This window comes from Trichosurus vulpecula, chromosome 3, assembly GCF_011100635.1.
Source record: "Trichosurus vulpecula isolate mTriVul1 chromosome 3, mTriVul1.pri, whole genome shotgun sequence".
NCBI lineage: Eukaryota > Metazoa > Chordata > Mammalia > Diprotodontia > Phalangeridae > Trichosurus > Trichosurus vulpecula.
In genome coordinates, this window is record NC_050575.1 from 360,050,535 (window position 1) to 360,194,713 (window position 144,179).

Below are 144,179 nucleotides of genomic sequence, written 5' to 3' on the forward strand. Positions count from 1 at the left end.
AAGGAAATTAAGACTCAAATAGATCGGGACTTGCACATAGCCAGTAAGTATGAGAAACAGAATCCAAACTCAGGTCATCTTGACTTCAAGACAATTATATTGCATTGCTTCTCTTTACAATGCTCATCAAGTAGATTAGGGGATTTGCTTAAATTTAGCAGGGGTTCTCCTGGTGACCCCTGATATGGAAAAAACAAAAAAAAAGAGGAAAAATATCAACAAAACTAACCAAAATGTCAAATTAATTTGAGAGGACAGTGTATATAATGTTTTAAATTCATAATTTCCCACCTCTGCAAAGAGAGGGAGGTATGTTTTCCCATTTTTTTCTTTGGGAACCAGTTTAGCTATTATAATCACGTTGAATTTCAGGGGTTGGTTGATTGGTTAGTTGGTTCCTTCTATTTGTTGTGATCCTTATGTTATTGTTTTCTAGCTCTTCTTACTTCTCTGTGTATTAGTTAATATGAGTCTTCCCATTATGTTATGAATGTTTCACATGCATCATCTCTTACATTCTTGTATCACAGTTTGTTTAGCCATTCCTCAATCCATGTGCTTCATTTCCTGTTTGTTGCTACCACCAAAACGAAATCACTATGAATATTTTGGAGCACATGGGACCTTTCTTTCTATCTTTGACTCTAATCTTTTACTCAAAAAGTGTGGAAATTTTAGTCATTTTAAAAGCATAAAACCAAATTTCTCTCCAGAATAGTTGGACCAATTCATGGTTCTACCAAAAATGTATTAGAGTCCCTCTCTTTCCACAGCCACACTAATATCACTTTTTTCCATCTTTTGTCATCTCTGCTAGTTTGCTGGGTATGAAATGGAACTTCAGAGTTATTTTAATTTACATTTATTTTATTATTAAGTAATTTGAAGCATTCTTTCATGTGGTCGTTAATATTAAGAAATGTCTCTTGATCATATGCATTTGTTTTATTCCTCTATGTATCTTGCATATCAGATTCTTATCAAAGATATTTTGTGAAAAGTATTTTCCCTAAATCCATAGCTTTGCTTCTTATCCAAGTTGCACTGATTCTGTTTATGTAAAATCTTTTCAATCTCACATAATCAACACTAATTATTTTATCTTTTGTCATCATCTTTATCCTTCGTTTCATTAAGAACTTACTCCCTACTGTGAAGATATGTGATCTGGCTCTTTTCTATTTTTTTAGTGGAATGACTCTTAATATTGAGGTTATATGTTTTTTGAGTTTATTTGTGGTATATTTCTGCCAAACTGCTTTCTAATTTTCCCAATAGCTCTTGTGACATAAGGAGTTTTTTCCAAAAATAATTTATGCTTTCAGATTTGTTTATTATATTTATTCAGGTTTATCACTGAGTTATTGAATTTGGTTGTTTCTGATTCTTCCTTACCTAGATTGTTCCACCAATTTACTTTTCTATTGTTTAACTAGTACCAAGTAGTTTTTATGATTACTGATTTTTTAGTACTAAAAGTGCTATTCTCTTTTCATTCCCCTCCTCATCCTTTTTTTTTCATTATTTCACTTCTGTCATTATTTCTCTAGAGATTCTAGGACCTTTGTTCCCTTAAATTAAATTTCTTCTCATTTTACCCTTCTCTATAAAGTACTCCCTTGCTAGTTGGGCATAGCATCAAATCTACAAGTTAACTTAGGTAGTACTGTCATTTTATGATAGAAGTTCTTTTTTACATTTATTTATAGTTTCTGTGTGTCTAACACATTATTGTATAGTATTGAGAAATATGCATATTCTTTAATGTTCCCATTCAAAGTTGCCATAGGCTTTCAATTTGTCAGTTCTTCAACAGTTTGTTCAGCTCTATATTTTTCTTTTTATGTTAGATTTTTATAGCCCCAAGAAAAGAACATTAAATTCTCCTATAATTAAGTTAACTTTTACTTTATGGATTCCCATTCAGGGAATAAATATTTGATATTAATATTGGTTTATATTTTACGGTTCCTTTGAGCACAACATAATTTCCCTTTTCCTCTCCTATTCCCCAAATCCGTGGGCATTTATTTCATTTCTACTTCTTTACTACTATACAGATTGCTGCTATGAAAATTTTTATGCATGTAGGAGCTTTCTTTCTCAATTTGACTTCTGTATGTGCCAGGCCTAACTCAGTCCATTCTAATGTTTCAGACTTGGGACTAGAATGCAATGAAACTCTAGTGTAAATTCAATACAAATAAATTTACTCACAATATTAATAAAAGGATATAATTTACTAAAAGGGTCACCATTCCTCTCTACTTCCACACTGATGAGAGGAGTGATACAGGGTCATAAAGGCATCCTACAGGGCTGTAGGAATCACTATCATAAACAAACATTTATTAAGATCTTACCATATTCCAGTCACTCTACTAAGTGCTAGGAATACAAAGAAAGACAAAAACATGGTCCTTTTTCTTAAGCAGTTCACGTTCTAACGGATGAGGCAACATGCAAACAACTATGTACACACACACATGCACACACATATATTTATATGTGTATATATAATGTATGCATGTATAGTAATTTCACTAAACCTCAAAAACACTTCATAGGTTAGGCTTTTCAAAAATATTTTATTTTTTCCCAATTACATGTTAAAATAAGTTTTAACATTTTTTTTAAGGTTTGACTTCCAAATTCTGTCCCTCCCCTCTCCCTTTCTTGAGACAGTAAGAAATCTGATATAGGTTATACATATGCAATCATGTGAAACATTTCCATATTAGTCATTTTATACAAGAAGATTTGAAAAAGAAAGAAAGACAGAGAAGAAAAGAAGGAAGGAAGGAAGGAAGGAAGGAAGGAAGGAAGGAAGGAAGGAAGGAAGGAAGGAAGGAAAGATGGAACGAAGATAGAAAAGAACGAAGGAAGAAAGTAAGAAAGGAATGAAGGAAGAAAGAAAGTGAAAATAGCATGCTTCAGTCTGTATTCAGACAACATCAGTTCTTTCTCTAGAAGCAGATAGCATGCTTTATCATTGGTCCTTTGTTATTGTCTTGGAGCCTTGTATTTAGACTAGGTTTTTTATACCCCTAGTACTATGGAACAGCCACATCCCAAGGACTGACTACTTGCCTCCTTAAAGCTGCAACTGGCACTCAAGCTTAGCTTTTACCTAAGATCTCCTTATTGGTGGAAAGAATGATTACTTGATGCTCTGTGCTCATTTACAAGGGAATCCATCCCAGCCTACAGGACAGCTGCTATTTCTGCCACAGCATCCTTGGGTTATATACTAGCAATGGGATCTCTGGGTCAAAGTGTATTGATAATGTCTTCCTCTAAACCATCATTAGAGGATCCATCCTGCATGCTGGAAGCCTTCCTCTGGATCTTTCACCATCTGAAGAATATCATTGTAACAACAGAACTGTTGATCTGCATTATCAGTAGAGACCAATATACCTTCTTTTCTAATCCATCCATGACAATGCTGATAACTCTTATTCCATGCTCAGTCTTCACGGGTATCATTCTTGCTTACATCTATCGGGCATTTCTCCATTGTCTTTTTGGTTATTTGTCATTTTACTCATTCCAAGAATGTAGGCAGTTGTTTGTTTGTTTTAACTCGAAAGGTTTTCTCAGAGTTCAGTCTGAGAAAACAGAGCCATGTGTCTCCAAGTGATTTACCCTTAAGTTTTAAATTGCTCTTTAGATTCCCATTGCTTCTCAAAGGCACATCTGGCCCTGAACAGTCCACATTTTTTTTTCACCCCCTGGCTAGAGGATTGGAAAGGATGAATTACAAAGAGCATTAAAGTGGGAAGGAGTATGGTGGCTATGTTCTTAAAGGTCGGAGTTTATACATCCTTAAAAATCACTCTGAAGAAAGCACCTCTGAAGCAGGCCAGATCATATTGGGGGAAAAGAGGGAGGGTGGAATTAAATTAAGCAGCTTTAATATCAGCAAAGTAGCACAGGCTAGAAAGGGAGCCACTGCGGTGGATGGGCCTGGCGGCAGATTGACGGGGGCCCGCTTGGCAGCTGCACAAGCACCACTGGTTATCAGGCCCACCTCCAAGGTGTTTTGAGAACTTAGTGCAAATGTGCTAGCATCATGTTTTAATTAAACATTTAATATGTATCATGCAAATTTATTGATTCTGCCAGGAAAAAAAAACAAGCTGCTATTTGCAAATTTCCTAATGTATGCTTCATGTGGTGCAGTAGCGAAAATGACTCTAACATTTGGGCACCCTGGTGTAGTGAAAAAAAGTCCTGGCCTTGAACCCGAGGCCTGTGTTCACATACTGTAGGAGAAAGAGCTTGGGAACTAGACTCAGCGGCCAGGGCTGGAATCCTGGTTTGGCTACGGACTTCCTTTGTGACATTGAGCAAATCAGTTAATTTCTTTGAGTTCACACCTTGGGAAAATGTGGGTAACAACATACATTATCTATCTCAGAGAGTAGCTGTAAAGTTGCAGTGAGATAAGGTAATGTAATATGTAAAATTCTATAAAGATTTGTTATTATGAATATGTGACATATCATTGTTGCTATAAATTGTAGTCATGACAAACATCCATCTCCAATCTGACATCTGGGGCACAAAAGGCATTGGAAAAGGTTGAAGGGCTTCAATGGGAGTGGGAGAAGGAAGGAGATGATTGGAAATAACCAGCTGAAAGGAGTGACTCACCATGAGAGGGTATGTCCTGTAGGTGACAGCTATTTTTTGCCTACTTGGGACAGCTAGGTGGAACAGTAGATAAAGTGCTGGGCCTGCAGTCAGGAAGACTCCCATCTTCCAGAGTTCAAATATGGCCTCTGACACTTACTAGCTGTAGGACCCAGGGTGAGTTGCTTAACCCTATTTGCCTCAGTTTCCTCATCTGTAAAATGAGTTGGAGAAGTAAATGGCAAACCATTCTAGATCTTTGCCAAGAAAACCCAAAATGGGGTCACAGAGAGTCATAAATGACTGAACAACAACTTTTTCACCCACAGCAACTCCTAAAGCTATCTACTAAAGATCTAGGTTATAGTTCAGTGCAAAGAGCATTGGCTTTGGAGTCAAAGAACCTGGGTTCAAATTCTGGCTCTCTACTTCTTTTCTGTATGACATTGGATATATATTTCCCCTCTCTGGGCCTCAGTTTCCAACTCTGTAAAAGGAGAAAGTATGATTAAAGGATCTTTTCCCACTCTAACTCCCATGATCCATTTATAACCCCAGGGGTTACTTCTTCCCAGATTTGGCCCTAATACCAGAGATGCAGAGAATAACAAACAACACTGTACTGTGATATCAGGGTAAATTCTAACATCTTCAAAAAATACTTCACATTCAATATGGAATGGTCCTCCATGATAGGCATTCCCTTATCCCCCACTGATCCTCCCCAAAAATAAGCCCTACTACTGAAATGTTCTATGTGTCTAGGGATAATTTAATATACTAGGAATATTGTTTTTAACTAAAACACTAAGGATTCGATTTGTTCTGCTTGCTCCCTAGAATGCAGAACTAGAACCAAGGGAGGAAAGTTGTGAATTTCAGCTCAATGTCGAGAAAACCTTCCTAACAATCATAGCTGTCCAAAGGTGATTTGTTTTTAAGGATAAAATAAGTTTTTATTTATGGTCTTATAGTAAAGGGGAAAGCCTTAACTTGCAAGACAACTCATTGGCAGTATATCGTACATACTTTTTATTTCCATAGAATGGAAATGGATTTCCTCATCACTGGTGACCACTTCAAATTGAAATTGGACCACTACTCACTTCTTGATATGTTGCATCAGGAAATTTCTTCCAAGGATAGATTTAATCATTCAAGGAACAAACACTTGTTACGTGCCCTCAGTATGTCAGGAGCTATGCTAAGCACCAAGGATGCAAAGATAGAAGTGAAAATTCCTGATCTCAAGATGCTGACAACCTATATGTACATGAAGTACATTCAGGATAGACATTAAATAACACAGTAATTATTTAGGGGGAGTGCTAGTCACTAAGGGAATTGGGAAGGGCTTCCTGTTGAAGGTGGTACTTGAACTGAGCTTTGGAGAAAAATAGGGATCCTAAGAAGTGAAGGTGAGAAGGCATGGGGAGACAGTTTGGGCAAAGGCTCAGATAGGAGATGGAGTTGTGAACAACAAGAAAGTGAATTTGGCTGAACTCTAGGATATGTGAAAGGGAGTAGTGCACAGGAAAGCTGAGGAACTCAGTTAGAACCAAGTGGAGAAGAGCTTTAAAATGCCAAACAGAGGAGTGTATGTTTGATTTGAGAGGTAATCAGAAGCCACTGGAACTGATTGAGCAAGGGAGTGATGTGGTCTGACCTGTGCTTTAGAAAAATCACTTTGGTTGGACTAGCCTTCCAAGGGCACTTCCAGCTCTGTGTTTTGTGGGAATTCACACCAGAATGCCAGAAAGTATTTGACTCATATGTAACATGTTCTTCGTACATGCTTATGCTCAGGCTACTGAAAACAGGCCTCCTAAAGAAAGTCTTTTCCCACTTCAGTTTAAAGGTTGTGTACATGATGTGCTGACCTCTCTGTCATCCTTATCTGTTTTGTCATTTTCAGAACTCATCTATGTTTGGTCAATGCATCAGAATTGTAAAATGCACTGTGGTGCAGAGGAATCTGGACCCAGTTTCTAGGCCTAACTTTTCTACTAAGTTGCTTTGTGACCTGGAGCAAGTAACTTCCCCTCTGTAAGCCTTGGCTTTCTCTTCTATGAAATGGACTCCCTTATGGAGTCTGTTGTGACCATCAAAATAAAAAGAAACATGTATATGAAAGGGCTTACCACCGAAAGATAAGGTTTTTTGTTTATTTTTGTTTTTTAATACTCCACTCAAATCCTCCTTTGACAACTTATCACAGCATAGAGCTTGACCCTAGGTTCTGGAAAACTTATGAATCTGTATTCCAAACCCTAGTGAATTCAATCAGACTGGAAAAGACTCAGCAAATGGAGTCTGTATCTGTCATCAGAGGGCTAGCCTCCCTCAGTTTAGAGATGATCAGGACCAGAGAGTTGGATACTCCAAATACAGGATGTTTTTCTCTAAAATAGCCCATGAAAACCACCCACTATGGTCTAGATAGGCTATGGCCTGCATCAATGGAGACAGGACCCAAAAAGAGGAAACCACATATCCTGAAAGTATTAACACAGTATTATAATGATTAAGGTGAAAAGATACCTAGTGACATAAAGCTGGAAGGGACCTTAGGTAGCATCATATCCAGCTCCTTCATTTTATAGACATGAGACCTAAGACCCAGAGAGGGAAAAGCCATTTTTTCCAAGAGATAGACCTAGCACTTGAATCCAGGTCCTGTGTCTCCAAGTTCAATTAACTTTCCATTCCACCATCCTACCTTCCAAATACCACATTGCCTCTCAGTAGAGTTGGGATTAGTCTCAATCTTAATGGAATTAACTCATACATTAGACTCCAAGTTTCCTCCATGTGGGAACCATTGGAAGCTAAGCCAGACTCGGGGTCAATATAACTATACCTGTTACTTTGGGCCAACTCCTATCAAGACCACATAGACCTTAAGGACTGGCCTAGAACTAGAATAGCCCCTTCTTCTTTGGAGGAAAGATCAAAGGAATGTAAAATTTAGGGTATGAAAGGACTTTAGACACGATCTAGTCTAAAGTATTTAATAGATGAGAAAATTAAGCCTACATATATCCCACCCCTACATTTGACATAGAAGGAAACTGAGATCCAGAGGAGGAGTAATTTGCCCAGGATTAGCCAGTATCTGAGCCCACGTCATCTAACTTGAGATAAGTGAGGAGAGAGAGGCAGGTGCAGTCTACACAGCCTACACAGTCCTTTGCCCCCAAAAAAAAGAAAAAGAAAAAAGAAAGAAAGAAAGAAAAAAGCAAGCCTTCCTAGTCAGTTTGGTTCTTCTGGTGTGGGAGGAAGCTAACCACATATTTCTGTGAACCTCACGTTCATCTGCCCCTACACACACCCCCGCATACATGATAACTCGTGTTAACTTTTCAGAGCAAGGAAGTATTCACTTCCCATGCCTCTCACTAAGGCCTCCACTGGTATGCTCAACACTCCACATCCTCAACTTTGCTGACAGCTATAGCATTGGGTTATTGTTTTTACTCATGTTCAAGTGAGGACGCTGTTCCTGTGGGGTGAGCCAGGAGAATCTCATTTCACCTGAGACAGACACAGCAGCCAAAAAAGCTGACGCTATCTTGGGTTATGTGGAAGAGAAGCACTGAGCAAAGAGAATGGTTATCAAACTGTTATAGAGAAGGAAAAGCCATTTTCCTAAGAGATAAACCTAGGATTTGAATCCAGGTCCTCGGTCTCCAAATTCAATTAACTTTCCATTCCACCTTCCTACCTTTCAAATACCACATTGCCTCTCAATAAGGCTGGGATTAGTCCCAATCTTAACTGAATCCATAAATTAGATGCCAAAGTTCCTCCATATGGGAACCATTAGAAGCTAACCCAGACTCAGGATCTCTCGGAATGGATGACCCCAGTACTATAGTATTCCACTCTTGTCTAGATCCAGGATGACTATACCTCAAGGGCTGGGTCTAATTCTAAATCTCACACTTTTCAAAGAGGATTGAAAAGTTAGAGCACATCCAGAGGAGGGTGACAAGGCTGTTGAAGACCAAATGATATGAGGATGGGCTGAAGAACTTGGAGATGTTTTGCCCAGAGAAGACAAAATAATTTTAAAAATTTTTTATTTGATCTTTTGATTTTATATCACCTTTATTTCCCAAAATACCCATCCCTCCCTCTTCTTTTATCAGAGTAAACCATGTTTGTAAGAAAACAACTAAACTAAAAGGAGAGTTAGATGGCTTAGTGAATAAAGCATTGGGATGTGACTTCAAATCTGGCCGTACACACTTACTATATGTATGACCTTATTTGCCTCAATTATCTCATCTGTAAAATGGGGATAAAATAGCACTTACCTCCCAAGGTTATAGTGAGGTTCAAATGAAATATTTCTGAAACACTTAGCACGGTGCCTGGCACGTAAAAATGTCAGGCATTATTATTGTTTTGTTTTATTTTTAAGAAAGAGAAGGAAAAAACTACCTGGAAGGGCTAACATATGCACAAGAGATTAGACTTTTTCTGTTTGACCTCAGAGGGCAGAACTCTGAGCAAGAGAAAGCAGAGGGGCTGATTTTAGCTCGCTATGAGGAAAACCATCTTAACAATTTTTAAAAAATTAAACGAATTGCCTTGGGAGGCAATGGGTCCCCCAACATTGGAGGTCTTCAAGCAGAGGCTTGATGGCCACTTAACATGATGGTACACATAGGGGACTCCTGTCCAGCTACACACTGGATGAGATGCCCTGAATGCCCTCTGAGGTCCTTCCCAACTTGGACATCTCATGATTCCTGAATCCTGTTCGAGGATGGATGCTGATCTAGGAGACAGAAGAGAGCAGCTTGGCTTGCACAGCCCAGGTGCAGCTGGCAAACCCACCAGCCTGAAATCTCAGCTGGTGACCTGTGAACTAAGCAAATTTAATACAGAAGTCACTGAGCAAGAAGCAACCGGGAACTCTGTAGGCTGTGTCATCCTCACAGAGCGACTCTCCGGATTACAACCAGCCTTCAACCCAATTAGAAACTGTTAATTAGTTTTGTGTGCTGCACAACAGTTGGAGAAAAAGGTCACTTTGGTATGTGCACATTCTTTTTTTTCTCTCATTCTCTCTAAGCCTCAGAACTTCCTCCAAGGAACAATAGGAAAGTGGTAGGAAACAGAGAAAAAAGAGCTATACATTTCTCTCCATGGCTCTCTCACCGGTCTGAAAACTTTAGGGTATAGTGAGCCTCATCACCTTTCTGCCCACAGGTTTGGAGGAGGCAGATGATCACCCTTGGCTTCAGCTACCATGATCAATCTGGAGGTGGGGAAGCTGAAAACAGACCAGGTAAGAGGGCTAGTGGGTCCCTCACGTGGTCTGCGACTCAATGATAGTCGGTGTGTGTCTCCCCCTCTGATTGGGACACAGGGATGGCGGGAGGAGAATGACAATGACCACTGTATAGGACCTTTGCTCCATGAGACACTATTCATGGTGTGACTTTCTTCTTGGCCATCTGTCTTCCAACAGAACAGAAATTCTTGAACCTTTTGCGTCACTGGCTCCTCCAGTAATCCAGTGAAGTCTACCAATTCCTTAGAACCATGTTTTTAAATGCATAAAATACATAGGGCTATAAAGGATTGAAATATAATTATCAAAATATAAAGAAAAAAATCATAGATTCCCCTAGAAATCTATGTACAAGCCAGGTCAAGAGATCCTCAATAAAATATAAATTCCTTGTTTTATTTTTATCATTGTAGCTAGGAGGTATAATGGATAGAATGTTGGACCTGGAGTGAGAAGACCCGAATTCAAATTCGGCCTCAGACTCTTACTAGCTGTGTGACCCAAGGCAAGTCTGTCTCAATTTGCTCATCTATAAAATGGGGACGATAATGGCACCTACCCTCCCAGGGTTGGTGTGAGAATCAAGAGATAATATTTGTAAAACAACTAAGCACAGCATCTGGCACATAGTAGGTCTACATAAATGTTAACTTGTTATTATCAGGCCTTTCTGGGCTTCAGCGTTCTTATCTCTAAGAGGCAGGAAATGATGCAGTCCTGCCTATGTTGAAAGCATGTTAGGAGGGCAGCTTACCCTCCGCTAGGACCACAACCATTCATACAGGGCCTAGGAGTTGCCTGACTCTTTTCTGCTCATGATGCCACCTGGATAGTAACAAGCAGAAAACAATAGTGAGCTGTACACTAGAATCATCAGGATAATCTTCATTTCTATAACCACTGCAAGTGGAGCAAATCTTCTGCAAGTCATTTAAACTCCTAGGAAATATAACGCACTGGAGCAATTCAAGAACATAGATTTAGAGCTGAAAGACACAATAGAAGTCACATAGATCAAGCCCCTAATTTTTTTTAGATAAGAAACTGAGGTTTTCTTAGAGAAGTGACATGACCCACCCAAGGTCACACAAACAATAAGAGGCTGAGCCAGGATTCGAATCCAGGTTTTTCTAAACTCCATTTTTCCACCACAGTGGCTGCTATTTTTTTTCAAGATGGCAGATGGAAGAACCATAAATAGAACTGAAAGTACATTTTGATACCTTGATCAGGGAATTGGATTCCATCACAGTCAGTCAGCTCCTTTGAAAGTGACCATGGAGCACACAGACAAATGTAAGAGGCTGAACAGCCAAATGGACCCAGGCCTCACGATGTTTAATCAATACTACTTATTCCACCACTTTACAGAGAGACAGATGAGTACTGACTTCTGCCATGTCTTGGGGAGGCAGTGAAAGAGTGATTCCCTTTGTCATCCTAGGTTGAAACAAAAACGGCTTAGCGCAGTATGTTCCCCATGGTCTAGACTATCCTTCTCAGAGATTGGGCTGTAGGTTGTAAAAAAACAAAACAAAACAGAGTAAAATACCCTTCATGCACATGGTCAGAAATTAAATCAAGTCTCTCCTTCGGGATGGCATTTACTGTGGTGAGCTCTGTTGCCACACAGATACACAAATCCATTTTCTTGTGAGTTGGTGCAACACGGTAAATAGAACATTAGACGTGGAAGTCAGGAAGATCTGGACTCAAATTCTGCCTCTGACTCTACAGGACCATGGACAGGGCATTTCATTTATTCCTCCTATTCCTCATATTTAAAATGGAGACAATGACACCTGTGGTCTCTCCCTCTCTGATGTGTTGGAAGGCTCACTGTGGGCAAAGCACTTTGCAAATGGTAAAGCACAATATAAATGTAGGTATTTTTTCTAATACCTTACTTACTGGAACCCAGTGAAAACAGTTCTAGTTTTCTCTCACTGTGGATTAGAGGATTTAATTTTTCTTTTGTTCACAAGTTAGAAGTCAAAGCTTAGGTTTGTCTAGAGCAAACTTGCTGACAGATTTCATCATGCTACCAGATTTCTCCACTCTTTTATACTCAAGGGTACACATTATCTCCTTCAGGCCAATGCAAAATTGTTTTTGTTTGTGTGTTTTTAATGCAGTTGAAGAGTGGATTGATAGCAACTTGAGGATTCACCTCTTTCCAACATTCCAGATGTCTAGCAATTTTAAATTGCATTGCTTATAGTGACTACCTCACTCTTCAGGTCTTTTTCTTTTTTCCTGAGGAGGACCTATGATTTCATCTATGTGTAAAAACTTCATCCAGCAACTGGTCTTGAATTCATAGTCAGAGAGAATTACCTGAGACCCCGAGAAAGGAAGCAGTATACCCTAAGCACACAGCTAGTACGTATCAGAGGCAGACGTCAAACCCAGGTCTTTCTGGCCACAGAGCCAGCAGCCCTCTTGGTCTATTGTGCTTGGCTGTATCTAACACTTGCAAAATTAAGTAGAGGGGTGAATGATGAAAGGTTAAGCACAGGGCTTTGGAGGTGATAAGGAGAATAAAGATAACCTAGTTTAATCTCTCATTTTACAGATGAAGAAGCCAGACCAGAGAGTGATGTCTTTAATGATTTAACACATTTAGCTAGTCAAATCAACAAGTATTTATTCAGTTCTTACTATATGCCAGGCATCAGCTATGTATAGAGCTGGGATCTGAACCTAGGTCTTCTGACCCCTCTGATTAAGAGTTCAATACTTCTTACCAAGACACCAAGACAACCTTCCAATTCACTGGTTTGCACCCATACTTGTTCATCCATTAGGCTCTATAACAGAAAAGTCAGGGAATGTGCTTATGAATAAATGGAAAGGAAAACTGTTTACATGATATAATTTAAGGGTCACCAGGGAGGACCGCTGCCCCAAACAAGCTGATCTAATAGGGAGAACACTGGATTAGCAGCCACTGAGACCCGACTCTGCCACCAATACTCCGTCTGTATGACCTCAGGTGAATGAATGATTTTGCCTCTCCACCTCTCAATTTCTTCATCTATAAAATGAGGTGTAATAAAATTTACATTCCCTATGTCACAGAACTGTAATGAAGATCAAAGGCAGAAAGATGTGTAAAGTTCTATAAATTTGAAAAGATATTTTATACACAGATAAGCTTGTACATATTACATATTGTGTATACACATATATACATATATATTTATAGGTCATCCATTTATTATCATTATAATTGCCCTTAATCAATGCTGCAGAGTCCATTATTAGGATTGCTTTTCTTTAGACTAGCCATTAGCCTTCTCTAAATATCTTTATAAAAAATTAACTTTAATTTCTATCTTTTGTTTCTATAGCACCTTCATTTCCCAGTAAATCCCATCAGAGTGAACCATCTGTTATAAATAGATAGGTAGGTAGGCAGATAGATAGATAGACAGACAGACAGAGGGAAAGATAGATAGACAGATAGATGAATGAATAAAAATAAGAAAGAGAAGATGGGGGTAGGGAAGCAATTTGGAAAATTAATTTACGTTATTCAAATTTAATGGTATATGTTCTATACCCATAGCCCCCACTTCTGAAAGGAAGGGACATATACTTTCTTATTTCTTTTTTGGTGGCAAGTTTGGTCATTTTAATTGCACAACATTCAATTTTTACTGTTGTTCTTTCTCTTTGTGTTGCTAGAAACATTGGGTATGTGGTTTTCCTGGTTCTGCTTAGTTCCCTTTGTTTAAGTTCATATAAATCTTCTCATTATGCATCATCTTTGAAAATGCACTTATTCAAGGAGTGGAGGTAACATTCAGGTCTTTTTACATCCCACTGGATGGATTCTTCTGGTCACTTTCCTCCCTTAAAGGAAACTGAGGCAGTCAGCTAGAATACCTCTTTCTGCAGGTCTTTCACAATCATACCAAAACTGTTTGGTGATGAAAGAACACTGAATCTGGAGTCAGGAAGACCTGAGTTCAAATCCAGTCTCAGACACTGACTAGCTGGGTCACCCTGGGCAAGTCATTTAACTTCTGTTTGCCTCAGTTTTCTCAATTATGAAGTGGGGATAACAACAGCACCTACCTCCCAGGGATGTTACGAGGATCTAGTATTGTAAAGTGCTTAGCACAGTGCCTAGCACATAGGAGATACTATACGAATACTAGTCCCTCTCCTCCTTCCCTCTGAAATTATCTGTATAAGTTGTTTCCATGTTGTCTCCCTCATTAAGACTGTGAGCTCCTTGAGGGCAGGGACTATGTTTTTTACTTTTCTTTGTATCCCTAGTATTTAGCACAGTATCTGACACACAGTAAGCACTTAATAAATGCACCTTAGTAACAGCACCTACCTCTCAGGGTTATTGTGAGGGTCAAATGAGATCACGCATATAAAGCTCTTCGCAAACTTTAAAGCATCATATAAATGCCACCTATTGTTAATATTGTTATTGTTGTGACTGAGAAGTGGCTAAGAGAAGAGGCAGGGACCACTAAAGACCAGCTCAGTCACTTCTATTTTGCAAAGGTCCATCCTTAAGAAATGATATCACAGATCTAGACTCTATCCTCCAACTTCTTGTCCAAGTATTCCCCTGGACCCATGCCACCTGCCATGGTCAGCCACTGGCTATCAAATGGGCCAGTCCTATTTCCCAGTCAATTTCTTAAATATGGACCTCACAAGGCCCAGACAGAACCATATCAGCCCTTTATTTTCAAGTGTATGAACATCTCTTTCCCCAGGTTCAGAGGAAGATGACACAAAAAGAAACCAGAGACTGCTGGCTCACAGGAAATCCTTTGCTTCTCTGATGCTGAGTTTCAGTTTGAATCTGTTTGTCAGAGACCTGGAGGATCTCTGAGCTCGAAAGGAACTTCAGAGGTCATCTAGTCCAACCAGAGCCTGAGCAACCATCCCCGGCAGGTGTCCATTCAGTCTCTATCTGAAGACCTTCCTTTGGGCAGAGTACCCACAGGTAAAGATATGATACCCTATGTGGACAAAGGGAAGGGAAGATAGAGAGGAAAGAGAGAAAAGAGAGAAAGGAGAGGAAAAAGAAGAAAGAGAAGGAAGGAAGGAAGGAAGGAAGGAAGGAAGGAAGGAAGGAAAGAAGGAAGGAAGGAAGGAAGGAAAGGAGGGAGGGAGAGAGGGAGAGGGAGAAGGGAGGAAAAAAGGAAGGAAGGGAGGGAGAGAGAGAGGGAGGAAGGTAGGAAGGAAGGAAGGAAGGAAAGAAGGAAGGAAGGAAGGAAGGAAGGAAAGAAGGAAGGAAGGAAAGAAGGAAGGAAGGAAAGAAGGAAGGAAGAAAGAAAGGAAGGGCTATGTTTCCCAACTGGCTAGTTTCATTTGTGTCCCCAGTAGGGCAGCTCACCTCCCTGATGCCATGATCTTCTTCAAAAATGGACAAACAACTGCAATAACAACAACCTTAAGCCCTCCAAGGATAGAGAACTCACAAGCTCTTACAATAGCCCATTCCACTTTTAAAAAGCTTTGATTGTTAGGGAATTTTTTGTTTTTGTTTTTCCTTAAGAGAGTCAGAGTGATGTGGGGAAAAAAAAATTCTGGGCTAAGAGTCAATGGAAGGCCAGGTTTCAATCTTATCTCTTATACTTACTAGCTAGGTAAGCACTGTAGCCCTCTAAACCTTGATCACTTCATCTGTAAAATGGGCATAATAATGCTTATCATACCGACTACACAAGTTTCTCGTGAGGATCAAATAAAATTATTCCAAGTGTTTTATAGACCTCAGAACATTTTATAAATGCCAATTGTTAATGCCAAACTGGGTTAAACTCTACCTCTCTTGAACTTCCATTTCCTAGTTCTGCATTCTGGGTCCAAGCAGATCAATGAGTCAAGTCAATAAGCATTTATTAAGTGTCTATTCTGTATCAGGGATTGTGCTAATGTCCGGAGATACAAAAAAAGGCCAAAAAAGCCTCTTTTCTCAAGGAGCTCCATCCTTCGGTGGGGAGGGGAGACAGCCAGTATACAAGCAACTATGTACAAAGAAGATATATACATGATAAATAAGAGTAGAGGGAAGGCCTGGGGTGTGTGTGTTGGGGAAAGAGGAATGGCCAAGAAGGGCAGAAGAGGCTGAAAGAAAGCCAAGGAAATCAGGAAGCAGAGGTGAGAGGGGAAGTGGAATGGCGCATGATCAAGGCAGAGTCAGGAGATGAAACATCATGTGTGAGGAACAGCATGAAGGCCCAGGCTACTGGATTTTGTAGATTCTAATCATTCCTCCACAAGACAGCCCTTCAAATCCCGTGAATAAAACTATCAAACACCATCATCTCGCGGCCCCATTTCTCAACTCCCCAAGGAAGTCTTTTCTTCTCCTGTCTAGCCATCCCCAATGCATTCAGCTGATCCTTGGCTGCCATGATCTCCAGTCCCTGAATTGTCCTATAGATTGCTCTCCTCTAGATAAGTTACAACAGTTTGCTAATGTCCTTCCTAACTGAAGTCAATATCCCAGATATAGTCAAACAGGGCAGAGTCCAATGGGAATTATACCCTACTGTCTTTTTATCCTAGGTCTCTCAATGTGGCCTAGGATCATGTTAACTTTTCCCACCACTGTACCATGCTTTAAAGATTCATCTTATTAGATTGCTATTTAACTTATCAGCTACCCCTTCCCAGATTTAAGTCACCTGTAGATTTCATCAGTATATCTATGCCTTTATTGGAGTCACTAATAAAAATGTTCAACAACCCAGGGTAAAGGACAGGGTTCCCATCCTATGCACTGCACTTTTGGATTACTTTAATCATTAGGAGAAGAAAAAGGAAGAGGAGAAGGAAGAGAATGAAGAGGAAGAGAAAGAGGAGGAGGAAAATGAGGAGAAGGAGAATGAGGAGAAGAAGGAGAAGGAGAAGAATGAGGAGGAGGAGAATGAGGAGAAGAAAGAGGAGGAGGAAAATGAGGAGGAGGATGAGGAGGAAGAGGAGGAGAAGGAAGAATAGGAGGAGGAAGAGGAGGAAAATGAGGAGGAGGAGAAGGAGGAGAAGGAGAAGAATGAGGAGGAGGAGGACAATGAGGAGGAAGAAGAGGAGAAGGACGAGAAGAAGAAGAAGTAGAAGAAGAAGAAAAATAAGAAAACAATTAATATTTTAATAGTACTTTAAAGATTGTGAAGTCTTACACATTATCTCATCTGATCCTCACAGTACCAAGAAGTAGAGATTATTACTATCATCATTATTTTACAGATAAAGAAACTTGGGCTTAGGAAAGTTGAGTGACTTGCCAAAGGTCATATAGCTGATGTTTCTGAGTCAGGATTCAAATTAAGTAATTTTGACTGCAAATCCAGCATTTATCTAGTATATTGCCTTGCTTATCAGGATAGTCGAGCAGCTGGGTGGCTCAGTAGATAGAGCCCTGGACCTGGAGTCAGGAAGACCTCTAGACACTGACTAGCTGTGGGACCCTGGACAAATCACTTAACCCTGTGTGCTCCAGTTTCCTCATTTGCAAAATGAGCTGGAGAAGGAAATGGCAAACCCCTCCAGTCTCATTGCCACGAAAACCCCAAAATGGGGTCACGAAGAGTTGGACACAATTGAAATGACTGGACAACAATCTCAGGACAGTAGCTTTTCAGCAATGAGACAATTGTGCCCAAGGTCAGATATCTTACATCCATCCATATAGGCACCCAGATTCCTAGAGGTTGATCCCACAGGAACTAATTCCACCACATGCTTCTATTGATTGTTCAGTGCTCTAAACTGAATCATGCCATCGTGATATTGTTTCTACAATCCTCAAACTGAAAGCTGAATTGATTTGAGTCTATGGGCAAAGTTGTGTAAGCTTGTCTAATTCTCTCTTTTTTTCTCAAATCCTCTGAACAATCGTACTGAAAGAGGATTGAGAGAAAGAACCCAGGCTCTGGAACCCAGCAACTTGGGTTCACATCCACTTTGCTTAGATAAATGACCTTTGGCGAGTCATAACCTCCCCAGATTTGAGTTTCCTTACTCGTAAAATGAAGGCATTGGCTTCTGAGGTGCCTTCTGGTGCTAGTCTATGATGCTGTGATTCTATTGGCAGTCTTAGAATAGACTAGACAGGGTTTGGCCCTAGCATCCATGCTGGGCAGACAACTAGATATGCCCAGGGAGTGGGCATATCCCATGCTATTAAAGGAGAAGGTGGGCAAACTGATTGACATGGCTGATTCTAAAAGCCAATGAGAAATCGACTTCAGGAGTTTGGGAATAACAGCCTTTATATTCAGATTAAACATGTCATAATGATCTAGTTCCAAGGTGGAGGAAACTTTAAGTGGATGGTAGAAGAATGAAGTGGAAAGAGCTTGGAACCTAACATCAGAAAATAGAGGGTTGAGTCTTGATTCTGCATTTTGCTAGTTGTATGACTCTGCACAAGTGATTTCTACCCTAAACCTCAGTCGGCTCCTCAGGAAAACAAGGGGTTTGGCCTAGATTGTTTCTAAACTTCTTTAGGTACTTAATGTGTGTTGACTTATTGGCAGATTGATTATGGCTCTAAATCTGTGATCCTATGTGTTTACCAAGCTCTGGCTCTTAAAAAACTTCAGTGTGTGTGTGTGTGTGTGTGTGTAGAGAGAGAGAGAACATTTTGGGGGAAAGGAGGAAAGGAAAAGGGTGACAATCTTGGAATCTTGGCACTCTTGGATGGGTCATGGAATATTTCAGTTAGAAGTAACCTTAGTGTTCACAGATGAGATACTGAAGACAGAAAGTTTCATGACTTGTCCAAGTAGCAGATTCAGGAATCTCAGTCCAACACCAGCCCCCAACTCCACCCCATTTCATGGAACAGGAAAGTGAAGCTGACAGAGAGGGAAAAGACTGCCAAAGATTACACATCTAATTAGTGACACTGCAAGGCCTAGAACCCATGACAGGTCCCCTGACACTGAATCCAAGGCTCTCCTGATCAGTTATCCTTAGTCCTAAGTAAAAGGAAATAAATTCGTTTTGCTGCACACACTAAAAGGCTGTCTGTGTATGTTAAAGTTTAGAAGGTGAAAGAGAGCCGGCAAATACATGTTTCCCTACCGCAAGAGTCAATTTCATAACAGCAGATAGAAATCCCAAATCTCAAAAGCTGTTTCAAAAAAAGAATACTGACTAATTTCAAAAGCTTTGTTTTATTCATTTGCCATGATACCATTTTCGCATGGGCCTGTTTGCCCAATATTGCTGAATCCTCTCTCTGGAGAAGTTTCCAACAGAAGAGTTCTATTGGCAGAAATCCAATGGTGGGGGGGGGGCAGTGTGAGGCCAGCTTTGAAGGGCAGGGAACTCCCCTCTTTGTTTGTGAAGTGGCCAGATGGACTGAGCCTCAGTCTTACCAGCCAGTAATAGATCATCCCTGCTCTTTCCTGAGCCTTTGCTACTGTGATCTTCCTCTTTCAATAACACCATCTCAGAGACCCACACCTACATGCAGCAGGGGTTTACAGACTTGACTACGAAAAGGCAAAAACTGAAATCTTACATCCAATTTCTCTCCAAGCAAACAAGAGCTTTTAGCTGAGAATTTGAAAATCGAGACTGTGTCAGTGTGGACACAGCAGTGACCACGACTGAAAGATTCAGCCATCACCTTTCTAGGAGGCTACACTGATGTGTGGCCTGAAGACTCAAGGTGTGAGTAGGGGTGGGGAGGGGCCCCATTGGTTCAGAGAAGGGAGATGTTTCAGTGGCCTGATGAGTTCCTAGAAACACGGATCATTCGCTCCATCACGTCCTGTCCCTTCACGGGAAGGAGAGATTCAATCGCAAAGGCTGAATCAGAGACATGAGGTAGGTTGATTAATGAAAGACATAAGGACCATCTCTGCTGAGAAACAGGACGATTGAGCTACATGTAAGTGTGATGACACTAGTGACGATGAGAACTGGCTTTTGTATAATGTACTTTATACGTGTTACCTCACCGGATCCTCACGAAAAAACATGGTTAAACGTATCATATAGGTATTTCTTCAGTGTTTCAGTGAGCAAATGAGATGTTTGTAAAGGGCTGTAGCACAGTGTTTGATACAGCATAAGCACAAGATAAATACTTATTTCCTTCTCCCCATTTTTCAGATGAGGAGCCTGAGGCTCAGAGAGACAGTATCACATAATGGCAAGAGTGTTGGACTTGGAGTCAAATGGCTCGAGCCCTAATTACTGCCTCAGATGTGGGCAAATCATTTAACCAACTGATCACTCCATAAGCATTTATTAAGCACCTGTGACAAGCACTGGGAATACAAAGATGTAAATGAAACAGCCCCTGCCCTGGGGGAGCTCACAGTCCCTCAAAGAACCTCAGTTTCCTATCTGTAAAATGGGCATCATAACCCCTACACTAACTCATTGAATTATTGTGAGGAAAACTGCTTTGTAAGCATTAAGGCCCTGAATACAAAGAACTTACTATTATAACTATTATGATGGTTTGGCCCCATAGTTCCAGAGCAGAGAGGCCTGGGCAAGATTCACAGGTCATTCCTGACTACAAGCACAGTACTCTTCAACACCATAAAATGCTAATAATGATAATTCACATTTCTATAATGTGATTAAGGCTTGAAAACATTTCTCTCTCAATAACCCCTTGAAGAAGATCATGCAAAGATTATTATTACCATTGGAGGAAAGTGAGACCTATCATAAGATGAAGATAGCTGTTATATATTAAGCTTTCTCTCCTCCAGGATAAACATCCCTGGTTTCTTTAACTATTCCTCTCAGCATCCTGAGTTCTCTATTCTGGCTATGTGCAATTTGTCAGCATCTTTCCTAAAATTCAACACTCAGAACTCATGCTGGGACTCCAGTTGGGGTATGACCAAGACGGAGTAGAGGGCGCCCATCACATCCTTCCTTCTGGATGCATCAACAAAGACTTAAGAGAGAATTCACTTTCCTTCAGTCGCCATGTGATACAATACACCGTCTAATCAGCATGTGGAACCAAGGTTTCAGATCGAACCCTCCCACCAACAAAACTAGATTATGAGAAGGCTGGCTAGGAACAGAGTCACCTGGGGTGCACTGGTAGTAAGGAGGAATGAGGAATATAATTCCTTTCTGCAAATGTACATCTTTCAAAGCAATAAATAAATAAAAACCAATGCCTTCTGCTTTCCATACAGCCCTGCCTCGCAATTATTTATTTTGGACTAAGGCAAGGCTCATGAGTTCTGGTGAACACTCAGAGTCTCTGGGAGATGATAACACACAGGGGACATGATTTTCCAAACTTATGTTGAGCACACACACTCTTTGCCTTGGTTTTGCCCATAGGTGAAAAGGCTTGCTGACCTAGAAAAAAATAAATTTAAAAAAGAAAAAAAAAACTTTCACAAAGAAGCCCCTGTAGACTCACAGAGAAATCTCAGGGCTGTGTGGTAGCAGTGACTTGGTATTTTTCTCCAAGTTGTTATTTTTTGTTTTTAATTTTAAACAGTGGAAGTGGGTTCTGGAAATCCCTAGGTTTACACAGGTAAGAAGTGGAATAATTCTACTATGAACCTGCTTGTGACAGGCACTAATTGTATCAACCTCACCTAAAGCAAAGTGATTTAGAAACTGATTAATTGGCCTGTGTAGACAGCTAAATGAAAACATTTCAGGTTCAAAAGCCTTAGTTCAAAAGACTTAGTGACCTACAGAGCTAATTAATCTGAGAGACATAGCCACATATTCTGGATGAAGTCATCTAACTAAAGAAAAGAAAGGAAAAGGAAAGAAAAACAAGTTTTTCACCAGTAGAAGTTACCTGAGGTTTACTAAATTACCCAATCATGAAATCTAAAGGAGTTAAGTCATCTAGTCCAACCCTTCCCTGGTAAATGGATATTTATTCCCTGCTTAAAGAACCACCTCCCCCCAAAATGGGGAACACACTGACTCCAAAGCCACCTTCTTCTACTTTGGGTCAGTTCTGATAGTGAGGAAGTTATTCCTTTCATCAAGCCAAAATGTGTCTTTTCCCTCTATCCTTCCTAGTTCTCACCCTCTGGGGCTCAGCAGAACGTGCCTAATCTCTCTTCCACATGAGAGCCCTTCAGATATGTGAAGACAGGTATTACGTCTCCCTTCCTCCTTCCTCCACTCTGCCCCCCCACCCCATATCCCAACACTACACAAAGCAAATGACTTCCCTGAAGATGCTCTAATGAGCTAGGTCTACATTGACAACCAAAATGGAATATTTCAGGTTGAAAAGTCTCCTTTGGAACCTCAGACATCTGGCTAGGCTATTTATGGCTCTCAATAATCAGAAAGACATTGTCAAAGATTCTGGATCATTTAGTTAAGAGGAAAAGAAAACCTATTTTCTTCTTCAATAAGAGTTTTTTTGAGATTTCTCTGTCTAGAATTTCCTGGACGGCCAATTCTCTACTTTGCCTGTATAGAAACAGTTTGTTATAATTATTACAATGAGATTGCTGCTATGCATGTTTTGCTGAACCAAGGCCCAAAGCAAATACACTCTAGAGAGCGGAGCATAATGGCAATACCTGCCGTTATTTGAACTGATGTCAGTAGAGCGTCCTCTCAAAAGTCTAGATTGAACTGAATCAAGAGTCATTCCCTCCTAAACATGCACGGAGTCCCAAACTGCCTACCCTTGATAAATTACCCTTCCCTTCTCAGACTACACTGTAGTTGTTCTTCTCCATAATATAAGGTATTTCCCCCAGCCAATGATGGGGATTCCATGGCTGCTAAAATTAACTCTGACATGTTTGTCCACTATTATCTTGCCCAGATGATGCAAAATGCAGCAACCCTGCCCCAAATCAAGTGTCTGTCCGTCTGTCTTACACTTACATTTGCATTCATTCTGGGCCTTGGCCTGTCTCTCAGCAGGGAGAGGAGTCTGGGGTATGCCCACCCTTTCCAATACTCAGTGCAGTAGGAGGGTACAGTTGAGTTGTTAATATCATCATTTCTGGGAGCACTAAACTGGAACAGTGTAGCAATGGAAAAAGGAAACGAGATGAGACACTAATTGGGAAAAAAATCACAGGACAGTCCTCACTACCATCAGAAGGCATAAAAGGAGACTGTGGACGGTCAGAAGGCAGAACTCTGCAGATGTAGCAAAACCTCCAAAACTAGAAACATACAGCATGGCAGGGGAGGGAGAGGAAGTAGGAAGTAAGGTGAGAATCCCATAACCAGTACAGGTCAAGCAGTAGTGTTCCCAATGCCTTGAGAGAAAAATAAAGGGATGGAGTATATCCCTCACCAAGGATTCTCACTTGGTAATGATTCAGAGTTTTGGCACCGCTGTGATAAATAAACAGAAAAACATATTTTATTCTATACTGAACACCTGGGTCTCACCAGTATGAGTCTAGCCCCTGAAAAAAATATTCTTCCCCTCTCCTCTAATTCACCAATGCTATTGAATTTTCCCCAGGACTCACAGGTTCCCCAAACACATGGCATTCACTGCAATTCAAACTTAGACCAGTAAGACCATCATCTAGTTGAGTATTTTAGGATTCACAACAGAGTATGCACCCCCAAACCCACCCAGGTCCCCAGCACCAAGGTGGGAGGGGGAAGGCCATGCACACAGCATCCCTCTCCAAACAAATTCTTCTTGATTTCGCCTCATCCCTACAACCTCTCTCCTGCCTTTTCCAGCTCGAACTGCACATGAAAATCAGAATTTATGGTACATATGTTTGTGTTCCACTTAATAAAAAAACTCTATATTTTAAGATAAACTTTGTTAGTAATTCACGAGGTAAGTGACTATTTATGCTAATAAGGCAGAAATATATTCTCAAGCATAATGCATTACATAAATTTGAATGCAAAATGTTCCATTATGAAGTAAATACAGGTAATGCAAATAATAAATTACCTCTAATAAAAATTATAAAGGATGTGTCTTCAAAGGGAAAGAGGCTTCAACTTGCAACCGGGAACAGCTTAAAGAGAAAAGAATTAATAAATGGTGAATTACTCTGATGATTACTTAGCCCATAATTCACCTATTCATAACGACTTGGAGTAATCAGACCGTTGTTTCACATCCTCAAATATGAGGCAAGACTGTTTCCCCAGCAATTCCACCCTTATCAGATTATCGCGTCTGATTCTATTAATTTTCTTCCATGAATCTGCTAACAGTGATTTGTGATTTACTTACCCTGCTAACTGATCTGAAGACTGTTAAAAGGATTTATCTAACACTGTACCTAAGAGCAGCTTAGCCAGAGCTATCAGTTACTTTGAACAATTCTTTTGCAAATCAATTCCATTGGTTTCATAGTTAAATTTAGGGAGCAGTGTTTAGTTCACTGCCATAAAACCAGAAGCTAGATAAACAAAGGTTGTAGGGGGTCTACTCAATTTCATAATTCATTGCTCACTGTCCTTTGCATCTATCTATCTATCTATCTATCTATCTATCTACCTATCTATCTGCCAGTTCTCATAAGTTAGATCCAAGTCCATATATCTTGTCATCCTGAATCCTGTGCTAATCTTTATAACTTTGGTTACAAATAGTTTTTTGCATTGAACTTTACTGTGTGTACTTATTTGAAATCACTATTGTGTATTCAGATATCAAGGTTTTGCATTTACATATGCTCCAGGAAAGCAAGCTGTCCCCAATCTCCTGCAGTAAATATACACTGATTTCACAAAGTTAAACCATATTGGTATGAATTGGTCATGGAGGTCAAGTCCACGGTATTCTCAATTAAGGAATTTTATTCAACAGAGATCCCTATAGTACAGATAGCAAGAGAACAATAAGAGGGCAGAGGTGGGGGTTGCAGATCATATTATACTTGGATGAGATTAGCATGGATAGATGGGGAAAGAAGTATTAGGCAAAGGAAGCCTAAGGAAATTTGGCCTGTTATCGGCTGGAAAATCTGAAGGCTGAATAGTGCTAATTAAAATGACAGGATTCAATTGTCACAAAAGAAACCCTGCTATTAAGGGTCTGTAAATGTTTAGATATCCCTCATGAAAAAACTGAATTATGAACTCAGAAACTGCAAAAGATGAAAATGCCCATTATAGGAATGAGCCACTCCTGGGACATCTAAAAGCTGTCAATGAGGTCACCTTTGTCTTAAGGAAGCTGTACAAATGAGAGGGGCATACGTGATCATGTAACAGTGGTACCCAACAGTAAGCCAAGTCATGAAATGGTACAGGTACTGCTTCTAATACTCCACGTCGACACATGGAGAGTCTTTGGCTTTAATTTACAGCAACTGCTGACAGCAGCATTTGTGAGGGTCCATAGAATGTTGATTCTTCTTTGTCTTCAACAGAGTTTACTCAGGAAACTCAGGAGTTTGTATGTGTAGCTACCTTATATAATGCCTCTCCCAACCATTTAATGGAATGAGAATAATTTCTTCAAACTCTTATCAAAAAAAAATCCTATAGTGAACAATTGTAAACGGTATCAACATTACCAGTAAAGAGACTTAGATCATTTCAGATAAAGAGATAAATGAGCACATTTGGGCCAAAAAAATAAAGCCGCTGAAAATTGTAGCACTACCATGTGAAGATGCTAAAGGACATGCCATATTTATCTTATTTAGGGAAAGCCTAAATGGAAGAAATAAATCTTACCTTTTAGTCACATGATACGAGCCTTTCAGTTTACCGGGTATAAAATCTTTACCAATAAGAAAGTAAGGCAGGGGGAGGGCTATTTGATTGCGTAGATATGGGGCTAATGACAAATTAATAAACACAGTTCATTCCTCCTCACAAAGTACTATTGGATAACAACCCTGCTAAATGGAGAGAAGCCAGAACAGGGGAAGGTACACAGTAGTCCAGGAAATTCTGAAAGTGGAGAATTTCAGGTGGATAATTTCTATAGATCTCAAATCATTTGGGGGAGTCCCCTACCGGTCCCCACATGGCTCTGGCTACTACCAGTGAAAATGCCAAAAGGCCTACCACAGTCCTGCAGAGTGAGTGACACCCAAGGCCCTGTTATAAATAGCAAAGTATGTTGTGGGGTGGGTGAGACCGTTCTGAAGTGCAATGTTCAAAGAAGCTGGTTTAATATATGACTAAGTGTCAGAAGTCAGGTTTCTGAGAATTACTTTTCAGATAAACAACTTTATAGCACTGCACTTAATCTTACTTACTCAAGACATCTCATTTATCACTGAATTACAAGTAACTTTAATTCTATTGATATTGCCATAAAGTGCGCTAGAAATCAGGGTTGGCAGTTTTAAAGGTTTGGGTCCCAGCTACATCTCAGCCTAGGGATCACACGCAGGAATCGAAAGGGGTCTTTCGGCCAGTCCCCACCTCTGACAACAAAGCGTTGAGGGGATTGGAGAAATGGGTGACGGGCAGGGAGGCACTCTTGGGCCCAGAGAAAGCCGCCGTAGAACCACCCTCCCGATTCCTTCCCTCAACAACTTCCTCAGACCCTTCCCCTATCCGCTCCAAGGCTCCCGACCCACACACCAGCTTTTTCCTTGAATCAACAAAACTGGACACGCATCAATTTAAACTGACCTTTGCCGAAAGGTGGCGCTGTCGAGGTTAAAACCAAGTGCATCCAACAATGGTTTTCACTCCTCGCTCCTTTTTCTCGATTTTCAGAATTTTGTTCAAACCCCCTCCACCACTCGCCAAAAAAAAAAAAAAAAAGTAAAATAAATACGAACAGCTCTCGATGCACTGCATTAATTAAGCAAACCAAAGCTCTATGCAGGGCCCAAGTCTTGCAAAGGCAGCGTCCCCTTTTATACAGAATTCTTCCCCACACCCCCAAATCTCTGCCTTCCTCTGGCCTATCGCTTTAAAATCTTAGAAACAGAGTTTCTGCATAAAGTCTAAAAAGAATCGATCCAATAAATAGAATTAGTTATTAGCATGTGCAGCAAAGGGGGAGGGGACGTCCTCTCCAGCACCACTGACACCCCAATTCCCGGGCAAATCAAAGAGCCCTGTTTACAATTTAACCCTTGGCGGGAAGCACATGTGGGCGGGGGCTCCTGCTCCCCTCAGTGTCACGATCAAGTACGAAATAATTAACTTAAATGAGAAAGAGCAAAGGGCATAACACCCTGATAAACGGAGGTCAGATTATACTTACACCAGGTGTGTGTGTGTGTGTGTGTGTGTGTGTGTGTGTGAGAGAGAGAGAGAGAGAGAGAGAGAGAGAGAGAGAGAGAAAGAGAGACTGACAGACAGACAGACAGAGACAGAGAAGAAGAAAAAGATGGAGAGGACGGAAAAGGAGAAGAGAAAAAGGGAGTAGAGAAAGGGAAAAGGAAAAAAGGGGGTGGGTGAGTAAATAAAAGGCCAAACTAACAGGCAAAGTCTAAAAAGGAGCTCATTCGGAGTTCAGCTACTGCAACTCTGGAGCTGTTCCTGAGTTAACTCTTGAGAACTTTCTCTCTCTCTCTCTCTCTCTCTCTCTCTCTCACTCACACACACACACACACACACACACACACACACACACACACTCCCCAAGGGGCCTCAGCAGCCTCACTAGTGCATTCAGCCCTCTGGGGCCGGGATTCTTCCGAAACGGTTTAAAAAGAGAAAAATAAAATGCAAGCAAAGGGATTGACGCGCCGGGACTCCTTGATCCTCCCCAAGGTGCTGCAAAGACTGGCGGCAGATGCTGGTCCCAGTACGAAATTCCACCTCCTGGTTCCCTGAATCTACTTCTACCGAACCTATCGATTCCCATTCCGTGCCCAGGCAAATGCCTGGGTTCCCAAGCCTAAGCCAGGTGGGCAGGCTAAAAGGCAGGGAATAGAGACAGGTAGGGAACGACAGACGGAGGCAGGCAAGGACGAAACACTAAGAAACTGGCAGGAGAGCTGCGAGATGGGAAGACTGGGTAGCAGGGTGGTGAGCAAACTGCCCTATCTCCTGCAGCCAGAGGGACCTGAGACTGCATAGACGACTCCAAAGTCCGAGGTGATGAGTGTTTGGGCTCCGGGTGCAGAGGCTCAGGAAGAGGGAAGATGTGAGCACAGAAGGAGGATGCCCCGGGGCAGCTGGCCTGCTCAGAGAGCACTGAGGCAGAGTGGATAACAGACCCGAGGCTCCCGCAAAGCGAGAGGAAAGCGTTCGAGAAAGAAATGGACAGTGAGAGCCAGGGGAGTCCAGCATCCCCGGATCGTGGAGACCTTTGGAATTCTAAAGCAAAGGGAAAGTAGTGTGCCTTGGACTCCCCAAGGTCCAACCCCTCTTTTTGCATCAATCTTCTCCCTTTAATTAAAACTACTCTGCCCCCCCACACACACCATTCCCCGGAAGGATGTGTCCAGGGAAGGGTTAAAAATCCTAGTCCCAGCTGACAGTCAGCTGATTGGCCTCTGATTGACAGCTCCGAAAAGTTTCCTTGTTTCTATACTATTATGCTAATCGGGACTGGTTTTGAGATCCCTCATTGGTCCGGAGTCGGAGTCAATTTCCCAGCTACGTCAGAACTGCTATAAAACTCAGCAATTGCTTTAAACTCTTCTTGCTGGATGAGCCTTTAAAATATTTTTCATCTTCTAGCCGTAGCCTGAGCTGACTTTTTCCCCCCTTTCGGAATTTGGGGTGACTCCCCCTCAGCCAGCCCCCTTCCCCTCCCCCCTCCCCCAGCAGTTCGCTTTCCTCTTGGCCATCTCAGCTGCACCTCTCCCTTGCACTTTGCACTGGGGGGAAGGGGGGAAGAAAAAAAGGAGAGAGAGAAAGAAAGAGAGAGAGGCATGAAGTGCTGAGCTCCCCTCTTCCATCCAGCCCCAGAAGCAGCAGCAGCGGCAGCGGCAGCGGCAGCAGCAGAGGCAGCGGCGGCGGCAGCAGCGGCAACAACAGCAGCAGCAGCAGCAGCAGCAGCAGGAACAGCGAACAGCGCAGCACGCCCGCCGCCCCCCAGCCCAGCCCCCGCGGCCAGCTGCAAACCCCGAGAGCGAGTCCTCTCTATGCAAAAAGGAGCGAAGAGGTGTGGGAAGGGGGCGGCCCAAAGAGAGCAGCCGCGGCGCTCCGGGACGCATCCCCTGGTGCCTTAGGAAAGCCGAGTCCAGGAGAAGAGAAGGGACAGAGACTGAGACCGAGGCAGAGGGAGAGGGAGACTCGCACACACCCACCCACCTACCCAGCCCAGAGGCGCACACACGCACAGAGACACAGACCCACAGACCCACACACACGCGCGCGCACACACAGAGGCGCGCGGGGGGGAGGGGGGACGCGCTCGGGCGTGAGCTGGGGCCCCGGCCGGCCGGAGGGGGTGGGGAGCGGGGGCTTGCTGCGGGTGGGCCTGTTGGGCGAGGGGAGCGAGAGGCCGAAGCAGATCCTTCCCGGCAAGCTGGCTCACCCGCTGGCGACTCAGCACAGTTCGCTGGCTCCCCTTCTTCAGCCCATCTGGAGGAGCAGCGGCGGCGGCGGCGGCGGCAGGAGGATGGCATCAGAGCTGGCAATGAGCAGCTCCGACCTGCCCACCAGTCCCCTGGCCATGGAATATGTTAATGACTTCGATCTGATGAAGTTTGAAGTGAAAAAGGAGCCGGTGGAGACGGACCGCATCATCAGCCAGTGCGGCCGCCTCATCGCCGGGGGCTCGCTGTCCTCCACGCCGATGAGCACGCCCTGCAGCTCCGTGCCCCCGTCGCCCAGCTTCTCGGCGCCCAGCCCGGGCTCGGGGAGCGACCAGAAGACTCACCTGGAAGACTACTACTGGATGACCGGCTACCCGCAGCAGCTCAATCCGGAGGCGCTGGGCTTCAGCCCCGAGGACGCGGTCGAAGCGCTCATCAGCAGCAGCCACCAGCTCCAGGGAGGCTTCGATGGCTACGCCCGGGGCCAGCCGCTGCCCGGCTCCGGGGGCTCCCTGGGCGCGGAGGAGGTGGGCTCGTCCGCCGCCGCCGTGGTGTCGGCGGTGATCGCTGCGGCCGCGGCGCAGAGCGGAGCGCCCCACTACCACCACCATCACCACCACCCCGGGGGCCACCACCACCCGCCGGGCACCGTGCCCCCCACAGCCTCCGCCGCCTCCGCTGCAGCCGCAGCCGCTGCCGCAGCCGCCGCGGCCGCTGCGGCCGCCTCGGGCCCCGGCTCGTCCAGCTCCAGCTCCAGCTCGTCCAGCTCCAGCTCATCCGGAGGCGGCGGCAGCGGCGGGGGCGGCGGCGGCGGCGGCTCGGCTGCGGGGGCCGGCGCCTTGCACCCTCACTCGCACCCGCACCCGCACCCGCACGGCAGCCTGCACTTCGATGACCGCTTCTCCGACGAGCAGCTGGTCACCATGTCAGTGCGGGAGCTCAACCGGCAGCTCCGGGGGGTCAGCAAGGAGGAGGTGATTCGGCTGAAACAGAAGAGGAGGACCCTTAAAAACAGAGGCTATGCCCAGTCGTGCCGCTTCAAGAGGGTCCAGCAGAGGCACGTCCTGGAGTCGGAGAAGAACCAACTCCTGCAGCAAGTTGAACACCTCAAACAGGAGATCTCCAGGCTGGTCCGGGAGCGGGACGCCTACAAAGAGAAATACGAGAAGTTGGTCAGCAGTGGCTTCCGAGAAAACGGCTCGAGCAGCGACAACCCGTCGTCTCCAGAGTTTTTCATGTGAGTTTTACACTCAAATTCAAGCTTGCCACCCTAATCAGTTCTCCATGTGAATGAGGTCTGGGCTTGGGGCTTGCTAGTCCAAGAACCGAGCTTGCCACCACCCAATTGTTGGTTTTTTTTTTTTCCCCTTTCTTTTTCTTTTATTTTTTCTTTCTTTCTTTTTTTAAAGCAACACTCACAAACCCAACATACAAAGTCCTTTCCTGAGTTTTGTGGTCGCAGTTGTTTGTTTTTGGTGGGGGAGGGAATGGGGCTGGCTCACTCGATTGCCAACCTTAAATTCTCCATGACTTGCTTGCTATTTTTTTAACCTCCCCCCCCAACACTTGCCCAACGTTCAAACATCCCAACTGAGTTCTTCATGTGAAGCATGGCTCACCTTTGAAACCTACCGTCATTCACATTTTTTTTTCAATTTTTCAGTTCTTGAGCTAGTGTTTCTGTTTTTTTGTTTTGTTTTGTTTTGTTTTGTTTCGTACTTTAAAAAAAAAAACATTTATTTTGGGGGAACTTGCTGTGTTGCCTCCACTCATCTTCCACCCACCACCAACCCACCTCCCACCCCACTGAAAAAAAAAAGAAAAGAAAAAAAATCAAAGTTTTCTTTCTTTTTTTCCCCCCTCCCATCCTAAGTTCTTCATGTGAGATTGAGTTTGCGGAAATGTGAAGTTGTAGACTTGCAGCTTGCTGAATCCCATCGGTTTTTTAGCGTTGTTATGCTAAACTAGAGAAACCAATCCCGATCAACCTGCCAAAAATTCAAGCCTGCATCAATCAGCCTGCCTTCCTTCCGGGTGTGTACATGTGAGTTTGGGCCTTAGCCTGCCAAACTGGAGACTTTTAGTTTGCCATTAGAAACTCATTCTCATCTCATGCATTATGCTTGCAACTTTGTCTTAGCAACAATGAACTGTTAACTGTTTCAAAAGACTTTATGAAAAAAGAGACGTTATATTAATAAAAAGCCTGCATGCTGGACATGTATGGTATAATTATTTTTCTTTTTTTCTTTTTTTTTTTTTGGCTTGGAAATGGACTTGGAGACTATTATGGCATGGCATCCATACTTCTGTTTATTGCCTCATCACTTTTTTGAATTGAAAAAGCAAAAAAATGCAACCCTAGACCCTCCTTCCCATGAAAGTTTGCATCTGCTCTAAAACTGCTTTTGAGTTCCTCAAACTTCAGACTTCCACTTAAATGCACTGAAGGCATTCCCTGTCAAAGATGCCTGAATGGATTCATAATTTAATGTGGCAAAAAATCAAAGAACTTTTCATGGTGTTTAAGTAAGAGCAACAACCCAGTTTGGGAACTAAAATTGTGCTGTTGCCTAAAAGCAGTTTAAAATTTATTTTTAAAAAAATAAAATCTGCCCCATTTTTTCCCCTTTTGGTCATTGTCAAATATGGAATGCTATCGGTTCCTGGTATATAATTTAATTCTAGTTTTTATAATCTGTTAGCCCAGTTAAAATGTATGCTACAGATAAAGGAATGTTATAGATAAATTTGAAAGAGTTAGGTCTGTTTTAGCTGTAGATTTTTTAAAAGATTGATGCACTAAATTGTTTACTGTTGTGATGTAAAGGGGGGGTTAGAAGTTTGCAAGGGGACTGTTTAAAAGTAGCTTATCCAGCATGTGCTTGCAACTTAAACATAAGTTGGGTATATGTAGTCCTTGCTATACCATTGACTGTATTTGAGAACCAAAGTATTAAAAGGGGGAGCACCCCATTTATATCTGTAGGGGGTATTTTACATTCAAAATGTATGTGTTTTTTTTTCAAAATGAAAAGTATTGGGGACTGAATTGCACTAAGATATAACCTGCAAGCATATAATACAAAAATTGCAAAACTGTCTAGAACGCTAATAAAATTTATGCAGTTATAAAAGATGGCATTACTGCACAGTTTTACGATGATGCAGATTTTTTTACAGTTGTATTGTGGTGCAGAACTGGATTTTCTGTAACTTCAAAAAACAAACAAATCCACAGTTTTAAAGGCAATAATCAGTGAATGTTATTTTCAGGGACTGACATCCTGTCTTTTAAAAAAATGGAAAGTAAACCTTACCACAATAAATTTAAAAAAATCTTGTCAGTTATTTTTCTTTGACATTTTGCTGTGCAAAATTGTTTTATATCTTGAGTTACTCAACTAACCACGTGTGATGTTCCTCTGTGCTTTTTCTTTCATTTTCAACTCTGGTTATATCAAAGGAAAGAATAATCTACAATAATAAACTGCAATTTTGGATTCTGCACTCAAGTTTCTTAGTGTATAGTTTAACTGGGCAAAGCCATCCCCAACCCCACCCCCACCCCCACCCCCTACCCCAAGTAAGACCTTAGAGTAAACCTTCCTTCAGCCAAGAGTTAATACAAGAGTTGGAGAGAGAATTCAGGGTAAAGTAGAAACTGTAGTGAGCTGTTGGTACCCCCTTAGGAATAGGTGATATTTAACAGAGGTCAGAATCTTGACCTCTCTGGGGATTAGTTCGAACTTCTCTGTTTGGGAATGACTAAGGCCAAGAGGTCGGTCCTCTCTTGTCATCGCTCCAGAGGAGAGGCAGGACGGAGAGAAGTTGGCTGTCATACTGCCCCTTTTTCCATTTTGATCAATTGCTGGATCACTTTTCAAATAAGATGGCAGACAGTGGAAGACCAGGTGTTTAGGGGTAAAGTGTTCACATGAAAGATAAATAATTTTTGGTGTGTGACTGACTGGTGATAGATCCTCTTTTTACTGCCCCTCCCAAACACCATAGGTTTCTTGTTAGAGGTCTGAGATTTACTATAGACTTCTGAAACAAAAACATTTTTTTCCTAACACTTTTAATTTCATTTACCTTAAAAAAGTTGTGAATGCCATAACTCCAAGCAGATATCTGTCTTGAACTGTATCTATTGAGTAACAAAGTATAGTTGGGAGTGGGGGTGGGGAGGGTGTTTACCTGCCCAGGCAGAGGGTGGTGATTTTATGTTACTGAGGGATGACCAGAATGGGGAGCAGAGAGTAATAACTTCACTGGGTTTTGATTTATTTAAATTTGCCCAAATAGTATGTGATCAGACCGACTAGAACATTTTTTCCCCTTTCTCCCATCTCGTGCTCCCTCTCAGTGAGAGGTCACCTGAACATTGACCTATTTTGGATGACACAAATTCATGTAACTGTTTTCCAAAAGCATTCGATTGGACTCTTTGTAAACTTCCCCCAAAGCCCTAATAGAAAGGAAGACAAAAACAGCGCTGTTTAGAAAACACAGGCCCACATGGGTTTTGTGAGAGAGAAGATAATATTGTTACTGCAAATGGAGAAGGACTTCTTTAAAAGATAACAGGTTGTCCTCTCTGACATCTAGTTCTGATCCCTTTATTACCACCACCACCCCCTTTCCTTTACTCTGTCTACTCGACATTATAAGGCAGTTAAGTGTACCCTCTGGCATCTGACCTTTATCTTCCCGCACATTGGATAATGGTGCCAGAATTATAGGCAAGTTAATTGATGCTTATTTCTAGTTAATATACAATCTTAATGGCAAACTTACTTTCATTGGCTAATCATGAAGGGAGTAACTTTTCTTAATGCTTTGAAGGTTTTCTCTCTACTATCCTGGGTTTAGTTTTCGTCTAAGGGCTGGGGGTTCATGCTCTCCTGAAATAGCCTTTACAACCACCTCACCAGTTGGGGCATTAATGAATTTATGAAAAATAAACCTTCGTGATAGACAAGTATTCAGGAAACAGGTATACCTGTTTAATACCTGAAAGCACTTTTTTGGGGAGAAATACATTTCTCAAATGATTTAACCATTCTATCCTAAATCTATGTAGCAATTTAATAGAATGAATAGTTTAAAGCAGGGCCTGGCCATGTACTATGTATGTGCTAAATGAGAAGTGATAGAAAAATGGGATGAGGAGATGATTTTGTTTTCAGTACCTGGCAGAAAACCAATTTAAAATAAAAGCCAGCAAGGAACCTTTTTAGAGACTTTGTCATATAACATGTAATACATTAATTTTAGAAAAGAGCTGGTTACTCAGTCCAGTTGATGTGCCTTACAAATAAGTCTTTATCTTTAAAAAAGAAAAAAAAAATCATATTCATAAAAGCATAGCTTTTCCCTTAGGCTGTATTTGAATCTTTGTGTAAAATTGTGTTAACATTCCTTTCATTCCAACTCCCGAGTGAGCTACCAGAAAGTTTGAGCCATCAGGAGGACCCAACACGTACGGAAATTCTTGGCCGTGTCTATTTTCAAAATGTGTCCTTATAATGCAATTTACATGAATGCTGTGCAGTGAAAAATCATTTATGTACTGGAAAAACAGGCATCAATGGTCTTCGTAGGACAGCCTCTTGACTCAGTCTTCATCAGAGTTTAGCTTCTTTTTAGGCAATTTGGATTGCCAGAATAGTAGAATAACCTCCACATAGTTTAATGATGCCCGGGTGCTGCAAAAGTCCCAGACTCTGCCTGTTTACTAACTACGAGGTACAGGATGCCAGTGACTTCCTTCTGCTTTAGGACATGGGCAGATGGGAAGGTGCCTGTGTTTTTGCTGTTTGTTTTTTGGTGGGTTTTTCCCCCAGCTTCATCTAAGAGAAGCATTTATTTTATTTTATTTTTGCAGAGAAATCTTTAAAATCTAAACAAGTTTTCCTTTCATAAAGAAATGATATATAGTAGCAAGAATCATGCTATGAAGTAATTCACAACTCTGACTTGGATTTCTCTGGCCAAGACTTCTAATTGAGGGATAAAGTATCTGAACTACCCCAAACAAATGATTTTCTTGTTCAGTCCAGAAGTGAGTGTGCTGGTGCAAGACCTCAAAATGAACGGCCCTCCCCTTCTCTTTGGATTTAACCAGTGCTGTATTTCTTAATGGTGAAAACCCATTTTGTTATTGACAGAAATAGCCGTGAGTGGAAAACACATGAATGATAGCAGTGGCAGATTTTCAGCTTAAACACACTCTCTGAGCCTTTCCTTCTCTTCTGTTAGCCGGCATTCCTCAGTATTTCCTCCCTCTTTATTAGAGTTCTCTTAATTCAAATCTCATTCTTAATTTTATGAATCATTTACCTTAAATATATTGGGACTGGACTTCCTAATTTGAGTGAGGAAGTGGTGCTTATATCAGAATCATCTGTCCAAAAGCCATACCCATATGGGGCACCTTTTAGACATGTGCCGCCACCCCCAAAAGGAAATAGTCTATATTTGTTTCTAAGCTCCTGGTATTAACTTTCTGATCTTGCTACTTCACACACCTGTTTACTTCTGCATTTCATTTTTTTTAAAAAACAAGTCCAAATTTTTTTAAAAATGAGGCTTTTGGTAGACCTAACCCCACATTTAAAACTTCACTGTTCAAATATTAGTTGAAGTCAATAGAGGGTAAATGGAACCATGTTGGTAGTAACTGTCCTAAACGTGACATATTGCCTTCTAATTAACCATGGCTTGGCCATTCTTAGTGTTTCTTATCCAAAGATCTACAGCTCCAGAATCAAACGGGTAGATTCAGGAAAGATACTAGGGTGTTTTGAAAGCATTTTTTTTAACAGACAAATTCATTTTAATAGTCATTCCAGCATCAAAATACAGTATATTAGGAAATATATTAAAATTAGGAAATATATTCAAAAGCCCATACACAGAATAGCATTTTCAATTTTGGTTCTTTTGGAATAAGTAAGATGGAATTCTAGGGACCACAGCTTCCCTTCAAAAAACAAAACAAAATAAAACGTGTTTTTTGGGGTTTGTTTTGGTTTTTTTTGGTTTTTTTTTTGCTGGTTAGCCTTTGCTATCATTTAGTTCTATGCCGTAAAACAGGAAAGGGTGATACCATAGAACAGTTCTGGATTGTTCACATTAAATATAGAATAAAAGTCCATGTTGTGTTGCCTATTTACATGTCTACTGGAAGCCTTTTGATAACTTATGTTCCCTTCCTCTGAAGTGATTGCTTGGCCCTTACGGTCACTGTTGGCTTTTCCCCAAGATTTCATGTGAATGATTTGGGTCCCATGTCCTCTCCATGGTTAAGATGACCAGGAAGAAAAAAGTATAGTTTGCTTTCACACTTTGTCCTTGCTCTAAAATCAAAGGCACTGGCCCTATGCAAGGAAGTATGGGGAGTCATAGAGAGACTGGAGTCTGTGGGTTCCAGACAGCGGAATTACACTAGGTCTTAGTGAGGTTGGAGGCTGTTGGCCCCAGGCAATAACCTGGGCTTTGGAGAGGTTGGAGGCAGAATTCTAGGGAGGTCTAAGAAAACCAAAATTCCCAAGAAGGCACTTAGATTTGAGTTGGAGCAGCATTCTAACAAGACACATTCCGACCCCTTCGCTGTTCAGCTTTAGATTTAAACCTCCCAAACTCAGAGATTATACATCCCCAGAAAATGGGAATTCACTGGAAGAATCACTCCACCCAAGCAGCTGAACAAACCCAGCTCTGTGCAGTGTTTCTTTCCAGCGGGGGTAGAAGATGGGGTGAGACAATCCCAGTCTCCCAGCCTGTCTCATGATTGTTGTGGCATAAAGAATTACAGTCCTGCAAAAATGTGTGAGCATCCCTACCCTTTAGAGAGAAACAAAACCCAACCCAACAGATCAAATTGCTGTGCATGGAGGCGGAGCAGAGATCAGGGAGCAGGGCCCAGGCTCTGGGTCTGATGTGGTCTATGCTCAGTCGGGAGCAAGGGCTTCCAAGTGAGGGAGGAAGGGAGAAAAGAAGAGGGAAGGGATTCAAAGGCTGGGGAACAAGGTTCCAGAGATTCCAGCTAGCAATGACCTCAATTTGCAGCTTCACTTCCACCTGCTTTTTTTTGACAGGATTTGGCCATGCTATTCACATCTGCCAGTTATTAACAAACATCTTGAAGCCCCAACTTTTAAAATGTCCTTAAGACAGACAGAAACATACACACACACACCTACCTTTGTTACAAAATTCTAGGGAGCAACCTGTTTCTCACATAATCGGAAAAGACTACCCCAAAATGCTTTACTTTTTAAAGTATCTGCAAATACACTGTGTTGTATTGTAGATTTTTTATTGTGATCATATTTCATAACAGCTTGCCTTGTTATACCGATATTTTTATGACTATCAAAATAGTTTTACAGCAATGGGAAGTCTGTTCTTCCTTTTTTTTTGGTCATTGTTCTATTTTTTAAAATCATCTGTGTTCTCCATATGCCTGGGCAATAGAACAAAGTTGGAATAAAAAGATCAAAACAGCCCACCACAAAAATAAGATCTTTAAAGAAAACAAAATTATAACCTGACATTTGAAGAACTGTGTATTCAAAGTCTTGACGCTGGATACTTACAAAATACATTTTTTTTACACACAGGTTCTGATTTCTAGGCAATATTTACACCATTCCTCACACCAAATCATGGAAGATCATCTCTAGGCCTTTGTCCTGTATACTACTAAATTAGTTTGGTTTTGTGGGTTTTTTTCTTTTCTTTTTTTAAATAAAAACTTCCCTATAATCAGTTCTTTGGATTGCAAAATTGCATTCTTCCCTTGACCACAGATTCATTCTAGATCTTTAGTTATGATTTGAAAGGCTCATTAATTCTTGGGGGGGGGGCGTTGCTGAGGAGGTTTGGGGAGAGGAGGTAGGAGAGAGGAAATGGCTTTCCTATATTTCCCCCAGGACCAATGCAAAGGCCTAATGAAGTCCTGGATATGAGCACTGTATCCAGTGCATCCCGAGTGCTCGGAGTTTTCCGCTCTTGGCCAGTGTTCTGATCATCACTCTTACCTCTTTCCAACTTAATACTCAAACTCATCACTTGTCTTGATAGTTTCCCCTGGGGGTAGCAAAAGGCAGGGGACAGGAGGGGGAGACTATGAAAAGAAGACGGTAAAAGATGAGGGCAACATTCACTGAATTTGGGCTCATCATGGACCCTTCCGGTTTTGGAGTCTTGGACCAAGGAGTAAGGGCTGGATTTAACATTCCTATGTAACTACGGCCCAAATTTGCTCCGCTTTGTCCCACTCTGATGCTAAAGAACAACATCATGCTTTTTCTTTGAACATTAAAGAAAGACCAAAAAGATATGAAGCTCTCAGAATCTAGCATAGAGCATAGCATAGGTACTTCTAAGATGCTGAATGGCAGGGGAAGATGAAGGGGCACAATTCAGAACCCCAAGGAAGATGGGAAAATGTCACCAACTAGAATTGACTATTTCTATGGTCCCAACTCATCAGCAAGTGTCCATTCTAGGGTTGTTACTATGAAATCCTTGCGTACAACAGAAAGGCCTTGTTCGTGGGGTGACTGACAGCCCTCAGATGTAGGCTAATGCCCCCTTAGAAATCCCTCAAATATCAGATATAGGAGTAACAGAAGCCTGTCTACATAGGCTCCTATTTTGCTAACATAAAAAGACCTTCCTCTCCCATCTTCCCTGTCCTATGCTTTCTGTCCACCCAGGAGAAGTATGCAGCTCCGATCTTGACTATGGATTTAGGGAGGCATTAGGGGCTACAAGTGGACTTGGAGATTACTTAATCCAAAGGAATGCAGAGCTAACCACTATCTGAGCAGTACAGCCAAGGTACCTTGGGCCAGGAATTCTAGCCTTTGCCCATAGAGTCAGACTGCTTCCTTGCCTTCTTAGAAGTACTTGTGGCCATAGGAAGAAGATCCCACACCCATCCACAGTAGGGTGTTTAGAAAATGCCCATAGATGATCACACTCTGGCCCATATAGCTTAAAACTTTATAAAAGTAGAGGCTTGGTAAGAGAGACAGATAGAGAAACTAACACAGAGAGAGGAAAGGGGCTCTCCCAGAGTCATGGTTATGTAGTGGCTAAACCAAGTCTAGAAAAAACCCTATCTTGTCTCTTGTCACAAAATCTAATGTTTTCTCTCATTCCAGAATGCTTCACTTGGTTTCTAAGATAGTAAAGAGATGGAGCTGGGTATAGGCTAAAGGAGACCAAGCGTTCCTGATGCCAAAGAAAGGAAAGGCAGAAGGAAAGGGAACTACTACCCCTTCCTCATTTAGTCCTCCCCCCTTCCCCCACCATTGAAGGTTACCCTCTTCTCTAGCTTCACTGATGCCTTTCTGTGCTCACGTGTGTACACACACACACACGCACACACATATTCACTCACTTACATACATATGCATACTCTCAGCCAGCTCAGAAGCATCCTCTATTCTATGTAAAAGACTGGGTCCAGGCCTGAGGTGAGCAGGGCCCAAAGTACTACAGAGAGAGCTATGAGTTTGTAAATACATGGCAGTGGCCCCAGCCGCAGGACCTTCCCAGCCCAACCAGACTTGGAACACAGAATTCCAAACAGGGCAGGGTAGCACCCTCAATGATTATCCTTTATGCTCCCCACTCCTGTCACCACCACCCCCAGTTGTTAGGGCTGCCACCCAGCTTACTTCCTGCATAGATCATCTGCACCGTACAAGGGTGAGATGCCCTCACCCCTCTGGGATCCCATCTCAGGGCTTCCTCTCACTGCAGATAATTAGACCCACTGAATCACCTGTCCTTCCCACCTACCCGGCAACTATGAGCCTTTGGTTCAAATATCAGGATGGCCAGCTTCCCACTACTCATGCATGGCTAGTCCTTGAATGCAGAAAGAGAAATGGGAGCTTTGGCCTGGCTGGTGTGGGTGGGGATGGGGGAGCAGAGGAAATAAAGGCTAGCTTTGCTTGCAAAGAATTCAAGACAAGCCCACGTCGAACAGTATTAACATCAGCTGCAGCCTGGGCTGATCTTTAACCCCCTTGTCCTCAACCATACTCCTTCCAATTCCACTTTCCAGTCCCCCAAGTTGTGTGCCTCTGATTACACTCCATTGCCTGGGGTACCCACCAGCCTATTTGGGACCTGCTGTTCTGTTATCAACATACATTTATCACTTATTATTATAACTTCATTCAAGAGAGGGTAGCTCAGAAAATTGAAAATCTCAAAGATTTGCAAATTGGGCTGAATGATTTCTTAAAGTTGCTCCTGCCTTTAAATCCATGATCTTCCCAAGCAGACTATAGCATCCTAGAAGCCTGGCTGGGGGCCTCTCTAGGTTGGAGCAGAGGAGGAATAAAAAAAAGCCAGGGTTTGATACCTAAGCCTGTCTTCGGGCTGAGGTACATTTTTAACCATTTCAAGTAATTTGTTTGGTTTTCAAATATTCTTTTAAAATCCTCCCCCTTTCTTTTTTATCTCCCTTATGGTGTGAGCCCTGAGTTCAGAAAAGAAAGAGAGGAGAGGGAGAAAAAATCAAACTATAGGTTTTAGAAAGCTTTTGGAAAAGGTTCCCTAAGTACATTTACATTTTTGTGTGGTCTGACCTTATGGCCTTAATGAAATAAAACAGGTTCAAAGAAACTCTACTGAGAATCAGACTGGACACTACTTCCTGTCCCTAATGTACTTCCTATCTATCCCTAATGTACTTCCTATCCCTAATTTTTTTTAAAGAAGAAAAAGACCCAGTAATGTAAAAGAGTGGACTCCAAATGGATTGTAATTTCAGAAACAAGATTTTAGCATTGTCTGTTCTCTTAAGGGATCAGCATTTTTTCAGAGGGAGTGGGAAGTGTCTTTGGACCCTCTGAAGCTGTTTAAAATAGAAGGCCTTACTAATGTCAAGATAAACACATTGAAGCGAAAAGAAATGATTTTGGAATAGAAGACACTTTCTCCCCTTTTGCAGTGTCAGATAAAACATTACATTTTGATAGCGTAGGAAAAAATCGGTCATCGCTTGGAGATTCAATCTGTGAAAAGACCAAAGTCGGGTCTTTCCAGTTTCAGGCATGGGGGCTTTCATCTGCTTTTATTGTGGAAGTCTTGAAGGTGGCATATCACGGAGGGGAAAAGCTATTAAAAGATAAATCTGAGGCACCCACTTTGTAAAATAAAAATGATCACAGGTGCTAAATTAATAATTCTGCTTAGCTTTTTATTTGGTGTCATGCTATATTGGCTGAAATTTCCCTCTTAGAAGCACCTCTTGCTACAACCACGAGTGTTCTCCCAGCCAAACTCCCTTGATTGCCAACAGTGTGGGGACATGAGCAAGGTGTGCAAGCAGGCCTCAATGTGGGTGGACATTTTGCATGGCTATTATATATCTTCATTCAGCCCATGGCCCAGCACGAGTTAATTTTTTTAACTGCTTCTTGAAGCTATCAATAAAATTTCAAATACCACTATCCCAATCACTAAGCAAACCACTCTGTTACCTCAGATCCTTGGCTTTGATTAGATAGTTAAGGTCCAGCTGAGGGACAATTGTCCACAGATTCGACTCAGCCTAGAATATAAAGGTAAGGAGGTCAGGCTAACCAGAGTCCTTTGGGTGTCTTCTTCAAATGTGAGAACCCTGGATATCACCACCTATTTTGAAACTGAATTTGTTCATTAATGCTTTAATTAATGAATTCACCCATTGGCAAGGAAGAAGAGATTATCTTGAAGAAAATGATGCCAAAAACTGAGAAGGGTTTCTTCTTTAAGAGATTTTGAGCAAAATGCCCTTTTCTCCCAAAATAATCTATAGGATCGTCAGGGTACTTGGGAAGGCAGAGGGGAATTTCCAGCAGCAGAATGTTTTCTTCTAAAACAGAAAAATTTACCTTGTGAGAAATTATTTCATCTACATTTCACCTCCTCACCATCCAATATATGTTTATAAGAAAGCTGTGAAATGACCGAAATATTCTATTCATGTTTGCTTGAGAACACAAAGCCTATTCATCTGATTTTTAAAAGAATCAGTTCTAAAAATTTAACTTTGATTGGTTGGTGGTTCAGTTTCAACTTGACTTTTTAAGATGAAGATACATTTAGTAATGCTAATATCAACTTAAACAAACCAGTTTGCTATTCGAATACAAAATTCTATGAGCCCCACATGTTTATTTTTGTGTTTGTTTAAGGCGAGAAAAAGATTCAAATGTGACAAGAGACTGATGCATAATGTCTCTGTAGAAATAAAGACATGTGGTCTGAAAGTTTAAGGTGTTTTATTTTAAATATTGTTAACATGATATGGGAGTGAACACATGAAATCCAAATACAGCAGCACAGACCCAGATAGATGCTGTTAAAATCTGTTTATCCAAGAGATTCTGGCAGAGCCATAATATTTAGGTAAAGGACATTTAAAGATAATTGGGGGAGAGGGGACTTGAGGGGGGACATTATTATAAAAAAGATTTTAAAGGAAGAAGGAATCCTGGGTCCAATTACTTCATTGAAACAGGTCTGACCATATCCATTTGTATAATCTATCCCTTCCTATCCATTATAGAAATGCAGATGTAGAAATGAAGAGAAAAAAAAATAACGAACTCACCACGCTAGGGGGGAAAACATAGATTGACTCACTGGTTTATCACTGTTATTGTACACAGATTTGCTGTAACTGTGTTGAATTTTTTAAATTAGATTTTAAATATATTTTGACAGTCTGAACTTGAGTAGTGTGACTAAGTGTAGGGAGAAATGACAGGTCTGTTTTGTTATTAAACTGCTGTCTGGAAAATAATGTGCTATGTACAGTAAATGATAATTATTTTGCCACTGACATTAATACAGCTAATAGCAATAAGGATTTTTTTGAACCATAGAAAGCTAACTACTTTGAATTACTGGGCTTTGTTATTCATTGTGAAACAGAAAGGATTTTTTTTCAAGCAGTTTAATTTTCATATCACCATTCCAAACACTCTCTGCTACTAATTTAAATAGCGAGTAAGTTAATAAATAAAAGAATAGTACCTAAATGGTTCTATTTGTTAAGAGAACATCTGTAATTAAAGTTAGCAGTGTTAGCAGGATCAGCCAACGTGTAATGACATAGAATTGGGGAGTATTTTCACTCACGCACACTAGCTCATTCTTCCAGAAGAAACATGGTGGGGTAGGGAAGGTACTCTGAAGTTTTGAAGTCCAGGTCCTATCATCTACAGTACTATGACCCCCGGATACTCTTGGGTTAGTTATGGGTCGAACAGGAGGCTTTGAGGCCATTCTGGTATGGATCTTTGGAGCCCATCTCAATAAGATACACCCTTCCTTACCTGCCACTTTGGGCTCTAGTCATCTTAATTTCCATAAATCTGATGAATATCTAATGCCACCAGGATACCTCTAGCCGAGTCTCATAAGGGACAGGAGAGGCTTTTTGTCTCATTGCCTTCTGGTCGATGTCATTCCTACATCAATAATATTAAAAACATTACCTGAGTCATCCTAAAATTAAATTAGTCTTGGTTTGGATTAATTCTGATACATGTAGCAGTTAGGCTACCATTTACATGATGTCTTTGTAAATGTTTTTAATTACTATTAATTTCATCTTGTTTATTTTAATATATTTGCCAAATTAGGTATCCAAGAGACTCCTCCACATCAGTGATGTGAGAATTCCTGTTGCCGAAGTCCAAAAGGTACTTTTTTCAACTCCTTTGCATGAACTTCATTCATTTCAGTGAGTTGTCCATGTGAGGAATTCCTGTGTTGGAGGGCAAAGGGAATCAATAGAGTCATGTCTCTTTTTCCCTAGGCCCCAACTCTAAGCTCATGTCTGTTTGCGTGGTGTCAGATTGCAGTTTTCACCTGCCAACTAAAGAGATGGCAAAAGGCTGGGGTGCCAGGAATGGGTTTCTGTGTCCGAATCAGCATGTGTATATTTTCAGCTATTTACCCACATGCAGCCCAATTCTCTCTGTAGACAATTATATTAATGAAAACAGGCCTATTTCCTCCTTCTGATCCATCTAACTTACCTATATACCTTCATGGGGACTTGGCATTTGGAATGGTCAGGCCCACTGTCCCAAATCTGTAAATCTAAATCAATACTGAACAGATCCTATATTTGACTCACCTTGACACATACATGAGAAATTTATTGGGGTTGGGGGGGTTGCATGGGGGGGATAACAGGGAAAGATAATTGGAATCGTCATTTTTCCTTATTGTCATATCTACATATAGGAATTTTTGTGATTTCAAAGCAAGCTATGTCTTCTCCTCTCGTCTTCCTAACCAAAAACAACAATAAACAAAACATGTAAAGCTCAAACTAGCCCCTTACCTTAATTGTAGGTCAGTAATTGAGGTGGGAAGAAAAGCTCGTAAGTAGATCATGGGAGGAGAGGGGGAAGAAGAGAAAACCCGATTTTTATCAGGCATCATGGAAAAAATGAAATCTGGCCATGTAAGTGGGGTTTCCTCCGTGGCTATCACTGTGCAAACTTAATCATGAAACCTTTGCTTTCAGAAGCCAGACTCCCTCCTACACTCACACAGGTCCTTATTTATTCTGGGTCATGATTTGAGGTACTCTAGTTGTTGACTCTTTATTGCCCAATGGAATGAAAGTTTGATTTTATTTTAGCAACATTGCTGCTTGCCGGGAAATCTGTGAGAAATATATACCTCTTGGTTTGGTTTGAAGAGGACCTACAGGTGTTGGGGGTGTGTGGATGGGGAGACCAAAAGTCAGACTGCCCTAGGATTACTACATATTTACAAGAAAAATTATTATAAGGGCACAAGGAATTAGAAGTAATAGAAAGGTTCTGATTTTATTCCCCCTAAATGTGTTTGTTGTCCTCTTTTGGCTGCTAATATGAGTCTCACTTTAAATACATCACTTTTGATAACTACCCCCCCCACCAGAAGGAAGTTCAGGGTATCCCTATATTATTAAGGTTTCACTAGTGTATGCACTGCTCGATGTCTCTGCAACTCCACCCTTCCCTTTGTAAGGAAGGTTTGAATGCCAGTCCTGAACTATTATGATCCTTCTCTGTTCACTACCAGGATTTTAATCCTTTGAAACAAATACACACCGGATCCACCAGGAGTTAATGAACTTCTGTGGCAAGGTTCACATTGGCCTGACCCCTATGGTAATATTTCATATAAGGTTACTGGTTGGGGAGAAATCAAATTTCAGCTATGAACGTGATTGACAGGTGAGCACAAGAAAAAAGAAAGACATTTGGTCAGATGGGGAATTTGGGGAAGAGGAGGACAATTCTGTGAAGTTTCTCAGTGATATTAGAAATTATAAGCTTAGATATGAAAAGTCCAATATTTTATCCTCTCAAGAGGGTTCCTTAGTTTATTCTCAGAAAGTCAATTTGGTTAAAGAAATTTAGTAGCAGAGTCTTATAGCAGTGGACAACTGTCTCAGCAGTCCCTGGCTAATTTCAACCACATGAAGCCTTATGGTTTGTTGAGGATCTGGAAATAGATCACAGCCATTTTGCGGACAAGTGAGCTGCTCTTCCCTTGGTCCTAGAAATATTATTTGGATTATGTTTCATTTCTAACATTCATTCCAAAATATGCATTCCAAGAGTTGTCTACAAAGCTAAATACTAATTCATTTATTTTTAAATACATTCTTATTCCGATCTTTTGTTTTCACATGGTCCAAATTTTCTCTGCGTCCCTCCCTTTACCCTCTCCCAGAGAGCTATCCCATACTAATTCATTTCTAAGACTGCATGGACCCTTACAAACAGCAATGGTTGGTTCAAATCAGATGGGTTATAGTGATCCCCCTATATTAAAAATATTTTCTATCATTAGATCACAAAAGCAAAATCTTGGTATGTGGGACTTCTGGATGTCATATTGTCTCCTTTTGACCCTAGGGAAACTTTTCAGGGATGGTGTGTCATGTAAACTATTATGTCACAATCGTTTCCATGGAAACGAGCTGTGATGTAACTTGACCTTCGTGCTGGGGTGCGATGTAAGGATGGGTTTTCTGCTAATGATTGAGAATTGGCTCCGGAAGGTTGCCTTTCAATCTGAATAGTATAAATTAGGTGATCTGGATTGGGTGGTTTTCTTCTTAAGGGTGATCTGAGGTGAAAGTTGGTCTTCCAAACAGATTCCCTTGTTTTAAAAGTGGAATGATACACAGATCTGAATGATGACAGCTAAGGTCATTCCAGGTTTCCCCTTGTTCAGCAAAGGCCTTCTGAAACTTTGCCAAGAAAAGCCCAAATGTAACAGACTGGTCCATGAACATTTTTTTTTTATAAATTTCTTTATTTATTTTTAGTTTACCACACACGGTTCTACACAGTCTTGAGTTCCAGTTTTTCTCCCCTCCCTCCCCCCTCCCTCCCCAGGACGGCATGAAGTCTCATATAACTGTCATGTATAACTTCGCATTGAATTAATTTATGCACTTGTCAAGTCGTGGAGAAGAACCTTGACCAATGGAATGAATCATGAGAAAGAAGAAACAGAACCAAAAAAAAAAAAAGAACAAAAACAAAAACAAAAGAGAAGCAGAAAAGGCGAGCATGTAGTGTGCCTCAGTCTGTATTCAAACTTCGCAGTTCTTTGTCTCGATGAAGATAGCATTCTCCATCGTGAGTCCCCTGGAGTTGTCCTTGTCCCTTAGGTTGCTGAGAAAAGCGCAGTATGTCAGGGTTGGTCCTCATGGAATCCATATATCTGTGGCTGTGCACAACATTCTCCTGGCTCTGCTCCACTCACTCAGCATTATGTCGTGTAGGTTTTTCCAGGTTGTTATGAAGTCTGCATCATCCCCATTTCTTATGGCACAATAGTATTCCATCACCTTCATATACCACAGCTTGTTCAGCCATTCCCAATTGATGGGCAATCCCTTTGATTTCCAATTCTTGGCTACCACAAAGAGAGCTGCTATAAATATTCTTGTACATATGGGTCCTTTTCCCACTTGCGTGATTTCTTTGGGATACAACCCTAGAAGTGGTATTGCTGGGTCAAAGGGTATGAACATTTCTATAGCCCTTTGGGCATAGTTCCAAACCGGTCCATGAACATTTTGGGCATGATGGGTAGGTCTGATCCTTGGTGGCTAGATTGCAGGCTACCTTTGGGAGAAGCTCATTCAAGTGACTCCCTTTTATTCTTTTAATAAAAATTTTGCTCTAGAAATGGAACAATATAATTATAGGGAATCGCTTCCCTCTTCTCTTCTCTCCTTTCCTCTCCTCCCTTACTTGGTTTTGTGAAGACAAACGTTCATGTATTTGTTAAGTGTTAGGAAGATTTTTATCATTTTCTAAGTTGTCCTGAAAACCTCAGCCCACAGTGTCCAGCTTCCAGCAAAGAGGTAGGAGCTAAAGAAGGTATTTACTTTAATCTTGTGTAGATACCTTATTTTGGTAAATATTTTCTTCCTCCTTTGCTCATGAGGGTTTGGAAATGAAATCAAAGCAGCTTTTGTTACAAAGAGCTAAGAGCCCTTGGTTCCAGGGTGGGGCACTGCTTTTAGAATAGCATCGCTCTTTCTTGTCTCTGAGTCTAGTCATTGGCTTCCAAACATCCCCTTAAGGAATTAAGGCCTCACCTCAGAGAGTGAAAGATAGTGAAGCATTTCAGCCCACCTTGGAGCCAGGATGGGATGGACCCCTGACTGAGTCCATAACACTGTTCTCAAGTCAGCCCCACACAAATTATGATGGCAGTGAGCATCAGGCAGCTTGGAAAAGTCCAATACTGGGGTCTTCTTTTTAATTTCCATTTAAATTATTCCTCCCCTCTACCCCCACCTGATTTTTCACATGGTCTCCTGATTTCTTTCAACTACTCAGGCCTGGGCCCAATCCCGCCTGGCTGATTTAATCAATTAATTATAGTAAAGCATTTGCAGGTCTCTGGGCCTAATGATGCTGTGTGAACTCCTATTATTCTTAGTCAGCTCTCTGGGACTTTCCGGGAGGTGTGGATTTAAAGAGCGAAAAAATGTTATGTGTTTGGAAGGAACAAAACGACTAATGCAAAAAAAAAAAAAAAAAGAGTAGATGGAGCTCATTACTTATAACACAACGATGCCTCATTGAAGAGCTTTCATTACCAATGCATACACATGCGAGTACACAGACACACACCACCTGCCAAAACTCTGGTATCCCGCTGCCTTTATTGTCAGCTTCTGGTCCCAATGTTTCCACTCTTTTCACCTGCTGCTCGCAGCTCTGATTTCCTCAACATCCCCCCCCCCAAAAGAGACAGAGATTGTAACTTTTCCCCCTCTTGACTCCCGAAGAAATTCTCAGCCATAAATTAGTTAAGCAGGAAGATTTTTGCTTGAAATGTTTGGAAAAACGCCGCGGTAAAAACAAGCCAATGAAAATGGCCCGCTGTGCCCCGCTTTCAAGCGCGGCTGCTCTACAGGAGAGATAATAAAGATATTAGCACTCATATAATTTCAGATCGGAAATGAAACCAGACATGAAGAAACAGTCGCTCCAGCTGTTGAGTGGAAATCAAACTAGCAACGGGGATTACAGGTACCGTCACTGGAGACAGCCCAGCTTCTGAGGGATGACCTCAGGTGGAGGCTGCTTGCAGATATTAACACCTAATTAACAATCCACCAGAGCACCCTACAACTTAATCACCAGTGAGGTGAGAATGACAATCAAAAAGAGGGGTGCAGGCAGGCAGGCAAGCGGAAAAGGGAGTGCATGGGCGCACGTGCACACATACATACACACAGCGGCACGCGCACGCACACACACACACACACACACACACACACACACACACACTCCTCCACCATCCCTACCTCCTCCCAACACATCATCTAATAACTGGTTATTCACACACAGCTAGCCAAGGCTCCTTTTTAGTCATTTCAACCTATTGAAAAGCACAGTAAGTTCATTTGCTAGCAGGGGAGGCAGTGGAGGTGAGAATTGAATTGATCTGAAATACTCTGAAAAATTGACCCAGAGGTCATTCCTGGTTTAAATTGGGTTCTCCAGACAAAGTTCCTTTCTTCTCTCCCGCATGCGTCTTTTGCTTCCAGCCAAGTTAGCCTGCGTAGTGTAATTATTTAAACGTGCTCTAATGCCAGGGTTCCTTCCCCCCACCCCCTTCAATGTTAATCAAAATAAAGACCTTTTGTTACTGATGATGGTTAATTAAAGGGCTGGAGTCTATACCGCTGGGGTGAGCTGCTGGGGTATTTATATATTGGAAGAAGTTTCATTCCTGACTCAGTGCTAGGCAAGGCTGGATGAACTCAGGCCAAGTAAAGGCCTCTTACTGCCTTGAGCATGACACGCAGATTAGGAGGTTCTTTTCCTGGCAGATCTGTAGTTCCCATTTAGACGTTGCAGGTGCATTGCATTTCCTGAATTACCTTGACAAGAGCCTGGTTTGCAGCAGCTGATTGAGAGAACCCCGCAAATCACCCATGGGGCATCTAGGCATCACTTCTGAGCTGTGCTGGACAATGGGCACCAGTACTCAAGTATCTGGTCCTTTGAACCCCACCTCAGGATGTTACCCTGTGTCCAAGTGGAATATGTATAGCCCGAAGCTGATACTTACTCAGCTACCATCTGATGCTGTTTTGTTGATGGTTCTTGAATTTGTGGTTATTTTTCTCTACCATACAGTAAAGTATAAAGGGGGGGGGGTGAGAGGGAGGGGCAGAACAGAGTAGGTGTGAAAATGAGTTGGATTGAACCTGTTTGGGGGATTGATGAGGAAAGATTTCCTAATTCACTTGTCTTTCCCCAAAACAGTGCCAAAGAATGTAAAGTTTATCATCCTGCCCTGCTTCTGGGCACTGTTCTCTCTATCCTGCAGCATTGTTCTCCTCTCTCACCATTGAATAACCCTTCATTGACCAGTTATTATTTTAATTATTTAATTTATCTACTATTTTATTTCATCAATTTGATGCCATGAAGAATGGGGGCCTGCAAGTAACACTGGAATGTAATTTGGGTACAGAAAAATACTATTAATATTTTCTATTTATTACTACTATGAGGTCTGAGGAATGAAGGGAAAGGAGAAGGGTGAGTCTCCTAGGCCATAGCACACCTATCACTGTTTTGTTTTTTAGGTCTGTACCAGGATAAGTTGACAATTTGGAAAATTCAGATTCTTGCTGAATAGGGAGGTCCCTCCTCAAACCTGTATAACTGAAGCAATTTAAAATATCTGAATTATTTTGATATTAATCTGCTTTTATACTCTTTTCTATCTCTGTGTGTAGGGGGTACAGAGCACATCCCCACATTTCTGGAGGCTTTTTTTTTCAAATTTTTATTCCGTAGTGATAGGGACCAGTGTGGAAATAATGGGTGTGTCATAAGTCTCCAGTTGCTGCAGACTGTCCCCTACAGACAAACAGACACATCTGCAGCATTCATCACCAACATCAGGTTTGGGCAGATAGGATTTGAGTTGGTGACTTTTGGCCTGGCAGGCCAAGGACACCGCTCCATCCACGCTGAGAGTGGGAGACCTCACTTATTCAGCCAAAGCCAGAAGATTCTGCAGAGGCAGGGAAAAAAACGTTCCCCTGTTTGGAGGAGCCTAGAAGAAGGCAGAGTCTGTTTTTGTTTTTCTCCTCTGTTTTCCTCAACTGGCTGGCATTTTGATGCTGAAACTGCTTCTGTTGACGATGCTTTCTTCTCCTAAGTCACCCGGAGAACCTCGACTATTTCTCCCTTTGACCCGGGTATTATTGTATCATTCCAAGCCTCCATGCAGCATCTCCTCCCACCATAAAAAGGCACCTTTAGTGTCTGCCACGGTTAAACTGTCAAATTTTCGTTCAAGGGAAGGAGAGTTCCTAGTGTGTGACTCCACTATAAATTCGACAGGAGAAAATTTGCAGGGCTGTTTAGAATGCAGTTATTCAGGGAATGCATCCTTTTACTATTTCTTTACAATTTAATTGGAATTGGACTCTTGTAGGGTTTCCGCTCAATTTTTTTTTCTTTTTTCTTTTGCAAGCTGCAGTAAAGTGGCTTGTAATTTATAATCAAAGTTTGGTATCGTTAAACTAAACTGTAAAAACTGGCTTTGGGGTTTTGGTCGTAAAATAAATATTTGAAAAATATAGCGATGAGGCTAGTGCAGTGGAGCTCTCATCAGTGTATATATATATCTGTGTGTATGGATATATGTATGTGTACGTATGTGTGTGTATTTTTTGCAGAGGTAGAAGCAATACCAGGGCTGAAAAGCATATTACAGAAAGGTGACATTTGAGTGAACATATGAGGAGGGGGGATACACTGATGACAATGTGAACACAGCTCTTGGAATTTAGAAACAGACCGCTAATTTATTCTCTAAAATTCCTCACTTACATTTCCCATTATCTTTATGTTTTGCTTAAGATTTTTGCATTAAAGGGTAAAGGATTGTTCAGGCCAGAATTCTCTCTGTGTTGACTATAGTGCTTCTTAGCTAAGAAGTTTTTTTCCCCCTAACAAGGAAGCTCATTTAGAAAGAAATGTTTATGTGAAGAGCTTGTCAGTTGGCATTTTTACTGGTGCACTAACCCAAAGGTAAAATATAAAGCCATGCCTTTTCCTCACTGGCTTGTTGTTACTAGAAGGGTTCCTCCCTTGTTAGCTTGATAAATAATTTTACTAGGGGGAATCTGCTGAATTTTTATGCCTGCTGTCTCTTTTCTGCTTGCTGCAAATAAATTTCCGCACTCCGAGGGCACTAAAACTCCAAACACATGGTATTTTCCCACTTTGCTGCCGGTCGTCTGAAATATTTATTTCATCTTCTGTTTTTAATTAATTTTTTTAAAGGAAAACACATTTTGTAATTATTATCAAACAAAGATCAGCAGTGTACTTCTCTGCATCTTCAGTTTGAAGTGACAAGTTTGGCTTCTCCCAGGGAGGGGCAAAGGGGAGGAAACCTCGGGTCTGTTTATTTTTATTTGTTTTTGTTTTTTCATATTGAGAACAAGTATTGTTTATTGGTAGAACAAAGTGAGGGAAGTTTCGTGTCACAGATGATCATTTCTGGCATTTCCACTTTCAATTTCAGAAACATAATGAAATAAATTAATGGAATGATAGAATACTAGGAAGAAATGAAATAGGGGAGGGGAGTGACAGGGGCAGTGAATGTGATGAAAACTTTGTAAAGGAAGTAACACACTGTGGGAAACTGGAAATGATATCAATTATAAATAGCAACATAAATACTCAAACTGCCAACATCACGTCCATTTGGACTTGAATTTAATTTGAGCCAAGGTCAGCCTGGTGCAGCTATCCGGGCTTGAATAAGAATGTGTTGTAAACCAGTACATAAATGTGTGTATACACATTTATTATATATGTGTGTGCATATATAGAGAAAGAAACCAATATGTAGATGTATATTGACTGTTTTTCAAAGTAGTCATGGTTTGAAACACAGTCAATATATGTGTATATTCACATGCATATATACACATGTGTATACACACATATACATACACACATACATACATTCATTTATATGGCTGATATTTGGCTAATTTGAAAGATCCCTGATTTTATCCCTTCTCATACTCCTGTACCATCCAAGCTCCTGCAAGCCTTTTCATCCTGTGCTATTCATGTGTACACTGTCCCATTAATCTTCCCTAGAAGATCTACCCAACATGCTTGGTTGGTATTTTTTGGTATGTAGTTAGTACCAGATATCCATTTGTTTTTACCCAACTTACCTCTTTGCACCCTATGTTATATACTATCACATTCTCATAGATTTATAGAAAGAGACCTCAGATTACATTTAGAACAACTCTTTGATTTTACAGATGGGGAAACTGAGGCCTAGAAGTTTGTTTTCTTTTTTTAATGGCTTACTCAACGTCACTTTAGTATTAAGGAATAGAAATGGGATTTGAACCCAAGACCTTTGATTTTAAATCCAGTGCTTTTTCCACTGAACTTCACTGCTCCTCTACAAAACTCATTTCAGTGAAATGACAACTAGTTTATGTACTGACTTTGTAAAGGAAGTAACACACTGTGGGATTGAGGCTGTTGTTGTGCTGGATGAGGCTGTTGGTGGGCATTTGTAATATATTACATGTAATATATTACATATATGCAATATATGTAATATATTACATGATCTCACTAACTGCAACAGGGGTACAAAAAAAATGACCGACTTCAAAATGGCAGAATCCCATATGGTATTCCAGTCCTGTGGATCTGGAAGCCTTGCTAGAGAGCAGAAAATGCCACCAAGGCACAAAGATATTGGAGACATACTTTAAAAACAAGGCCATGAGCATCAGTAACCATTTGAAGGTGACCTGAGAATTAGGAGGTAGAGGGAAGCCAGATCCTGATTTCCGTGGAAGATGGATAAGATGAGGAAAAATGTAGAATTCTCAAACACCAAAAGACCAATGATCTTTTACTGCGATCTTATACTTCCCCAAGGTCCATTCTGCAACATTTGCAAATCATAATTTTAAAATTAGAAATACCTTGATCCTGTGGTCAAAACGCAGCTACATTTTTTATTGAAACGTACCTTGAACACTCCAAACACAGAGCATTTCTCCACTAGTTAGTTACATTCCAATTTATCAGGGATTTCAAAGTTCACTTGGGTCTTTGAGCTGTGGAAGATGAATGTGCTTTTTCTCCAACTAGGTCTTCATTTCCCATGCAGTTCTGAACAGTAGGTAATGCAAAGGACCTGGGTACATCCTCAAAGCAGGTTCACTGTAACAGGCCCAAACACAAGCTAACTGAAAGGATTTGTTGTTACCATTGTTTGTTGTTGTTCTTGTTAGAAAACTCATCTTCCAATTTTCTTCTGGTCACCTTGAGTCTCTGCAGCAACCCATCCTCCTTTGTGTGAGCCCCAAGATCAAAGGAATCCACTGACTTGTCAAGAATGATAAGGAATTCCTGTGGATTCTCAAGGACTCCAGTATCCTTCAATGTCTCTGAAACTCATGACTATTCCAGTATGTCTCTCTTGTTTCAGGCAATATGTCCAACATGAATTGAAAGTTACTTGAGAAACAAAGATTTATAGATAGTCGAAACAGCAAGGGAAGCTTGGAGGTTGTGTATTCCAACCTCTTCGTTTCTCGGAAGGAGGGAATGGGGAAAAGAAAATAGTATTCGTTGGACAAAAATTGATTAATCACCAGCAGGGCTCCTGGCTGTTCATCCATGGATAGAAACAGGTGAATAAGACACGGTCCCTGCCCTCAGGAAGATCAGGAATACAGAAAAACCAAGTTTTAAAGAGAAAAGTGGCCTTGGAGGTCATTTGGTCCAATCCTATCATTTCATAGAGTACGAAAGCATAAATTTAAAATGAAATCAGTGGAGTTCACTTTTGCTTTAAGACAGAAAAGGGGGACAGGTTATTCTTTACTTTAAAAACAAAATGTCATAAAGTTTACCATTTGCCCAAGGTCAAATCCAGACTCATACTAGCTGTGCGACCCTGAATAGAAACTTAACCTATATCAGTCTTAATTTCTTCAAGGGATAATCATAGTACCTTCTTCAATAAGGTGTTTTGTGAGTCGAATGAGATGACATCTATAAAGCACTTGGGAAACCCTAAAGCACTTATTTAAAGTGCTATTTATGATTGTTATGATTACTATCTTATTATCATCCTGGTATGGTAGAAGCCTGATTTTGTGGAAATTGAGTTTTTCTTTACCATTAATTGGTCATGCCCCTGATGAAATAATTTCTCATGCTAACATAGTTTTTTATGGTTTACAAAGAGCTTTCATGGATAGATGGTCTCACTTGATACTCCAGAGAGCCCTACAAATATTATTACAACCCTTTTACGGATGAGGAAATTGAAGATGGAACACACTAAGTGAAGTGATTTGCCCAAGATCACACAGGTCTTGAAGGTCAGGGCTGAGGCTGAACCTAGAATAGAGGCTCACGGGATGATAGATTTAGAGTTGGAAGACATTATTTAGTAGGCATCTAATAGTGTACCGCTGTTGTTTTATAAACGACGGAGCCGAGGTCCAGGAAATTATGTGAATGACCTAAAATCACACGAGGAGTAAATGGAAGAAGCAAGTTTTAAAATCCAGGTCCTCTAATTCTAAATACAGTCCTTGTTGGGAGTAAAATGGACCACCTGAGACACACACACACACACACACACACACACACACACACACACACACACACCTCCCTGGTTTAAAAAAAAGCTTCCAGTTATGAAAAGCTTTCTCTTTCAAAGAGAATACCTCCATCTCTATGAGATGGTAATATCAAGATTCAGAGGTCGGTCCTCAATCTCACTCAGGATAGTGCTAGAAAGAGTGGCTGATGAAAAGGAAAATAAGAGGGAAGGTAGATGGAGGGGAAGGTGGGATAGGACAAAGTACATCAGTTCTGGCCCCTATACTAAACCTTAGAGAAGCTGTTACTTCTGACCATCCTTTCAAAATCTTCTCAGCTTAGAACCCAGCACAACACGTGGGAAAGAACATCGGCTCTCGGGGCAGAGAATCTGGTTTCACGTCCTCTCTCGGAGAATTATTACCTGGATGACCTTGGACCAGTTTCTGACTATTCCTGGGATTTAGTTTACTTATCTGTAAAATGAAAAGGATGGACTACCCGACCTCAAGGGTCCTTTCCAGCTCTAAACAATATCAATTAATAGCATATATGTGTGTGCATGTATATGTGTGTGGTATGTGTATATACACATACAAATATATATGTACATATTTAACCCTATACATACACACATATATTTATACATGTATGTATACATTCATACATACATACACAGATATATATGTGTGTATATTCTCTTAAGGTTTGCAAAAGCACTTAAAATATTAGCTCATTTGATCTTTACAATATAAAATGTATGTATGTATGCATATATATGTATGATGCTTGATATAGGTATGTATACATATACACACATACCTAATATCATACATATATATACACACATTATTTATACATATATGTATTGTGTGTCTGTATGTGTGTATATATATATATATATATTCCCTTAAGATTTGTAAAAGCACTTAAAAATCTTATTTCATTTGATCTCCACAATATAAAATGTATGTGGATATACATGTGTAAGATGTTAGATGTACGTGTATATATGTATACATACATATTTAACATCATACATATGTACATACACATCTATCTATATACATATACTTGTATATATTCCCTTAAGGTTTGCAAAAGCACTTAAAAATCTTATCTCATTTGAATTTACAATATAAAATATATATATATATATATATGTATGATGCTAGATATAGGTATGTATACATATATACACATATCTAGCATACATATGTATACATACATATTATATATACTTACATGTATATGTGTGTATGTGTGTGTATATATGTATATTCCCTTAAGATTTGTAAAAGCACTTAAAAATCTTATCTCCTTTGAGCTTCATGATATAAAATGTATGTGTGTATACATATGTAAGATGTTAGATGTATGTGTGTATACATGTATACACATCTATCTATATGCACATATATATATATATATATATATATATATATATTCCCTTAAGGTTTGCAAAAGCACTTAAAAGTCTTATCTCCTTTGAGCTTCATGATATAAAATGTATGTGTGTATACATATGTAAGATGTTAGATGTATGTGTGTATACATGTATACATACATATTTAACATCATACATATGTGCATACACATCTATCTATATGCATATATATATATATATATATGTATATTCCCTTAAGGTTTGCAAAAACACTTAAAAGTCTTATCTCCTTTGACCTTCACAACAACCCTGGGAGCCAGGTGCTGTTATTAATTTGGCATTTGGCAGATGAGGAAACTTGAGGCAGGCAGCTGCTGAGTAACTTGCCCAAGTTTACACCGTTAGAAAGTGGCTAAGATGGGATGGTAATTCAAGTTTTCCTGACCCCAGGTGCTACTATCCACTGCACCCCCAGATGCCTCAGGAAGAAGGTAGGCAATGGAATTTTCTTACCCAGTGGTATTGCCTATTTTTCAAAAAAAAAGTCTCCACACCTGGTAAAATTAAGTCACGTGTCTCTGTCCCTCTTAGACAACAAAGAATATGGTATACAGTATCTCACCTGATTCTCACATTAACCCGTGAAATGGAGGTTATCCAATGATTTCCATTTTATAAAGGATGGGAAATGAGGCCTACAGATAGTCAGTAATAAATAATAACATGCCTTTAGTCCCACGCCTAGTGAGCATCAAACTGGAGTCTTCTGATGGTGAGTTTGGGGCCTCTTCCACCACAGGGCTTCTCATAACTCTACAAGAGATGCCAGGTTGTAATTTAGCATTGGGGACTCATTGAACCACAGTGGGGGAAAAGTAAGCTTGGAGTCAGGAGACCCACATTCATAATCCCACTCACACACTCGCTAGCTGTGAGACATCAGGCAAGTCAACTCGGTTCTGAGAACCTCATCTATAAAATGCCAACTCTGTAACAATTGATATATAATTTATGGTTTCAAATAACATTTTGCAGATATTAACTCACTTGGTATCATTGTGCCCATTTTAGAGATGAGAAAACTAAGTCTGAGACAGATTTAGTGACTTGCCCAGGGTCACAGAACTAACAAGTGTCTTACATAGGATTTGAACCCAGGTCCTGATGACTTCCGGTCCAGCGCTCTATCCCTGCACTAGTCTGCCTTGGGTCCATAACACTTGTACTCCTTCGCACACAGGGTTGTTTTAAAGGATGTATTTTAGAAGCTTTAATGCACCATATGAATGAAAATTGTTACTCAGACATATTTGATGATGATGACCAAAATGGAATGTGCTGATGGAAAAACTGTTCCTATGCTTTCTGCATGTCTTCTTGTATCAGTCAGTCTTTATTACACACTTACTATGCACTCAGCACTAGGCACACAAAGAAAGGCACCCCAAAAAGCCCCAGCGTAGCCAATCCCTTACTTTCACCACTTGGTGCCCAGCATAACAGAGTCTGATCTGAATTTAAATATCATTAGTCAAGTGTCAGCACGAATGAAAAATTTAACCAGCACCTTGCTAGACTTTTGTCTAAAGAAGAGATCGTGGAACCGGGCTTCCGACAAACGCGAGTCTGGATGGATACCTTTGACTCCCAGAGCCCAAGCTCCTCTACTCCCTTCTCCCCTCACTCCCACTCCAGGAAAAGATTTGCTTTTAAAGAATATGATAATTTTCTAAGGGATGAAAAAGGGCCCTGTTAGAAATCAGGAAGGAAGATAGCTAAAGTCTAAAAGTGGCTTTGAACCAAGAGGCCAGATACATTACCTGCATCGAGGAGACATGCTCTATGCCCCAGGAGTCCGGAGCATCCAGGGAGAGGGAAGAATGGTGTTATCATCCCAGGCCAAGTCCAACTTAAACGCTTCATTCTGTAGATAATAGTGAATGAGGAGTCAGGTCAGATCACAGGCAAAAAGGCTCATTCCTAGTTTTAACCAGCCAGAGCAGTTAATTCTCAGAGCAAACCTGTGTGTTCTACACTTTTACTGTATGTCTTTTATAACTGAGTGGTTTTTCAGACTCAGCTATACGGAATAATTAAAAATCAAAGTCAGAAGCAAACTATAATCTCACAGAGCTCAGAGTTTCTTTTTCCAACATTATCTGCCATTGGAAGTTCATCATTAAGAACCTATCCCAGGAGTCCTTAACCTGGGGTTATGAACTTAAAATTTTTCTGATAACTGTATTTCAATATAATTGGTATCCTTTGTAATCTTAGGCATTTATTAAAAATATTCTGGAAAAGGGTACACAGGTTTCACCAGACTGCCAAAGGGGTCAATGACACAAATATAGGTTAAGAATCCTTGCAAGCCTATCCTATCCTTCATATAATGGCCAATGATCTAAGGGACAATAGAGCTTAGGGGAAAGTCCACTAGATCTAGGATCAGGATTTTACTCAAATTCTGGTCCTAATATATACTAGTTGTCAGACTGTAGTAATGTACATCTGGCCTCTGTGAGATTCAATTTCTTCCACTTCAAAACAAGGCCATGATACATACCCCACTTGAAAAATGGCGTGGCGTAGTGGACAGGAAGCTGGTCTTGTAGTCAGACCTGGATTTTAGGAAAATCAGTTTATTGATATTTGGAGGATGGACTGGAGTGGGAGACACTTGAGGCAGGGAGACAAATGAAAAGGCTATTGAGGTAGCATAGGTATGAGGTGATGAAGTCCTGCACCAAGATAGTGGTAATAACAGAGGACAGAAGGGGACATATATGAGAGATGTTATAAAGGTAAGAATGATAGAATGTGGCAACTCATTGGATGTGTGGGGTGAGAGAAAATGAGAAGTTGAGAATGAAATGAGGTAGAGAGCCCGAGTAACTAGGAGGGTGGTGACACCCTCAAAAGAAAAGGGAAATTTGGGGGGAGTGGAGGGTTTGGGGGAAAAGGTAAAGAGTTCAGTTTTGGACATACTGAGTTTGAGATGGCTACTTGATATCAAGAGATCCAATGGGCAACTGGAGATGTGAGAATGTAAAACTGGATCTGATAATTATCTGCATAGATTGGATCTATGGGAACTGATGAGATCACGAAGTGAAATAGTGGAGAAGGATAAGAGAAGAGGGCCCAGGACAAAACCTTGAGGGATGGCCACAATTAGTGGGTATGATCTTGATGAATATCCAGCAAAGGAGATTGAGGAGTGGTGAGATAAGTGAAAGGAGAACCAGGAAAGAACAGGGTCACCAAAACCTAAAGACTAGAGAGTATCCAGGAGAAGTGGGCAATCCACCCAGTCAGACTAAAGAGAGAGCTAGAAGAACGAAGACTGAGAAAAGATCATGCAATTTGATGATTAAGAGACCAACAAAGGAGAAAGCAGTTTTAGGTGGATGATGAGGTTGGAAGCCAGAGTGCAAGGAATTAAGAAGAAAGTAAAAGAAAGAAATGGAGGTGCCTGTTGTAGAAAGCCTTCTAAAAGAGTTGACCTACAAAAGAAACAGGAAATATAACCAGCAGTAGTGGATGGATCAAGGTAGAGTTTTTTGAGACAGAAATGAAAGTGTTTGTAGATGGTAGGGAAGCAGCCGAGGAGAGATTGAAGACCAATGAGAGAGTAAGGATGATGGAGGGAGCAAATTGCTGGAAAAGGTGAGATGGGATAACTTGTACATGTTGAGGGGTTTACCTTGGTAAGGAGAAGCACCTCCTCTTCTTGGGAGATGGAGGTGAGGGAGGAGAACATGGCAAAAGGCATCTGAGTAATCTGAAATGAGGAGGACAGGGGAAGGAGCTTTCACCAAATGGCCTCAGTTTTTTTTTTAGTGAAATATGAAGCTCAGCTGAGAGGAGGGAGAGAGGGAGAGAGGAAGGGAGGGAGGGATGGGGGAGACATAAGAGTTTTGAAAAGGGATGAAAATATTTGGAAGAGCTGCTGTGCATAGTAAGTTAATTATGGAGGCATAAAAGGATTGTCTTGCCACCTTAAAAAATAAAGAGCCCAGTGGAGATTATATAACATAAACTTGTAGTGGACCCAATCAGCACAGTATCATGATTTTCTCTAGCACACGATTAGGAGTAATGTCAGAGAATGGTGGGAGTAACCCAAGGCTGGATCATTCCTTTTCAAGGAAGAATTGGAAATCAAAGGGGGGTTGAAGGACAGGTTTGGAAGTTTCAAGGCAGAGGGAGAGATGGAATGACAACAGATGGTCAGGAATTTCAGAGTTCATGAACATGGAATCGATGCATTTGGGGGTGATCAAGGAGATGGCCATCTCTGTGTGTGGCTGGAGATGGATGGAGGACTAGTCCTGGGAGATGAGCAATTTGAGGAACTGAGGGAGTATCTAGCAGTATCAATGTTAAAGTCTTTTGGTATTAGGAGGAACTGAGGAGAAAAGAAAGATGGCGAGCCAATCATTGAGCTCCTTGATGAAGGAAGAAAAGTGTCTTGAAGGTCAGTAGACAACATCTACCAGAATCTTGACTGGGTGATAGATATGGATGAACCTCAAAGAAGGAGAGGTTACTGAGTGATGAGGGTAGAGGAGAGCCTGGAAGTGGTGGTGGAGAGCAGAAATTATTCTACCTTTCCCACAAAACCAGTGAATTGTGGGTATGAGTGAAAATGTAGCCAGTGCTGTAAAGGGTGACTCTAGCGAAGCTGTTATCAAGAGGGAGCCAGGGCTCAGTGGGTACAAGAAAACAGAGGGAATGAGAAAGGAAAGGGTTTAAGAGGAAAGCCAGTTTGTTACTCTTGGAGCAGGCATTTCAGAGAACACAAAGGAAGCTTTAGAGTGGCATTTCTGTGGAGTTAGGTGGACAGCCATGGAAATAACGCAGCAGTCAATGGGGTACCAAGAGCAGAGTTTGAACAGTGGCAGCTGAGGAGTTGGGTTCAGAAACACTGGGTTAAGGAGGGAATGATCCAGTGGGAGTACCCTAATCATTGTGGAATTATTTCAGGTAGGTAGTCATCCATAAAGGTTCAATCTGGGAATGGAGTTATCCCAGGTCATCAGGCAAGACAGTGTAGATGGAAGGTGTGAATAGAAAGGGAGTGTGCCTAGCCAGGCACAAGACAACTGCTGTGTAGTTGTAAGTGGCTGCACGGAGTGCCTGGAACATGATGGAATGGTGGCTTCAGGAGGGGAGGAAGCTCTATTGGGTAGGCACAAACAAGGTAACTGCTGTGACACTGGCCAGAGGGAGTAGCCAGGTAGAATTTATGTAGATGCAAACTTAGGCTCAATATGGGGGTAGTGAAAGAGAAGAAGGAGGAGGAGGAGGAAGAGGAAGAAGAAGAGGAGGAAGAGAAGAAGGAGGAGGAGGAGGAGGACAACAACAAGTCCGTAACCACTTGAACGCTCTAAACGCAGAAGTAGGCTGCCAGGTTAACGAGGTCTTCATCACCGGAAGGTCCTCAGATGGAGCCTGGGTGACGACTTGCCAGGATACTGTAGAAGCCATTCCTGTTCAGTTCTCGGTGGAACCACATTTGGAGACAAAGGACCTGAGCTCAAACGGTGGCCCTGGTACTACCTTTGCGACCTTCAGTGAACATTAACTTCTTTGGTTCTGTCTCCTCATCTTGAAACAGACAGTTGGATTAGTTGATCTTTAATGCCCCGTCCAGCTTTGGAAGTCTCTTCGGAGCTTCTAGGATTCCCCTGTTTAGCAGATCTCCCTCCTGCACTATACACTCCATGAGGGCAGGAACTGTGTCTTTATCTTTGTTGCTCTCTCATGGATAAGCCCAGCTTTTCCCAAAGGAGTATTATCTAATCATGCGTTGAGCTGAATGAATGAATCATTCTCTTCCATTGTCTGTGAACCCATATCAGATGCCTGAGAGTTAGCCTGGTGGTGGCTAGAGCACTGGATTTGGGTTTGAATCCTTACCTCAGAACAAGGGTGACCCAAAGCAAATCACTTAACCTCAGTTTTCTCATCCATAAACTGGGGGTAATAACAGCACCTGCCCCCCCCAGGGTTGTTATGAGGATCAAATGAGATAATATTTGTAAAGCACTTCAAAAACCTTAAAATGCAAAATAAATATTTGCTGTCATTATTATCTTTCCCCTCTGCCCTGCCAGCGAATTGCCTCAAATCCACTGTTTAGTTCTTAGTAGAAAACAGATACTGGGAGCAGAGAGAGGCCCGAGCCCCAGAATTGCAGGGCCCTGACATTGGTGGGCCTGCCTGAGTCAAAGCTATTTTTGTCTCTGGCTCATTTTTTTTCAGTCTGTGGAACAGTCTGGGTCCCACCTCCTCTTGACCACCTGAATGTGCTTTGCCTTTGCCCAGGATAAAAGAGACTTATGTGAGTTAATTGAATTACTGCCTGCTTTGTTCAGAGAGCTGTGGCAGCAATATCATAGATTGCTGTCCTTTCTCTGTCTCTTCCTCATTGTCGCCAGTACCAGGATCTAGTGGGGGTGGGAGTGGAGGGAAATCATGGCCAGAAGATTCAATGAGCTTCTGGGGGGGGGGGGGTCGGTGTCACACAACTCCTGTGACCATCAGTGAGCAGTTACAGGGCCCATCTATCCCTAAAACACTCATTGGGTCATAGGTGTAGAGGAGGAAGGTGCCTCTGAGGCTATCGAGTCACATGGGCTTCTCTTTGAAAAGGTCCCATTAGGTATCATAGGCAGAGAGCCCTCCCGGAATTCCCACAAGAGCTCAGCCTGAAGATGCTTTCAGAGCATGCTAGAAGTTTCTGAGTCTAGCCCAAACTGGCCCATGGCTCCAGTATACTCTGTGTGGACAAAGACCAGGGAAGTGCATTCCCTGATCTCCAGAGAGCAAATGAGGTCTTCTTTTCTTCTCTCTTTTTTTTAATTTTTATTTGTTAACTTGGAAGTTACTTTAAAAAAAAAAAACCCTTGGGGTTTTCTCTGGAAAAAGATGAGAAAGGAGAGTGAGTAGAGGAGGAGGGAATAAAAAAAGAGCAGGAAATGAGCAAATCTTGGCAGCCATGTGGCCTCCTGGATAGAGCCCTGGGGCAGGAGCCAAAGGACCTGGGTTTGAATCTTAATAGCTGTGTGACACAGGGCAAGCAAATTCATCTCAGAGCTGTGGTTTCCTTATTTGAAAAATGCAAAGGTTACCCATGGGCAGCTGGGTATCACAATGTAGAGAGCCTGGGCCTGGAGTCAGAAAGACCTGAGCTCCGATTTGGCCTCAGACACTAACTTAAACAAGTTACTTAAACATTGTCTGCCTCAGCTTCCCCATCTGTAATGGGATATTAATAGCACTGACCTCCCAGGGTTGTTTGTAAAGGTAGAATAAGATAGTATTTCTAAAGTGCTTTGTAAACCTTAAAGAACCTTGTAAATGTTAGGTATGATTATTATTGTATTTATACCTCCCTGGCACATAATAAGCCCTTGATGTTTTTCTCCCTAAAAATTTTTAATATTATTATTATTATTAATTATTTTGGTGGTGCAATATATAAAGTATTAGACCTGCAATCAGGAAGACCTGAGTTCAAATCATGCGCTCTCTCGCTCTCTCTCTCCCTCCTCCCTTCTCTGTGTCTCTCTCTATCCATCCTTCTCTCATTCTCTCACTCCATCTTTCCTCTCCCTTCTCTTTCCCTCCACCACCTCCCCACTAAGTTCGAAGTGATTAAAGCTCTTTGTAAGCCTCACAGAGCTGTATTAAATAGGAGTCCTTGTTAATCCTGTGAATGTTCCGGAAAAGGCATTGGCTTGGGAGTCAGATGCCCGAGTGAAGCCTAGTCCCACCTGTGTGACCATCACTGCCTCCACAGTCCGTCCTCTGGAAGATCTTCCATGATACTGGCTTTGACCATCTCAGAGACCTTCCAAGTCTAAAGTCAGAACACCAAGGCTTTAACTCCAGCTCTGAGATTACCTAAACAGTAGAAGCCATTACCCAAGTGGCTTTACTTCTTTAAGGTTAGGATTTCTCCCCTGTAAAATAACGAAGTTGAACTAGATGATCTCTAAGGTTCTGTCCAGCTCTGTCTTAGAGGCAGCTAGGAGGCTCAGGGTAAAGAGTGTTGGGTCTGGAGTCAGGAAGACCTGAGTTCAAATCCAGCTTCATGTACTTAATAGCTGTGTGGCCTTGGGCAAGTCATCGACCCTCTGGTTGCTTCGGTGTCCTCAGCTGTAAAATGTGGATAATAACAGCACCTACCTCCCAGTTGTTGTGAGGATGCAGAACCTGGCATGTAGTAGGAGCCCTATAAGTACTTATACCCCCACCCCCATACACAACACCCAGATTTGTAGTGAAATGAAAAGACCACTGGATTGAGAGACAAAAGACCTGAGTTAGAATCTCTCACCTGCCTTGTACTACATGCAAGTCATTTAACCACTTTAGGTCTCAGTTTGTCTTTTTTATAAGAACAAATGAATGAAAAAGCATTTATTAAGTATTTTCTTTGTGGTTGCTCAGTTTCTGTACGGTCATGTCAACCATGAGCCCATTTGGGGTTTTCTAGGCAAAGATGCTGGAGTGGTTTGTCATTTCCTTCTCTAGCTCATTTTACAGGAGAAGAAACTGAGGCAAACAGGGTGAAATGGCTCGCCCAGGGTCACACAGCTAGGAAGAGGCCAGATTTAAAACTGGGAAAATGAATCTTCCTGCCTCCAGAAACTCCAGGACTCCACTGCACCACCTAGCTGCCCCAATTTACATGTATCTGCAAAGCAAAGGTAGTCCCTGCCATCCAGCAGCTTAATAAGGGGAAAAAATACACATAGGAGAGTGTGGGCTAAAGGGGGTGGTACTTTGTTCTGGCCGGTTTCTGGGATAGTAAGTGGGGCCATAGGGGGATGGGTTGACACATTTTCTCCACGAACAATGGCAGAGTTGCTTTGATCGTGGTTCTGGAACTGGTGAGGAGGACCTAGTTGGAGAGCTGGGGAGTTGTCAGTGTCATCAAAGAATATGGTCCTTAGTCAGGTAGGGAATAAAATAAAATTAAGCCTGATGGAGATCTGCTAAAATAGTGGGTCAGGTGAATCAGTCACCAATCAGGAAAGTGGAACCTTAGAGCAGATGTTGTAGTAGAGATGAAAGACAAAAGAGCTCCAGGGCATGAAATCTGGTCCAGGGAGCAAGGAGATTAGCAGGTCTATCCAGAAAATGGCTAGGGAGTAATGGTTAAATCTTAGATTCTGAGAACAGATAATAAAATATCTCCTGCCTGTTGGCAGAGAAATAGGGGACTACAGGGGCAGAATGCTACATACCTCTTCAGATGGTCATTGTATGAGGCTGCTTCTCTCCTGTTTTTGTTTGTTACTAGGGACAATCTGGTTGCAGTGTGTGTGCCCAAGCATGGCAAATTTCAGGGGCTGGATTTCCAGAATTATTATAGTGTACCAAAAGTATCAATAAGCCTCATCTAAAATGTAATGTTTTAAAATTATGGGGTCGGAAGCGATTATTTATGATAACTCTTCAGCTCTGAATTTCTGTGATCATTAGCTTTGGTGTTCTTTCTGAGTATCCCTAAATGCTGGACAGGACTGCCTCAAAATGAATTTGTATAAAATACGTTTGATCTACGGGATTAAAATAAAACAATTCAAGGGAATATATATGAAGCAGAGCCCCGGCATCCCCAGACCATCTGGAAATTCTGCAGACTCATCCTGAATAAAGTTTCTCCTTCCTCCTCATGGACAATCAGAAATTCTGAAGTTTGTCCAAAACTGGCTGCTAAGTTTTCCATTTAGAAACAAGAGGGCTTTGTTCTCCAGCTACTCCTTTTCCCAAATGTGGTTTCCTCCCCTTGAGACTCCCTTCAGTAGCACAGAAGGGAATGTCTTGCCCTGATCTGTGGAGACGTCCCCTGCCCCTCACCTCCTACTCTGAGTACGTTTTCTCTGATGTTGAAGAGGCTCCCCTTTACATCACATAGAGGAGCCCCATGCCCCATGGGGCTACGGACCCCTAGGAGGAAAGAGACAGCTCGGGCAGCCAAGAACTTGCCCCAGCTGACAGTTTCTTCCTTCTCTCTGCTGTACTCCACGACTTTGACCAGCTGGTACTGCCCCACGTCCCAGGTGCTAGATTGGAAAGCCCCTTCTGTATTTTTACAACACCCTACAGACAGCCCCCCTGCTGCCTGGAGAAGGAGACTCCATCTGGCCTCCTCCACATCCCACCTAGCCTGAGCCCTTTGTCTTGGTTCTTTATGTTTCAAAGCTGCTGTCCCATCAGACCCCTCCCACTTACTTCCATCATGTGAAACTCTCCCCAAAGACCTAAGGCCCCACCCACCAACAGTCAGGGAAGGGTTATTTCTTTCCAGGCTAATCAAGAGACCTGTCCCAAATTCCCAGGAAGGACTAGAGGGGGCAGACTGGGGTATAATGAATTCGAGATAGAGAGGGGTGGGTCTTAGAACTCCAAGGTTCCTTAGAAAACAGTTAGTCCAGGGATTTGGTAGCCAGATTTCAGGGGATCCATGAATGTGGATAAGGAAAAAAAAGTACATCTTTCATTATAATTAGTTTTTTTTTTGTAATTCTGTACATTTTATTTTATTTATTTAAAAACAATTATTCTGAGACCGGAAAAGGGGTCCAAGACACACACACACACCCCAAAAAACCACTCATCCATTCCAGTTCCTTCATTTTACAAACAACAAAACTGAAGTTCAGAGAGGTTGATGATTTGCCTAAAGTCACACAGGAAATAAGTGGCAAAGCAGAGTGCTCATACTCCAAATAGAGCATTTTCTGTCCATGGAAAGAAGGCTTAACCTCACCCTGACATTCAACACCCTTTACAATCTGCATTTAACCTGCCTGGCTATGTTTATCTCTTTCTATTCTGCTTTGCCATTCCAATACTTTTCATTTCCAATATTTGTCTTACCTCATAGTGTTAAAGGGTTCTCTCTCTCTGTCTCTCCATTACCCTCACAATTTCTCTGTCTCCTCTTTGTCTCTTTCTCTGTCTCTCTGTCTCTCCCTTCTCATTCTCTCTCCATCTCTGTGTCTCTGTGTCTGTCTGTCTCTGTCTTTCTGTCTCCCTGTCTCTCTGTCTCTCTCTCTGTCTGTCTCTCTCTCTTTCACACACACACACACACACACACACACACACACACAGGCACACTGCCCCTCCCCTCACCAGGGGGCAGAGGTGAGTCCTAAAATCAGATGCTGACATCTCCATGTGGTATCCCCCAGTAACCACCCTTGGCATCCAGTTATCAGTGGAACCACATGAAATACACCAGGGATCCCCAGATCTCCCTTCTTTAGTTTCTGGAGCTCTCCCTCCCCCCAGTATCTCCTTACCAAAGGGAAGGCTTAAAGTGTAGCAAAACAAGTCCTGAGTTAGGAGTCAGAAAACCTACATTGTTGGCTGTGCTTATGACTTCAGGCGATCCATTTCACCTCAGTAAATTGACAGAGTTGGACCAGAGCTGGGGTCTTCCACCTGGGGTCCAAGGGTAGATTGGGGGGTGGGGGCAGAGGTATCCCTGAGCTTGGATGGGAAAATATGATTGATCAATTTTCACTGACCTTTGGATTCCTTTGGAATTGTTTGTATTTTATTTACATTATTCTGAGCAGGGGTCCATAGGCTTTACCAGGTGTATCAAGAGGTCCATGACAGAAAAACAGTTAAGAACCCCTAGAAAATCCTTGAGGTCCTCTCCAGTCCTAAATCCTATGATCTTGTGAGCATAAGTGACCAGTTCAAATTTTCTCTTTTTTTTCTGCTCTCTGTTGCAGTCACATGCTACAGAGGCCCCAAGGTAAGGAACAGAAGGCCTGGCTGATGAATGAATGCCTCCTAGATGAATTAAGGTCCGCTCACATTTCTATAGTTGTTTACCAAGTGTGATTATTTGAGCCTCAGTTTCCTCACCTGTAAAATATTTCAGCATTTAGTGGCCCTATGATTTAATGGGTATGAGTGTTCAACCCTCCACTGGTGTCACAGCCGGGTTGTCTTTCTGTCACTCTGCCATAGTGGATCCTCCCATCTCATTGGGAATCTTTTTCTATATTAGGGGTTCTTAACCCAGGGGTCCATGAACTTATTTTTTAAAATATTTTGAGAATTGTATTTCAGTATTGTTGAGTTCCTTTGCAATCCTATATATTTTATTTTATGAATTTAAAAACTTTTTTTTTGAGAAGGGGCTTACGGGCTTCACCAGACTACCCAAAGGACCAAGATATGCAAAAAAAAAAAAAGACCCCCCACACTAGGTCATTTAAGATCACATGGATATCTATACAGTCCCTGAGCTATTCATCTATTATCCTTCATTCTCTCTGCAACAGTAATACACGTCTTTTGGGGTAATATGTACATTCCCTCGATGGTGTCTTTTACGCCCCTTCTTACATATATGTTATTGTTGGTAGATCTGTAAAATAGAAATCCTTTCCCAGTCCCTCTCAGGGTTCCTGCAGACAAAAAACACTTTGTAAATCTTACAGTGCTATAAAGATATGTGCTTTTATTTGTTTGTTTATTCATTATGTTATTCATCGGTTTATTTATTATTATTAGTGTTATTCCTACAATAGCGTTATGATGGATGTAGCTCAAGTGATACCCCTGTTGGGGGCCTTAAATACTAGATTGCTGAGTTTAGATATGATCCATAGGAACTAGGGAGCTATTGCAGGTTTTTGAGTAGAGGAGTATATCCTATTAAAAGTTATATTTGAGGTGCTCCTGGAAAAGAGAAATAATACAGCCCTGGTACTCCATCTTCTGCCCCACCACAGTGCTCCATCAATGATTTCTGGCTGCCAGCTGAGAATATTGGGCCCCTGACATGAAAGGAAGGAAGTTCTTGCCACACTCTCATGACTAAGAGCAGCCAGGATTATCATTCCCTTTATTATCAGGGACTCGTTTCTCTGCTGGGCCCTTCTTCCCTGTCATACAGGGTAGCAACATCCAGAGTCTGAGCCCAGGGTGCAACACTGTCCGATGGGATTGTCCTCCAGAAGAACTGATACCTGCTGCAGCCTAGTCTGAAATTCCAAGCACTCAGACCTGAGAGCCGACTCTCAGCTGACCCAGCCTCTCCTGGCCACTGGATGTTTGCCCAGGAAGGACCAAATTCTTCCACCACATAGTCCTACTGTTTTCCTCTGAAATAGAAGACCAGTATTTGTTGGCCACCAGAGAGAAATTAACTCCCTAAGGGGCCTGAAAGCCTGCAAGGGAAGAGGGAGGGGGTCACCTTCATACCATGAGGTGGCATCATAATCATAATTGTGACTTCCATTCTATAGCGCTTTAAGGTTGATGAAGTGCTTGCCTCGCTCAGAACAATTCCCTGTGGCAGGGAGTGCAAGTATTAATCCCCCATTGTACATCTCAGGATAGTCCCCAAAGGAATGCGGCTGGGACTGAAGTTGGGAATAAGAAATGAGGCCTTCTCTCAGTCCCTAGTCCTGTAATTGAGTCTAGGAATCCAACAGTAATCATATTTCAAGGATCAATGATTTTGCCTGCAGGCAATCCTAACATCATAAGAGTCAGAACCAGAAAGGACCCATGCCGGCCAAGCCCCTGATTCTACACATGGGGAAACTGAGGCAGAGTGCTTATTGGATTTGCCCAGAGTCACACAGCTAGTAAATAGCAGAACTGGGCTTTGAACCCATGTCCTTCAATTCTAAATACAAAGTATGTCTTATCCTACCAGGCTGCCCCACCCTCCAGTAAAGTCCTCTATACTTTCTGATGCTTTGGGGGTTGTTGAGGCTGGAAAAATTCATCCTCTCCACAGTAAGACCAGTCCTCCATCTTTGGGCCTCCCCTCAGACCTTTCCAGAGATATAGGACTCGACAGGGTTATACTGGGCTGGTAGTGCCTTTTTAAGAGCCCGGGGTATCCTTCAAACTGTCAGGAGGTGTCGTAACACTAAATCACATTTCTTCAGAGCTTGATGGTTTCTTTGCCCACAAGGTGAGTACGAGAACCTCCATCATACAGGAGAGGAAACAGAGGTCAGGGAGGCTTAGTGAATTGCCCCAGCTTCCAACTTTGGTCTCCTGATTCCAAGATCTGGCCTCTTCCCACTTTAACAACACTGCCTGCCTCCCACAATTTGATTTAAAGTCCTTTCTTTGCCTGTTGTCCTCAACACTTAGCTGCCGCTGACCTCACCATCCCCTCAGCCACCCTCTCCCCATGTCTTGTGGCTTACTCTTCTTTTCTTTCCTCTCCCCCCTTCCCCAACTCTGGCAGCTTCTGTGTTGCATCATCATCATAATAATAACTTGCATATATAGCGCCGTAAGGTTTGCAAAACATTCTTACACACAGTGTCCTAAAATTCTGAACGTTAATAGCTAAGTCTCAATGCTGAAGCCTTAGCTTAAACTTGAATAGCTTCAAACTGCACTAAGACTTTTGGAACACCCTGTACTATCTTGTGTGATCCTCATAACTCTTTGAAGTGGGTTCTGTTACACCCATTTTACAGATAAGGAAATTGAGGCCATGAAAGGCTAGGTAAATGGCCTCTTAAGGTCACAAAGCTGGTCAGGGTAGCTAGGTGGCACCGTGGATAGAGCCAGGCCTGGAGTCAGGAAGACTCATCTTCATGAGTTCCAATCTGACCTCAGATACTAGCTGTGCGACCCTGGGTAAGTCACTTAATCCTGTTTGTATCTTCGTCTGTAAAACGAGCTGGAGAAGGAAATGGCAAAGCACTTCAGTATCTTTGCCAAGAAAACCCCAAATGGGGTTTTCAGACACAACTGAACAAGAACACAGCTAGTAAGTATCTGGGGTAGGATTTGAACTCTGGTCTCCCTGACTCGGTCAACACTCTGTCCACTAGACCATCTAGCTACCTCCTTACAATTATCTTATCCAGCTACTTGACTACAAGCTCCAAGAGGTGGGGGACCACATCTTATTTAAACACCGTAAATCTTCTCAGTACCTAGCCCAGATCTTGGCACAGAGGAAGTGCCCCAAATTGTGTGTTCATTTGTTTTTAACACGTTTTTGTAAAGAATCTTCTTTATATAAGCATCTGATTTTAGTGTTAGGAATACAAAACAGACCCTGCCCCCACCCCTCCCCTTGGTTGTTGTTATTCAGTCATCTCAGAGTCTTTGTGACCTTATTTAGGGTTTTCTTGGTAAAAAGATGCTGGAGTGCTTTGCCATTTCCTTCTCCAGTTCATTTGACAGGTGAAGATACAAACAGGGTTAAGTGACTTATCCAGGGTCACACAGCTGGTGTCTGAGGACAGATTTGAACTTAATTCTTCCTGACTCCAGACCCCACCTAGATGTCCCTGACCCCAAGGAGTTTATAGTAAAAGGCGATGAGATTCACATGCTACCTGTGGTTATAGGGGCAGGAACAGATGATAATGTACAAAGGTGAAGTCCATATAAAGTTCTGGGAGAAACCAGGGAATGACTTTCAGTTGGGTCAAGGAGGGACAAAGTGAAAGTGCATGAAGACTCTATAGAAAAGGAAGCAGCATCTAAGTTGGTTCCTTAGGGAAGGAGGAATCTGCCAGTCATGGGGGCAGTACCGTCAAAAGCAAAAAGAGAGGAGAGGGCAAAGAGGGAACAGAGAGTGTTATTGTGACTTGCCTGTTACTTAAACGGGGATCAGTTTATTCCCATTTGTCACACAGGAGGATAGAGGCTTGGAGGAGCCCCAAGACAGCATATAGCATCCCATCGGCGGCTCCTGACTCCCACTGTAGGCTATCCTTGGCCCATCTTTTCTAATAACATTAGATCAGAATCATCGAAGGTCATGCGATCTCTCAGTTGGAGGGACTTTTAGGCATCAGTCTTACCCCTTGATTCTGCAGGTGAGGAAACTGAGGCCCATAGCAAGAAAGCTTGAACTGGTCTGCGAGAGCTCATTTCATAGTCCACTGTCAGCTATAGCAGGAATTGAGCCCAGGACCCAAGAGATGACCTAAGGAAGCCAATTAATAGTTGACACTGTCAACCCCCCTTCACTTTGGATTTCTACTCCCTTTTGAATTAGAGCCTCAGAGGTAAAATGCACTTTCTCTAATCTCCACACAAAATGGATTTTAGCAACTGGATTTTATTGAAAAAACCACCCCCTCCTCCCACCCCCAACATTTGAAAACATATTGTCTTCTTTCCAGTAGTTCATTTTGCTTTCCAAAGTGATTAATGAATTAAAGATGCGGTGTATTTATTCTTTTGCCTGATTACCATTGTGTAATAAATCTAAGCAGTGGGGTTTGTCGATAGGAGAAGACCAACCTGCCGCTTTGGAAAATAAAGGTTTATACATCAAGATTAGCGGCCAACTCCCAGACTCTGAATAAAATGCACATGTGAAAATAAAAGGGTAGCTGGGTGGGAAGCTAGCTAGAAGACTGAAGTATGATGGTGACTCTGCCCCAGAATGGCTTCCCACATCTACCTCTGTTGACCAGTTGTTGAGATTTATGGAACGCCAGGAAAACCACACAGTGTTATGGTGTTAATCCAATCCAATTCCATTCAGCCAACATTTAACTAAGCTCTTTATACAAGATGCTGTACTGGACACTGAGGATGTAAAGATGAGAAACCAGACAGTCCCTGCCCTCAAGAAGGTAACACAAAATATATACAGATGACAGCAACAGACTGGGAGTCAGGAAATCTAGGGTGCAATCATGCTTCTACCATTAACTACCTGTGTAAACTTGGGCAAAGCCCTTCTCCATCCTGGGCCCGAGTTTGCTCATCTATATAACAAGAGAATTGGACTAGATGCTGTCTAGATGTATGGAGAACTTGGCATGTGAGGAACTTGGAGAGACCTAGCTAGGCCTTGTCCTGCCTGCCCTCCTGGAGCTAGATTAGTTGACCAGTCAGCAAGATTAACTCCAAAAACCTCAGCTCAGCAGCAGTTAGCCTAAAACCAGTGGTAGTTGAAGAAACTCCGTTTGAGGCGTCTATGTATGCCATTGTTGTTAGAGAGAGTAGAAAGAGTCCTGGACTGGGAATTCTGGAGGCCTGAACTCATATCATGGGTCTTCTATGAGTTTGTTCTTTCTCTAAGTTAGTTTTGGTTTCTAGACCTCCTTTCCTCCTTTGCAAACAGAGGGAAGGTTATAGACTGGAGGTGTTAATCTTGTGGCCCATGAAAAACTCCCTAGCAAGCCCTAACCAGATTAAAATTAAAAAAGAGAAATGTTTAACAAAATAAACAAAAATATAATACAGCATAAATGATGTTAATTTGTGGTGTTCTAAATCAAGATGGGATCGCAGAGATTTCTATAGTTTGACGCCATTGGTGTAGATCTAAGGTTCTTTCCCATTCCAACGTAATATGATAAGATATGCCTTATATGTCTTACCTAATTGAAGATGAGCAGCTAGGTGGCTCAGTGGATAGAGCGCCAAGCCTGGAGTCAGAAAGATCTGAATTCAAATCCTGCCTCAAACACTTATTAGCCATGTGACCTTGGACACATCATTTAACTCTGTTTGCCTTAATTTCCTCATCCATACAATAAGCCGAAGAAGGAAATGGCAAACCACTCCAGGTCTTTGCTGAGAAAACCCAAAATAGGGTCAGGAAGAGTCAGACATGACTGAACAGCAGCAAAAGTTGAAGCTGATACTTCTGACCTATCATTGGTAAATAATAAATAAAAAAGGAACTAGCGTTTATGTAGCACTTTAAGATTTACAAAATGCCAGTCATACATTATCTCATTTGAGATGAAGAACATGAGACTGGAGTTGCTCTTCTAATAGTAAGGAGAGGTTTGCATTGCTGCTCTCACACTCCCAGTCCTGGCCCCCTTGTGAATAGCAGCCAACTTTACACAACCTGATGGGCGTTAAACAGTGATGAACATCCTGACCTTTCAAAATTGAGTCACAAAGGGGCAGAAGTGTCACCTCTTCTTTATCCATTTTCTTTTTTATACATTATACATTTCTTTTTATATATTATACATTTTATACATTATACATTTCTCTTTGCATGGACCCAGAACCTAGTTCCTGAACTGGACCTGCATGAAAGATGTTACCTCACAATAATTTGTCCCCTTGGGAAAGGACTCAGAAGTCATCAGAGTTTGTCTTTGGAAATTTCAGCCTTGTTCAGTCTCAGGGAAGTGTGGAAAAGGGAATGGATTTGGAGAGGATTTGCATTCATATCCTGTATGGGCCTCAGTTTCCTCATTGGGTTCAATGACCTCTAAGACCTCTTGCAGCTCTAAATCTGTGACCTCACGATTGCATTACTGTCCTCCTCTCTCCATATTCCCCCAGCCTTCCGGATACCCCAGCTCTCTGGGCAAGGGAAGTCCGACTGACTCCCCCAATCAAAAAGTGCCCTTCCTGGGTCTGATTCTGACAAATTTGGGCAAATTTCCTCTTTCTTCTGGCCAGTTGCTCTTCACCTACATAATCGGGTGTGGAAGGATGATGAGGATGGTGGAGTAGCTGGCCTCAAAGAGACATCTGTCCATCTCTAATATTCTTTAACTCTGTTTCTAGGAAGAACCTGATAAACTCATCGGCACCAAGGTATTGATAAATGAAAAGGATCATCATGTGGTACAATAGAAAGAGCGTTAGAATTGGGATCAGAGGCCTGGGTTCAAAACTTGCCTCTACCACTTGCCACATGGATAATCCTTGGAGAGGGATTAACCTCTCTTGGCTTTGGCTCCTCATCTATAAAATGACAGGGTTAAACTAGATCAGTAGTTCTGAAAGCTTTCAGTCTTAGATCAGTGTGCTGGTAAATGGTTAGCATCTGTCTCTCTAAAATAATAATAGTAACATACACAGGATACACTTTTAAGTTTAACCTGCATTATTAACATTTTTTTCATCACTTTCTTAAGTCCGTATAATTAATGAAATAATATGTCAAGCCCTGATTGGTAGTTTGCTGATTTCCAGAGATATAAATGCATACACTGAAAATTTAACAGTAAGCTCTTGAGAGCCTTAGAGCTGGCTTCAGCAGGCCCCTGGTCTCAGGAATCCTTTATATTCTTAAAAATTATTAAGAACCCTTTTACACTCTTGAAAGTTGAGGGCCCCAAAGAGATTTTATTTATGTGGGTTACATCTATTAAAATGTATCATACTAAAAATTAAAACTTTAGAACTATTTATTTCTTAATTCATTTTAAAATAACAGTAACAAACCCATTCTATATTAACATGAATAGCATATTTGCATGAAAACATCTATCTTTTCCCCCAAGTGAATTTCATTTGAGAAGAGTGGCATTGTGTTAGATATTTTTGCAAATCTCTTTCATGTTTGGCTTAGTTGAAGACGGCTGGATCCTCCTATCTGTTTTTGTATTCAATTTATTGTGAAATGTTGTTTTGTTTGAAATATTTGAAGAAAATCTGGCCTCACCAGATAACTCTGGGTAAGGGAATGGGAAGAGTATTTTAGTAGGCAAATAATACCTAGTGTTATTATGAAAATAGATTTGCACAAGTATTCCCTAAAAGGATTCTGGGGATCCTCCAAGGTCCTAGGACCATGTTGAGATCCATTGGGTTAAAAGCCCCTCTTCCAGCTCTAAATTCTAGAGTCTGTATGTAGTACAGTAAGAGTAGTACTGGATGTTGAATCAGGGGACCTGGCTTCAAATCCAGCTCTGTAACTACCTTTGTGACCTCTCTGGACTCAGTTTCCTCAGCTGTGAAATAGGGAGGGGTTGGACTAAGTAGCCTCTAAAGTCCTTCTAGTTCTAGATCTATGATTCCATGATGATGAAGATCACCACAACTTAATATCTGTCATTCTCTAGAATCAAGACCTGGAAGGTAATTGAGACTCATGGGATGACTGTTCTGGCAGCTATCTATTCTGAACTGGGCAGTGAACTTGTGGGGAGGAACATTCAGTGGTCAACACCATTTCAAGTTTGAGCCCACTCTTCCCAGGGAAGTGAGTGATTTGTCCAAGGTCATCTAGCAGCAAAACTGGGGGATGATGTGTTTGTGCTTCTATGTCTTCTCAGTAAATATCCAGAAGGAAGGAAGGAAGGAAGGAAGGAAGGAAGGAAGGAAGGGAGGGAGGGAGGAAGGCAGAGAAAGGAAGAAAGAAAGAAAGAAAGAAAGCAACAGAGAGAAAGAAAGAGAAGGGAAGAAAAGAGAAAGACAGAAAGAAAGAGAGAGAGAAAAAGGAAGAGAGGAAAGGAGAGAAGAAGGAAGGAAGGGAGGGAGAAAGGAAAGAAGACAGAGAAAGAAAGGAAGAAAAGAGAAAGACAGAAAGAGAGAGAGAAAAAGGAAGAGAGAAAAGGAGGGAGGGAGGAAGGAAGGAAGGAAGGAAGGAAGGAAGACAGAGAAAGGAAGAAAGAAAGAAGGAGAAAGGAAGAGAGTAGAAAGAGAAAGAAAGGGAGAAAGTGGAAAGGCAGAAATGAGGGAGGGAGGAAGACAGAAAGGAAGAAAAAGAACGAAAGAAAGAAAGAGAGAGAGAAAGAGAGAAAGAAAGAAAGAAAGAGAAAGGAAGGAAGGAAGGAAGGAAGGAAGGAAGGAAGGAAGGAAGGAAGGAAGGAAGGAAGGAAGGAAGCATTGGCATTGAGAGTAACCCCTTCGTTTTACTGACGAAGTGACTGAGAGGCCCAGAAGGAACTTGCCCCCAGTTGCACAGACAATAAGCAGTAGAAGCAGAACTGAGATCTATGGTCTCCGATTCCAAATCCAGGGAGACCTCCCCTGCAGCACAGGCCAGTCACCTTTTTCCAAAGGACTCCCCCTGGCCCCCAGTAGCCAGGCCCCACAGTGCATGAATGATTATGAAACACACATCGTCCCCTGGGTAGGAAGGCTCCTTCCCATTCTCTGACTCAGGGTTCCCCTTTGGTGCTGTCTGTGCTCCTCACACCACTGTGGCCTTCCTTCACATTTTTCCTCTCACACAGGCACCAAATACTTTTCAAGTAACAGATCCAAGGGGTGAGCTGCCCCATAAGGCAGGCCTGCCTCCCTAGACCTAGCCAGACTCCACCCACCTCTTCTGTGTGGAACAAGAAGACAAGACATACCCAGCTGAAGATAAGAGGCGAACCTCCCCTTAGGATTTTACATTTAATTATACAGTGAAAAAGCCTCTTAACCAAGAAGCCCAGGGGACCTGGGGAAGGGGGAAGGGGGGTGGTACGGAGAGGGGGGTGGGGAGGTGCGGCTGTTATAAGCAGGATTTTGCTCCACGTGAATTGCATCCTGCCCTGGGGGCTTTCCAGGGTGCCTTAGAAATCCATTCATTTGTAGCCAGAACAAACATCTCTAACAGTCTAGGGCTGTCTTTACCTAAATCCTAATAACATGATTGCAGGTGATTTTTCTCCTGCTCTATACATGAAGACTGAATGGAATGCCTTTCCTGATCTTTTCCATTGCTCCTGCTTTCCATTTACATGGGGTAGACCTTGTATATACAGTCACTTAGGGGTTGTCTCACCCAACAGAACATGAGCTCTCTGAGGGCAAGAGTCCCCGGCACTTTGCTCAGTGCCCACCCTATAGTAAGTGCGTAATAAATGCTTGTTGACTGACTGACTGAAGGGAAAGCTGACTAAGGGAAGATAGATTTGCCCCAAGATAAGGGGATGCAATATAATGCTAATCACTCACCCACCTCAGCTCTCAGTTTCCCCAGCAAAAATGAGGGGGAGTGGTTACCTAGATGATCTCTAGGGTTTCTTCTAATGTAGACCCCTAAAGTTTCGGCCCATGCCCCCAACTCTTGACTTTAGTAGCTAGTCATTGAGAGAGGGGTGCAGATCACCTCTGGAAGTAGCCTTGAGATTGGTGCTAAGGTCCGGTGAACCTGAAATGGGAAGCACAGACTTTGTTTCTGTAGGCCACTGGAACTGTGGGAAAAGAACGGGAGTGAAGTGGATCTGGATGGCGTTGGTCCCAGAAGAAATGTTTCCCAAGCTAGGCGGCATTCTGGGGAAAAAATAAAAACAACTCTTGGAGATGGGAAGCCTGTTTTCAAACCTCAGTTCTAACCCTTGTTAACTTTGCTGACTCTGAGCAAGTCACTCAAATGCTCTGAGACTCAGTTTCTTTATCTGTAAAATGGAGAGAATAGTGCTCTTACCGTGAACCTCACACAACCGTTGTAAGAAAAGTGCCTTGTAAACCCTAATGTTCTATGGAATTGGGAACTGTCATTCTCCTCCAAACCCTGCAGGGACCCCAATTTGTATGTTGATCAGACTCAGGGCCGAGGGACCTTTGACATCATTTAATCTAACCCTCACCTCCTTTATTTCACATAAAGCTCAACATGGGCAATTCACTTGCCTAAGATCACACAGTCCATTGGTAATAGAACATTTGGAGTGCTTATCTAAATCTTCTGACCCAAGTACAGCATTCTTTCCACAAGCTCTTTATTTACAAAGGAAAGAGAGATGCTCTGGGTATTTTGAGCTCCTGTGTGTGTGTGTTTCCAGTTCTTTAACTTCATAGGATTGCCACACCTCTAATTCCATGAGACCCTTCTGGCCCCAGGATACATGTGCTAGTTAACTCAGGATGGGTCTAGTATCACAGTGCTGGGTGACCTATCTGAGCGCCCCATGGTGGTTGTTCCTCATCCTCTCCTGCTTCCTGTGTGGATTGTGGTTAGGGGTAGGCCTGCTTCTGACATTTCACTGGGTCCAGAGAAGGCACTCGGGCGCCTTGGTGTAACATGGTATGCCAATTTGTACTTCAGGTGTGAACTTTTGAAAGAGAATGGAAGAAGAGAGAGGTGAGATAGATGAAGAGAGAGGAGAGGGGGAAGGAGAAAAAGAGAGGAGAAGCGAGAATGGAGAGAGAAAGAAATGGAGAGATGGAAAGAGAAAGAAAGAAAGAGAAGAAAGAACTAGAGAGGAGAGAGAGTGAGAAGGTTGGTTGGACAAAGAGAAAAAATGCACCTGGCTGAGAGCAGTTTGCTCAGCTGTGGGGTGGGAAAAGTTTATGCTAATTCCTTAGGTTCATTAGAATTTTGCTGGTGCTAATGATTTCTGAAAACTCTTTGCTAGACTGAGTGTACAGTGACCTGCCATAAGGCCAAGTAATGATGTTATTCCATTATAAGGAAAATCTTCCATAAAGCTGTCCGAAAGTAGAATGGGGTGCCTTGGGATGGAGGGAGTTCTCCGTCACTGGAGGTCTTTGAGAAAAAGCTGGGTGGTCTCCCATCAATGATGTTATAGGATTGGACTATGATTGATTGGACTAAGTTCCTTTTGAGGCTCCTTCTAGATTCTGGGATTCCAAATGCTGAGCCTCTGGTGGGATTGTGGGATCCTGGACAAGGTAGATCAAAACTGTCCAGCTGAGCGGCGGTTCTGGTGAATTCTAGCAGTATAGACAAGTATTCTCAACCTAACTCTTCTCTCACAGCAGCAAAGGGGTTTGAGCTCAGTAATGGAGCTACATATCTCGATTCTCCACTGTGCTGCAGTCACAGAATATGAGAGCCGGTGGGAAGGGAGGTAATAGAGTCATAGGACTGATAAGAGGGAAAAAATAGCTCTTTCCACCCCCTCATTGTAGAGCCCAATCAATCAGCAAGTGCCTACTATGTGCCAGGCACTGTGCTAAGTGCTAGGGATACAACAAGAGGCAAAAGACAGTCCCTGCCCTCAAGGAGCTTACAGTCCAATGATGATGAAACTGAGGCTTGAAGGGAGGAAGAAACTTGTTCAGAGTCTCATAGATAAGTTCTTTTCTTCCTTAGGGCTTAAGTGATTTAATTGGTAAAGAGCTGAACCTGGAGTCCAGAAGACCAGAGTTCAAATTCATCCTCAGTTCTTATGATCTGTATGACTCTGGGCAAAATGTTTAACCTCTTAATGCTTTCCTGGATCTGGTGTAACTGTGGGCAAGTCACTTTACCACTGTCAGCCTCAGTCTTTGCAACCATAAAATGGGGATGATAATGGCACCTGCCTCTCAGGTTTGTCGGGAGGCTCAAATGCGATATTTATAAAGCCTTAGTGCTCCTTAAAGTACTATGTAAATATTACATAAATATAAAATTAATAAGTAATTATTTACAACAATTACCTATTATTATCGCTTTTGTTTTATTGATTAGTCATGCCCAACTCCTTATTATCCCATTTGGGGTTTTCTTGGCAAAAAATAGTGGCCATTTTCTTCTCCAGCTTGCTTTACAGATGAGGAAACTGAGGCAAACAGAGTTAAGTGACGTGTCCAGGGTCACACTGCTAGTGTCTGAGGCTGGATTTGAACTCGAGGATCATCTAGGACCAGCACTCTATCCACTGTGCCACCTAGCTGCCCAGCTATTACTATTCTTATTCCTTAAATATTCCTCAGAATTTCTCAGCATTTCGTCTGTTCTCCCCTTTCTCTTCGTCACTCAGCTACCTCTTTTTTAAAATAAATTTATTTTTAGTTTGCAACATTCAGTTCCACAAGTTTTCGAATTCCAAATTTTTCCCCCTCCCTCTCCTCCCCCCTCCCCCCAAGATGGCATGTAATCCAATGTATGTTCTACATATATCTTCACATTGAACTTATCACCTACCTCTTTTTACTTGATCTGTGAATGTGTCACATCGACTCCAATAAAACGACTCCAATAGGAGAATGTGGGTTTGGGTCTTGTTATTTGTATCTACAGATGCTGAACACAACGACTACAATGCCTGGCATATAGTAGGCCTTTAATAAATGCTGATTGATCGATCGATTGGTAGGTGTTTAATAAGCTTTTATAGATGAGTGCTCAGTGCTCTCTCCATCACACCCTCCTCATCTCTAGCCCTTTTCCAAAAAGAGATTGCTCTGCCATCCAGTGAGTTTAGGAGAAAACAAAATGGACCAATTCGTTTTCCCTTCCCGGCCTGGCTAACTAGTGCCAGCCCTCAACACTGTATGCCTCCACTTGATTGGAAGTGCCAGGACTGCAGGGCTCAGTAGCTCTCTCCCTCACCCCTGGCCAGTTTCAAATCATTTTGATGTCCTCTGTCAAAGTAACTAGGGTTCAAACACAAGCTATGAATTATGGCAGCTCCTTCCAAAGTAGCTCAGAAGCATTGGGGTGGGGAGGGAGGGGGGAAATTACCTGCTCTGGGGGTAGAGTTTCCAAGAATACAAACGTGTGCCTGCTCCTTCCCCAGGACCTGTCCACCTGAGCTCTTGAATGTAAACCAATGTGGTACCCAAGGGCACACGAGTGAAATATCATTTCATCAGCATTTTTTTTTAATTTCTGTTGGCTCCTCCAATTTAAAAATGGAATCATGTTTAACATCTTAATTAGGGATGGTAATGTACAACAGTTTTTTTATGAACATCCAGTAATTTAGTCTCCAAGTAAATTAGAGTAAATTTCTCCACAGTGACAACTCAATAAAACAGAGAAAGGCTCCCGTTTTTCAATCACCTGACATCTGTTCCCTGTTTCTACCAGAGAGCTAATGTTACCAGGACAGGTGAGGAGGATGGAACCCGGGGGGAAGCTGTGATTTCTAATTCCACCAGCTGCACTCTTCTCTTTCTAAAGGCCAATTGTCCTGTTGGGCCTGGTTGCTGCCAGCTGAGAAGGTGCAGGGAGACGAATGCCAGGCCTTCAGACCTACTCACAGCAGGACAGAGTCCTTAAAGAAGCCTGGCTGGTCAGAATGAGTCAAACAGTGAGCTGGCCTGTTGTCTGTTTAAACACACACACACACACACACACACACACACAGCCCAGTGGTTTAATTCAAATGAGAGCATTTGAGTGTTATTCTCAGCATAAACCTTTGGTATCGTGAATCAAAAAAGGAGTGGAGGCTTTTCTTAGCAGTGGGTTAGCTCGGTTAATAGCGAATCCCACTCAAACCACTTCCACTGTCCCCTTATTCAACACATGTGTTTGATAAGTTGTATTGTGGTTTCATTTAAAGAAAAACAAAAAGAGGAGGAGCGACTGGATGAGAAGAAAACAACCCAGACACAGCTTTAGAATGGTTGTTAAACAGGCCCGGCAAAGCCAGGTTCCCGTTCTCTGTCATGGGAAAGAGGGGTTTAGCTTTTTCTGCTTGGCCAAATAGGGCAACGCCAGGATCATTGGGTGGAAATTTGAGGGAGGCAGATTTAGGTCCGATGTAAGGTAAAAGCTCCTAGCAATTAGGGTTATCGAAAAGTAGAGTGTGCTGTGGGCTCCCCCTACTCCCTTCCTCTGGCAGTCTAACGAATTCTGCCACCCTATTCTCCTAACGATAAAAATAAGTTCACTAAAATATATGGCATTGCAAAGGAAACCAAAGATGAAATTTTATTTTTCCCATCCAAGTTCGTAGATCCCCTGAAATCTCTTCATGGACCCCTCAAGGAGGAGTCCGTAGATCCTGGTTATAGAGGGATGCTTGCTCACGTATGGGTTGAACCATATGTTCTCTGAGGTCACTGCCAATCCCCAAGATTCACAGGTACTGCACTATTTCTTTCAAATCAGAAGAGAAGGTGGCTTGCTGCAGGCCAGAGGGATAAGCAGTCTTGATGACAAAAAATAAATTAAGAATATAGATGTTTTGCCTAATTCTACAGACTTGCAAGACTTCAGAAGTGGGAGGGACCTTTGAAAACAACATCAAATGTCAGAGCTGGGAGGCACCCTAGAGAAGTGACTCTAGTACAACAGTCCCATTGTTCAGAAGAAAAAACTGAGGCCCACAGAGGAACAGTGTACAAAATATTTAGCTTTCTCAAAAAATAATAATGCAAAGACCCTTATGTTGTCATCATTGTCAGCTGGGAGATATTGTCCAGAATTAAGAGGAATTGGAGAATTTTCTATGGAACATAACATCAGATACTGCCTTTGGCTCCTGCTCCCATTGTAAGTGTTCTGCCACAGAAAGACTGTCTGCCGGGATGCTTCCAGCTGCTGAGGATCTAGGGCTACTTTTGCCTTCACCGTGTCTCCTGGTTTCTGTGTCACCCTCCTTGCCCTGGGTCCCCTCCCTGGTCTCACCTCTGTCCTCCATCCCCAAGCAAGTACGAATAGAGCTAGTTAGTATTTCTCCAGACAGTGGCTGATTAAAGACTCAGGGCCCAGGGTTCTTGGTGCTTCCAGCTCTGCAACATCTACAGCTCCCCTAGCTGAGGCTGAGAAGGAGGGAGCAGGGGGTCAAGGTCTTCCAGGTAGAGAGAGAGTTCATGAGAGGGATCACAGGGAGCCATAGGTATGGGTGGGATGCAGCTGGGAAGTTTGATCAAAGCCCTTTGAGCTTGTGGGAGTGGGGGGCGGGGCAGGGTGGAGATGAGGTGCAGGGCTACCGTGTATATGTTGGGAATGTGGGCCGGAGTGAGATGAAGATTAAATTACATAACCACACTTTATCTGCATCTTGGGGAAAAGTCCATCTTTCCGGACATCAGTTTTCTCATCTGTAAGCTGGGCATAGTAATATTGTTCCTTCCTACTCCTACAAGTTTGTTGTAAGGAAAATGCTTTGTGTTCCTTAATGCACTAAAGCAGGGGTAGGGAACCTGCAGCCTCAAGGCCACATGTGGCTTTCTAGGTCCTTGGGTGCGGCCTTTTGACTGAGTCCAAATTTTGCAGAACAAACCTTTTTATTAAGGAGATTTGCCCTGTGAAGTTTGGATTCAGTCAAAGGACTGAACTTGAGAACCTAGAGGGCCTCATATGGCTTCCAGGCCACAGATTCCCCACCCCTGCACTAAAGAAATAGACATTACTAGCATCTGTCAATTTCACCTGTGTACATTGATCTAATGACCACATCTGAGCCTGTTCATCTGTGCTGAATCTATGAGTTTGCTATTAATTCCTCTTGGCTTGTGGATTCACCAAACATGAGAACTGGAAGAAAACTCAGGAACCTTACAGTATAAGCTCATTTGATTAATTAGTAAACTGAGGCCCAGTGAGGCCCAAGTCAAACAGCAAGGTAGTGCTCACAAAACAAGTAATTAGCAGAATGTAGGTCCTCTTCTTTCTTTCTCTGCTCTAGCATAAAGGAGAGAGTTTATTTTTTTCTGTTTCTCTTCTTTGCTTACAGGTTTTTATGGCATGGGTGAGTGAGTGGGTGAATGAGTAGAAGCTAGTCAGAGTGAATATGTACATGAGAAACGTGAGCAGGAATGGAAAATGAAGTTGATTTGTTAAATCCCTGAGAATGAGGGACTCTCTGAAGGCCTGGACACCAGGAAGGATGCTACATTGTCTTGGGTGGCTGTGGTAGCAACAGGAATAACATTTTCCAAAAAAATAAAAATAAAAAGACAGGAGAAACCAAATCATTATGGACTGAATAAGTCAGAAGCCCATTGAAGTCATAAGTCATGAGCAAGAAAAGAAATGATGATGTGAAATCAATTGTAATAAAGTCTTGGTTTACGCAGGCAGAGAAGTAGAGGGCTGAGCAATTAGCTGATAAATTCAATCAATGGAGACGGCCAATCAGGAGACTCCAGCCCCTGGAACAATGTTATTTCCTCACTGATAGGGTATATTTTACCTAAATTTGCAGGATAATTGCCCTGGCCTGGTCTTTCTCTCTCTCTCTCTCTCTCTCTCTCTCTCTCTCTCTCTCTCTCTCTCTCTCTCTCTCTCTCTCTCTCTCTCTTTCTCTCTCTGTCCCTCTTTCTTTTTCACTTCTCTCTCTTCTCCCCCTTTCTATCTCACCCTTCTCTTTCTCTCTCCTCTTCTATACCCCTCCCCTCTCTTTCTTTCCCTCTTTCCCCTTCTCTTCCCTTCTCTTCTCTTCTCTTCTTTTCTCTTCTCTTCTCTTCTCTTCTCTTCTCTTCTCTTCTCTTCTCTTCTCTTCTCTTCTCTTCTCTTCTCTCCCTCTCTCTCTCTCCCCACTTCCTTATGATTTTCCAGGGTTCTTAAGCCAAAACTGGATTTAACTTGCTGTGTGACCTTAGGTAAATCACTCGACTTTTCTTAACCTGTTTCCTCATTTGTTAAATGGAGACTGGATATGGAAGATCCCCTTCCAGTTCTCTGGCGATCTGTGATAGGATAAAGGCAGAAGCATTGGACTAAGGGTCAGAAGACCTTGGTTCTCTACCTGGCTTGGTATATGACCTTTGGTCAATCTTCTCCTGTTTCTGCGCCTCTGCTTTCTTAAATGAGGCCATCAGATCAAATGGTTTCTAAGGTTATTTCAAATTCTAAAGTTCTATAATGGCAAAATGGAGGCCCAGAGAGTTTAAATGACTTGCCCAAGTCCAGCCAGATTCAAACCCAGGTGTCTCCTGACCTCGGTCCTAACATGGTTTCTACTGCCTTATACTGTGGAAGTGACACCTGCCCATGTGAGCACAAGGGGCTGAATGCCCAGACAGGTCCTGCCTGGCCCGTGTAAACCAGGCCCTTAGGAACAGATCCAGTTTGCCCAACTTTCCAGAATCCTTTCCAACCTCACCCAAAATTGTAGTTTCAAGTCCTAGCCCCCTATCGCATTCCTCACCCCATGAGGCTCTAACTGTTCCCGGGGAGGCTGCTAGCTTCCTCCCTGCATGGAGAGGTGACAGACCTCCCTCCCCTTCCCCCCACCCTCAAATGTCTGATATTTCCATTGTCCATTTTTTTTTCTACAGAAACTGAAACTTCAGGAAATTACCTTGGCTGAGAATTCTTCGGTCACTTCCCCAGCAGCCCAGCATCAATATATCTGGCACTCCCTCATCCGCTGACTGTCTTATTTATGCAATTGAATTGAAAATAAAAAAAAAATTCCCATCTCGCTGGCTGAAATCTGTCAAAAGGAGGATCAGCTGAAAGAGGGATTGTGTATGTATGAGGACTGTAGGGAAAACAAAGAGCTAGAGAGATATGCTTGTGGCTGAGAGACAGGCTCAGGACAGACCAGCTGGAGGGAAGACATTAGCAAACCCGCCAGGATGGGAGGTGGGGTGGGGAGAACTCTTTTAGCTATTGTACTAAATCATTGTCATAGGGTGAGACCAATTCCCAGGCCCCCTACCCTTAGCCCCTGATCTGTGCTATTTCTGAAAATGAAAAGTGGAGTTAAATATTCAGTTCTACAAAATCACTTGACCACTTGTGCAGATCCATGACATGGGGCTATTTTTAGTGACCCAACAACCCCCCCGAACCATTCATTCATTATTTATTCATTCATTCATTCATTCATTCATTCATTCGTTCATTCATCTTGTCACTGAACAAATGGTAGGTCATTAAGTGTTTACTGTGTATCAATAACATTGAGACCTGAGCTCAGTGCTGGGGAAGAGAAATTCAAATGGAACATGGTCCCTGCCCTCATGGAGTCTGCAGCCTAATAAGGGGTTGATGCATCAAAGATAATTATGGTAACTTTATTATATATTTAAAAGGAGTAGCAAGTTGTACATAATAGATTTGCAGTTTTATGTGCAGTCATCTTTTTTATTATATGATGTTATGGAAATGCTTGTTTTATTCCATAAATTAATAAAAAAGGTTGGATGCAAAAAACCAAAGTAAAGATAATTATAATTAATAATGATGCCTGCTAATTGGAAGAAGATGGTGGTTTTTTAAGTGCTTTGTGGGGATGAGGAGATAGGGTGAACAACCATGGACCAGGGAAGGCTTGGGAAGGAGATGAGATTTTTGAATCACACTTCATAGCATGGGTAGTAACAACTAATATTTATGTACCCACTTTAGAGTTTGAAAATTGCTTTGCATATTAGCTTATTAGAGCCAACAACCCTGTGAGTTAGGTACCTTAGGAATTTATGATCTACATTGCACAGATAAAGAAGCAGATTTTAAGGGACCTGTCCATGGTCACACAGTTTAAGAGCCATCAGAGTCAAGACTCAAACCGAGGCTCTCCAGTTGCCAAGTCCTCTGTAGGTAACTAGAGTTCATTCAGTCCAACCTTGTGCTGTGGGACAGCACAGTAGCTGAGACTTGCCCAAATGATGCCCATCGAGTTGTTACAACCTTCCTTTGTGCCCACATCATACAGACTAGAATGTATTCCTCCTGACACTTCCACATCCTTTTTGTTATATGTTGTTATATTACTTGTTATATTGATCAACAAGTTGCCATCCCCTAAAACTCACAACTCTTCTTGAACCTGGTTTGTTGGTGACCTCATTGATCCAGAATAACCCTCAGGACTTAGAAGAAACAAGAAAGCCCTCTTGGTGTCCAGAGGACATATCTCACAGTTCACTACTCCTATAGTTTAATCATAGGAGAAACCCTCACTCAGAGCCTCCTTATTTTTACTTTACACATAATTCTGACAAGCTTAGATATATTGTTCTTCAGCCTTCAACAGATTTGAGCCAGCTAATTAGACAGGTGCACATTGACAATTACTAGTAATAGCAGCCTAACCATGAGGGAGGAAATTATGAAAACTATAAAAACAGACATAAACACTAAAAAAAATAGCCATTTGTTGTCAAAGCAAATAACCTTTCTAAATATGGTCATCCTTGGGAGCAATATTATACTAAAGGAAAGAAGGAATTGAACATTTTAAAAAGCACCTACCATGTTCCAGGCACTGTGCTAAATACTTTACAAATATTATTGCATTTGATCCTCACAACAGGGCTGCAAGGAAGATGCTACTATTATCTACATTTTTTAGAGGTGAAGAAATTGAGGCAGACAGAGGTTAAGTGTCTTGCCTAGGATGATACAGCTAGCGTCCGAGACTGGATTTGAACTCATGTCTTCCTAATTCCAATCCCAAAACTCATTCTATATTCTGTCACCTAGTTTCCTCTAGACACAATGCAATGATTGATGCTCATAATGATGACTCTGGGTCATCAAGAAAATATGTTTAATTTATCCTATTTAATAAGGCAGGGAAGTATGAAACACGTTTTGGAAAATTTCTATCCAAAATAGTTAATATGGAAAAGACTCAGCTATCAAAATACTCAACTACCTAAGATTCCACATTGCTTGAGGGTCTTCAGGGAAGCTAAGGTGTTACTATAATAATCTTTAAAAGTATACCCCTAGAACATCAGCTATAAATTGGTCCATCCACAGATAGTTTTGAAGTATCTGTTTTGTCTAGTACTATGAGAGGACCCAGAATAGGAAGAAACCCTGGCCACAGGGAGCTCATTCCCAGTCTAAGAAACAAGAAACACAACAACTCAATGACAGACAAGATGGAGTCTTAGAGCACCAGTCTGGACATTTATAGTATCATAGATACAGAGCTAGCAGGGACCCCAGAAGCCATCTAATCAACCCTTTTATTTTGCAGATAAAGAAACTGAAGTTTGGAGGATTCAATGATTTAGGTCAGGCTAGACACATAGTAAGTGTTAGAGACAAGACTTGAACCCAGATCCTCAGGCATCAGAGTCCATGTTCTTTACATAGATGAGGAAGCTAAGGATGAGAGAGGTTAATTGACTTGCCCAAAGTCACTCAGGTAGTAAGTATCTGAACCAGGATTAGAACCCAGGCCTTCCTTACTTTACCAGTACCCAGGATCCCACCACTCCTCTCTGAGTTCACAGACTCAGATTTAGAAAGTCCTATCACTTAGTGTTTGTGTGACTGACAAATAATAATACTTCTCTGAGGCTTCATTTTCTCTTCTGAAGTTGGGGGTAATAATATTGCCTACCCGGCATGACTGTGTTGAGGAGTATGCTGCATCAACTTTACTGTGCTTTGTTTTTTGCGGGGGAGGTCTATGATTTCATTGGTAAAGGGAATTCTCTGCTGAGTAAACTCCCTCTGTCAGTGCTACCTGGATGATTTGCTGGAGGACTAAGGAGATAAATGACACCCAGAAATCAGAGCTGGAACCTGAACCCAGGTCAGTAACTCAATCAGTCAACAAGCATTTATCAAGCACGTACTGTATGCCAGGCACTCAGTGCTTACACTGAGGATACGAAAAAATAGCAAAAAATGTCCCTTCCTCCAATGAACTCACAATCTAATGGAGGACCTCATCATCTAATAAAGATATATTGATAATTTATTATATATTATTTGATTTATTACATGTATATATACATATACATATATATATAAAAGGTTTATTACATAAAGCCTGGCCAGGGCCTTAGTGATCAAATAATCCTCTCTTCTTATGGATGGGACAACTGAAGCCCAAAGTGAGGGAAGTGACTCACTAAAGGTCACAAAGTGGGTTAACAGCAGAGCTGGGACTAGATTCACAGGATCACAGAATTTTAAAGTTGAAAGAGACTTCAATGGCCATCTCGTCCAACCCATGCCTGGAAAAAAAAATCCCCTTGACAACATACCCAGCAAGTGGTCAGTCAGTCTTGGCGTGAAGGCCTCCAGGAGTCCTGCCTTCCAGACCAAGGCTTCCTTCCCGATACCAGGCTGGGAGCTGGGAGCTGGGAGCAGAAACAATGCCAGCTTCTCTGATTGGGCTCACTCCAGTGCCATGAGCCTGCTAACCCTTGGCAAAGCAGCAGATTGTATTCCAGAGACAATATGCTGAGGCATCTTTTTAACAAAGGTGCTTTCTGGGCAAAAGCTGACTCCAAACTGTCTGCCTGACTTAAAAACAATGCCTGTGCCACTGTAATAAAAATGGCTCAGGGTTCCAGAAGGACCAGGGGTGGAGGAAGAGTTGGGAGTGTCCTCAGGCCCTATCAGGAGGTCAGAAGGTCTGAAAGGCCATCTCTCTCTCTCTCTCTCTCTCTCTCTCTCTCTCTCTCTTTCTCTCTCCCTGTCATTTTCTCTCTCCAGTACATTGAAGGCAGAGCAGACCCTAGGGACCTCCTGGGAGCCAGAGTCCAGGGTACAAGTTCAGTGACTCTAATATTATTAAGAACACATTTTATTATTATTAATATATTGTTATATATGCACTAACAATATGTATTTGCTGTTGTTCAGTCATATCTGACTCTTTGTGATCCCATTGGGGGTTTTCTTGGCAAAGATACTGGAGTGATTTGCCATTTCCTTCTCCAGCTCATTTTACAGATGAGGAAACTGAGGCAAACAGGGTTAAGTGGCTTGCCCAGGGTCACACAGCTAGTGAGTGTCTGAGGCCAGATTTGAATTTATGATGATGAATCTTCCTGACTCTAAGGCCAGCATTCTATCTACTGTGCCACCTGGCTGCCCATATAATAAATATAAATGAAATTATTATTATTAAACACATATACACTAATGAGAATAATAATAACTCTTCACATTTGTATAGCACCTTAAATACTTAATTAGGTTTGTTTAGACTTTTTTTAAAATAGGACCTGTGATTTCATTGATGAAAGGAGCTCCCATCAAGAAAATTTCCTGTTCAGAGGAAATTCAAAAATAAGCATTTTTTTTAACATGCCAGGCACTAAGCTAAGCTCTGAGGATACAAGAAAGACAAAAACAAGGTCTCTGTCCACAGATAACATGCCTCCAGTAGAGAAGCACTATATAAAAAATGGATAAATACAAGATACATACAGAGTAGATATACTGATATAACTTGACCCTGACTTTGCTACTTGTTATCTAAGAGAATTGCTTAGGGTACTAGAGCATAAAGTATTTGGCCAGGGTCACACAGTCAGTATGTGTTAAGAGTCAGGATTTGAACTTGGGATCATAGTGACTTAATTAGGTTATGGAAGGGAAAAATGCTTGAGTCCTGCCACGGAGAGTTCCCATCTCAGCACGACAACAGGGGTGGGCCTGACAGAGTTCTCAGATGGCCTCTGGTTTTATGGTATGGGTGGTAGGGAAATGATCCAGTAATATAGAATGTCAGGTAGGAAGGGACCTTGGAAGTCCTGCGGAAGGGGAGCCTAGAAGGGACAAGAGATATGCTCCAAGGTTACCTGACTAGTGAGAGTCAAAGCCTGGATTCATACCCAGCTCTTCTAAGTCTCAGTTCATGCACTAGAAGCCTGCCTCTTCAGGCAGGATCCAGTGGGATCAGCCCCACTACTTTGATTAACTTCTGGGAGGGCATCAGAATGCATGGGTCAGAATGAGCGTGACTTGGGATGCTGTGCAAGAGTGGACAGGGACAGAGGTGAGCAGGTGGTTCCCGGCACAGTGCTGCCACTACTGTGCTATAGCTAGGGAAGGCTGTTGATTTAGGGTGGGAGTCAGGGTGCGTGGATAAGTTGAAAATCCTCAGCAGTCAGCCACAGAATGGGAGAAGACAGCCATTTCTTACTTTACCCAGAAGGGAAAGAAAGCCTTATCCCCTGAATTCCCAAAAGGATACTGACACCTCCAAACCACTCTATCGTCAACCTAATGGACAAAGCAAGTGCCAGCAGGAGATTTTATCACGTCATAGGGTTCAGGTCTGGGATAGACTTTAGGTATCATTTAATCTAGGTGTCTCATTTTACAGAAAGAAACATTGAATCATAGGGAGAGAAAGAGACCGCCATGAGGTTAGTTTTACACATAGTAAGTGACAGAACTGGGAGGAGAATCCAAATTATAGAATCATAGATTTAGAGTCAGAGGGGGCCTTGGAGATCTTACCCCTTCAATTTTTAGAAATGAAATTAAATTTTTTTCAACCTTGTCATTTTACAGATGAGAAAACAAAGACCCAGAAAAACATACAAATAGTAAGAAACGGTAAAACCCAAGGGTGTATTTATTTATTTGAGAGGCTTGTTTGCTCCTCTTGTACCACACCAACTCCTCAAGCCTGAGTCTAGGGCTGGTTTTGCCACCTTTTTTAACTTGATTGCATTGGGCCGTGGGGGTGATGATGCTGCTGTCTGTGGTCACTGTAGTCATATAGCACCCACCTCTGTGGGCTGCTACAGTCATCCCATTCAGAGTCCAGCTGCTGAAGGTCTGAGGAACAGATGAGGAGTTGTAAACAGTAATTCATGGACATTCCAAAGGGCAAGAGATAACAGGTATTCAGAAGCCCAAGATATCAGTCAACAGCCCCACGGGAAGGAAGTAGAGGGTAGTATGGACCCGGGACTGGACTGAGTCAAAAGATCTGGGTCCCAGCCTCTTGTTACTTGCTAGTCACTTTCGGCAGCTGGGTCTTCAGATGACAGGCACACAGCACAGTCCATCCCTGGGCTTGTATCTCAGGGTTTTCCAGCTTGCTAGGATCTGCCAACAACTGTGTTCGGCAGGCTGACCTTTGAAAACACAGGGCTTTATCCATGCCAGAAGAAAGGTATTGGAGAAAGCCTTTGGGAGAGATCTGCTTTATTATGACACTGAAATGGGAGGAAATAAACATGTTATGATTCATCTCAATGCACTCATGTGGCCCAGGAAAGAGTTTTCAAAAAGCAACCCATCACATGGACTGGACCTTGACACATCCCCAGTTGAATTCTGGGAACCAAGGGGCCTTAGGGCCATGATGTAGACTAGACAGTTCTCAAAGTCTGGTCCAGAGGACCACTGGGGCTCTTTCAGGGGCACTTTCACAAGGAGCTCATGAGATCAAACCAACTTTCATAATATAACTAAGATATTTTAATTTCTAACACAGTAAATATTGATAGATAGAACCCATATAGGCAAAAACCCTTTGGGATCTTCAATAATTTTTAAGAGTGTAAAGGAATCCTGAGACCAAAAAAAGTCTGAACCACCATAATAGATAGAGAAAAGCCAAGATGTGTTTTTGTTTTTATGGTTTTTTGTTTGTTTTTTTTTGGTCATTGCAAATAACCTGTTCTAAGACTGCAGGTTTGTTTAGTGCTTTCTGCCAAGTGGACAGGACTTAACAGCTGGACTTTCCAAGATCACCAAACAGTGGGTGCCAGGTTAGGACAAGCAAAAACTGAGGGAGGGGACCATTGAATCCATATGAGAGGCTCCTCCAACTGACTATGGCCAATGAAGTCCAATCCAATCCAATAAGGATTTATTAAACACCTCTTGTGTGCAAGGCAATGGTCCTTGGAGCAAAACTGGTCTTTATTGGCTGTGCCCTGGGAGGGATTCAGAGAGGAATCTACTTCAGGCTACCAAGTCTATAAAAATCATCATGATTTTGAGCTCGGAGGACCCTTAAAAATCAAAGCCTTTCAACTGGGTCCCTTTGGCTCTAAATCTATGATCTTCCACCTGGTCCAGTGGACAGAACACTGGGCCTGGAATCAGAAAGACCTCAGTTTGAATCTGGCCTCAGACACTTAACAGCTGTGTGACCCTGGGCGAGTCTCTTAACCTGTTTGCCTCAGTCTCTTCATCTATAAAATGAGGATATTAATAATACTTACCTCCTAGTCTTTTTGTTTTGGCAGGGCAATTGGGGTTAAGTGATTTACCCAAGGTCACACAGCTAGTGTGTCAAGCGTCTGAGGCTGGATTTGAACTCAGGTCCTCCTGACTCCAGGGCCTGTGCTCTACTCACTGCGCCACCTAGCTGCCCCTACTTAACTCCTAGTGTTGTTGTGAGGACCAAACAAGATATTATTTGTGTAGCACTTAGCATAGCACCTGACACACACTAGGTACTACATAAATGTTAAATAATAATATTATTATTAGATCAGATCCCTTCCTGAAAGCCCTACCATTTTCCTTTTGCTTTTTTTTTTCAAAACCTCGAAGGTGGAAGTGGCTATGGGAAAGATATATAGCAGGATACTGGATCTGTGAAAGACAGAATCCTTTTATATATAATAATATTAATAATAACAGCTAGGATTTATGTATCTATTTAAGTTTTGTAGAGTGCTTTATAAATATGATTTCATTTGATCCTCACAACAACCCTGCGAGTTAGGTGCTATTATCTCCATTTTATAGATGAAAAAACTGAGGCAGACAGAGGTTTAAGTGACTTGTCCAAGGTCACATAGCTAGTAAGTATCTGAGGCAGGATTTGAACTCCAGGTCCAGCACTTCTCTAGGGCTTGACAGCTGACGTGGCACTTTTTTCACAATATCCCTGTGAAACAAAAAATACATCAATTATGATACCCCAGTTTACAGAGAAGGGAACTGAGGCTCCAAGGGGGAGAAATGATTTGCCCAGGCTCATGCAATTAGTGATTTGAACCCAAGTTCTCTGACTCCTAATCTAATTTGCTTTACACTGTACCATACTGCCTCTCCAAAGGACTCATGAACCCTCTATTCTTACCCTACACTGGCATACGGGTAAATTGTTATATAATCCCACTTTGTGGTCTGTTTCAGTGGATTCTGACTGCATTAAGTGGGACTACCTGGAGCTAAGAGAAAGTCATCATCGATCAGGACCGTTTATGAATAAAGACTCTAAACATCCAGCTTTAGAAATATAGATGATATTTAGAAATAGATCCGAAAAGACTTATGTAATGGGTTTTAATCAAATCTTGAAGAGGAATTGGCCAATAAATCACATCTTGGGAAGAAATTGACCAATAAATCACATCTCGAAATGAATGTGACAGATAAATCGTGTCCCAAAGAGAAAACAACCGTTCAATCAAATTCATGATACGTTTGTGAAAACGACCGGTCTCTGTTTCCCACGACTTTCTTTTTTTTGCAGAACCAATATGGTAAGCAAAGGTTTGGAAAGAGAGTAGGAGTGTGTGAATGGGGGTGGTGGGAGATAGGTTGGTATATGCATGTATGGGAAGAAACTTGGAGGTTAGATAGCCAACAGGCTAACTGATTAAGCACTTTCTCTGTGCCAGGCACTGGGCAAAATGTTGGGGATTCAAAGAGATCAAAATCACCATCCCTGTCCTCACATTCTAAGATGGACACAACATACAGAAAGTGTTTTCTATATATATGATATATACAGTGTAAGTGGAAGATAATTTTTAGATGAAAGGCATTAGCAGTAGCAGTTAGTCAATAAACATTTATTAAGCACCTACTGTAGCAGCTACTGTGCGTCAGGCACTATGCTAAACTCTGAGGATACTAAGAAAGGCAAAAGACTATCCCTGCCCTCAAGGAGCTTATAATCTAATGCAAACAACTATTTACAAACAAGCTATATAGGAAGAAACTGAGGTCCAGAATATAACATTTGGTGACTTGCTAAAGGTCATACATATGGGGCATTTAAGCTATTAAAGATTAAACCTGCACTAAGACTTTTGGGGATACATTGTATAATTATAAGGATTCAAACTTAGGTCATCTTTACCACACAGGTGAGATTTCAGACTGACTTAATTTTATTTTTTTGGGGAGGTGTCAAGATTTGTGAATTCATCAGTATAGAGAATTCCTGGTGAAGGAAATCCCTTTACCAATGCAGATGGTCAACTAGCTGAAACTTTTAGAGCACTGCCCAAGGCACTATTAGGTTAAATTGCCTCTCCGTGGGTACCCAGCCAGCATTTGAACTCAGGTCTCACTGACTCCAAGAATGGCCCTTGCTCCTTTTGGCCGAACCACGTCTCTCCAGAGTCCTATCTCATACGGATTCCTGCTGTGTAATACATATTGCTTGTTTTTCAAAAATCCTTTCAAGTATTCAAAATTCTCTCCTCCTGAACAGACCTATATGGTGCATCCAAATGCCTGCTTACCAAAGAATCATTATTTCCATTTTTGAGGTGAGAAAATGGAAACTCTGAATAGACAAATGATTTGCCCAAGCCCTATAGTGAATGGCAGAGTCTGGACCTGAAACCAGGTCCCCTGACTACAAATAGATTGGTCTTTACACAAATAGTAGAATCTTCCCTTCATTATGACTGTCATGGCACTAAATACTCTTTTCCGCATTGTTAACCCATTCTAATCCATATCCTAAGTATTTGTGTGCATGTATCATCTACTGGTATTAGACTGAGCACAGGGACTGTGTCTACCATGACCAGCGCCCTTTGCCCCTCCACAATATATATTTGCTGAATAAATGAATGTTGAATGATGCTAGTCCTAATAATACCACCACTACCTAAATTTTCAGAAGTATCAAACATGCTGAAAGGTCTGGTTTTTTCTTCAAATACCAAAGGGCTCCACATCTTCAGGGCTTTAAGTGACTTTGCCATAACTTCCTGGTAAGGAGGGGGAACAAGTGTTATTAGCCCTGTTTAAGAGAAGAGAAAACAGAGACTCTAGGGCCAAGTGACTTGCTGAAACTCTCACAGCTACCAATTGTCCAAGCTGGTATTAGAAATTTTGTTTCCTGATTCCAAGGCAAGCGTCTTTCCATCATATGGTGACTATCTCTCATCTGTCACCAAAATCAGAAGGAATTTAGATCCTCTTTCTCTTCTCTATTGAGGTGGGGGACTATGGGTACAAAATATCACATACCCTGTTAAACATAATTATTGAGAGCTGGTTATCTCTTATCTACCACCAATATCAGAAGTAATTTAGATCCTCTTTCTCTTCTCTATTGAGGTGGGGGACTATGGGTACAAAATATCACATACCCTGTTAGACATAATTACTGAGAGCTGGTTATCTCTTATCTACTACCAATATCAGAGGTAATGTAGATCTTTCTTTTCCCCATCAAGGTAGGGACTATGGGTACAAAATATCACATACCTGCTAAACATGATCGCCTGTGGTTGGTTATCTCTTATCTACCACCAATATCAGAGGTAATATAGATTCTCTTTCTTTTCTCCATTAAGCTGGGGGACTATGGGTGCAAAATATCACATATTGTGTTAAACATGATCACCCATACCTGGTTTTCTTTGTTTCAAGAGTAGCGTCAGCATTCCGTGTATTTTTGTGTGGAAATAGGGAGGTTGGGGGGGAGGTGGTAGGTATCCAAAAATGACTTTGATATAAAGCAAAAGACATTAGTAAAACTTTAAAAAAAAAGCAATAAAGACTAATTCAGGAAATTTGGATTGACAGCTCCTGTTTGAAGCATATTTTCAAGATCAAGACTATAAAATTCCACCATGGGAAAAAACCCATTCTTTGCCTCACTGACTCTGATTTACATCTACATCCCAGAGTCATGAAATGTAAAACATAAGAACCGAAACTGTCCTATAATCATGTGGGCATGGATAGGTAGTCAGGATGGTCGGTCTGCCTGGTCACCCTGGCCTGGTGAAATCCAATCGGCCAACCAGGCATGTCTAGTGCCATTCAGCTAGGCCTCGTTAACGCCTTAAGGATGTAATTAGCATTTCCCCAGTGCCTTTCATGGAATCTCAGTTGTGATTATACCCACCTTGTTGAGGCCTAAAGAAAGAGTAAGGATTGCTGTGTCTGCTTTTATAAAGGAACTGGTGGGCTTCCCTCACTGTCCCCCTCAGCTCAGTAAGCAGAGTGTGATAGTGAAAAAGGGCTTGGAGCAAGAGGCAGATTGACCAGGAATCAAATCTTGGCTCTGATCCTGACCAGCTTTGGGACTATAGGCATCCCTTCTGAGTCTGAGACTCAGCTTCTTTAGCAATAAAATAGGGATGCCACTGGTCACCTTGTGTCTCCTAAAGTTGTTTGGTGCTTTGTGATCCTTAAAAGTGCGACAAAAATGTGAGCTGTTTAATGATATCCTTATCTCTTTGGAAAATCATAGTCGGAGATGGGTTAGAAACCCAGACAGACTATAATGACTAGCTTAAAGTTTACCCAAGGATGGAGATAAGTACTTATTAGGTGGACAGTGGACAGTGGATAGAAAGATGGACTTGGTTCAAGGAGAGCTGAGTTCAAATGCAACTTCAGACACTACTAGCTATGTGATTGAGTCACTTAACCACTGCCTGCCTCATTTTTCTTATCTATGAAATGACAATTGTACCTACTTTCAAGTATGATTGTGCAGATCAAATGAGATATTTATAAAGTGCCTTGCAAGTCTTGGCAACTAGGTGACACAATAGATATTGTGCTGGGCCTGAGGTCAGGAAGACCTGAGTTCAAATGTGACCTCAGATACTTACTAGCTATATGACCCTGGGCAAGTCACTTCACCCTGTTTGCCTCGGTTTCCTCATTTGTAAAATAAGCTGGAGAAAGAAATGGCAAACTGCTCCAGTATCTTTGCCAAGAAAACCCCAAATAGGGTCATGAAGAGTCGGACATGACTAAAATGACTGACCAACAACAACAAAATTGTAAACCTTAAAATGCTATTTATTGTTGTTTTATCATTATTATCATTACTACTACTAGTAGTAGTATTATCCCAGTAGGAGGAACTTTGTGTGATTCCAAACCTTGGACTCCCACGAAGGACCTTGTACCCTGAGGAACACTTCCTCTATGGTAAATGGGATTCCATTATTTGTGTGAGTTCATGTGCCTCAGTCAGAATTAAAGCCTCATGCACCAGCATAAATAAGATGGGTCCTGTCTTTACGTTTCTGGAAGATGTGGAACCCCTAAGGTTTTGGGATGAAAGCCTGTGTCTATGTGTAGCTGAAAAAAGGAGGTAGGGGCCTTGCTTCTGCTCAGGTTGTGATCGCTGGCAAAGACTGGCCTCAGGCTCAGCTCACTGTGCTCTAGTGTGAGAGGGATGATAGCAGGCCTCCATCATCTTATGTTTTACTGGTTAAGTTTTAACGATGTCTGTAAAGTTTACTGAATTGAGTAAAACTCCCTCTACCATTAAGAAGAAACACCCCAAAAAGAAGATATTAGACTTGCATGCAAATTGGAAGATTTGAACCAGGGCTGGGTAGTTGTAGTTGGAGTGGGAAAGATACTAGGCATTAGCACTGGGGGCCCAGAGGGTCCTATGGGGGCAGCCTTCCCTACTACAATCAGGTAGCATGCCAAATACCTTCCTGGAGTCTGAGGGGGGAGTCTGGTCTATTGCATTAGTCATTTATTATCACTGGCATTATTATTTTCTCTTAGAAAACTTTATTCACAGTGAAATAATTCTGGTTTTGAACAAATCACTCAAGAAGTATTTATTAAGCACCTCCTATATGACTCCTGGGACAGCTAGGTGGCACAGGGAACAGAGGGCTGGGCCTGGAGTCAAAAAGATTCCTCTTCCTGAGTTCAAATCTGGCCTCAGACACTTACTAATTGTGTGACCCTGGGCAAGTCACTTAACCCTGTTTGCCTCAGTTTCCTCATCTGTTAAAGGATCTAGAAAAGGAAATGGCAAACCACTCCAGTATCTCTCTGCCAAGAAAACCTCAAATGGGGTCATGGAGAGTCAGACACAACTGAAAAGACTAAACAACAATATGACGGTCCTAGGGTTTAGCTCTAGACATACCAAGTTGGGTTCTACTAAGAACCCACCAAGAACACCAGGAAATAGAAAAGGTGCCCTCTCTCTTTTATCTCCAACCTCTGCTAAGATGGCCTAGAACCCATTCAGGCTGCTTGACAGCTTAAAAGGCTTGGATAAAATGTGAGCCACCAACCGTATCCTTCTAATGAGATGGAGGTCTTGCCACCAGTCCTGCTAGGACTTCCTAAGGTCCTCCAGGCTTTACGTAGTATCCTGATTCTACCTGCTGAAGCCCCTCAGCCCTGTCATCTGACCTGCTGATTTAACCTAATGACCTCTGGGGCTTTCCATCTGACCCTTTGCTGCACCTTTGGGAATTATGAACTTTCTTCCCACCTTACATCTAAACTTTCTGTTCTGTTTTGTCCCCCTGAGTGTGGACTCTGAGAACAGGGACTGTTTGAATTTTTCTGTTTCTATCCCAACTGCTCTGCATGCTGCTTGGCAACTGGTAAGCACTTAACAAATGCTTTTTCTTTCATTCTTTCATTCATTTATTCATTCATTCATAAGGGAAATACTATATCTATACAAATAAATATATCACATAATAGTATGCGATAGGAACAAAGAGATGATAATACAGGCAAAACATTCTGGAAATATTTAAAGAATAGAAAAATCACTTCCCAATGAGGGAGACAAGGGGAAGGCTCAAGGCAGGTAGCCCGTGAACTGACCCTCAAAGGAAGAATAGGATTTCAGAGGGTGAAGGTCAAGAGGGAATTTATTGTAGGCATGCTGGTCAGATAGTCAAGTTTCTGCTGACTTTTTATAGCTTCTGTGGTTGGGGCTTTGGTGAAGAGCTTACAAAATCTAGCAAATCTTTATGGACTTGATATCTTTTCTATTAAAGGATTCCACTTACTAATTTATTTTTTCTAAAAAAGCTGCATAATATAAACTGTAGGAAAACAAATCAGGCTGAAAAACCCTTTCACTGGAATTTGGCAAAGTTGTCATCTTAGATTAACCACAGGGGGAATGTTGTTAATTACCACTGGATTGAGGTGTATGCTGTCCTGAAGGGGAAAGTAAACTCTCCTAACCCAGAAAGCCTGAACAATTAGGCCTACAGAATCTGAAAAGCCAAGTTTGCAAGTTAAACCTGTCCCTGAGCCACTGTGCTGAGGTCATCGAAATTGGCTCCCTGTGCTCACAAAATAGGGAGGAGTTTGAGGGAGGGGCCCAACTGCTCCTTTTATTCCCAGCATCCCCCACATCTCCCAGTTATCAGAGAGCTTTGGACAGGCCCTGGGTGGGAGGTCTCAAAGAAATGGGGAGAGGCAGCCAACAGCCACCTATTTCATCCCCTGTGGCCGCTGACTGCTGTGCTTGGGACCCGACAGGCTAGAAGTTGGCCCCAGCTCGAGCTAATCCAACTACTACTGACTCATCACATGGCTGGAGCCAAAAATAATACTGCTGGGCCGTGGGAGCCACGCGGACACACGGCCGAGCTACCGAAAGGATCCTTGGGCCTGGGGCCTGGCTTGTGTTTGTTCGTTATTGTTTCACAGAATCTCAGTTCTCATCCTGAATTTCTGTTGGCTCCCGGCATTGGGAGGAGGAGGACTCGCTAAAACGGACTCCTGCTCTAATTTTCTTTTGCTGCTTCTACATGAGTGGTCCCCTCATCTCCTGGATATGGGCTCTCCCATTGCTTCTCTTTTCCTCTTGTACCATCCTTGTCTCTCTCCTCCATAGGGTTATATGCTTAGAAATATATTCCTAAGCAATTTTTTTTAACACATGCTGGACCGTAGAATCTGGAGGCAGAAGGGACCTTAGAGATGGTCTGGTACAAACTGCTCATTTTACGGATAAGGAAACTGAGGTCCAGAGAAGCTGGGTCAACATGGTAAAGTGTAAAAATGATGGCTTTAGAACCCAAAGATCTGAGTTTGAGTCCTGGCTCTGCTACTTATTAAATGAGTGACCTTGGGGAAGTAATTTACCTTCTCCCCGCCTGTTACCTCGTCTATAAAATAGGCTGTTACAAGTATTAAATGAGATAATTTGTGTAAAATGCTTTGTAAATTTTAAAGTACAGCATCAATACAACTTATTAACATCAAGGACTTGCCCAAGATTATTCATCTATCAGGAGGCAGATCAAGGATTTGAACCCAGTTCTTCTGACTTTCAATGCTAGTGTCCTTTCCATAACCCCTGCCTTTATGAAGCCTACCCAGTCCTCCTGTGTGACTGGTAGACCAAGGGCAGCATGAGCCTTTTTCTGATATAATTATTACAAATCCTCTCTTGATTTTAATTGGAAGTCCAGCTATAGCTGTGCATGACAGAAGGCAATTTGGTACCCTCCCACTTGTAAAGCTTGGAATCCATACTTCATGCCCTTTTCCAGATGATTGCTACTTTTAGTGATCAGCATTATTTGGCCCATCATTACCATTTGCCAAACCTCCCAAAAGTATTTGCTGGATTAAAGATTTAGAGCTGGAAGGATCCTCATAGGTCACCTAGTCTAACCCCTTCAGTCGTGTCCACCTCTTTGTGACCCCATGTACCACAGCATGGCAATGCTGTCCATGGGATTTTCTTAGCTAAAATACTAACATAATTTGTCATTTCCTTCTCCAGTTGAATTAAAGCAAACCGAAGTTAAAGGACTTGCTATTAAGTGTCTGAGGCTGGATTTGAACTCATGTATTCCTAATTCCAAGCCCAACACTCTATCCAGTGAGCCCCCTAGCTGCCCTTTACTCAACAGAGAAACTAATTGAGTCCTAGAGAGATGAAATAACTATTCTAAGGTCACACAGTAACCCAGAAATAGCAACTATTCCTGCCCTACCCTAAGTCAAGCTACAGAGAAATAATGCTTTTCCTGTCCTTCCTTGAGTTATGAATGGATCGCAACATCTACTCCACCAGTTACATAAGAGGAGATAGTGCCGTAGTCTTCTCCCCTCAACAAACCACATTCAGAGCTCTGTGTTCAGACCTGTAAACCATGTTTGATAAAGAACATAAGCTGGAGATCATCCAGAAAAAGATGACCAGGATGATGCAGGGACTAGGGATCATGCGAATTGGTTCAAGGCACAGGGATGCTTAGTCTTAAGACTGTAATAAAAATAGCTATCATTGGTATAAAACTTGATACATATTATCTTATTTTATCCTTTCAGCAACCTGGGAGTTAGATAGTTTTCTGATCCCTATTTTACAGATGAGGAAACTGAGACTGAGAGAGGTTAAGGGTCACATGACAAATAAAGTCTAAGGTCAGATTTGAACTTAGACTTTCCTGATTCCAGATCCAGCACCATCCACTGCATCACCTAGCTGCCTAATAAAAGAAGAGTGAAATGGGACATGATTGCCATCTTTGAGTATTTGAAAGGTTGTTATTTAGGGGCAAGAAGAGACTTACTCTGCTTGGACCTAGAAAGTAGAATTAGGGGCAGTGAGGTTAAGACAGGAAGGAGTTGTAGAGATTTGTGTCTGACATCAGGAAAAGCTTCATCATAGTAGAGCTGTCCAAAAGTGGACTGAGCTGTATCAGGAGGTAACAGGCTCTTCGTCGTTAGAGACCTTCAAGGGGAGGTCAGATGACCACTTCTTGGGGTAGAGTTGGTGGGGTTGCAGCAAATGACTTTCACATTCCCAAACAACTCCAAAATTCTAAGATCCTATGGCTTGCTGGACCCTAGAGTTGGAGTTAGGGTTTGTGAGTATCTCAAGGTCACAACTTTCACGGCATCCAAAGAAGTCTCAGGAACCAGTTTTCCTAGCATCCCTTGCACTGAAGGTCATTCTGCTCTAGGTCAAGTAGAGCTCACAGGGCTTATTTCCAAAGTTGAGAAGACCCAGAGAGAATTCTCTTTGCTATGGCTGCCAGTCTCCAGTTGAATGATTGCTATACCCCAACTCTTACTGGATGCTGAACCTCTTAGGATCTTTGGGTATGATAGTGGGGATGCAGACCTCTGTTTTACCTATAGCTGCACCCTGCCCCTGCCACCTCTCCAAATTCCTAGCTTTGTTCCCAACATAGCTCAGGTGGCACCTCCTACAATATGATCTTTCTGCATCCCAACATTTGCAACTACTCACTTCCTGTCAACCTTGAACTTGTGTGGGATGTTTTGTATTTACTTATTTGTATACATGTTGTACACCTTCTCCCATTCCCTGAAACAATGTAAGTTCCTTGAGGGTGGGGGCTATTTCATGTTTGTCTTTACATCTCTAGCACCTAGCATAGCGTCTTGTACAGAGCAGATGGTTAGGAGTGGAAAGTGCATGAATGAATGGATGTCCCCATTGTGGACATGCAGGTGAACTATGGGAATGAATAGGAAGCCCCAACAATATAACTGAGCCGAGGTGCCCAAACAGTGTTATTCAGTGGGAAGGATCCTGGATATGAATTCAGAAGACTAGATCCTGCCTCTGACACTAACTTGCCATGTGATTTTGAATGACTTTTTTTTTCCTTCTGTGGGTCTTTTTCCTTCTCTGTAAAACAAAAGGATTAGACTAGATGGTTTCTACATTCTCTTTGCATTCTAGTCAAGGCAACAGAAAAGTCTCAGCACTGGCCATACAAAGAATGGCCAATGCAGTCTCTCCCCTGGAGGGGCTCCCGCTCCAATAGGGGACACAACACGTAAACAACTGTGTGCGTATAAGATACAGATAGACTACACTGGAGGTTATCTCAGAGGGAATAATAATGATATTCGTAGCTAGCATTTATACAGTGCTTTCTATTTGCAAAGCACTTTGCTGATGTTATTTTATTTTATCCTCAGAATAACTCTGGGAGTTAGGTGCCATTATGATCCCCATTATACAGATGGGGAAACTAAGGCAGACAGAAATTTAGTGACCCACCCAGGAGAGAAGCAACAACACATCCATCTATTTGGATGGTTTGATTTTTGCACCAGAATAAAATAACTGTGCTCTGAAATTTCTTTTCTAGTCACTGAGTGTTCTTGGAAGAAATACAATAGGGTCACTTGGATCCAGTCCACACAGGAAATTGGGCCCCTTGAGAGAATAACCCAACTTTACCTTTTCAGAAGAAGGTGTGGACTATACCTAGAAATTCTAGGTAGCAGGTTGGAGGGAAAGACATGGGCCGAGGTCCATGTCTTCTTCTTCTACTTCTTCCAAGCTCTATGACCTTGGTGGTGTCTCTTAACCTCTTTCTTGAAGCATAGAATCTAGAGCTGGAAGGGCCCTTCATAGCCATCTGGTCCAATAACCTCCTTTTTCAGATAAAGAAACTGAGACCTGGAGTGGCAAAATAGCTTGCCTGTGGTCACACTGGTAACAGGTAGGATCACTGAATCATCAATATGGAGATAGAATGAACATTAAAGGTCATATAGTCCATTTTACAGGTGAGGAAAGTGGGGTCCATGGAGACTGAGTGACTTGTCCAAGGTCCCACAGGCAATAAATAGCAAAATCTGGATATTAATCCAGTTCGTCTGACTCCAAATCCAGTCTTCTTTCCTCCATAATTGTTATCTATCTTTGCCTCAGTTTCCTCATCTGTAAAGAGATGATAATACTTAACACAACAACAGCAGCTCATAGGGTTGTTTTAAGTCTGATGAGCTATTTTATGGAAAGCCTCGTGAGAATTATAAAGCACACTGTTTGACGTTCCAGCCTTGTGATTTCATTGGCTTGGGGAATTCCCAATATAGAAACTCCCTCCACAGTTGCTATTTGGCAACTTGTCTATGCTTTAAAGTCTTAGAGAATCACCTTGGAGAATCACCTCAGTGATTCTCAGTGACTGAGAAATTAAGACTTGCCTGGCTAGGACACATCAGAAGCAAGACTTGACTTGAATCCAGATCTTGAAAGTGAGTCTTGAAGGAAGCCAAGGAAACCCAAGAGTAGAGACAGTGGGAGCGGAGAGGTCACACTAGGCATGGGGTACAGTCAGTGCAAAGGCAAAGAGAAAGGAGATGGGATATTAAGCGCAAGGAATAGCCAACACACCAACATAAGTAGAATTTGATCAGTGTATACAGAGGGGGAGAAGACTGGAAAGGTAGATAGAGGGCAGGTTGTAAATGAGATATTCTAGAGGTAATAGGGAGCAACTGGAGTTTATGGGGTGTGGAAGGGAGGTGTGACTTTAGGAAGAGGAGGAAACTGAGTCCTAGAGAAGTGAAATAATTTGCCAAAGATCACAGATAGACTAAGGGGGGAGGGGTTGGGATGGGATTTGAACTCAGGTCCTTTAGTGCAAAATTCAGGACTCTTCCCACTGTGCCATACTGTGTCTCAATAATGAATCCTCATAATGAGGCCTTTTAAGTTGAGTCCAAATGAACATTTTCAGATATATCACAGAAAATATTTCTGCTCAATTTGGATAGTTTCCCCTCTGAGGCATTTTCCAGCTCCAAATCTATTAACCTATGATCCAAACCAAACCAAACAAACAACAAAAAAAAAATCCAAACAAACCAATAGTAAGGCAGTACTCATTGTGAGCTGGGTATGTTTGCATAGTATTAGGGACAAGTCTTATGATTGCATTGTTATAGGGAATTCCACTGTGGCGAATCTCCCTCTACCAAAGAAAGTTGACATCTCCTGGCAGCTTATCATCTTACATAATTTCCTAGAACATGAGTGGTTTGCCCAGTGTTTGTCAGGGGTGGGTCTTGAACCCATGTTTTTTATGGCTTCAGGACCAGGTCTCTTCTTACGAAAGTGACTTCAACTAAATTCATTTCAACAAACTATGTTTAAGACACGAGGCTAGAGGCTGGGTCTTCAAAGACAAATGTGAAAAAGTGCCTTCCCTCAAAGGGCTTATCTTCCATTGAATTACCTCTTTGTGAGTCTACCAGTCAGTCCTACTTCCTCAAAAGAAGAGTTTGTTAGGCCCTTTATCCAGGGTGAGGGAAAAGCTATTGCCTGGAAGCTGGGGTTGGGGGCCTAGTGTAGTGAGAAAAGGCTAGGATTGGGAACTAGGAGCCCTGGGTTCTGTTTCCCTGGCTATGTGACCTTGGCCAAGACCTCTCTCTTCTTTGAGTCTCAGTTCCTTCCTCTGTAAAATGAGGGGCTGCACCTTCATAAATCTCTAAGGATGCCCCCCCGCCAGTTTTGACATTCGGTGAATCTGTGCTTCACTACCATTCCATAAAGGACTTCTATAGAATTATATTGAAGTCATAGGATGAGTGGAGATAGCTAGGTGGCTCAGAGTACGGGGCCTGGAGTCAGGAAGACCTGAGTTCACATCTGGTCTCAGACATGTGCTAACTATGTGACCCTGAGCAAGTCACTTAACCTCTGTTCACCTTAATCCACTGGAGAAGGAAATGGCAAACCATTCCAGTATCTTTGCCAAGAAAATTACGTGGACAGTGTGGTGTGGTCCACAGGATCATAAAGAGTCGGACACAACTAAACACTTCAACAACAATAGGGTGAGTAATAAATAACCTACAGAATAAGGATGGTTCTGAGTGACTTGGAGGCCCAGAAAGATAGAAGAGAGGCAGTCAAGGGTGTGTATTTCTCAGGTCAAGGTCAGGAATGCCTTGCTCCAGGCTGTTCTGCTTCCTACCCTCCTCTGTCCCTGAGGACATACCCACACCCACACATACCCACACACTTGCACTGGGGAACTTGGCAGTAACTTCAACTCTGCCCAGTGGAGTTGGGCCATTATTGTTCTAGGGGTGAGGGAGGAGGCAAATCCTATTTCTTAACTAAGCTAAAAGCCCACTGGATAAGAAAATTCATTTTTCCTTGTTCTCCTGACCAGAGTGATTCACTTGAGAGTTCAAGCAGAGGACAGAGTAGGTCTGAACAGAATAAGCAGGGTGAACCCACAGGGATGGGACCTGATTGGAGGATGGCCATTCTTTCCTCCCCCATCAAATGATCTTGTTCCATTTATGACTTCACTTGCTTAGAATATTAGGAGACCAAGTCAGACGTTCAGGTGAGATACGCAGTGAGCTCAGAGGGGCCATGTGGGTCTGATTCCCACTCTTGTTCCTTTTCTTCTCTTTCTTCAGAATGAACAACATGAAATTTCCAAATCTTCTCAAGGTGGGAGGGGATTACTGGAATACCTTTTGAACTCCTGCCTTTATGTCTGCGAGTTTTAACAAAATGGATGGTTTTTAACTAATAACCTTTTTTCCTCCTTCCATTGTAGAAGTCAGCAAAAGGGTCTTGGCTCTGTATGGAAACAAGATACAAGAGAGACTGATTAGGGAACTCATCAACTTTCTGATTTTAGCTTTTGAACTTCAAAAGCTACATTTAGAGGCCAATTTTATTTCAAAATATGTTTTGTTATGAGTATTCAATAATAATAAATTAATTAATAATAGCTATATTCATATGCAATTTGAGGTTTGCAAAGCACTTTACAAATATCACCTCACTTGCTCCTCACAACAATCCTAGGAGGTGCTATTGTTATGCTCACTTTACAGATGAGAAAACTGAGGTCAAATGACAAATAACAGATAGTTGGCCCTGGATCACACTGTGGCTGAGGATGGGTTTTTTTAATTCAGGTTTTCTTAACTCCAAGAGCAGACTCTGTCCACTGTGCCACCTAGCCACCTTCACATCTCTTCTCTGCAGAATACAGTAGAATTCTTTTGGGAATGGGTTCACAATTTCTCAGCCAAAGTTTCTTGTATGCAGCTGAACAGTGGATGGAATGCTGGCCTTGGAATCAAGGAAACCTAGGTTTAAGTTGTGCTTCTGATTCATACCAGCTGTTTGGCCATGAACAAGACACAACCTCTTGGTGCCCCAGGCAACTCTCTAAGGCTGTAAGTTACAATTACAGGTGACTTGTCAATCCACATAGATAGAAAAAAACTTCCAGATTGGGAATTTCTTATACTAATGAAATCATAGATTCAGAAAAATTCCCCAGTCCTAAAAAGTTGCCTTACAAATCAGAGAGATAGATGGGTAGCTAGATGGAGACGAAGAGATAGTTAGATGGTGGATGAAAAAGAGAGATGCTACATAAGCAAATAGAGATAGAAGGTAGATAGATAGATAGATAGATAGATAGATAGATGATACATAAGTAAATATATAGTAAGATAGGTACAAGATAAATAGATAAGTGGACAGATAAGAAGGTAGATAGATGATACATATATAGATATAGATAAGTAGGTAGACAATAGATAATGAATGATGGATAGATAGAGATCGATTATAAATAAGTACACAGAGATAGATAAATGATAGATAAGTAGATAGATGATGGATACATAAGATGCATAGAGAGAGATGATAGATAAATAGATACAAGTGAACAGATAGATCATAGAAAGATAGTAAATAAATAGCTAGTAGGTAGGGAGAGAGAGAGAGAGAGAGAGAGAGAGAGAGAGAGAGATGGATGGGATGGATGACAGTCTTTAGAAAACTAATAACCTAACATTCCATAGGGTATTTACATTTTAGTCATCTTACAAAAATCATATGTACTACAGTATATCTATTTTTAGATACTAGTAGATAGTCTGAAGCAGTTCAAGTGTCAGCAAGGAGTAGCAGAGTGGCATGGTGAAGGGATCATTGGCCTAGATGTCAGCAGATTCCAATCTCAGCTCTTCCACTAAATATCCACAAGAAAGTCTCTTAACTTCTCTGAACCTCAGTTTCCTTATCTGGAAAATGGGAATAATAACCCTTGCCCTACTTGACTTTCAGGAGTGTTGTGATGAGGATGTTTTATAAACTCTAGAGCCTTTGTAGCGTTGTAAACCCCTATTATTATCCTCAGGCAATCTTTGTACCAAAGCTGGTTTTCTTCAGTAAAATTTAGAAAAGTTCGCTACAAACCTGGAAATGAACTCAAATGTAAATGGGTTTCACCAATAAAACAGATCTAACTTTGGACCTGCTCCTACTCATCCTTCCATTTACTCCTTTTATTACACTATGAGATGGCCAGCATTGGTCAAATAGGTGGCACAATGGATAGAGTGCGGGAAGACCTGAGTTCAGGTATGACTTCAAAAAACTAACTGTGTGACCTTGAGCAAGTCACCTTACCTCTGTTTGCTTCATAAAGCTATAAAACGGAGCTAATAATAGGAACTACCTCTCAGGCATGAGGATAAAAATGAGATAATATTTGTAACATGTTTAGCATGGTGCTTGGTCCATAGAAGGTGCTATGTAAATGCTAGCTATTATTATTTTTGTTATTATTAGTATTACTACTACTACTACCAGTTGTATAGGCGGGTTTAAACCCCTAAATCCCTTAGCTTTTGCCCTCCACACAAGAACACCGCACATTCTAGTACTCTAACCAGATGTAGCCGTTGATGCATTAATACATTATAACTATATGCTAGCTAAGGTCATGAAAACGTATCATCCATCTATAGTATTTCTAACTTACTAGTTCCTACACAGCTAATGACCCCATGTAACATTGTTTCACCTAAAGTCATGTTTTCCTGGAACCTGTTAGTAACATTAGGCAAGATGTGTTTCTCTGTATACTCATGTTCTACCTAACACCCAGAAAATCCCTCGCAGGGCATTAGTCTTACCGTCCATTCTTTATGTCGGGCTACATTTACGTTTAAGGAAGCTATTGGTTACCAAGTATAGAATAAAAATAGATACATATAAAATTTTCTGAGTATAAAGAAGATTAGAAAAAGAGTGCTTTGAGTTCTGAAGAATGAGGGATTCTTTCTAGCCTTCCTCCCAACCTGCCCTTACTACTCAACAGACTTATCTAGTTCTGTTTTTCCTAAGTCCAATCCACCTTCCATTCAGGAGTTACACCCAGAATACACATGGATATGTGGCCTGGCTGCCATATTTGCTAGGCATAGATACATCCCATCTCCAGCTCTTTTGATAGACTCCTACTCGATTGTATTTTTCCCAGCAAGCTTTGCACTACAACCAACTCTGCTCCTCTTCTTAAGGTCATAGTTCTACCAACCTAACAAACCTCACCCCAAGCTGAGATGACAAGTCAGCAAAGTTTTCTTAAGGACTTACTATGTGCCTGGCACTGTGCTTAGTTCTAGAGATATAAGGAAGACAAAATCATGGTCCCTGCCCTCAAGGAGCTCACATTCTAACGAGGAAGACAACATGCAAACAGCTGTGTACATACAGGAAGCATATAGAGTAGATGGAAAGTAGTCTCAGAGGGAAGGCACCAGTTATGGATAGGTCATTAGACCTTCATTTCCCTCTTTTGCCACTTATTCCTGTGGGACTTTGAACAAGTCAGCACTTCTCTGGGTCTCAGTTTCTTTATTGTAACATGATGTCGCCATATCTCTCTAGGATCCCTTCAGTTCTAAACCCTGTGATTCTAACCGGGCAGTAAATGGCCACCCTTTCCTCCAACCCATCAGGACAATATACAGGATAATCTGGAAACGCAGACATTAGATCTATAGTCAAAACAATTCACACCAAGGGAGCCAGGGAAGATCATTTCTTCCCATGTGAACAGAGGGAAAGTTGGCTGCCTCGGGACCTCGGGATAGGATCCATGAGCTGCCTCAAGGACATTTGGAGCACTAAGCGATTCTTTTCTCTGTCTTCCAGCCTTTGGAGCTAAATATACTTACGGGTGTCTCATTATGCCTGGTCTTCTATTATAACCCCAGACAGAAACCTACTTCAGGACTGGAAATGATGTCAAAGACTCATGGACAATAACAGTCAAATTATTCAAAGCCAAGGAGAGCACAAGGGAGATGTTTTCCTGTTTCCCTATAAGGATCGCATTTAGGTTTAAGATCATCTTTCTTGGGGTTATTCATGTAGGTATTAGTTCATGGGGATCAGAGGACAAAGTCATAGAATTACAGAATGTTATTGTGGGACTGCGCTTTAGCAGATAAAATACAGCATATCAGAGCTTGGAGGGCCATTAGGACTTGGAACATCCCTCAGTTTCTGTGGCCCTACTCTTTCTCCTGGCTCTCCTCCTGTTTGTCTGATTATTCCTTCTCAATCTGTTTGGCCAGATCTTCATCCAGCCCCCATCCCCTAAAAGTGGGCATTCCACTTATCTATATCCTGGTCCCTGTTATCTTCTCTCCCTTGCCATTATCATCTGCTCGCAGTGGTTTAATGAGCACCCCAACACATATGATTCCCAAATCAATATATCTAGTTCAATCTCTCACTAGAAATCCAGTCTTTCATCATAGGATCACAGCTTTACAGTTGGAACAGAAGGCAGAAGTCATCAAGTCCTGGCACATAGTAAGTACTTTATAAATGCTTAGCCTGCATCCACAGTAGGAACTTAATAAATGCTTGACTTGGCTTGTTGACTACCTCACAGAGTTACTGCAAGGAGGACCAAATGAGATAATGCATATAAAATACTTTGGAAAAACTCTGCTATCTTATTATTGTTATTGCATTTAGATAGTGCTTTCAAATTTGTAGCAATTCCTCTCTGAACCCTTGACATGATTATAAGCTTCCTGAGGGAAAGGGTTGGTGCTTTTTTTTTTCTTTTCTTTGTATACTCTATACCTAGTACATTTCCTTGTACATGTCGGCTGCTTAATCCAAGTTTGTTGGATTGAATTGAAAATAGGCTAACACACCTGAGAGCAACTTTGTAGCATCTGACGTTGAATGTCAGAGAGCAAGCTGGGAACATAGAACATAGAATGTCCAATGGACGGGAGCTTAGCATTGAGCTAGTCCAACCCACTTCATTTTATTTTATTTTATTTTGGCAATAAATGGCTTAATGATAGTGCTTAACTAGACCAACAGGATCTGCTTAGAGAATTTCATGGAAGATATACTAAGTTGGCCATGGAGAATTAGCCTCCTTCTTAAGAAAGTCTCCAAAGGAATATTCTGTACAACCACTTAATTTTCTGCAGAGTTTCTTAAAAGTTCCTCTGAGAGGTTGAGCTGGCACCCACACTAGACACTGGTGAATTGGAGAAAGGCTATCAATGTAAGGTAATACATGTTCACAGTTCTAGAATGCAGCTCCTTCATTTTTCAGAAAGAGAATATAAGGTCTAGGGAGCAAAGGGGTTCAGCCAGCATCATAGCTGGCTAGAGGCAAAGCTTAGGATTCAGGGAGGGTCCCTTCATCTGAGGTCCATACTCTTTCCAGCACATAACCCAACCTCATCATTTCCTTCTTAGTCCATGACATACATAGTAGGACATGAGTCCCTTTGTTATAAAGTATCTTAGAAGGGGCCTTAGAAGCCATCCCTTCCAACTTCTTCATTTTACAGATGAAGAAACTGAGGCACAGAATAGTTAAGTGACTCTTTTCCAAGGCAACACACATAGTAAGTGCCTGGGCAAGGTCACATAGGTAACAAATGACCCTCTGACTCCCAATCCATCACTCTTTTCTGTTGTCATGCTGTCTCAGTGTCATTGAATCAGATTGTACCAAAGCTGAAGGTCTGTTGTACGGTCAGCATGCTTGACTTCCTAGATGAATCCAGTTCTGGTGCTACCTTCTTTAATGCTACTACTAGTAATGATTTGACATTAACTTCACCTCCTTTTTACCCATATGTGTGTCTGTTCTATCCTCAAGTAGAATAAAAGCTCTTTGAGGGCACAGCTTATTTCATTGTTGTCTTAGCAGGTACAGTGAATCAGTTTCTTGAAGAGAGCAGATGCTTGATAAATGCTTGTCAGACCGAATTATGCCCTAGTCCATCCTCTCATCTCTCAGGATGCGTGACTATGTTTACTTAAAAGTAGAGAATAAGAATCTCAAATACTGTAACTTCCAGACAACATAATTTATGATCTCAGAATCATAATTCAGAGTTGGACGGGACCTTGGAGACCATCTCGTCCACCTATCCTCATCTCATTTCATAAATGGGACAACTGAGGCTCAAAGAGGAGTGATTTGCTGAAGATCATGCAGAGTATGATAGAGTGATAGAACTGGGATTTGAACCCATGTTCTCTGACTCCAAATCCCACACTCTTCCCACTGGGTTATGCTACTGCCTTACCTAGGAAGAGAAGAAAGCGGAAGTTGAGGATCCGAAGTTCTTGACAGATTGCATGCTAATTGGATTTGCAGACAATATGCAGCTGAGACTGGGTGACTGAGCAGGGTCCACAAAAAGATTACTAGGAAAATGGATGATATCTATTAAAAGGAGGTTTAACAAAGACAAATGTAAAGCCCTACACTTGGATCCAAAAAATCAACTAGTAAAATACTGAATGTGTACTAAATGCTATATAATTTAACGGTCAATCTTGGGTCTTGAAAAGAGAGAAGAAAATGCATTTTCCTTATTTTCTGTCTGGGGTAGGGGACTATGGATGTTAGTTAGACTATGGATGTTGGGATGGATAGCATGTTAAACAAAGTCTCTCTGTTAATTGACTTCGCTTAACTACTTTTTTTCCTTTCACTACAAGGAAAGTCTCATAGGTTGTGAGAGGGGTTGGAATATCCAGAAATGAATGTGATATAAAGCACAAGGTATGAATAAAATATTAAAAAATAAAAATTAAGAATAATAGGTACAGAATGGGGACCATATGGGACAATAATTTTTATGATAAAGATCAGACAGTTTCAAGTTTGGTATGAACCGATCATATAAAATGGCAGCTAAAAAAGTGAATGGGCTATCAACCCATGTGAAGAGAATCATGGTGTTTAGATAAAGGAGGTGATAGTCCTAATGTCATCTGCCCTGATTAGTCAGTCAACAAGCATTTATTAAGTGCCTGCTATGAGTGGGACACTATGCTAAATGCTGGGAATGCAAAGAAAGGCAAAAGACAGTCCCTGCTCTTGAAGAATGTACCTGCTAATTGGGGAGACGTGTAAATGAGAAGTGTAGCCACAATATCTAGTGAGTAAGTGAAAGGGAATCTCAGAGGGGAGGGCATTAGCAGCTGGGGCAGGAGGGGAACTGGGAAAGGCCTCCTGCAGAAAACTGGACTTCAGATGAGTCTTGAAGGAAGCCAGGGGAAACAAGAGGTAGGGGTAAGACAATGAAGAAGATTGCAAGCATGGAGGACAGTCACTGGAAAAGCACAGAGATGCAGAGGGAATGTCCCATCGTAAGATCTGCAAGCAGGCCAGTGTACCTGGATGCTAGGGTGTGTGGAGGAATATAAGAAATGTAAGAAGATTGGAATGGTAAGAAAGTGCCAGGTTATAAAGAACTTCAAATACCAAATGGAGGAGTCTATATTTGGTCCTAGACTTCATCTGGAACTAACATTGAAAGAAAGGTATTTTCAAAGTGAAGAGCATCCACAAAAGGTCAACCAGGAAAAGATGGGTGGAGGCTATCACATATAAGTGGAAAGGAACAAAAAAGTTTTCTTGTAGAAAATGACTGTGTTTGTCCTTCATTCTCAAAGAAGACCATGACATCAGGGAAATGATGACATGACTTGCAATTGACTTTGATTTGAGTGAGGGAGGGCTGTGCAAGCTCACCAGCCCCACTATCTCTTCCAGAGCCATTGGGGTCCAGTGGCCTGATATGCACCAGGACGACTGGAGATGATCCAGGATGCATTAGGAGATCCTGGCCCTTTCAGGCTAAGGTCTTTCGAGGTTCTCACTTTGAGTGAGGTAACATCCACTCAGTGAACAGGCCTCTTTAGGAAGTGAATTTTTGGGAGGCATTCAGGGTTAAGTGACTTGCCCAGGGTCACACAGCTAGTAAGTGTCAAGTATCTGAGGCTGAATTTAAATTCAGGTCCTCCTGACTCCAGGGCCAGTTCTCTATCCACTGCGCCACCTATCTGCCCCCTGTAGAAAAGAAGAGATACAGGGAACATGATCATGGTCTTCAAGCTTTTGAAGGGTTGTTAGAAGAGAGGGATTAGAATGTTCTGTTAACTCCCTGGGGAGGGACTAAGAACAATAACGCATGGCAGTAGCAGGGAGGTCTATTTCAACTCAGTAACAAGTAAAAACTTCGTAACATCTGGAACTTTCCAAAAGGAGATTGGACTGCTTTAGGAGGGAAGGCATTCCCTGTCACTGGAGGCCTTCAAGAAAAAACTGACAGAAAACTTATTAGGATAGTGTAAAGTGGATTTCTGTTCTGGGACAGGTTGAACCAGCTGGCCTCTGAGTTCCATCCCATAATTCTATGTGTGCCCATCACCTATCCAGCACAGATGTGCTTCCTGGCTACCAGCAAATCTGACGCCGGAGCCTGTTTCCATAAATTTGGCAGGAGATCCAGGATTGGATGAGGAGATTCAAGACCACTAAGAACACAGGCCCCATTATTACTTGCTATGGGCTGCCAGCTTCCTCAGGGAGTTTGCAAAATCCCAGGCCTTGCCCCACTGCCAGAGTGCCAGATATGCACAGGCAGCTGGAGACGGAACCTCCCACAGCTGCTGGCCAACCTTTTCATTCACTGCCCTGCCCTGGAAGTCCTGCTTTGGGGCATAAATCCCTGTGTGGAGGTGTCTCACCATGAAGCTTTTAAAAGGAAGAGCTAAAATTTATCTTGGCAGGGATAGGATTATAGGATCAGAGATTTCAAGCTGGAAGGGACCTGTGAAGTCATTTAGCCCAAACCCCTCATTTTACAGATGATAAACTGAGGCCTGAGGGTATTAAGTGACTTGCCCAAAGTCAAACAGGAAGTGGCAGAGTGAAGATTTGATGGCTTCTCTGCTGGACCAGACTTCTGGGCTCAAGGCATAATGGTAGTTTGCATATAATCATAATAACCATTTTGAGAGAAACAGTGGCAGAACAGATAGAGCCTTGGAGTCAAGAAGAACCGAGTTCTAGTGAGGCCTCTACCATATACTACCTATGTGATATCACAGTGCCCCCAGCCTACTTCCTAGGACCATAGATTGCAGAGGTGACAATCTCCCAATAATAATTAAAATTACAGCTTTAGTGCTCCTCTCCCCCTCCCAAAAAATAGGATTCTAACAATAAGTGTATGTGATTTTTTAAAAAAATTATCAAGCAGTTTTCACATGCTTTTCAGAGGGTACAATTTAAAAAAAAAAAGTTGTTTGTTGAATTAGAAACTATTTAATTCTCACGACTTCATGAGGCAGAGAAGGCTGGGATTAAAATCAGTGCTTCAGTGCTGTATTATTAGTAAACGAGGAAACTGAGACTCTGAACTTACACAATGTCGGATAGGAGTGTCAGGATGTCCACTCAAACCCAGGTCTGTTGGCTCCAAGCCCATTGGGTGACCCTGAATGAGACAGTTAATCTTGTTGTACCTTAGTTTTTTCCATCTATTAAATGAGTTAAGTCCACCTTCCTGCATTAATTAATGCCCAAGTCATGACACAGATATAAATAGGGATTCTTGGAATCTGGAGCAAATTCAACTGTGACCATGTTAGGAGAGAGGGAGAAAATGGTAACTATCCTCCCAAGATCTTAGCCTTTACCCCTACAGTGTTAGGAGAATGGGCATGGAGGTAGGCCCTGGGAGAAGCAAGCTATGAAGTCTGACTTCCAGTGCAGTGTTCCTTCTCCTGCAGCGTTCTTCCACTGACTGCCCAAAGTAATACCTGGAATGATTATATTATTATGAAGAAAATTGTAATAGCTTCTTGCTTGAGACTGGAGATAGACGAAAATACCTCTAAAGAATCCCTCATAGGCCTTTTATTCTGTAACTCTATGAGGCCATTAGAAGAGCTAACATTTTTATAGTGCTTTACATATACAAAGTGATTAATGCCCATTATCTCACATGATCCTTACAATCCCATGAGGTAGAAAATTCATTCATTCATTTGTTCATTCAGTAAACATTGGCTAAGTTCTTCCAGGGTACAAAGCAGCAGGCTAGGAGCTGAGGGAGACTATATGTATATGTATATGTATATGTATATGTATATGTATATGTATATGTATATGTATATGTATATGTGTATGTGTATGTATATGTATATGTATGTGTGTATGTGTTATGTATATATGTGTGTATATGTGTGTATATGTGTGTGTATGTGTGTGTATGTGTGTATGTGTATTGTATGTGTATATATTTAAATATATATGCATGTGCGTATACATACTCATAAACACTCACACATGCACATATATGTATTTATATACATATACATATAAACATAAAGCTCCCTTCCCCTCACAAAACTCCTGGGGATACGACACAAAGATCAGGCTAATACTTTCATACATCAGTGCAGTTATGATTTCATCAATGTGCATAGTTGCTTTGGTGATGTGGATCTCAACCCATCCTGTGTGACTCTTTTCCATGTCCTCCTATAAATCCTCCCTAGAGGAGCTATCCAATACACAGGTAGCCATCCTTTAGGTCTTTGAAAGGGCTGCACACACCAGAGCATTTCCTAGACACCCCTCACCCTCACGATCCAACTTTTTCCTAACATGTATTTGCTGTGTGACATTTGTCACGTGGAATCTGGAGTGCAGGGCATTGTTGCTAATTCTCTGTAGCTCTCATAGGCCATGAACCTTTCCATTGTCCTTTGGGTTGCCTCCCATAATGATTGGTTACAGATCATGATATATATTTATTTATTCTGATGATATATATCTAATAATAGCTATGAAATATTGGTGTTAACAATAGGATCTTTTGTGACAGCTTGGAGAATCACTGAAAAAGATGTAATTTCTATTTCTCAAGAGCTTTCAGTATTTATGAAGTGTTTTTTAGTCAATCAAATAATCAACCAGTATTAAGTGCCTACTAAGTACCTGGCACTGTGCTAGACATTGAGGACAAGAAAAAAAAAATCATAGCCCTGGAGGAGCTTACATCTTGTCACTGAAAACAACCATACATATATAAGGACACACAAAATGAATTCAAACACAATATCAATACAAGATAATATTTTGAGGGGAGGCACTAGGTGAAAATAACCCTTTGTAGCAAGGGAGGGGCACTGAGTATTATCCTTCCCATTTTATAAACAAGGAAACTGAAGATTAGATAAATGAAACGCTTTGCCCAAGGTGACCCCACTAGTAAATGGAAGAGCCCAGATTTGCAGGCGCATTTCCTAGTGTGAAATTCCAGGGTCCGTTTCCTGTGCCATGTGCCTGCCTCTGTTAAAGGCTTCACTTCATTTTTGAATGGGCATCCTTCTCTTAGAAGGATGAAACTTCCCAAAGTAACGGTTCTCCGAGGTCTGGGCTCTCTTGATAGGAGCCCAGAGCAGGTTTAAGGCTCAGCTCCCAACGTGCTTCAGGTGAAGTACAGATGGAACGGGTGAGAGAGATGGCAGCAGCCTTGTTCTCAGCTGGGCATTGCTCCGGCGGCAGCTGCCGCTGCTTCTCTCCCTCGTCATTCCTGAGACCATAGGTAGAAACGAAAATAGCAATTCCTGACAGCTCCATTTCCTTTTCCTGGCACTGAGCTGCAGGGGAGCTGGAGGAGACCCTATACATATGCAAACGAAGGGAAATCCTACCCAGGAAGATGCTCGGGCTGTGGAGCTCAGAATGGAGGCGCGAGATTGCAGGCACCGAGCGCAGACATCTCTCTATTCTGGAGGATCCCTGCGTGGTTGGTAATTTAAAAACAGAAACCAGAGACATTTGCTTGGGACTGAATTAGACTGTTAGTAATTTCCAGATCTGTCCTTGCTGCATTTAAAGCAATATTTTGGCAAACCCTTTTTTAAAACATAGCTATCATTAGCATAATAATAATGCTGATGGCAATAATTAAAAGAAAAATCATAATAACCATCCCTGGTTCTCTAGAGTTTTATGCCTTCCTAGGTGTCTTCCTTGCAACAACACCCTTGTGACTTAGGTAGAACCTGGATTATCATCCCCATTTTACCGAGGGATAAACTGAGTCTCAGAGAAAAGTGACTTTCCCAGAGTTAGTTAGTTAAGTAGCATAGATATAGATTTGGGAGGGAGCTGTCTAATCTAACCCCTCTGAAAGTGAGGCCTAGGAGATCAAGAGACTTGCCCAAGGTCATATCCAAGGTAATAAATGGGATTTGAATTCAGGTCCAGAACATGGATCTGCCTCTTTAACGTTAGATCTGGGATTCAAAATCTCCTGGTCTCCTGAATCCCCAAGTCCAGCATTCTTTCCTATTCCCATCCTATAAATTCCACTCATTGCTCCTAGTTGTGCCCTCTGGGAAAAGTTAAGCCCCTTTCCCACCCTACAGCCTTTCAGATCTCTGAAGACTGCTATCACGTCCCACTTAAATGTTCCCCAGGCTAAACATCCCTGGGTGAAGGGAGGGCCTGGTTCTTGGTTTCCTGTCCCCTTTGACAAAATCAGCATTGGCATCTTTGGATGTATTTTCAATTTGAGATGGTAGACCCTCAGGTTAGGCTTTGGTTTTATAGGTGACTTAGGATAGGCTAATGATTGAGACATTCATCAGGTTGTGTGTGTCTGTGTGTCTGTGTGTCTGTGCATGTCTGTGTCTGTGTGTCTAAGTGTCTATGTGTTTATGTGTGAGGAGTAGGGGGAGCTCAGCCTCTCTGATCTCATGCTGAAAGTCTCCATGTTGAACATGGATGCCAAAAGAGCCAAGCTTTTCCTTCTTTTGCTTTGTCTAGATTTTCTTGCTCATCTCCTCTCTGAGAGGCAGGGTCCTTGCCAACTAGGAGTTGGCTCAGTGGCTTAGTGGGGTGGTTTTTGCTTGATGCTGCCTGGGGAGCAGAGCGAGGATAGAGATGGGAAGCTTCTATGAAAATTTGGTTTTCTGCACTGACCGCCCTTGACTTCTGACAAAATTATCTTGGGGGATAATAGGACTGCCACTATAGGAAGAAAATACCACTGGCATTTTTGCTGGAGTAAGGGACAGACACAGAGCCAGGGGATAAAATAAGACTGAAGCACAGCTTTAGAAGAGAACCAGGAGACCTACAAGGCAACCTAAAATGCGATTTTCATGTACCATCTTTAGTTTTCTGGACTGATTTTAGTATTGTGGAAAGAACTCTGGACAAGGAGGCAAGAGGCCTGATTCTTAGTCCAGGCCACAGGTGGGGAACCTGCTGCCTCAAGGCTACATGTGGCCCTCTAGGTCCTCAAGTGCAGCCCTCTGACTGAATCCAAACCTCCCAGAACAAATCCCCTTAATAAAAGGATTTGTTGTGTAAAACTTGTACTCAGTCAAAAGTCTGCACCTGTACCTGAGGCCACATGTGGCCTCAAGGCCTGGTCCAACCTATCTTCTTCATTCAAAGTATGACATGGGGAAAGTTGTTTCTCACCCATTCTGGACCTTGATTTCCTCCTTTGTAAAATGAGAGGGTTAGATTTGATGGTCTCTTTTAGTTTAGAATCTATGATTCTGAGTGTGGAATTTGACTTTGTAAGGAGGCACATGCACTAGGTAAGAGTCCCCAGTGCCTGCTACCACTGGGGTGGGGGTGGTGTTTCACAGGGAGGGGAGAGGGTCTAAACTTAAGGCCCCCATTCCACCTTAAGATGCTGGTGTTCTGTCTTATGAATCAGAGTCTCCTGTGAGCTTGGTTAATTTGGATCAATTTCCCAGAGCCCAGGACTGGTAGACTCATGGACAGAGAGCCAGGAGGGCCCTCTACCCCCACCATGACATGGGCACTCAGAGGGTTCTAGCCTGAGCAGCCACTTCCTCCCTCCTTTCTTTTTATGGCACTCAGTGCCTTTTCTCTATGCTGTTGGGCAGTGAACAGAACACTGGATTTGCTTTCAGAACTGGATTCTTATTTTTACTCTGCTACTTATGATCTGTGTGATCTTAAACAAGTCACAGCCTCTCTATTGCACTCAGTTTTTCTCTTTTGTAGAATTTGGGCAATAATCTCTAAGACCCCTTTGAGCTCTAAATGTTATTCAGTCCTTTGTTTTTAAAAGAGAAGGATCATGGACTAGAGCTGAAAGGTGCTTTACAGGTCATCAAGTCCAGCTCCTTCATTTTACTGAGGAAGAAAGTGAGGCTTAGGCAGATTAAAGGACTTGACCTAGCTAGCCAGTGTGAGTCTTCCTGATTCTAAGCATGGTACTCTATCTCCTGTGCCACCTAGCAGGAGGGGTCATGAAATCTGATGACTTGGATGGTAAATTCAGGTGAATTCCTGAAGGCTGATTTCTTTGTCCATCTGGCCCCAAAGGCCTTTGGATTGGCCCAATGATATTTATGGTCCAAAGTGGCCCAGGAGCCCAATCTGAGGCATCTTCATTTCAAAATAAACCAGGGAAATGAAGGCAGTAGAAGACACACCATGATAGAAACTGAGTGAAATGCAGGTAGAAACCTCTAAACTTTGATGTAATAAGTAGCCTGTATCCTATATAAGACCCCCTCATTACCCTTCCTTCCACCGGCCATCACCATCCCCAGAATGCTTTTGAGAGTGGAGAGAGTCACATAATCCCAGCATTGGCTGAAGCCTTAGATGGTGTTTAGTTTGAATGATACCTAAACAGGAATGTCTTCTACAACACACCTAGAGCTAGTGATCATCTGACCTCTACTCATTGAGTGTCTCATTGTATGTAGTAGGTAATTCACTACCTCCTGAGGTACCCCGTTCCACTATTAGATTGCTAAGAAGCTATTTTGTATCTATTAAGATAAAATAATAATAATAATCCCAATAATAGAGCATTTTAATGTTTACAAAACAGTTTCATTAAAATAACCCTAAGATGTGGCTACTATAGGCACTAAATATCTCTGTTTTAGGGTGGAGAACACTGTTACTCAGATAAGGAAGTAAATTGCCCTAGGTTACCTAGCTAGTAAGTGGAAGAGCTAAGATTCAAGCTCAGAGCTTGACTTGATGTCTCCTGTAACTTACACTTACTGGAGCTAGCTCTGCCTTCCATGACTAGGTCCCTTCAATCTGACGGGTGAACTTTTGACTAATTCTTTAGGGGCCCAAGATTCCATGCTACTTCCATGATGTCTCTTTGCCATCTTCCAAAACCCTTTTATGTATTGTCTTCTCTCATTAGAACATAAGCTCCTTGAGATCAGGGACTGTCTTCCTTGCTTGTTTTTATATCCCCAGGACTTAGTCCAGTGTGTGGCATTCTGTCTCTGTTTCTGTCTCTGTCTGTCTCTCTGTCTCTTTCTGTCTCTGTCACTCTTCTCTGTCTTTGTCTCTGTCTGTCTCTCTCTGTGTCTCTCTGTCTGTCTCTGCCTCTCTGTCTCTATCTCTCTGTGTCTGTGTCTGTCTCATCTCCCTGTGTTGTCTTCCCTCTCTTGTCTGTCTCCCTCTCTCTCTCCTTATCTACCTACCATCTATCTATTGTATATCTCTGGGATCAATTTCTCTTCCACATGATAGCCCTTGAAATACTGCAATAGGAAATAGCTTTTAAATCAACCCTCTGTTAGCCTATCTTAGGTAAACATCTCCGGTTCCCTTAACTAATCCTTGCAACGTTGTTATTGTTCGTTTGTTTCAGTTATGTCCAACTCTTCATGACTCCATTAGGGATTTTCTTGGCAAAGATACTGGAGTGGTTTGCCATTTCCTGCTCCAGCTCATTTTACAGATGACGAGGAAACTGAGACAAACAGAGTTAGGTGGCTTGCCCAGGGTCACACAGCTACGAAGTGTCTGAAACCAGATTTGAACTCAGGAAGATGATGCCTGGTTTCAATTACCTTCCCAAAGGGCAGCATCTTTGGCTCGAAGACCTCTAGTGATGGAGAATTCACTATTTATTAAGAAGGAGCTAGGTGGTATGTAGTAGATAGATGGACCTAGAATTGGGAAGACCTGAGTTCGAATTTGACCTCAAATACTAACCGTATGACTGTGGGAAAGTCACTCAACCTCTGTCTGCCTCAGTTTCCTCCTCTATAAAATGGGGATAATAATAGCACCCACCTTCCAGGGTTGTTGTGAGGATCAAAGGAGATGATCACCCACCGTAAAGTGCTATGTAAATAATAGCTACTATTATGATGATGATGATCAATGTAGTTCATTTTGGGACAACTGTATTCCCTAGGAAACTTTTGAGGAGTTTTTTTTCCCTTATGTCAAGCTCAAATTGACTTCCCAGCAACCTCCTCCATTGGTACTGGTAGGGCCTGTAGCAAGTTCTCTGACCTTTGACAGTCATCAATCAGAACTCCTTGCTATAACTAAGAACAGTGCATTGAGTTCAAGGCAAAGCAGATGGGGAGAGGTCAGGATTAATAGCAGGTATTAATTTTCACATCAGGTCATTTGGGCTTCGTTAATCTCTGAAATGCTGACCCATAAACTTCAATGATCTTTCCTTCTAGTTTTTCTGCTTTCATAAAAGAAGTCTGCCATTTCCAAGCAGGCCAGTCGATTTCCCTAAGAGCCTCTGAATCTCGTCTTTCCCAACCCTCTAGGGTTTTGCATTTATTCATTGGCAATCTTTGCAACTCTATTTTATCTATAGTCAAGCTTTCCCCTTTCTTTTTATCCTGTCAGTATAACCTGGCACCTATAGCTCTTCAGGAGGCCAAAAGACTCTATTATTCTTGGGATTGTTTGTTGCTGTTGCAATGATTAACATTATCATCATTATTACAATTTACTATCATTCTTATTATGTTTTAAGGTCTAGATAGAAAGATAAGCATTTCTTTCCCAACAACCCTATTAGGTAGCTATTGCAAGTATGATTCTCTCAAATGAATACATGAATGATCTGTGATTTTTTTTTTTTTGTAATTCCCTGCTGTGGGAATTCCTTACACCAATGTAGATCACAACCAGTTTATAACAGGAGATAAGTCCCGGGGAATTAACTAGGGCACACAGTCAGGCAATAACATTTATTAAGCACCTACTATGTGTCAGGCACTGTGCAGAGTGCTAGGAATACAGATAAAAGGGGTAAACAGTTCCTGTTTTCGAGGCCCTCACATTTTAGTGGGGGAGACAATATGCAAAGAACTTTGTACAAAGAAGCTATATATGGGATAAACCAGAAATAATCAACAGAATGAAGGCACTAAATCAAGGAGGATCAGGAAAATTTCTGTAGAAGATGGAATTTTATCCAGGACATGAAGGAATCTGGGGAAGCCAGGAGGCAGAAATGAGGGAAGAGAATATTCCATGCATGGGGGCAGCCAGTGAAAATGGCTGGAGCTGGGACAGGTTGTATCTTACTCGAAGAACAACAAGAAGGCCAGTGTGAGTGGATCAAAGAAGAAGTGGGAGAGTGGGGTGTAAGGTGTAAAAAAGACTGAAAAAGCAGGAGTGATGCCACTTGCTCAGGGTTTCATAGCTAGGAAATGTCAGGGGTAGGATTTGAACCCAGGATTCTTGACTCCAAGCCAGCCTTCTATCAGGCTGCTTTTATTATCCCTGTTTCACATATAAGGAAACCAAGTTTCAGAAATGGTCAGTGATCTGTCCAAGTTAACATGGGGAATACCAAAGCCAGCATTTGGACCAATGTCATCTGACGCTATTTCAGATGCAATTGTTGGCTGGACCAGTGGTATGCCTGCAGTTATTTATAGGAACGTGGCATCATAAGATTTGGAACTGGAAGGGATTTTTGAGATCATCTAGGCCAGCCCCTCAGTTTAATATAAGGGGAAACTGAGGCTCACAATAGCAATGTGACTTTCCCAAGGTCACATAGTTAGTAAGCATCAGGAGAGAAATTAGAATTCAGGTGTTCTGACTCTCCATCTTGTGATGTGTGGCTATAATGGAACTATAGTGGTTCTCTGACAATTTTATTAAAATTGATATGCTATGTATTATGTTGAAACATTTTTATGCTCAAAGGGGAAAAAAATTACACCTTGGTTGATTTTAACAACCAGACAATTGAGGTTAATTTATTTCGTATTATACCAAATATGCACCATTAAAAACCATTAGCGACAGAAGGGAGCAGGACCAATTTAATTATTATCTTTTCATTATCCGAAGATTTGAAAATGTGATCTATTCACCATAGTTTCTTACTTTTCTTCTGTTTGTCGCCCTGGAACTACAGCACTGTATTTCATAGAAGGTATTTCTCAAAATCGGTCTGATTTCTTTCAGGGGTTGAAGATTCCAATGGCAAAGGAAAGGACGTTGCTTTTCCTTTTGGGCGCCCCAGACCACTCTGGGTCCACAGCACATAGAAGGAGCAGTGTTTCTCTTTCATTTTCTGTTGTCTTGCCAAGTCCGAATGGGATTAAATGCTCTCAAGGTCTCCGGACTATCACTTTACCCCAAACATCCATCCCAAGCATTCGAAGAGGCAGAGAGACTCTGCATAGCTATTTATTTTAAGTGCCTGATTAAAATTTCATGAAAACAGGAAGTCAGGGGAAAAGAATAGATTGCAAGAACGATGAAATCCGGGGCTTTGTAATTTTTAGCTCACAGGGAAGGGGAAAAAAAAGCGTTAAGTCGCAAGGAAGGTATATTTTCAGAATCGTGCTGCGGCCACTAATAGCATATTTTGTCACTGGCTGGGGAGCTCATGAACTAAGAATGGTCCTAATTTTAAAAATATTATTACGCAGTTTTGCTCTCATTTAGAAATTGTCACCTTAAAGTAACCTAAAGCTCCTCTCCTGAAAACCACCCCTTCGTGGATATCCCTGAGCTCCTACATGCTGGGTTATTTTCTATCCGAGCAGTTATAAACATTGTACTGTCATGTCTTTATCTCCACAGAATCTCTCTGTGCTGGATTCTCCTCTATTAAGAACTGAAATTGATCTAATCAGGTTGGAGTGGAAAGAGCACTGGATTTATACAGATTCATAGTATTTAGACCTAAAAGGAAAGCCACAACAAGCACTGAATGACAAGGGCTTTGTCCCAGGGCACTAGAATTTGGAGGGAGATGACATAACATACAGTTCCTTCAGGAGTGCAGAAACAACTGCTGAGTTTATTACCTAGTTATGTAGTGAGAATAATTAGTTTAAATAGGAAGTTATGCAGGCCTATGGCCATAGATTAAAATAGCCTGTAGTGTTTGAGGACACATTTTCATGCCTTGCCCCAGGTGCAAAAATGACCAGTTACAGAGCCAACTGGAAGAAACTAAAGAACTCATCTAGTCTAGGGGTTGGCAAACTATGGCCCCACTGGGCCAGCTCCAGCCCGCCACCTCTTTTTGCACTGCTTGGAGCAAACAATGGCTTTTACATTTTAAAATAAAGTTTTATTGTATTTAAAGGAATAAAAACAATTTTTAGCTCTGAAGGATTTGGCCTGAGGGCCATAGTTTGTAGACCCCAATCCAAGACTTTCCAACATATGCTCCTTATGAGTAAGGATTTTTTTTGTTTCTTGAATGCATAATCCCAGTGCCTAGCATAGCCTTGTAGATTCATTTTACAGAGGAGAAGACTGAGGTTCAGAGAAGGCCAATGAATTGCTTAGGGTTGAACATGTCTTAAATAGTAGAGCAGGGGTTCAGGTCCCAAATCCAATGTAACTTCCCACTGCATCAACTTGGAGTCAGTAGGACTGGGGGGAAATCATTACTCTGCCAGGTTTCAGCTGAGGGACTTCAGCCACATCACTTCCTCTCTTGGGACTGTACTTTCCTCTTCTACAAAATGATGGAATTGACTAGTTAACCTTGTAAAAAACTTCTAATTCTAACATTTTTTGAATTTATGAAATTATATTGCAGGGCTTGGATGGGTAGAGGAATAGAGGAAAAAAATGATATGTATGTATATACACACACATATGATTATAAACTATTTAATTTATAAATTATGTAATTATATATTTATCACATAATATATAATTATTATATGAAATATATTTAAGATAAAAGTTAAATGTACTTTAGGATTTGTTAGGTGGAGGTAAGTTGTCACCTCTGAATAAGTGTCTATATAAAAGAAAATAATTTTTAAAAATAAATTTTATTGATATTTTCTGTTTTCACATCACCTATGTTTCCTAATGTAATCCTTTTGCTATCCTCCCACAGAGCTATACATTGTAACAAAAAATAAAGCAAATTTTTTTTAAAAGTTCAAAAGATCTAGGCAACACATTGTAAAAGTCTGACATCTGTACTGTTCCATACTCATAATTCCCCACCTTTGCAAAGACGGAAAGAACATGCCTTCTTATATCTCTTCCTTGGGGTCAAGCCTGGTCATTATAGTGTTGCTGAATTCCATTTCAGTTGTTTTGTTTCTGTTGGTGTTTCCTTTTACATTGTGGTAAGTGATTGTATATATTGTTTTCCTTGTTTTGCTTACCTCGCTTAGCATCAGTTAGTAAAATTCTTCCCATGCTTCTCTCTATTCATCACATTTTTTTTTTGGTACAGCATAGTAACATTTCATTACATTCATGTATCACTGCTTGTTAAGTCATTCCCCAATCAATGAGCACCCACTTATTTTCCAGTTCATTGCTACTACAAAAAGTGCTGATATAAATTGTTTGGTGTATACAGGTTGTTTTTAATCATTGACCTCCCTAAATTATACACCTATCAATGGACTGTCTGGGACAAAAGATAATTCAAAATTGTTTTCCAGAATAGCTTAATAAATTCACAGATCCAGCAATGGTGTATTAGTATACCTATATTCCCATAACCCCTCCTTCATTGACTATTTCCATATTTTGTCACCTTTCCCAATTTTCTCAGTGTGAGGGGAAACCTAAGAGAAATTATTTTGATTTGCATTTCTTTTATAATTAGTTATTTGGAGCATTCTTCCTTATGGTTGTGGATAGTTTATAATTCTTTTGAGAATATTTATTCCACATCTTTGTGACCATTTAATTAAGGAACGACTTCCAGTTTCTGTTAGATGACTATTTATCTTTGATATCAGACTCTTTTCAGAGATATTTGATATAAAGATTTTCCTCAGTCTATTGCTTTCCTTCTTATTCTACTTGCAGTAACTTTTTTTAATGCAAAGCCTTTTCTTTTTAAATTTAATATTATTCCTTTCCTTTCCTTTTTTTTCTCTTTCTTCATCTCCCTATCTCACCCATACCTATCCACTGCTCATCAGCATAGGAGCTTTGACCTACAACCATTTCTGACCTGGGTTAGTTCTCTCCCAATCCCAGGGGATCACTTTACCAGTACCACAGTTAATGTAGACATTGAATTGGCTTTAGCCTTCTATAGCTCAGAACTCCTGCGCTCAGGCAATCCACCAGCCTCAGCCTTCTGAACAGCAGGGTTTACAGGTACAAGCCACCATGCTTGGAGAAGCTTTCTGATTTCACATAATTTTGATTATCTATTTTATTTTGTAATCATTTTTATCCATTTTCCAAATTCATCCCCTACCCATTGCTGTAAAAAGTATACAAAAAGTTCACTTCTAATTTTTTAATGGTATAATCTTTTATATTCAGGTCACATATCCATTTTGAATTTATAAAAGCAAATAATATTAGAAATAACTGACATGTATAGGGCTTTAAGTTTCGCAAAGGCTTTACAGAGGTTCTCTCACCTGAGGCTTGCAAGCAGTTATCTTGCTGCAGGTCAATGGAATCTTCCCTCTTTTTCTGGATAATTAAAGAATCTCTGGGCTTAAAATAATCCATTCTATCCCAATAAGCACTGGACAACTGGACAACTACATGTAGGTATTTATGAGGAAGAGATGTCTAGTCCAGTCTGTACCCGAAAATCCCTGTTCCAACATACTCACCAAGTGATCTCACAGCCTTTGAAGACTTCCGATGACAGGGAACTCGCTACCTTTGGAAATCAAACATTCCACATTGGGATAACTTAATTATTAGAATGTCTTTCCTTATTTTCCTGAATCTTTCTTCCTCTCTTCGCCTTTCCCTCACTGCTCTTAGTTCTATCCTGGAACAAACACAATGCACTTTTCTATCTCACAATCCTTCAAATAGATGAAGACAGCATAGCTGGGCCACTCGAGGACACTCTAGGTCAAACATCTGCTGCTCTTACCACCTTTCCTCATGTAATACAATAATGGCCTTTCAGCATCCTTGCTGCCCTCCTTTGGATGTTCTTCAGCCTACCGATGGACTTCCTAAAACCTATCATGCCCATAACTAAATACAATACACCAAATGTGCTCTGACTAGGGAAGAATACAGCAGGATTATTATTTCCCTTTGTTGTTGTTGAATCATTTCAGTCATGTCCAATTCTTCAGGACCCCATTTGGGGTTATCTTGACAGATACTGGAGAGGTTCTGCCATGTCTTTCTCTAGCTCATTTTATAGATAAGGAAACTAAGGCAAACAGGGTTAAGTGACTTGCCCAGGGTCATACAGCTAGTGTCTAAGGCTGAATTTGAACTCAGGAAGATGAGTCTTTGTTACTCCAGGTATGGCGCTCTAGCCACTGCACCACCTACTAGTCCTAGCTATTATGCCTTTTTAATGTAGTGTAATTTGAAACAGGGGTTGTTATTGTTTGCTGGTGGGGGGAAGGCAGGGTCATCATATCACACTGTTGATTCATATTGTACCTGTAGTCCACTAAATTGTACCCAAATTCAAGACCATATATTTATTGTAATATTTTATTTTATCAGATATGGCCCAGCACAGTATTCTGCTAACCCTCCTACCTGTGGGTCATTTGCAAAAATGTGCCACACCAAAATGTGCCATCTCTGCCTTTAGCCAAGTTATTGATTCAATTGGTAATATTCACTGATGTTCCTCCATGCTGCTGCTACTGTCCCTTCCCAATCACCTCTGTTTGTCTGATGACTTTAAAGATGTCAGTCCTACAATCTTCAGGAAGATCTCCCCAATAATCAATGGATTATACAGTATTTGAAGTAGAAAAGAACTTGAAACAGAAGTATATCACTATCATAATTTATGAGAATTTGTGAAGAAAACACTCTGTAGTCTATGAAAGAAAGCAAGTGCCGGAGGAATAGAGATGTGGTTCTTAGAATGTTTCTTCTCCCAAACCCTGGTATTATGGACCAGCTTCTACTAAGGAGCTCAAAGCATTCTGGAGACTTAATCCAATCTACAATTGTATAACCTCCCCAGCTACTTGCCTAAAACCCTACCCTAGCCATTCATGGTCTTGTTCCTGATCCAAAGAATCTCCCTCTTCCAAGCCAAGAAGTGGCTAGAAGTCAGAGCGAATTCCCTCACTTGCCCAGGCTGACCAAGGGGACAGCTACTGCCATAAAGCTGCCTCAGCTACGGTGTAGCTGCAGGACGTCCCTAGCTAGATTCCCCACGGATTTACAGAACTTGGAAGGAACTTCAGCAACCCATACCCCCAAGCCTGAAAGGAATCCTCACCGTAACACAATCTACTAGCTAAACAAAGGAAGCAGCTAGGTGGGGCAGACCACTGGATGGGAATGTGGCCTCAGACACTTCCTAGCTCTGAGTGACACTGAGGGAGCCTCAAGGACTTCAACAGTAAAATGAGCACCCACTTTCTAAGGTTGTTAATGAGATATTTGTAAAGCACTTAGGACAGTACCTGGGTGCCTACTAAATGATCATTTCCTTACTATGATCGATGGCCTTTTGAGATGTCCTGTTCCACTTTCAAACAGTTCTAATCATTAGGAAGTCTTGGGGCAGCTAGGTGGCACAGTAGGTAGAGCACCAGCCTTGGAGTCAGGAGGACCTAAGTTCAAATCTGACCTAGCTATGTGACCCTGGGCAAGTCACTTAACCCCAATTGCCTTGCCTTCCCCCCTCCAAAAAGAAAAGGAAGTCTTTCCTGACATCAAGGCTAAGTGGTCTTCATCACTACTTTATCCATTGCTCAGGGTGTGCCCTCTGGCCTGACACTTCTTCGTCCATGTGACAAAGCTTTGTCTACGTGAAGACAGCTAACACATCCCCTCCCCCACCATGTCTTCTCTCCTTCAAGCTAGACATCTCCAGCTCATTTGACTGATCTTTGTGTGGCATGGGCACAAGGCCCTTCCCTATTGTAAAGGGTTCCATGTCTGTCCTTCCTCTGAACACTCTTGTTTATTAACACCCTTCTAAAATCATGGCACCAGAACTGAACACAATATACTCCACATGTATCTCCACAAGGACTGACTGACTTTAAATACGTGGCTTCATCTATCTCCTTTTCCACCATAGTGAAAGAAGTCTTTACACAGCATCCACCCATAGGCTCAGCTCTATGTCAGCTGTGTGGGGAGGTCATGGATGAAACAGAAGACAGAGAATTTACCTCACAGTAGCTGATGACAGCAGATTCAAGTGAGACAGCTATTTGAAGGAACATATGAACCAGTATCAATCAATCAACAGGCATTTATTAAGCATTTACTATGTGCCAGGAACTGTGGGTATGAGACTGCATCATGGAAAACAGATAGATATATGCTGTGTTGAGTAATAATAATAGCGACTCATTTGTCTAGCCCTTTAAGGTCTGCAGAGTGCTTGCCCTCAGGTAGGTGGTGCAAACCCCATGTCCTTTCCCTTATATTCTTGGTTCTAAGGCCCCTTCCAACTTGTAAGATAAATAAGAAAACACGACCAGTTTATTCTTGTCATTTTGGCCTTTTATTCCTATCATTAGAAGTCAGTGGTCTATTCAGGGAGCTTCAAGCCAATGTTTGCTTTCAGTTCAACTCAATTTAACAGATGTTAATACCTAACAACAGTAATAACTCACCTTTGTATAACACTACAAGTCTTACCAAATGCTTTCTTTCCAATGACCCTATGAGGCAGGTAGAGTAATTATTCCTGTCTTCATTTGACTAAGGAGGAAATGGATGCTCTGAGAGGTTAAATAATTTACCCACCATTACATAGCTTTAAAGTGTCTCAGATGGGTTTTGGACCTGGGTGTCCTGGTCCAGGGGATTATATAATTCCACAAACATTTATTTAGTGCCTACTATATGTCAGGTGGGGCAGCTGGATGGTGCAATGGATAAAGCTCCAGCCCTGGAGTCAGGAGGACCTGAATTCAAATTCAGCCTCAGATACTTCCCAGCTCTCTGATCTTGGGCCAGTCATTTAACCCTGTTTGCCTCAGCTTCCTTATCTATAAAATGAGATGGAGAAGGAAATGGCAAACCACTCCAGTACCTCTGCCAAGAAAACCCCCAACAGGGTCATGGAGGGTCAGACACAACTGAAACAACTCAACAACAGAAATGTGCCAGATACTCAAGATACCAAGACACAATAATCCCTGCCCTCAAGATGTCTGTATTTCACTAGGGAGAAACAGATACAAAGTAAACCCAAATTAATTTCAATTAGAAGAGGGCATTAACAACTAGGGAGGAGAAGAAGGAGGAGGAGGAGGAGGAGGAGGAGGAGAAGAAGAAGAAGAAGAAGGAGGAGGAGGAGGAGGAGGAGGAGGAGGAGGAGGAGGAGGAGGAGGAGGAGGAGGAGGAGGAGGAGGAGGAGGAGGAGAAGAAGAAGAAGAAGAAGAAGAAGAAGAAGAAGAAGAAGAAGAAGAAGAAGAAGAAGAAGAAGAAGAAGAAGGAGAAGAAGAAGAAGAAGAAGAAGAAGAAGAAGAAGAAGAAGAAGAAGAAGAAGGAGAAGAAGAAGAAGGAGAAGAAGAAGGAGAAGAAGGGCTTGCATTTATATAAGGCTTAAGACACTTTACATTACATCTGTTATCTCAATTGATCCTCACAACAACCCTGTGAGGTAGGTGCTATTACTATGCTCTTTTTTAAAGATGAGGAACTGAGGCCAAGAGGAGATAAGTAATTTGCCTTGGTCACAGAGTTATTAAGTGTCTGAGGCAGGATATGATTTCCAGTCTTCCTGGCTCCAAGTCTAACATTCCATCCATTGCACCACCCACATGCCTTCTGAGAATCAGGAAAGGCTTCTTCATATAGAAGAAACTACCAATTGAAATATCGAAGGGTTCTAGAGATTCTAAATAGCAGAGGTGAGAAGGTATCATACTGCACACGTGGGAGCCAGACTGTGTAAAATCACAGGGGTGGGAGTTAAAACGTCATGTATGGGGAACAACATGTAGGTCGATTTGGAAAGAACATAGAGTTCTTGGAAGGAAGGAAGGTGAACTGAGTCTAGAAAGATAGTTTGGAGACAATTCGTGAAAGACTTTCAATGCCAAGTTTGACTTCGTATTAAAGCCTAGAATCACTGGGAGCTAATGAAGGATCTTGTGCATGCCCACTTGCTTTGTGCATCATGCTTTGGACACATATATAAATACAACCCAGGAGCTGTTCTCAAGAGATATCATGTTCTTTCCTTACATGAGTACCAGAGACCTTTCATTCAGGCCACATCCTGGAGTGTTTGGGGCCATGTGTTTGACCCCTCCCTCTGCTCTACAACATTCCATTGCTTCAGCAGCATGCCCCAGACTCCTCAGCTGTCATACATGGAACACTGTCTCTGTACTCAGAGGCCCTGGGTTCAAGTGCTGTCTCTGATGACCTTAGACAAAACTCCTCACCTCCTAAGCATCAATTTTCTCATAGGTAAAATGAAGGACTTGGGTTAAATGGCCTCCAAGATATCTCTTAGCTCTGGTTCTATGTTCTACTCATATGGACCCTTCTGCTTTGCAGAGATTCTAAAGCAGAGGCTTCTAAGGTTTTTGCAGGCTATGTGGTCAGAAATTCCTGAGTGGGGCCTCATAAAATTTTATTCATAACAATGGCAAAGTAGAGTACCTATTAAAAATATGAGGGGTGGGGGTGTGCGGAATATTTTGTTGTAAATAAAAAACAATCTCAGAATGGTTTTAATCAACTTTATTCATACAAAGGTGCAGTCTTATATATCTGATGAGAGTTGCTTGTCAATTGTGATCAATTCAAATATCAGAATACTACTATTTAACTGGCATTCTCCTATTGGCAGACTGGAAACTCCTTGAGGGCAGAAATAGTTTCAACTTTTGTATTTTTATCACCAGGGCCAAACACTGTGACTGGCACATAAGCAGATACATAATACACCCTTGTTGACTGACTGATTAACTACTAGACTGTTAAGAGCTATGAGAGCAAAGATACTGGGTTAGTTAAACTTTATGCCTCCCATAGATTGAGCACAAGGAATTAAGGACACCATAGGTAATTTGCTATTTGTTGAATGAATGTATGAATGAATGAATGAATGAATGGACAAGGGTGTATTTAGGCAGGCTATATCTGAACTTTGACTCCAGTTTTCTATCATTGAGATTGGCTTAGCTTCCATTTCAGAAGTTTCATGAATGAGAACACTCCTTAGCAGAATTGGGGCTACCGAAACATTACCCAGACCAGAGATTCTTAACCTTTTTTGTATCACAGATCCCTTTGGCAGTCTGGTGAAGCCTACAGACCTTTTCTCAGAAGAATGCTTTTAAGTAACCAAAATATAATGTATAGGATTGCCAAGGAAAACAAAGGTTCATAAAAATCAAGATGTATTTTTTCCCATCCAAATTTCAGACCCCCTGAAATCTGTCTGTAAACTCCAACCTAAGAAGTCTTGGCCTAGTGGCTGGCCAAAGAACTGGACGCTTCCGGTGTCTAGTACATATGACTAATTCAGTCAATTCAGAGCTGTTTTCCCTCCAAAGTATCAAGTGACTCTTGCCAACAACAAGACAACTATAACCTGTGTGCATAATTTCTGTAGATTTTCTCATTTTCTTTTAGATTTGGGGGCTAAAGGAAAAACAGGAGGAATAGTTTCTAAAATAGACTGGCTATTCATGAGGAAGAACCCTGTAAGTTACCTACTTGGAAAAAAATCTTCATCTGTAAGAGTCCAGCAAAGAATGAGGTGCAGCAGGGGTGGAAGATGGGCCTTCTCCGTGAGCAGCCATGTAATGGCCTTCTCCAGAGATTTCAGATCAGAAGAGAATGGACAGCCAGCTTTCTCTTTAGTTACTGGCCTGCTGGGATGTTGGGAAAAGAACAAAATGCCCTCTCTAGCCCTATCTCAGAACAAGTACTCTGTGATGACAAGACAGAAGGAAGCCAGAGATATTCTAGGAAAGTCATTGTAAGCGTTGATGACAAGCGGAAGTGCTGAGTGAAGTCTTTTTGCCTTCTCCATCTGCATAGGGGAGATCTTTGTTTTTCCTTTTTAAAGATCAATGTGATTTTTTTCTAAGGTACATCTATTAAACACATATTAGTTGTGTTCCTATACAATGCTCCACCATGTAATTAACCCTCAAGGGATTCCATTAAGAACCAATGATAGTTTGTGATTTTTATTAACTGAAAGTAAAAGGGAGGCCTCAGCTGCTACGGAGGGGCTGTGTTGTTCTGCTACATACCTCTAGTAAATCATGTGCATGGGTTAACTCTCTCATCTCCAGGCTCCCTTTTACCTTGAGAAAGGGGCTGATGAGACCCAATCCTGGGCGTGGAGCATCCCTGCCAAATTTCCCAGTAGGGTCAGACCAGCATCCATAGCTTAGAGCAGCCCCATGTATCAACTCAGACCTGGAATTAGAAAAGGGGCAGCTGGGGATGAGGGGGAAAATATGGAGCTGACTCATCACTTCACTGTTCATTCTTCCACTCCACTCCAACTAGTCCACAACTCATTTATGGACTTAGATTCACATAGAGAGAGCATCTGTCTACAGCGCTACTCATAAGCTGAAATAATTTCAGAGGTAGAAGGGGCCTTAAAACATAGACAGTCAGAACTGGAAAGGACTTGGCAACACAGGGTTAAGCTGAGAAAAGCCTTAATGGTAATCATAGTGAGCATTTTATGTTGCTTAAAGGTTTACAGTGGATAGAGCACTGGGCTTGGAATCAGGAAGACTCATCTTTGGGAATTCAAATCCAGCCCCAGACACTTACTAGCTGTGTGACCCTGGGCAAGTCATTTAGCCCTGCTTGCCTCAGTTTCCTCATCTGTAAAATGAGCTGGAGAAGAAAACGGCAAACTGCTCCAGTAAGTTTACCAAGAAAACCCCAAAATGGGGTCACAAAGGGTCAGACACAACTGAAATGACTCAACAACAAAAGGTTTGCGAAGTGTCTTCCATGTATTATCTTGGCTGATCTTTACAACAACCTTGTCTGGTCCATAATATCATTATCCCTATTTTACAGATAAGGAGACTGAGGCTAAGGAAGGTTATGTGACTTGCTTAGAGTCACACAGTTAGTAGTTATCTGAGGCGGGATTCAAATTCAGGTCTTCCCGACCCCAAGTCTAGAACCCTTTCCATTACCACCAAGTAGCTGCCTTAGAACCTAGAATGTTAGAACTGGAAGAGACTTTGTAAGAGAGAATGTAAGAGTGGAAACTGAAATCGTGGAATTTTAGGACATTGAACATAAAATGACAGAAATGAAAGAGACCTCAGATTAGACCAAAGATTAGAGCTTGGAGGAACCATTAGAACAGAAAATGTCAATTTAATTCAGCAATCATTTATTAAGTGGCTACTCTGGGCAAGACATTGGGATTACCTCCCTTTCTCCCTCCTTCTCTTCCTCCCTCCTTCCTTCCTTCCTTTCTTCCTTCCTCCCTCCCTCCTTTCTTCTCTTTATCCCTTTCTCTCTCTCTTTCTGTCTTTCTCCTCCCTTTCCTTCTCTTTCTCTTTCTTTCTTTCTTTCTTTCTTTCTTTCTTTCTTTCTTTCTTCTTTCTTCCTTTCTCTGTCTTCCTTCCTTCTTCCTTCTCTCCTTCCTTCCCTCCCTCCCTCCTTTCCTTCCTTTCTTCCTTCCTTCCTTCCTTTCTTCCCCCTTTTTTTCCTTCTTTCCTGGCTAGACCTGCAACCTTATCAATATAGAAATCCCTAAAGAGGAAAACTCCCTTTACTACTGCAGACTGATACCTTCAACAATATCTAGTCTTAGTTTTCTGGAGGCAATGAGAGATTAAGTGACTGACCAAGCTTACTCAGCTGATATATCTCGAAGGCAGGACTTGACCCCAGATATTCCTGATACCAAGGTCAACTGTCTGTTTCCTACACCATGCTGCCTCTCAGGCACTATGACTACAAAATCAGAAAATGAAGCTGTCTTAGAACATAGAATGTTAAAACTGGAAAGGTCCTTAGAATTTAGAACAAAGAATGTAAGAACTGTGAGGGGCCTTGGGACAGGGCACACTGAGTGTTAGCTCTAAAAGTGACCATAGAACGTGGAATATTACATTTGGGAATGATACATATGATGTCACAGCTGGATGTAATTATTGAATTGAAGGGAATTTCAGAAAGGAAGGGGTCTTAGAGGTCATCTAGTTCAACCTCTTCATTTCACAGGATGAGAAACCTAAGACTCACAGAGAGGAAGTGACTTGTCCAAGGTCACACGGTGAGTTGATGGGGGCACTGGGAATAGAATGTGGGTCTGGAGATGCCTATGTTGGGTGTTAGGTTCGGAGAAGGATGTCACATGATGGATAGGGGAAAAAGGCTCTTAAAAGGGTGGGAGAATACAGAAATGACTGACTCAGGAAGAATGAGTCAAGATACTATAATTATATTTTGTATTTTCACACAGAGATTGTTCACAGGAATACAGTTACCTGTGATACCAAACATGTGATCTCTTTAGTGTTGCATTGTCACACCGGCCGTGGTTTGGGACAGGAAGTGAGAATCTGTTGGATTACAGTAATTAAAGCCGCAAGGAGGAAATTTTGGTATGTAGAATAGCATCGCCTGGCTTGGAATTGGGCCAGCTTGTCAGGGTGAAATCCCCTCCTGGTACAAAAGGACTTGGGGTTGGCTGGTGATGACAAGCGATAAGGGATTGGGTTTTCTATTGCAGTGTATGGGAGGAGAGAAAGGTAATGTAGGCATTTCTAGAAAATAAGAATCATTATTGCTTCTTAGGATCAGAGAATATTAGACCTGGAGTGAACTTTAGAGGTCATCCAATCCTGTCTTCTCTTTTTACAGAGAAGGAAAAAGAAGGCCAGAGAGAAGAGATCCCAAAGGTAGCGAGTATCACAGCCAGAATTCACATTCAGGGCTTCTCTGACTCTAAAACCATACTCCCTAATATTAGAAAGCTCCATGAATAGCAGCTGTCACTTAGATCATACTCTAAGTTTTACAAAGTATTTCACACTTACTTCCTAATTTGATCCCTGGCAACATCACAGGAAGGCAGATGCCATAGTAAATGTTAAATGATTTGCCTGTGTGGTGTCTCATAGATAGTGTCAGAGGTGAGATTTGAACCCAGCTCTCTGCCAACTGCAAGTTTGACACTTTTTCCGCTATATCAAGCTGCTTCTCCCCCCACTGCCTTATATGTGACCAGAGTAAACTATTTTCATTGTGAACAGTAACCTAATCCTAGTTGTTGGGGCCCTTCATAAGTAGCACAGCAGAGACACAAAGGATAATTGTTGAGGCCCTTTATAAGTAGCACAGCAGAGACACAAAGGGTATGTCCCTTAGTAGTTGCTAGACTGGAGGGAGAGTCCCCTTCCTCTCCCCAACTTACTGGTTGGGAAATGTGAAAGATAACTCCCAAATGCACTTTGACATAGAGCCAAGGTCTTCCGCCACATCCGAGGCCATCTCTAGTCGTTCTGATGTGTATCTGGCCGCTGAACCCAGATGGCTCCAGAGGAGAAAGTGGGGCTGGAGACTTTGCACTTAAATCTGGTTCACTTGCATGTCATGGCCTCACCTCCACGACGTCATAGTCCTCTTTGAGAATGAAGAACAAACAACAACAACAGTACCAATGCTCCTTCCTATGACTGGCATTCAAAGCCATCTGCCATCTGAATCTAAACTATTTGTCTAACTCACTCTTACACCACTTCTTTTCAAGTACATTCCAATCAAATTTGAATCCTCCCAAATCTTTGTCCTTTTCCTACACTCCCATTTCTTCATGCCTGTATTCATTCCTTCTTCCTGCCTACGATGGATTCCCCCACCTTCTTCCTCTGTTGAAATCCCTCCCGTCCTCTAGGTCCTAATCTAGCTATTACCTCCTCTATGACATCTTCACAGATTCCCATAGCTCTGTGCTTTCTCTTGCCTAAGATTTCCCAATAATACATTGTCTAGATTTCTCTTTTTTTGCATTATAATTTTTGCCATAATTATTTGCATTCACGTTGTATTCCTCACCCTTTGCCTCAAAGGGCAGGAGCTATGTCATTTTTCAACTTTATATCTCCAGTGCTCAACACAGGACTTTGCATCTAGTAAGCACTTAATAAATATTGGTTGAACTGAATTGATGTGTGAGGGTTTGGGGGCACCTGTCACCTGGGAGCCCTTCATACTCCCCCTATGATAGTGTGCTTAATGGACAAAAGCAGTGACCAGGAATTGAGAGCTTAAGAATCCAGTGACTCCTTTACCACTGACGTGCTGTGTGATTTTTCTGTAAGTCGTTTTCATCTCTGGGTCTCAGCTTCCTCGTCTACCAAATGAGTACTGGTGTTGATCCATCACAAAATGAACATTTATTAAACACCTGCTAGGTTCCAAGCACTGTGTTTAGCTCTGGGGATACAAAATGAAGCAAAAGGCAGCTCCTGCCCTCAAGGACCTGACAATCTAATGGAGGGAGATAGCAATTCTTCCCATCGCTATACAGCACAGCAGATTCCTTATAATGCTCTTGTGGGATAGGTAATACAAGTTTAATTATCTCTATCTTACAGTTGAGGAAATTGAGGCTTATTGAGGACACCCTTTGCCCAGGATCACCCAGCTAAGGTGATTCAAACCTAGAATAAAAAACCCTAGTCTTCTGACTCCAAGTCCTGGACTCTTGCCTACACATTACTCCCTCTGCACGATATAGTGGAATAACATATAATAATAAGGTAAGGCCCCATAGCAGTGGATAGAGGACCAGTCGTCTTGGCAGTCAAGAAAGACTTGGGTTTTAGTCCTGCTTCTGGCACATGCTGCCTGTGTGAACATAAACAACTTCATGAACTAAATAAAGAACCTCAAGATAAACAGTCTAACTTCACGGTGCCCAAGACAACTCTCGGAGGCTATTAGCTACAAGCAGATAGTCTATCTACACTGGCAGAGAGCATTTCCTTGACAGCAACTCTTTACAATGATGAAACTAGAGGGCCAAACCCCACCAAGAAGAGGTGGGAACAGACAGACTATGGCTTGTGATATTTATAGTTAAAGTGTATTTCTTATGTCAAGGGCTCTCATTTAGTGAAAAAGAGTTTAGGCATCGGTTGGGTGAGTTCTCACTTCTCTCTTTTCTCCCATCCAGACAACTTAGGAATTCCTCTGACCCCACTCAACCTATTTCTCTAATTCCTCTTTCAAGCACATGGGTTCACAAGCCTGAAAAAAAACAGCTCTTTTTACATGTAAAATAAAACAAGACTTATGCAGAGCTCATGGGAAATAACCTGTGCCCCTAAACAACTATGCCCAGAAGCCTAAAGTGCTGTGGGGGATATTCAAGGACATCCTTTTCTTGTAAGAGACTCTTGGCAACCCTGCATCGAAGTTTTAACACGATGTCAAACAATAGCCCCACCCTGCTGGGCAGTATTCTCATAGGAACATGCTCATTGGTCAGAAACATCCTACTTCTCAATTTCCAAGTGGGTCTCCGTCCTCAGTACTGGATTGGGTCAATGTGACTTTGTAGTTTGATATCCATCCACCATGTTTTTCTTCCAGTACCTAATCTCACCCCTGTTAGCATCTCTTCTGGGTCTAGAGACTGGCAGTACATACTCATGAAGAGAGACTGATGGGCATCGATCACTTGCAGGAATAGTTTTTGTCTCTGAAAAATGCCAAGGAACATTGATCTAGTTTCTCCCCATTGTGGAGAACTGAGTTGCTATTTACCCCCACTCTCTCCAGTTTCCCTTTCAGAATCTTATCTTGTCAATCAAGCAACGAGCATTTATTAAGCACCTACTATCTGCTAGCAAGGTGCTGTGGAGCTTGGTCAGACGTGGAAAGGGCCAAGGTCATCCACTGCATCCTGGCCCATTGCCAGTTGCCCTGAATTTTGTCTTGCCATTGGACGTCAATGACTTTGGAAGAAAGAATAAAGCTAATAACTTTGTGCAACTCTGCCTCACTTGTATCCAAATCACTCACAAGGCAAGACATAGACCTATGGTGACACTAGTCCTCTCCAGAAATGAAGGGTGAACAATAAGAATGACTATCTGCTAGGCACTGTCCTAGATGCAGGGCTCAACCTCTTTCCATGTTTCAGCAGCAGCCTTAGGGTTGCATGGCCTGAGGACATGTGCCGTGCAAAGTACACATGCTTTGTGTTCAGAACCATGGCTATAGTGAAGTTGCAGGATGCAACACAGGCAAACAATGCCAGAAACACCTCAGATTTATTATGCATTTGATTTTTAATCAATTTTTGGTTGTTGCACGTTCAGAAAACTTTTACTATTGCCAAATTTTTTACAACAGGCCACGACCCACAGTTTAAGAAACATTGTAGAGAGAAGCATTGTGGAGGATATAAAGACAAAAAGAGGAAACAGTTCCTGCCTTCTAGGAGTTTTTATTCTATTGAAAGAAACTATATATTTCTTCATAGATATATATAGATATAAATGTGTGTGTACACTATAGATGTATATTGTCTATATGTATAATATATTATATATACACTGTGTATATATATAACATATATCATAAGACATAATTTCTCTCAATAGATTGTAAAAACATGTGTGTGCATATATATGTACTCACATATGTGTATATATACGTATGCATATATACATATGTATATATAATATATGCAAAGCAAATACCAGATAATTTTAGAGAGGAGGTGGGAGACCAGAAAAGGCCTCATATAAGAGAAGATGGTGCCCAAGCCAAGCTTTGAAGGAAGGTAAACAGGGATTCTGAGAGGAGGGCGTGAAGAGAGGACAAGTTCCAGGAATGAGAGACAGTCTGTACAAGGGCTCAGGTTGAAGATGGAATGGAATGTGTGAGAAGCAGTCAGAAGGCCAGTTTGGCTGGACCAGAAAGCAAATGGAGGACAGTAATGTATCAAACAGAAGGTCCCGCCTACAGAGGTTTTCTGCTGGAACAGCCACTAGTGATGGCTAGACTTTGAATAGACAGGCCTCACCTAACATCATTCCACACAAATATGGCTTGCATGGTTCTGGATGCAATTTTTTTCTATAGGAACAGAAGTAGGGCAGAATGAACTGGAGCCTCCTGGGAAGGAAGTAGGGGAGGATGGTAGAAGGAATGTGTGGAAGGCAGGCTAGGGCTGTAGCAACAGTCAAAGAGGATTGGAGAGATTATGTCAGGTCCTGCTCTGTAATAGAGTACAATAAACAGGGCTTCTTAGTCATCATAGTAATAATCGAGTGCTTTAAAGTTTGCAAAATACAAGTCACTTTACCATGTTTGCCTCAGTTTCCTCATCTGTAAAATGAGCTAGAGAAGGAAATGAAAAGCACTCCAGCATCTGTGCCAAGAAAACCCCAAATGGGGTCATGAAGAGTTAGACATGACTGACTGAACAACAAAAAATTACATATATTATTTTATTCGATCCTTACAATAACCTTGTGAAGTAGGTCCTATTTCAGGCCTGAAGATCGGGGCTCAGGGCTCAGCTCTGCGACCTTTTAGACCTCTGGAAAGAGCACTGAATTTAGAGAAAGAGTACCTGCATTTAAATCCTGCTTTGCTTTTTACTGGGGAATTTTGGTGAATTGTAGGACTTGGAGTAAGTCAATTCACTTGCCCTCCTTGATGAAAGAGAGATCTGGACTAGATGACCTTGAAGATCCCATCCAGCTCAGACGTTCTATCATTCTATAAAGAATGTTCCTGGTAGCTGATGCTTTTGTTGTACTTTAAGGATTACAAAACATTTCATCACAACCAGACTTTGAAGTGGGTGGTGTAAGAATCATTATGCCCAGTATAGAGATGAGAAAACTGGGAGCCAGAGGGATTGTGACATTCCCAAGGTAACACAGCTAGTGAGTTTCGGAGCAAAGGACTTAATTCTCAGTCTCCTTATTCTAAGACTGGCCCTCTTTCTACATGTCGTGAATGCTCATCCTCGGGTCAACATTAAATAGCACTGAGAAGTCAAATAGTCAAATAGAGAATGTCAGATTTGGCCCAGAATTTGTCAGTTCACAAATTATGAGCACAACCTTCAGCTGTCCCTAGTCTTTTTGTTGTTGTTAAGAAATCTTTCAGTCGTGTCTGACTTTTTGTGACCCCATTTGGGGTTTTCTTGGCCAAGATCTTAGAGTGGTTTGCCATTTCCTTCTCCAGATCATTTTACATATGAG

The 144,179-nt window shown here is 41.8% G+C and overlaps 1 protein-coding gene and 1 long non-coding RNA gene across 3 annotated transcripts; one reads left to right on the forward strand and one right to left on the reverse strand.

Annotated features, from left to right (window-relative positions):
- Positions 1–12,615: 12,615 nt before the first annotated feature.
- On the reverse strand, positions 12,616–26,598 carry LOC118843562. Its single transcript, XR_005009922.1, has 3 exons — positions 26,492–26,598; positions 23,838–23,904; positions 12,616–12,753 (listed from the first exon to the last, which is right to left on the reverse strand). It is a non-coding gene; the product is annotated as an uncharacterized LOC118843562 (long non-coding RNA).
- A 2,666-nt stretch (positions 26,599–29,264) lies between these two features.
- Positions 29,265–86,563, forward strand: MAF (MAF bZIP transcription factor). Of its 2 annotated transcripts, XM_036751247.1 has the most exons (3): positions 29,265–30,541; positions 43,974–44,033; positions 86,497–86,563. In XM_036751247.1, exons 1-2 carry the CDS (start codon positions 29,388–29,390, stop codon positions 44,005–44,007), a joined length of 1,188 nt encoding a protein of 395 aa, XP_036607142.1. In that variant the 5' UTR covers positions 29,265–29,387; the 3' UTR covers positions 44,008–44,033; positions 86,497–86,563. The 2 variants fall into 2 exon arrangements, with proteins under 2 accessions (XP_036607142.1, XP_036607141.1); XM_036751246.1 differs by lacking the exons at positions 43,974–44,033; positions 86,497–86,563 and adding an exon at positions 31,178–32,814.
- Positions 86,564–144,179: the final 57,616 nt, after the last annotated feature.

Bases quoted from the DNA above. Each gene is read 5' to 3' on its own strand.
- MAF (XM_036751247.1), top strand. From the start codon at position 29,388: ATGGCATCAGAGCTGGCAATGAGCAGCTCCGACCTGCCCACCAGTCCC. The intron at 30,542-43,973 runs GTGAGTTTTACA...TTGCCAAATTAG, and splicing joins TCGTCTCCAGAGTTTTTCAT to GTATCCAAGAGACTCCTCCA.